The 135,084-nt window shown below is 34.8% G+C and overlaps 5 protein-coding genes across 6 annotated transcripts; 3 read left to right on the top strand and 2 right to left on the bottom strand.

Moving 5' to 3' along the window:
• The first annotated feature begins 19,063 nt into the window (after positions 1 to 19,063).
• LOC128232265 (macrophage-expressed gene 1 protein-like) lies at positions 19,064 to 23,185 on the top strand. The gene is made up of 5 exons (XM_052945732.1): positions 19,064 to 19,498; positions 19,857 to 19,992; positions 20,933 to 21,130; positions 21,315 to 21,514; positions 21,631 to 23,185. The coding sequence occupies exons 1-5, from the start codon at positions 19,137 to 19,139 to the stop codon at positions 23,015 to 23,017; spliced, it is 2,283 nt and encodes a 760-aa protein (XP_052801692.1). The 5' UTR covers positions 19,064 to 19,136; the 3' UTR covers positions 23,018 to 23,185.
• Positions 23,186 to 26,364: 3,179 nt separating this feature from the next.
• Positions 26,365 to 38,893, top strand: LOC128230039 (dynein axonemal assembly factor 1-like). Its single transcript, XM_052942022.1, has 14 exons — positions 26,365 to 26,513; positions 27,380 to 27,483; positions 28,472 to 28,640; positions 29,051 to 29,142; positions 30,834 to 31,055; positions 33,704 to 33,870; positions 34,298 to 34,372; positions 34,709 to 34,773; positions 35,179 to 35,264; positions 35,703 to 35,884; positions 36,161 to 36,371; positions 36,763 to 36,810; positions 37,340 to 37,392; positions 37,979 to 38,893. Exons 2-14 carry the CDS (start codon positions 27,387 to 27,389, stop codon positions 38,399 to 38,401), a joined length of 1,890 nt encoding a protein of 629 aa, XP_052797982.1. The 5' UTR covers positions 26,365 to 26,513; positions 27,380 to 27,386; the 3' UTR covers positions 38,402 to 38,893.
• An 11,743-nt stretch (positions 38,894 to 50,636) lies between these two features.
• Positions 50,637 to 67,213, bottom strand: LOC128232495 (V-type proton ATPase subunit C 1-like). 2 transcript variants are annotated; one of them, XM_052946067.1, is made up of 13 exons: positions 67,152 to 67,213; positions 64,925 to 65,074; positions 61,996 to 62,063; positions 61,588 to 61,673; positions 61,032 to 61,126; positions 60,106 to 60,197; positions 59,712 to 59,810; positions 59,317 to 59,385; positions 56,589 to 56,681; positions 55,051 to 55,144; positions 54,576 to 54,673; positions 53,988 to 54,114; positions 50,637 to 52,395 (listed from the first exon to the last, which is right to left on the bottom strand). In XM_052946067.1, exons 2-13 carry the CDS (start codon positions 65,054 to 65,056, stop codon positions 52,294 to 52,296), a joined length of 1,155 nt encoding a protein of 384 aa, XP_052802027.1. In that variant the 5' UTR covers positions 65,057 to 65,074; positions 67,152 to 67,213; the 3' UTR covers positions 50,637 to 52,293. The 2 variants fall into 2 exon arrangements, with proteins under 2 accessions (XP_052802027.1, XP_052802028.1); XM_052946068.1 differs by having other exon boundaries at positions 67,141 to 67,177.
• Positions 67,214 to 70,452: 3,239 nt separating this feature from the next.
• Positions 70,453 to 73,450, top strand: LOC128229736 (uncharacterized). The gene is made up of 3 exons (XM_052941548.1): positions 70,453 to 71,052; positions 71,665 to 71,851; positions 72,254 to 73,450. The coding sequence occupies exons 1-3, from the start codon at positions 70,603 to 70,605 to the stop codon at positions 72,877 to 72,879; spliced, it is 1,263 nt and encodes a 420-aa protein (XP_052797508.1). The 5' UTR covers positions 70,453 to 70,602; the 3' UTR covers positions 72,880 to 73,450.
• Positions 73,451 to 74,408: 958 nt separating this feature from the next.
• LOC128229737 (P2X purinoceptor 7-like) lies at positions 74,409 to 75,796 on the bottom strand. Its single transcript, XM_052941550.1, has 3 exons — positions 75,506 to 75,796; positions 74,906 to 75,136; positions 74,409 to 74,695 (listed from the first exon to the last, which is right to left on the bottom strand). The coding sequence occupies exons 1-3, from the start codon at positions 75,700 to 75,702 to the stop codon at positions 74,545 to 74,547; spliced, it is 579 nt and encodes a 192-aa protein (XP_052797510.1). The 5' UTR covers positions 75,703 to 75,796; the 3' UTR covers positions 74,409 to 74,544.
• Positions 75,797 to 135,084: the final 59,288 nt, after the last annotated feature.

Genomic DNA, 135,084 nt, shown 5'->3' with positions numbered 1-135,084 from the left:
AATCGTTCGATTTTGATGAGCCTAAAATGGTAACCAATACGTTCCTGTCATTACCGCAGTATAGGTGATGTAAATTGATGAATTTTTAATACAATTAGTTTCATAAAAGTTACTGATATACAATGCTTTCATCTCGCAAGTTTATTGCTAGTGTTAAGTTAAATGAACAGAACAGAACAGAACAGAACAGAACAGGTATTTAATTAAGACTTGTACAAAGTATATCATCTTCTTAACTACAAATGAATAATAAATAAACAAACACATGTTATGACACCGATTATACATTCTATGAAATAGATTAATTAATAAAATCAAAAATATATATTCAAATCAGGTGAGGATGAACAAAACTATTATAGTTGTAAATCAATATTTAAAGTTGATCTTCTCATACTCAGAGCCTGTTTGACAAATAAAGATAGTTTTATAAGTTCGTGTTTATTTCTTGTGTTTAACAGTTCGATAAACTTAAAAACAGACGGATGTAAATAATAATACCGTTTTATGTATTTCTTTCTTATAGTTTTAAAACGTGTACTTATACAAATAAAATGAAATTCATTTTAACAATATCTATCTTCACGTTGTAAACGATTACGATATCCAACCCGTATGAATCCTTAACGGGTGTGCAGAAAGTCTAAGTCTACAGAAAAATAGTCGTAAGCTTTGAGGTAATAACTCCGAATAATCTTCATACCAAAAAGTAGTCTTAAATTCCTTATACAAAAATAAAACTGGACTATCAAGGGATCTATACCAATCTTGTTTAAAACAAAGAATCATTCTTGTTTTAAATTCAGATAAAAAGTACTTTCCATTTATGATATTAGGATTATTGAACACATATGCAAAACTTAAATGCTCCTGGTTTAAAGCATAGTTTACTAATACACCCCAGTATTCTGGTTTAGTATACAATCAAATGTTGTTGAATTTCCACTGATGTTTCACCTAAGATGAAATGAAACGATTTATGTCAAAACATTTTCATTTTCTGCGTATTTATCTATACTTAACTATATTCCTCGGTTTCTCACCAAGACTTATTTAAGATTCTAGCATCGGCTTGCGTTTAAATTCACATAAGCGTTTCAATATTATGATTTTATTTAAATAAAGGTATTTTAATTGGCACTAGTCTAAACTGCATAACACAAAACGTTTTGTAACCCCGGCGGATTTATTATTTCAAGATTTCGTGTCATAAAATAGATCTAACGATACATGTACTAAAGTATGTAAACCTGCGGCCTACAATCTAAAAACCATAATAATAGCGATATGTAAATCACATTTTTAAAATAAAAGGCAATGCACGATTAATGTTTACTTCACGATTTAAAAAAGAAATCTACATATTAATAAAAGAAAGACTATACAAAACAGATGGGAAACCACAGCTATCATCTATGTATAGGTCAATCGGTCAATTTAATCTAGAAAAGGAGGGAAAGAAGATCAAATTGTTTGTCTCATTTAGTGATTGCAGTTCTGTCTAGAGCATATATTCACGTTATGTACGGTTAACCTTCAGGGAATAGAAATTATCAGCAACTAAGTCATGGTTGATTTTAGCCTAAAAGGTATATTATTTAAGGTCAATATGCCACACAAGCTACGTCGTTTGGTTTTTATTTGTGTCATCATTTTGGTGAATGAACTCAATGCAACGTGGCAGTTAAGCAATCTTTTATATCAAAACTCCAACGAGATACATATAGATCGGTTCAATTATTTTATTATGATCTTTAATTAAAAATTTAAAATGCGGAACTCCTCGGCATTTTATCGAAAACAACCTTGGATGTATTTGGACGGTTTACATACTCAGAAATCGGTATGTTTAAGTCCGCTGCAGGTAGATCGCGTAGTAATATAATTTAGCAGTTAAACTTAATGACTTAACTCTTGGGAATCTTAATTATGTTTGCAATAATACACTCCACTGGCAATCAATTAAAACTTAGATCAATAAATACTAGCTAAAACACTACATTCAATTAATGATATAATTCAAAAATTTACGTAAATAAACTACCTCAACTGATGTACCAGCATACATCCGAGGTTGTTTTCGATAAAATAGCCGAGGAGTTCCGAATGGCCAAGATTTATGTCCATTTGACTCTTGAATTCTGTGGGGTATGTCGCCAAGAAAGAGTGTGACCAATTGGCCTGTAATCGGGTTATTGTTTCTCAGTATTCACAGTTATATTATACTTTTATATGACGTACAAGTAAAATTTGTGTAAGAAACACACACACACACACACACACACACACGCACACACACACACACACACACACACACACACACATCATTGAACCAGGCTGCAAGGTCAAACATAGTTTAGAATGACATAAATATTTTAAAAATAAGTTAATTACGAAATGTATTACACATCGTATACATATAAAAAGTATGTTTACGAGGAAAACTCATAATACTTCAATCGTGTTGTTTTCAAACAACTTATGTCTTAACTTACACAATTACTTCAAAGCAATCTTTAAAATCGATACAACAGGTTGGCATTAACATTTTAGTGACTAACTGATTTTTTTTAACCCCAAAATGTAAGTTTTTACCCCATCGTTTCAGCATGTAGGTGAGACATTCTGTTTTGCTCTAAAATATACAAAAATAGAGGTTTGTATAGTCTTAGTTTTCCCTTTCGGCACAGGTAATTGCAATAACAGTTTCAGTTTGACAACACCATAAATCCGCGAAGATTTTGTAAAAGTTAGTTGATAAATAGTGTCGAAACAAGACGAGAAGTGAATCACAGAGATTGCTGAAGCTATGAAATCAAATAATACCCTAATGAGAGGTAGTTTAAGCGCAAAAGTGGGTGGGGAAGGTAAAAAAATAGAAGGTTTCAAAAGTTAATGTTTTATTTCTTTTTGAGGAACGTTTTGGGGGGAGTAAAACACACATTCTTTGTGACATTTTTGGGGGTAGTAAGGAGTTGAACATATTTTACAAAAGAAGATTTTATCAAATTCTGAAACAAAAAGCATTCACGTGTTTTTTGGAAAGGTTGTCGACAATATTACTTTGTTTTTGTGTCAAAATGACTCAGACTACTTAATCAACAATGACTTGAGAGTTCTTGGTGATATTTTTTTCAAATAAGAAAGTTATTCAAAAAAGTCATGAACAATAGTGGAAGAAATTCATTTCCTGGTTACAAAAATGCAAATATCTTCTTTTTTTAATAGCTGCAATCACCGCAAAGCCACAAAACATTGTTGAATTCGTAGTTCCGATAAATTTGATTCATAAACATATTCATTTTGTATAAAGATATTTGCGGGAAAACGTAAAGTTCTGCTTTTTTATTGGACTGATAAAATATTCTTTCGTAAAACACTCCTAATTATATACAGCTGTACATGCTGCAACGGATATATGAATTAGGCTTGCTAAATATTGAACCTCAAAACTAAATGTCTTTCAAACAACGTTTGCATTGTGGTCCATAAACCAATGCATGTTTACTAGCCGGACACTTTAAAGCAGCAACTGTAACGTTTATCCGAAGACGATTTTAATACAGTAATATACTGCTTCTTCATATCCGTGTATGTGTTATATTGTCTTGTTGCCATGCACAAAAGCGTGAGTAGAGTGGTTATGCAACTGTTTTTTATTTGATTTAAATTATAAATCATAATCTCGTGGGACAACCATTCAGAAATGGATTTTTAACAGGTTTATCAATATTTCCATAACAAAACCATAAAAAATTCACACCGCAAAATAGCTTTTGTGTTATTTCGTCCAAGATCAAAGGCACTGTAATCTAGAAAGAGAGTGTAAAATTGCCACAAGCTTTAACACAAATATCGGAGATGCGCTTAGATGTACTAATATGATTCGGTCACGGCGAACGATATGATAGAACATACATGGGCTTGAATACCAGTTTTTTTTTATTTAAGAACATATCTGTTTAACAAATAGGACAGAATGATATTCAGACATATATTGCAGAAACATGCTGAGAAATAGCATTGCTGTTGTTTCGTAGTCAGTGTGTATACACCACGTGATGAATTACGTCATAAATGCGACGTTGGAAGAAACAAAGATAAGTTTTGTTTCACTACAGTACACCATTTAAAATTAAACAAAGGGCAATCTAGTTATAGTGCCACGTTATGGCCGCGCCGTTGTGCCCGGTTTCTGACACCCACGACTTGGTAATTTCACCCGGGTGCCACGGTATGCAACGTTTTCGCCACGCGTTAGCTACGCTGTCGCCTCGTTGTGGTCCCGTTGTCAATCAAAGGACAGGGGACAACAAATATCAAATTCGGATTATACCTCGCTGTCGAAACACTGTCACCTCGTTATTGCCACTTTGTTTCACGTTCAGGAAAATTAATACTCGTCTGGCACGCTGGCCCAGGTCTAAAGATAAATAAAAAAATACTGATTTGACTTCCGAGCGAGTTATATCTACATTCTATATATGCAAAGAAGAAAACCGAGTGTCGCCAATTAGTCAAGGAGGACGCTACCCAGGCACCCAGGTACAAAATACTTCATAGGGAAATAAATGAGGGCGCTCCCTCAGTGTAAAGCGGAAACTCCAGCTGATCTTATCCAATCATATGTTAATGTTAAATTTACAGACTATAGTAAGTTTGCACATACGACAGTTTTAGTCGTACACATTTTATTGAAACAATCACATGAGCAGGTAAGGGAAATAAAACAACAACGGTAAAATATTTACACTCTATGATAGAATTGTACGTTAATTGAGCAATTTGCACAATGAAAATTGATTATGAATCACAAAGTTTGTACTGCGAATACCATACTGCCTGCTTGTGAGAATACGTTGTGCTTCAGGTATAGGCGTTACTCTTTCGCCGCCATACTGCTGACGTTACCTCCCATCACTTGTTGCATGTCGTCCTAGTTCGCCACCTGTCGCTAGCTTGTGGTTGGTGTCCAACACGTTTGGCTCGTTTAGCAGGCCATTATTCTCGTGTGCGTAGCGAGCCCACAAAAAGTTACCAAATGCACCACTCTCCTGGCTCACGACAGCCGATTGTTCAAAATTCTGTCTTCATGGTGAATGTGCCGCACTTAGAAAGGTTTCATTAGCAAGGTTTTGAGGGCGAATGCATCGTCAGCAAAGATGTATCAGGGACTGTCCCTGTCATCATGCGGTAGAGGGTCTGGCGTTAGCTAACCGATGCAGTCAGAGACGATGGTTCACAACCACTTCAAACTTGCGCATTTTCACAGAAGCCAAAGGGGGTCGGGGACGACAGTGACCCCATGGATTGTATATGGAGCATCTACCATAGCCTTCAGGACGATGAAGTAGTATCCATTGTAGCTAATGTTCATGGATTCGCTCTTATGGCCACGTGCTTTCCGATAGCTTTTGGAAAGTGCCCCGTCATGCTGATGGGTTCTGCTGAACTTCGCCACTCGTCTGGAGGTACGCTACTACGATGGCCTTGGATACTTCTTTGACCATGTAGGAAAAAGTGTTGTGGGCTACTCTTAATGAGTACTTTTAGAGATTGGTAGATGTCTCTAGTGGAAAGGTGACGAAAAGTGACCAGGTGGCAGCGCATTCTGGAACCAGCTGTCTTTCTTCTTTATACTTCCTGTCCACCAGGATATGGGATAGGAGAGGGTCAACTCTGAGAAGGTTATTCAAGGCGGCCTCATCATCCCCTGATAAATTGTTAGTACTGACACCGCCGCTGGAGCCAGTCCCTTCCGATCATGATGCGCGGGGCCCGCTCTTCAATTCACCTTCTTCTTCTATTCTCATGTGAGGAGCAACACATTTTTCTGCATGTCTTGGTCCAGGGGAAGGGCAGCATTTGCCAGTTGGAGATCCACGGTAGAGGTTCGGCACTTGGGCGTAGCAAGAACACAAATGATTTAAGATCTTAGATGGAGTGGTACAATATATGGGGTCTCTGGCAGCTGAGTGCATCATATTTAGCGTACCACAACTTGTCAAAACGTACCATATATATCCTGTATTTGAGCACTTTTGCATTTACACGGAATGTGAAATCCAGTACGATCTGGTAAACCATAACTGATATATATATATATATATATGTATATATATATATATATATATATATATATATATATATATATATATATATATATATATATATATATATATATATATATATATATATATATATATATATATATATATATATATATATATTGCGGAAAGGTTAATTTTGTTTTTTTCAGGGATAGCTTGCATTATTCATAGAACTTAATAGTGCCCTTTTATTTGTCTTTCACATTCAATTTATCTGTAACAAATCGATGACAAACTTGCTATTGGAAGCAAGATGGCATTTATGAAGAAATAAAACAATAGATTAAGGCCTGTCCAGTGCCATGTACGAATATAGAAGATACGCTCAAATTAATTATGCAGGCAATGAAATATTAACGAACCGCTCGGTCATTCTGCTAATAGGATTCGGATTTCTGTCTTTTAATAGATGTTTGTTTTATTCTAACAGCGATATTTGCCATAAAAAGAGCAATTGCCAAAAGGCATAGAGAGCGGTTTCAGGAGATCGTCGGATATCTTCCAAAAACCCATTGGTCTCAAACGGTGCCATTAAATATGTTTGATGAACTTTTTGAATTCTCTCAATTAGACAATGGAATCAAGGACAAAAACAGCAGTGATTGTTCTTGCAATATTTTCATCGCATGTGCTTTCTGAATTTTGGAAAATACAAAATCATGCCAAAATATTTGCTATAATAGAAATTATTTTTGTTTTGACTTTTTCATGCATGCTCTATACTGTTTTAAAGTTGGTCTTGTAACATGCCCACTACACGCTCCTCCACCACTTATCGGTACAAAGAAAATGCGATGTTGTCACTTCCATGGTGAAGCTGTGCCTTTTTTGTTTTTTGGTACACACGAGAATATGACTTATTTATTATTATTTGACATTTTTTTTTATTAAAAACAGTTCGCACAATATTGAAACGAAATCGTAGCCAACCTGTAATAAAACTGTTCTTACACGGTACCATATTCTCCGATTATCGAAATATGTCCGTTTAATAAAAATATCGGATAACAAATAAGTCATACTCACATGTGAACCAGTACACAAAAGGCACAGAAGCACCACGCACCAAGTGTCCACAGCTCAATATTTAGTGGCGGAGCTAGAGTTAAAACGGCGTGGGTCAAGATCGTGTTTCATTTTCTAAGAACCACGTTGCTTTTTTATTTATTCATAGAGAAGGTATCCAACGAAATTGGAAATAAATGCGATTTTTGAAGGGGAAATGAAAACCTGTTTCATTGTAAAACATCCCAAATCCCACCAAGAAAAATAACTGTAAGGTAGCCTTAAAGTTAATAATTAAGAACGTGTGTAGTGACCATGACAAACAGACATTAAACGTGAGATACACAACGTCACAATTTAACAAACAATTTATCAAGATAAGGAAATGTTTTTATTCCTTCAACGAAACAATGAAAACAAGGACAAACCAAGTAGCCTAAAACTTGATCAAGATCTTGTTTGAAGGTCCAAGCGTTCTTAACGTTGAGACACACACTGTCACACCAAACATAATTAACATATAAATAACATAAAAAATAAAATAACTCACTGGGAGTTAAAACCAGTTTTCAAGCGCTCACTTGAACAATGGGCTAAGATCATACGGGCACAGTACACGTTATAAACAAGAACCATCAATCAAACAGGACAATGAAATACACATGCAAGAATGTGACTCTGCATTTCATTTCGATACAAAGCATACAATCACCTAAGTATTCATTCACTGGGGTTTTAAACAAGTTCATTAGTGCTCAACATCATAATTACGCCAACATGTATCAAGACGTGCAAAAATAAACGTATACGCCAAACATCTCAGTTAGAATAAACGTAATGCAATCAAGTATTAATCAAACAAAACATAAACTAATTAACTGCTTGCATTTCCCTTAACAGTATAGACAATATTATCATAAACACCCAACACCCGTACAACACACCTTAAGTTTAATTATGTTCCTCTTCATTCAGCTTCATTACTACGAAAACAATCTTCAAATATTTCAGAAATGCTTTATATCTGATGAATTCAAAACTGCAGCCATCGGGTTTTAAATCGTTTGATGGATAAAATGCAACGTGCATTGAGAATGATAGCTAAAAAGAAAAAAAAAACGGGCCAGTTCATGAGATCCTTTGTCTGTCTTGTTCGAGGCCACACAGTAATCCAAAGGAAATTCAATAGCGTGATGGTCTTAACATATGAGGAATCCGAAGATGTTGATGTGACAAAATTGTCATGCATAGTATCTTCACACACATCACTGGGAACCGTTTAATTCCAAAAGTGGCATTATAGGAGAAAAAACAATTATGAGACATGTTTCTCTCGTCTCTCTGATTTCATGCACGTGACTGTATGTGCATATGATATGGAGATGTCTTAGAAAAAGTATCCGGTCAAATTCTGCTATATTGAGATGAATCGAAAACATACAACATACTGTTTTAGAATGCTTTCTATCGCTACTAAATAGGCAAACTCGTATTTAAGTTTACTCATGAAATATATGTGACCCTTGTTATCAACCAACGTTTGCCATTTTGTCGCATGTCTAGCAGACGTTGTGAATCGGGATGTTTTTTCTCGGCATATGTAAAACCATCAATAGAACGCGAGGCAATAGTCATCTTCATTACCATGATTGCCTTATGCCAACATAGTAAAATAGTTTAAAATAGACAAAAGCGTTTCCTTTGTAAAGCATTGTTCTTGAATGACGTGCTCTTCCGTTTGATACACCAATACCATAACCAAATGCTAGCTCCAACTCTAATGAAATGTCAAAGTTATTCCAAAGGGTTGTTGATTTTCGGCGTTTGTCCTTTTAGTTTCAATTGTTTTATTAGAATGCAAAAACATAATTATGGCTTTACTAGAATCACCGCAGTTGAAGATGGATAAAATTCATGCATGCGTAAAATAGTGCAGCGGTCTTTTCGTGATGGCGTAATCGGCGGTTATTCTTGTGACTAAATAATTCATATAGTAACTCATTTGCAAACAAGCGAAAATCCATTCCGATAACATCCATTAGCAATGTATAGGTCATTCAATATCCGGGAGCGTAAAATATCATTGTATTAAAATCAACTCTAGACGAAAACAATACTTTATTACCGAGATATCGCTTTCGAAAATTTGTCTTTTATCAATACATTAGTTGAAGACCGTTTCAAGGTCAAGTCCAAAACTTAATCTCGTTCTTCTCAACCTGAACGGTGACTCACTACCCCTATGGGTATCGTCTAGACGAGTGTGCGTGCGTGGCCATTCGTATGTAGGCAAATGAGGTTGTGCACGCAAGGCCGGGGTTATAATATAAAAGGCAGACAGTCAGAAGAACGGCAACTTCACTTGACCTCACTGAACTGTCTGCTAGTACAGACTGCCAGAACATTTTTTTAAATAGATAAAAAATAATAAACTAACTGCCATATGGTTGGAAAACATCCGTTATCTCTGGTGATATATATCATCAAATTGCTTATTATAACTCAAGTATTAATCATGGTACATGAAACTTTATTTATCTCATCTCAAATGAGAAACCAGAGGACAAATTCTTCAGTGCCACTCTATCAGAATCATATGCCACTACATGCCATGTGAATGTTTACAATCAAAACTGCTGACCAGAGCAGGCCTCATAAACCCGATTAACCACGTCTCCTCTACCATATTGGCTTAATTGCTGTCCGGTAGGGTATTTGGGGTCATGCACCCCGGCCTCTAACCCCAGTAAAAAATATGACCGTTCCAAGGCGGTACCTTACAATCATTGATGAAACATCTGAGTTTTTTTATAAAGTATATTTAATATGCATTGTGTTCTTTGTTAAGTATTGTGCTGTTGTGCCATTGTTTCTTGTTCGTGATATTTTGTTTTTGTGTTCTATGTCTTTGGCGTTTACCATGTGCCATTAAACGGGGTGTATGTTTAAACTTGTGGCTACTGAGCTTGTTTCTGTAGTTGTTCATATAAATATAGATAATAACTAGGTCAACTCAATTGCGACAGATTACGTTTATTTTCATCTATTTCAGACACTCAGTTTTCAATCGTAATGAATCTGTTCTAAAGCACACTCACTACTGGGTTATTTCTTGTAAACCGAGGCCAGATGGTGATAAGTCCAAATGTAAACAGCAGCCCAGCGCTATGATAATCAGCAAGGACAAGTCTCATTATTATATAACATTCACATTAATTAAACGTCGGATACATATATATGACTTATTTATTCCCTTGTAACAATTTGTTGAAGTTTCGTGGAATCCGTGGGTCTCCATAAGTATCTCGTAATCACAATCTACTCAAGACCACTCTTTTTATGGAAATACTTCTTTTTACGAACTGTAAGCTCTATGATCACTATTTGTTTAATCAAACTACATGTACACACCTATATTATCTTTGTTTAAGGATGTGTTACTTTTAAGGTTAGTAAATCGATTTATTCATTCTGGGAAACAAAAATATAAATGGTTCAAATTCAGTTTTATTCACATCAATGTTTAACCCTCAAAAGGTCTTCTCATGCGATTACATTTCCTCAATCTGGAGATGAAGGAAATTGGTATATCAAAACTAATCACAAAATTAACATGTATTTTTCAACTGTCCCTAGCACTCGTTCAAGTTCAACATGAGTGCAACAGATAATACGTACAATTTCAAATTTGACTGATTATTGATTCAATGGACGTATTTAACAATGGTCAAATTACATTATTTGATCACAGGGTCACTATCATTTGTCTCTTCGTCAATTATTTCCAGATAAAGGTGTTATTAAATTCCCTTTTCTGTCGGATAAAGTATACGTCATTCTGGTTTTATCCTCTAATAACTGTAAAACGGCACTTCATTAAGTATGTAATGTACCGTTAACAGGGACATTTTTTTCAGACATTTGAGAGATTGTATCTAGATGTGCATACATATATAAGCATTGAACACAACTCTAAATTAAAATAAATTAAAACTATGAACGTTCTTTTTAAATTATCTTGATATATTTCTGTAATTTACAAAATAATTAGATAGAAGCTAGAGCGACAAAAACTTGACCAACTGTGGTTGTACACGAAAATAAGAAAAGATAAACAAGAACACGTAATTAAGCAGCAGAAACAGTATTTCTATAAATACGTTTTTCTTTCAACTCAAATGGAGCAACAGGGGAACGAACTAAGAAGCAAGTTTTCGCAGAGTTCTAGCAATAAACAATGTACAGCGCAAACATTTTTCCAAATAAAAACTCTGGATATGACCTTTTTATGTCCATAGACTACACTTCACAATCAACGAAGAAGGAAAAGTTAGACAGTAAGTGTTATTAATAAGTCAATGGAAACTACAGGGACAACCTGTACAATACACAAAACTTAAAACATATAAAAGGGAGAACCATCTTGACACAAAACTATTTAAAATTCAACATACTCTATAGTTACTCTTGCACTGAATTAAAAGAAACTTAAAATTAGTCAAGTCAGATAAATATTTATATAACTGTTATTAATAAATAACACACAAGAATACTGTAATTGTCTGATGTTAACGCGGGTTCCGTCGTTAATAGTTAAATACTGAATCCAAAGAAAACACAAAATAAAAACGTTCAAGTCACTCAAATACGTAATTTATAAATATCTAAAGCAATTCTCAACATGCTAAAACAATTACCCAAGTAAGAGAGCGTATCATGCTTGGTTGGGATATTATACCTTAGTAAACAATTGATAAAAAGAGCTGAAGTTAGCGAATATTGTCATATTTTGACAATTCAAGGGAAATACAAAATGAAAAAGTCTGGCTATTTATTGACCTTGGTCGAGATAACATACACAAACCCTTTGTTATGATGGACAAAGTTAGTTTGATCACATTTCGACAATTCGTAGTGTTATTCTGGATTGAATAGTGCAGTCTTGCTGTTTATCGAATTTTGACGAAATCTTATGCAAATGAACATTGTGCCCAAGTGAGGTTAAGATTATGTGAGGAATGTTAAAGTTAGATATCGGAGCAGTAAGTGTGGGGCGATATAAAGTTAGCTACACCATGCACTGTTACATTTACATATATAACTGATTTTGACCGAAGTAAGATATAAAGAGGTAAGGAGCCCTCTAGCTAATGCGAGCCTACAAACCAACCATAGTTTGGGTTTGGTTCCAGACAAGAATAACTTTATAAGATTTTGTTTTGCTATAATATAGTTTAGACTATGATAGCAATTATAAAATAAAATCGGAATCGGAAACATTTCAACTTAAAAGGTTTTTTATACCTACTTTTCCGTGCATTAGATAGTTTTAATAGAAAAATGGCACATTGTCATGACTGGTGTCGGTATCTGTGATTGTGCCAATTACTTTATTGCAATTTCATATAGATACAGTATATTTACCAACTTTATGCTATACACTTGGCAAATAGAGTGTATTTAAACATGGTGATGATTATTTCCATGTCATTTAAATGTATTTCGTTGATTTTAACCTGTGTTCACTCCTTCTCCTCCTCTCCGGTTAATAATCAGACTAGGACAAAGCATTGTGCGCATTGTGCGCAATATTGGTGCTACATTAGGCTGATTTGAAGTCCTCGGTAATTAAAGTGATGAACCGGTGGCAATTTGTACGAGTTCTAATGTAATCAAAGGCCTCGCCAATGTGCTCTGAATAATCTTCGTATTGTCTGCGAAACCCAAATCGAGTGGTTTGAGTGGTTTGACTTATGACCCTTGCAAAATTAATACAAATAATATTGATTCCATCGTCGTTATCACCATTAAAGGCCAATACATTTCTCCTATAGAAGGACATGCGATCTCACACATTGTTAATAATGTAATGTTCAATGGTTGTTGTCGTTCTGATTAGGCCCAAGTATCACCAAAATACTTAAATCATCTCTTAATCGCAATCTCAATTTCATTATACCACATAACATAAATAGTATTTTTTAACTTGTTTAAAATGTATTCTCCCAGTACATGTTCAGCTTTGACTTATGTCCCAAAGAAAAACAATTTTTCAGTGAAAGATGTACTTCAGTACAACTCATTATTTTTTACAATTACTCAAGTTTTCTTTAAAATATATATATATATAAAGGTTTTTATCAACACGTTTTCTGATATTTTTTTAAAAGAGTAAGATCATACACGAATTTAGTTAATTCTATTCTCTTATGTTGTAAAATGAGTTGAGATTTTCGTTATATAGTTGCCAGGCATCAGATTGGTTTCGCCATGTATACGTGAAAGGTATATACTGATAAAACCATTCACCGTGTGCTTTAAGCACCTTATCCCATCTATAAGTCTAGGAGCATCCGTCTTGGCCATAATTTCTTCATTGACCATAAATCACGGTCCTCTTGGGAATTATAGCCTTTACCATCGTTCTTAAGCAGCTAACTAAGCCAAAGAGAGATTCAAATTAATCATTAATCAACACTCGAGAGTAGAAAATACATACAGCCTTTCAACAGTGGCCTCAATATATTACTTTAAGTCAGAAAAAGTCAGAAATACCACATACGGATTTAAATTGTTAAATCCTGAAATGAAAAATGAAGCCCCTTTAATAATCTCTTTATTTGGAATGTTGTGTTCTACAGCATGATACGAAATATCTTGGGTTTTTCAAGCTTCCGGATCACAAATCTAAAGACCTCATTTTGACGGCGCTTACTCTGAACACTTCTTCTTTCTGTAGAAAAACTAAAGCACGGAATCATGATAAAGTTAAGGAGTAGTTAGACACATGTTATAAAAATTATTAATGTTGACATTATAATGATTGACATTTTCCTAAAGTATAACAGAACATGTCAATGTCCGCTATTATCTCTACTTTTAGCGTAAGAAGTTCAAGGTCGTACTATTGAAAGCAAAACAAGGTAATACCTTACACATCTGATTAAAACTCCAAAATGATACAAATTATTGCCTTAAACAAAATGATAAAGATGTGTATGCACAATACACAACACATACTAAAGAATAGTAGTGATTGAATGTGGAACATTATCTGCGGTTAATAAGACTTTTTCCGTGTGATTTTGATATTGTCATAGAATCCGCAGACACCAGCCCTGTGTCCTGCTGCGAGCATGATTTGTTCCATCGACCAAACCCTACTGTACATGTGTTTCTTTCAGCGCGTTTTTCTGTCTATAAATATTCTCCGGTGTTTAATTGATGAACGTAAGCATAAGGTGAAATTCATCTAGATTATTTTTTATCAAACTGCTCTGACAAGTCGGATATTCTTTAATGTATTTAAACATACATTTATAATGATTAGTGTGTTAAAAATGAATTTCTAAGTACTTAATTGACAGGTAGGTAACTTTATCGGAGAATTTTCCAAAGAAGATAAGAGAAACATTGTTGTAAACAGCAATAGCCGTGCCCATGTTTTTTTATAAGGCAATTGTGCATATGAGGTCCGAATATTACAAAACATACCATAGCATATCATGGCACAACATACGACAACATTACCTTACACACCATTATTGCATTCATGTTCTATATAATATTTAATTATATGTATAATGTTGTCAGCATACCAAAATGGCAAAAACATGAACAAAATTACAGTATATACTTTCGTTTGGCATAGTTCGATATCTCGGATCTCCCTTCTGGGGTAAACTTGCCCCGTGTGTATTTTGTGTCATATAAACACAATAAAATGATTTGCCGCTTGGGATGTAATAAGAAAAAAGAAAACTAAATTATAAAGAATAAATATTGTTATAAATACAAACTCATTCTTTTATATCGTTTTTCATTGGAGAATGTTCGACAAATATACAGAGAATAGATTTTTTTTGCAATTCCACGTTTATGTATGATTTAACTACATGTATTTTGTTTTAAAGTTTGTCTATTAAGTCATACTTGGATATGTATGTTTGATCTACTTTTCAACACAAACTTTTAGCTTTTCATTCATAATATCCATTATTTTCTTTTTGGGTTGCCATATAAACGCGTCCAAAAACACAGCAGGGGCATTGTTTTCTCTCGGGGCCACACGCCATGTTAGATTAAAACCTAATTTCCTCGAGGTAACGCTATGACAAATTATATCTCTTCGTATACAACCTTTGAATGGATAATGTTAATAAAGGAGTTCTGTATTCCTAGATCTCGACTAAATCCTTTCATAACAAGTTGCTCTATATATCTCGTTGGTACACACGTGAGGTCAACGTATTTCTTCGTATTAATCTTTAAACTTTTACACTTTTTATGCAGTTCGATCGGATAAAGTCATATGTTAAATAAGATATAAATGTTTTGATGCGTAGTAAAAAGCTTCGAACATACCCAGTATTTTTAATCATACATGCTATAACGCTGAAGAGATTTTAGAGGTTTTATCATGCTGCGTTGAAAACACGAATATGAGAACGTTCACATCAGAGATAATCAGTAGGGGTAAAAGTCACACTAAGTCCCGTCATTCCTTATCTCTATCAACGTTGTCATCGACTGTTTTTAGGGAACCACCGCTGGGGGATCCATGTAATAATCCTTTGAGACTTCGGGTTTTGAAGATAATATTCCACTATAGACAATATATTTACCTTTCAGTCTTTAATCCATAAGCATCGCGGAAGCGACGAAGATTTTACGTATTTCATGTTGACATCAACCATGCCTTTGACAGCTGTCAGCACACAAATCTATGATAGTGCCTATACACAAATGGTGTTTGTGGTAGGTATCTACTGATCTTTAAATCTATGTACAAACTGTCAAAGTCTTGCGTTTAAATACCAGGTCCCAACGTTGGTATATCCACCCACGACGCCCAACGTTTGTATATCCACCCACGACGCCCAACGTTGGTATATCCACCCACGACGCCCAATTGTCAGCGGCTGGTGGTTGTACGGCCTACTTTCGGTGCAAGATTGGGACAAAACAGAGCTGTGGGTCGTCGCCAGTATTTTTTCATCGTTTATGAATGACTAAGTTCACTTTCTAAGTGCTGATTCAACGAATAGGATATTGTTACTTGCGTTATTGGTAGCTTATACGCGTATGTATACAAAGACGAATACGGAGACCCTTTTCGAGTCAGACTGGCATGAAGCTTAATACGGAAAAGACGAAAGTAATGGTTTTCCGAAACGGTGGTATGCTAAGACATTATAAAAATGGTATTATTGTGACATTGAGCTAGGAGTTGTATCTCAATATCAATACATGGGACACCAAAACAATGTTAAACAGGAACACTGGAAACACTAGCAAAACAAGCTACAAAATAGATAGCATATATATATTTAAATACTAAGTATGTATATTTCGGTTATCTAAACCCGAAAAACGCTTTTAATTGTTTGATTCAATTGTACAACCTATAGTACGTTATTGTGCCAATAGTTTGGGCTACTGTTATTTTGAGAGTATCGAGGAGGTTCATATTAACTTTTGTAAACGAATTTTTGGTCTTATCCAGTCTGTTGCAAACTTTTCGCCCTCAGTGGATTTGGTAGAACTAATGATTTTTTTCAATATAAACGAGGTGCATTAAACTTAAAACTGTTACGCATGCCGGAAAACCGTTATCCTGACCACAGAGCTATCTATTACTTAAGTCACTCGACGAATCGAATCAGACAACGTGGGCAACATGTGTGAAGCAACTTCTATTTGAAAACGGCTTTGGCTACGCGTGGATTTAACAAGAAAATGGAAATCAAGAGCAATTCTCAATGTTATTTACTGATAGACTAAAAGCTTGTGCAGTACAGACATTATATGCATGTGTAGAGGCTTCGCCGACAGGAGTTCATTACAGCATGTTAAAACAGTACTCGTTCCTGAACATAATTTATCATGCGACTTCTCATATACAGATTGGAAAGACATTTATCGAACTTCAAATATTAACTAAAATATTGAGCGTGAATTCAGAGTTTGCCTTAATATGTATATGTCATGTAAAAATGAATTTCACATTTTTATGGTTTGCCCTTTTGATACAGAGTTAAGAAATGAATATTATAAATCTAACTGGATAATAGAAATCCTTAGGGAAGCATTATGTCAGAATATTCAAAACGTAGTACCGTAGTGATTGTAACAGCATTATGTCAGAATATTCTAAACGTAGTACCGTAGTGATTGTAACTAGTTCATAAACAGGTTTTATTAATCTCAGTCCGTTTTCTATGTTAATACAAGCATCTTTTTTGCTTTTTGGATGTTTTTTTATATGTATATCGATGTGCAAGCGTATTTTAGCTATATACCTACATATAATTATGACATTATTACGCAAGTTATGTGAACAATTAAATATGCAAGGTCAAAGAAGGTAACATAAGTGATGGTGAACATTTTTGATAATTTGTTTTGAAATCCATGCATTGCAAATGGTGATTCGTTTTTACATTTTGAAGCCGTCCTTTCAGTTTGACCAAATTTAACATCTAGTGGTCATGGTATATGGTAAGTGCCTGCTTCATTTTTCCCGCTTTGCCTACTAAGTAACAGCATTATATGACCTTGGCATTGAGTAGTCGGAATGGTGTCGTTTAGCTTGCATGGTCAAAAACAGTAAAGCATTTAATATCTTATTCTTTTTAAACTGTCTGAAGCATTTCATCTGTTTCACAGTTTCCCTGCCCCGGACATTTGATCACATAAGATTTCTTCAACAATTACGTATTAAATGTTCAGTATTAAACAAGTGAATAATATGACTACATTATCATATATATTGGTTTCAATCTTTATTGTGTGCCTATCAAATTCCTTTTTCATATCCGACAGTGAAAACACGACGTATTGAAAAATCCGTATCATAATACTGTCCTTTTCTGATTTCGCATCATGCGAGTACCGTGTGTAACAACTTTCGCGTTGCTAAAAAGAGCGTGACCAACAAAAAACCCCTGGTAAAACCGGTCAACTTTTAAATACATTAAATCATCTAACTTTACTAACGCTCCAGAAGCATGTAAATATTCAGGAACATGGTTCTCATGTTCTTCAAAGAACCATGAGGATAAGCACGGAGCAGAGAACACTTCAAATCTATCTAGACAGCTACTTCAGTGAACTAGTTGTTTGCCATTTCGAAGTTCATAAATTGTTGCATTATCCATGTGTATTATCATAAAATATAAGCAACTCGCCAATACAAAGAAGAAGGCGAATTCGCGTCATCGATAGAAATAGCGATTGACTTCAAAGGTTGTTTACGAAGGGATATAATTTGTCATAGCGTTACCTCCCTGAATTATGAATATTATGATCGTAAAAAAATCTTCAAAATCATGCTGTTGACGGATTATTTCGGGGAAACTTACATCAGTTTATTTTGTATTTCTCTTTTGTATTTCCACTGTCTGTTGATTTGAAGCTTCGATTTACAGAACACTGGGAATTTTATAACGCATATACTGATAAACTGCATTTTGCACGTGCAGTGCATGTTCAAATGATCAATGCATTGCTTAATTTCGTTTAGAACCTAATGGCAAACAATGTTACAAGTATTCCAAACGCTCGCATACATTTGATAACAAACATATAAAGGGGCATAGTAAAAATGTCAAGTAAACTTGGTTTAAGGTCGATTCAAAACTTCCTTCTCTATTTTGTCACGGTTATTTTGTTTTGTGCATCAATCACATGTCTATTTGTCTCGCTTCATAGCCACAATCCACAATCCTAGTTTAGATTATGCTCAAACATTGTATATCTGGAAATTGAAAATGCAATATTGAAATAAATAGTTTTCAAACCAATTGATTTAAACAACGTTTATCTTAAACTGAATTTCTTGCATTTTGCTTTTTAATTTCTGATTTAATCATTCGATTAAATAAAGACTGCAGTCTCCTATCAAATCTTTAAGATATAACACACTAAAACACTCAATATAACTTCCTCTTATTGTATGATTCACTGACACTTGAATATGAAAACATAGACTTCAGTCAGTCATCGCCTCACTCTCTCACCATGCAAGAAGCATATATTGTAGTGAGGCTACTTGTTCTGATAAGTATTGTCTTTGGACAAGAAAATGAGTTGACCAAAAATGGAACAAAGCCGAAGCCGGGGAATGACTTCCCAATAGGTGATCCAAGGCGATGTATAATAAAGGGGACGCCGAAGTACCGGTTTGAAGTCCTTCCTGGAGGAGGCTGGGACAATCTCAGGAACAAAGAGATGGGAATGATTGTGAAGCTGAATTATTCACAGTGCAGGACCACCGACGACGGACGATTTTTGCTCCCAGATGGCGTATTTACAATCCCATTGAAAAGCAGCAAGGTTGAAACGTACGCCGAGCTGATCGAACACTGGGACAACTTCACAAGGTATGCTTACACTATGTGTAACAATTGCTAAAACGGTGTGATCATACAAACACGAATTTTGTTTAACTTTAAGAATGTACATGTATACGTTACGGTTGTCGGGCTCATCACTTGACTTAACAAAACATACCGAGGTATCATCAGGTCTTTGAAACCCGCCCTCAATGAATCATAAGCAATACACAATTTTATTAGTATACATTTGATGTTATTTAAATTGTAGAACATGCCAATATATAATTATACTACTTTAACCAATCATGTGTTTGTTGATCGCTGTAAATGCTGTATGATGTTAATATGTTAATGAAATAAAGTGCTCTTGCATTGTATGATCTTGCGTTGTATGATCTTGCAGTACGCTATCTCGATCCGTTAACGTTCACGCCGGCTTGCACTTATCCCACGTCGGTATCAGCGGGAAGTTCTCGGCCGAGTATGAGAGCGTCAAGTCCCGACAGCACTACGACAAGTCAGTCACCACCAGAATACAGGTTGGATACATGAACACGCTCAAAGATTTTAAATTTTGTCTATAACCATATTTTTCCGAAAAACATTAATTAAAGGTTTGATCTGTAGATTTTTTTTCAACTTTTATAGAGAAATATCCATTAAGGCAACTATTCTTACGCAGAAGTACATAATATTTTGTATAAATATCACAAAATAATTCGACTTCAACCAAACTTTGATTTCATTTAGAGCGAATCGAAAATACAGTTAATTTTTCAATTGTTACGTTTTTAAAGTGTTCCTTAAGTTTAAAAGAAATTAATACACGCTTTCATTACAAGACTCGGCTACTTTATTGTAAACAAGTAATTGAGAGGTATAAGAGTCTGCGCAAGTGTCAATTACAGAGCAATAAAGACAGGTCACACATACATGAACACTTGATGTTCATTTTTTATTTTGTATATGTAACTGGGGTTTTACAAATATCAAGGAAGTTAAAACTCGATTCGAAAGGGTGTTTGTATTTATTTGTCCTGTTTCATATTTAAGTTGATACAATGATATGACATTTTTCATTGACGATGCGTTAAACGCAGATAATGTCCGCCCTCGATAAGCAACCCATTATTTTGTATAATAAACCAAATATGGAATCATATTTCATGAGACATACAAAGTTCGTCTCGGGATGTTTTATAATGTCATTGGTCGTTTATATTCCATTCAGCGAAGTTAACATCCGTTATTCACATTGCTTAATGTCGCGGTCAAATTAACTACATGTATCTGTTTGTCTTCAATAGCGAAAGCGTTTGCTTTTAGTTCTTAAAACAATGCAAAACTACCTTTTTTCTTCGAGCCATCTTGGCTTGGTTCAGATCTTTTCGAAGATCTGCCTGCATAGGCAGAGTGCTTGTCAGTTTTAAGATACGTTATTGTCAATATACTCTTATAGCATTTGTCACCCCATTTTAGGCTCGATACCTACAGTACACATCCAAGCTAGAACCGGACACACCGGTAAACGAAGCATTCCGGAAACGGCTTTACAAGATCGCAGCGAGTCACATGCTCAACCGGACCGACCAAGCCCGCTACGATAGTCAGCTGCTCGTCAGGGATTTTGGAACTCACGTGATCACCAGCATAGATGTAGGAGCAGCTCTTGTCCAAGTAAGCCTCACTATATCATGAGTAAAGTTACTCCCGAAACGCCTCTTTATGGAGAAAAGTAAATTCAACGTTTTGCATTTTTTTCAAAACATTCCAGATTCAGAAAGTTTAGAAGCATACATGTTCTTTAAATATAACATTTACCGATAAACTTAAAGAGTATTTAACAAATTGTTCGTTGCAGCTCGACCAGATTAATGTTGACTACATGAAGAAGTCAGATTCCCATAAAAGTTCTGTGTTGGCGTCGGCCAGTGCAAGCTTCTTTGGTGTATTTGATTTCGGTGCGAGCTACTCCCAGTCGGCTTCCGCATCACAGATAAACGAGTACCGCTCTCAACGCACCAGTTCCCACGTATTGACTTACGGTGGACCAGTTTACAGGTGAGACATCTGCAATGAAGGATCATCAAATGAGCTATGAAAGTATACTTGTATCATCTAAAAGAAACCAAATTTTCAATATGACACTCAACGATCTGTATCTCGTTTTGTTGCAGACCCAGTAATTTTTCGGCAAACAAATGGAGTGATGCTGTCGAAAATGACCTGGTAGCGCTGGACCGAGGTGGTGACCCGATATTTTATCTGGTCACAGATGTTAACCTGCCGAATGTCCCTCAATCGGTCATTTATGATGTGTATGATTACGTCAAGGATGCCGTCGCTCTTTATTACGAGCACAATGCACACCGGGGATGTACAAACTCAGAATCCCCAAATTTCAGCTTTCAGGCGAACATCGACGATGGTTCCTGTAAACCACCGAGATCTAACTTCACATTTGGCGGAGTTTATCAGACTTGCAGTAAATCTGGGATAAAAAACCTTTGCGATAAAATGACACAGAAGAATCCTCAAACTGGGGATTACAATTGCCCAGTTGGGTACGAAGCTATTCTGTTGCAAGAAGGTTCTTCTCGAACGTCAGAGGCCAGAAGAGAGTGTCACCGCTGTCATTGGTTTTTCCATTGCTGTTCAACGAATACCTACGTTTCCACTGCGTCTTATGCTGCATACTGGTGCGCAGCCACTGGGCAGGTGAAATCCAACAGTGGTTTCTTGTTCGGAGGGTTATTTACGCAAACGACTTCGAACGTTGTTACTCAGTCACAAAGTTGTCCTTTGAAATTTTATCCAGTCAAGCTCTTGAAGGAACTTACGATATGCATCAGTGACGACTACGAGCTTGGCTACCAGTACTCTTTACCTTTTGCTGGATTCTATACATGTAAAGCAGGAAATCCACTTGCACTGGCAGAACGCAAAGAGTTGCTGAAGAGCTCTAGTGAAACTAGTATGTTGACATCGTTCATGTTAGCATCTGGACCATCGGCATATCCGCATGGATGCCCCGAAGGATACAGCCAGCACTTAGCTGAAGTTGACGACGGTTGCAGTATAAACTATTGCGTAAAGACTGGATCTCTCTCAGCACAAGGACTACCCATTGTACAGAGACCTCCGTATGTGGAAGCACCCAGAGACGGATTCCAGGCATTACTCCCTGCTTCAAGCTCTGTGGTGTTTGATGACATTGGCGATATGTGGACAACCGAAAACTCCGCGGACCAGGTCATTCCAGGGTTCTTGAAACAGCTTGGTATAGAACTTCCTCAGGGCATAACAAGCAATGTGAATACGAGCCCGGTACCTAACGGCAGCAACTCGTCCAAGCTGTCCGGCGGAAGCATTGCCGCCATAACGCTCTCCGCTACCCTTGTTTGCGTTGTTCTCGCCACCATAGTTGTTCTAAAAATCCGCCGGAGGCGCGTCCGGTACCGAGAAACGGATCCGTGGAGCGGCCAAGAGGAGAATAGGAGAATCCGAGAGGTTTCGGCGACGCTGGGCTACACTCAAATCCCCCCTTCCGTTACATCGGCGTAAACTGACAATGATGGTGTATAGCTTATTTACCGTGTATCCATATGATAATTACTTACATTAATTTCCATTCTTTGGTGGGTGTGTTCAATGCATACATTTTAGAATTCAGATTTGAGTCAGTTTTGGGTGATTTTTTGTACATAAATAAAAGCTGCAGATAAAACTTCAGTTGTTCTACTTCATGCATAGTCTCAATTCGCCCCAATGACCGGTATGTGGCATATTTTATTATCATGATTCAGTGGAGAAAATGGCTGACCACCGATAACATATGAACCAGTTTTGCTATATTTAGTCTATAATGAGCGCAATCCGAAAGTAAGATAATGAAGGCATTATGATTAGTCGGACTTTTGTGCGTTTTTCAAAATCTAAATACCGTAGCTGTGGCGTCCACTGGTGATAAGTCTGTCTTGTCTCAACCGGATAATGAGACCCGCTATGTCTCAAACAAAGATGCCATGCAACAACTTCACCAACAGGTATTTTTCCCACACAGTACTAGAGGTAATAAGCGAGGATTGTTTTTCGACTGAGTCCATAACGGTGCACGGTTGGTCTACTCTTTACAGAAAAGCATGATTTGAAACTTTTTGAAGAGGCGCAAGTTGCCCTTTGCTAATTACATGTTGAAATAGCCTTCTTTTCCAAGTAAATTTTACGGTTAAAGAAGCATGTGTAATAATTTTGTGTTTAAAATATCGAGCAATCCGTGTTTTAGAAGGCTCCGGTATATATCGGGGGTAAAACCTTGGCTTTGGGAATCATAACTCTTGTAAACAAAGTAGTCTGTTGTTGAATATATGCTTTGCAATATACCTATCTGAGAGTCTGTATATTTGGCCAAGAAATTGTTCCTTCCTGTGCTCAACTGTTGTTTCCATAGATACAACATTAAAAGTACTTAATGCAAAGTTAGTTGATTTAACGCTGGGAAATGTTTTTACACACAATCGGTGGTAATTCGCTAAGTATATATCATCCCCAAGGTTAAACTGTCTATTCCGTTCCTTATCATACCGTTCATTGACTACGAGAACAGCCCATCTATCAGCGTTGTAACTGTAAAGCCACTGCTTTGAGTAGTTAATATAAGTTTCCAACATCGTATTTAGCCCATGTATCGAGTAAGAAATTAAAAGCATGTCATCAGCCACAGTAAGGAGCTTAGCCGCGTGTTGAATGAGCAAATTCCAGAACCACATTTCTCCATCGCGTCTAGAAGACCGCTTAAGTAGAGTGAAAACAATGTTGGAGACCCCCCCCCCCCGTCTTGTGTCTTGGAGTACGTTGAACCAATCTGTATGTTGAGTATTCCAAATAAAACAGCATTGTAATATAAAACAGCATTGTAATTGATTTGAAATTAAATAAAACTACACCGGCGTTGGTTAACTTAACGTGGTACCTTTTAAAATGTTCACACCGTCGACGTAAGGTATCGGTCAGCCCAGGATATAGTCGCCAACCTATTCCGGTATCATCCTTATAAAGCTAAAAATGAGAAACGCATCGGATTCACCCAGGTAAGGAATCATGGGATGTCTAGTCGACTACTGGGCTTGTTCCCATTGTATTGTAAGCGCGTGCATCATCGCGTCAGCAACGCTCTGAGATCGATTGCTACGTACTGTGACGCCATACGTATACGCCCATAACTAAGAAACACAGTAAACATATAAATAAATTGTGGGATTTAAACATTTCAAGTTGGCAATATCTCGCAGTTAAAATATAAAGATGATTTTTTTTTTTTGGTAAACCGAATTGACAAATTGACATTCATGTTCAAAACACTTCTACCTTCAACAGGGACATCTATGTCGAGTCGAATAATTTCTAAAACTGTTTAGTGGTAATGTATCGTTCTCTCTTCTATACCTCATTATAACTCTCATACATTACTACAACAATAGGTAACGGTATGTTCTGCAATATTTCCTCCAAAATCCCCCTCTGGCTCAAAGCCTCTATCGTATGACCAGAGTTTAGGAACTTGCACCTTAAGCGAGAAAACAAAACAAAACGATTTGTCCATTTAATTGAAACAAAAATAAACCTTTAAGATTTTGAGTATCGCATTGAAGAAACTGTGATTGATGAATATATTGAATAATTTGCAAATTATACAACCAAATTGTGAGAAAGGGTATTAGAATAGCATGCGAATTCCCGGATCGAATATATCGGTTTATTTATTATTGAAAACGGCTTATTAAAAGATATTCTGGCTATTGGCGTCAAATTTATATTTGGTCTTACCTGAGACAAGAACTCAAAATCTTTATTGCGGCTTTGGAGGCTGCATAATTTGTGATTTCAAGAAAAGCTACGATAGACGTCGCGCTACAACGGGTAGGATTCGACCACGCGACTTCCTCAGTTATGGCAGAAACGCATGTGTCACCGATATTGTTCGACACGCTCAATCCGCCCATTCTTAATCATTAAATTATTTCTTGAAAATCGCCATCTAACTATTACTTCTGGTCGCCAATCCAAGCCGGTCAGTCCAAAGCCGCTAAATATCTAGGCGGATGACGCGCAAGAAATGCAAGCGTCGCGCAAGAAATGCAAGCGTCATCACATCAGTTACTACTTGTGGGTTCGGCAACATACTCCCGCCAACAAAGGAAATGATTTCACCATTTGTAATTCATGTTCCACATATACAAGTGACAAAACATACAGAAACATATGTACAATGTCAGTATAAGAAATAAAATAACAATTAAACTGTCGTATGAATATTTATTGATCAGTCTTTGGAATTCGTAATATTGATTCCAGAAAAATTTCATCGGTTTGCAGAGTACACCACAGACGCAGGATGGGTCAGCCAGTGACCGGTTAAGTTCGTATCACGGGTCGAATTCCAACGGTACGAAACCTTATAAAAAGGTCGAATGCCCCCATACCCATCGCCCCCCCCCCCCCTCCGCAAGGAAAAAAAAATACCGCCTTAGAATACTAGTGCGCAACACACGTTAGAAAACAGGTTTTCTTTGTATGGCTTTTCAAGATTTACAACATAACAACCGGTTCCTATACAGTACTTTGAATTGTTAAAAAAATGATAGACTACTGTATATAGATATTGACTCATAACTCAGAGCCACTGCAGTCAATCTTGTTGGGCTTATACATTGAAGAATTAAGTTTGATAAATCATATTTATCTTTTTCAAATACGTCAGTTTCATAAATTTGGTATTATATTAATGACACCGCCACACTTTCCGGGCTAATAATTTTAGTTCGAAGTATCCTAAAAGCTGAATCCAGTTTTTCTTTCGGTTACATTGAGAGCACTTGTTAAATTTACCTCCCTTGAAGGCTCTCCACCGTTGCTACGACGCTTTCGATAATATTTCGGTCACAAACTGAAAATTAACCCATTACTTTCAAGTTCAAACACGTGCTTTTGGCAAATTGTAAACAAAGTAGGAACTCTTCTACTAGAACATTCTACAGTAGAGGAAACGAGAGAAACAAGGGTAAATTGCTTTTTCAAAATTATTTGTTTAAAATTAATGTCATAATAATATATATACTGTAGTATGTACACAATTATTCAAGAGTTCATTTGTTGATGATGTTTTTAAACCAATAATGACTTTAATTCAACTGCATATAACTTCATTTATAACATAAAATGAACAATTTTTAACCTTTTTCAATATCCATTATCTATCCATCCGTTTGTCTGAAACAAATTCAAATGGTCATATTTACTAACACATCCAGATGCACTTGCGTACACAAAGTCTGTATTTTTCCTTATTCATATTGTATGTCAAATAAAGCAATATCATGTCATAAAGATTCACCATATCTTCTACAATACAGTGAAATATTTTCAGGTGCCAAAATGAAATATCCTGTTATAGTTTGATAACTATAAACTACGTAGTTCAGAATATTTTTTTATTTTTGTGCAGTATTTTCCACAACATACATGTAGCATAACAATAACACTTTACAGAACCAACACCAACACTGCTATAATGGTCAACATGATGTTAGATGAATTAACAGGCATGCACTTATACTTAAAGCCTTGTCCAATTCATTGTGTGTAAATGATGAATCAGGTTATTGTCCAATTAATTGGTTTGATTTCCATTCAATAAACATGTATATAGATGTCTATCATGTGCAATGTCAAGTCAAAGATAGAAAATGAAAGACTATTTTTCATTGACGTTGCCCGCTATGTAATATTAATAATATCAGAGACAACATTGAAATTGGTAAGTACACACATAAATATGTCCTATATGACATTGTGGTAAGCTCATATATTATTAATGTTGCATAATAAATATAATACGTAGTCATTTCTTAACATGCTTTGTTCCAGGACCACAATGCCTCTTATAGAAGAAATTCATGAGCCACAAGTGGCACCGGCTCAGACATCTGAGGCAATTGTTAACATCAAAATAGTTGACAAAGATCAAAATGGTAAGAAGAAGATAATCTTGTCTACAAAATATTGACATTGTTTGTATTTTAAAACTTGAATTGGCTGTTGGGGTTAATTTAAGGCACATACATGTACTTTATTTTTGCCTACAGGTGTATTTGTTTATATTTTCCCAGATTGAGCCGAGCTAGCTGCACAACATTTTTTATTTTGAAGTTTTATTTTGGGAATATTTTTATAAAATTAATTTTAACATATCACATATTTGTTCTGTTTATTTCAAATGTATTTTATTTTTTATTATATCAAAATTGCAGCTTGTTTGCCTTTAAAGGGACTGTACACCAGATTGGCACCAAAAAAAGTTTTTTTCTGTAACGAATCTCAGGATAATTATTTAATAGAATGTGTTACCCTCTGATATCATAATTGTAAAAAAAAGTACCAAAATGTAAAAAAAAGAATGTGTCTAGAGACCGGGTTCGAACCCGTGTCACCAAAATTGCAGTCCAGCATCGTATCCACTGAGCTACGACGGCTTACTCTAATCGTGTGACATTATTAAGCTATTCACCTAACTCGGTAATATCACATGAAACAATTAAATTAAAAAATTGCAAACTATGTGATACTTCAGATAGTAAGTTTCAATGCATTGTACACATTAATACCAAGTTTATGACAGTTTTCGACAATTTTCTTTTTTTCTTGCAAATTGATCATCTGGTGCACAGTTGCTTTAACAGGGCTAACATAATAACCCTGAATATTGCAAACCCTGAATCACTTCAGTGAAATGACAATTGTTTGATTCCATCTGAAATTTTAGTTTTATTGTACATGACTTATTATATATATATAGAGGGTTAAGAGACATACAACAACTTAATAACATTGACTGTGTACCTTTTTAGGTTAATGAAAGAAAATAATAAACATATATGTAAGTTCTAATTGATGTAAAAAGATTATTGTAAAATAAATCAGTGCTAGGAAAGTTTGCCAAGTTTATTCTTTCATTTTCAGAGAGTGGTTTTGAGGACATGCCAGCACTAGAGGAGGAGGATTCCGTACAGACAGGTGGAGGGGATAGCAATCCAGGGAAAGCTGACCCCAACCAGAACTCTGCAGATATAGCCAACAAAAATGCTGAAATGGCTAAAGAAAAAGAAAAGCAGGAGGATAAATATTTCAGGTATGGTTGGATGGATGTGTATATTGGTTTGAGTTTTTGTTTGCTATTTTTAATATGGTAACATTTTTGTATCTTCTGATTTCATTTGTTCTGTCTCTGTCTTCAAAATTAGAATGTTTCAAAAGGATTTTGTATTTATCAGTGTCTTTCTACACTTGTGTTGTAATGTCTGAAATCTGACAATAGGCCTTGAAAGCCTTTTTTTAAAAACCAGTATGCCATACATTTTTCATAATTTAATTATTATTAGATCTTTTAGGGTTGCAATTAGCAGACTTTCAAAACCTTTGATAATTATCTGGAACTTAAATGTGTAAACTACAAAGCTCACACTACTACTAATTATAATATTACAAATAACTGAAGTTCATAAAAATTAATAATGAATTACCGGTACTTTTTATTTTCAGGTTAACAAAGAAATTCTTAAAGCAGCATTGCAAAGATATGAAACTGTACATGACCCCAGAATTGAATGATGTTCTTTATCTGCATTATAAAGGTACTTTTTTGAGCTTTGAGATAATTATCATACTATAACTTCTAATGCAAACAAAAAAAGTATTCATTTCTGATTCCAATGCCCCCTAAAATAAGGTAGGTAGGTAGGTAAGGATTTTTATTATGCCCCCACACATGGGCATATTAAAATAGCATCATCTGTATGTGTGTCCATCCAGTTTTTTGTATCCAGGCTTTAGTTTTGTCATGCACAGATGGACTTTAAAATGAATTGGCACATGTGTTCAGTAGAATGTGTCAAGTGCAAGACCAAAGTCCCTTCCTCAAAGTTCAAGGTCACACTTAGAGTACAATCATTATAGAATGCTTCATGTATATGTATAAAGAGAGAGTAGCCATGTAATATTGTCATCACTTTGTTATTTTTGCAAAAAAAAAAAAATGCAAAAAGTTTGGTATATAACAAAAAGGTGTGGCGTGCAAGATCAACAACCCTACTTAAAAGTTCAAGGTCACTTGATTTATCATTATGTAATGCTGCATATATCCACATAGATATAGAATAGTTGGTTGTGTCCGGATGTGAACTTTGTCATGCACAAAGATATTTCAATATTACTTTGCACATGTGTTTGATGCATGAAGATAACATGTTGGGTGCAAGACCCGTGACCCAACCTCTTTCTCTATCACTCCTCCACACTTGATGCCAACCATCATGGGGACAGGCATATAAATAGTTTATGAATGTAGGCATATAAGTAATTACATAATCTGGAAGCTTCTTCAGGGGCATTCATTTCCTACTGTGATAGCTCTTGTTTCTTTTATTTTCAGTTAAAGTTTTGTTGCGTCATTGTCACACTTAAACCGGAGCCTTTATTTGAATTAACTAGTCTCAAGCACTGTTTTAAAACAATCCATCAACACATTTTTCAATATCAAGAAACTACCAATAAGATGTAATCAAAAGGAAAAAAATCATTAACTGTTAGAAAAAAATGTCTGATTGCAATAGTGTTGAGAGGAGAAAACTATGATAAATGGGTAAACTGAAAAAAATAAATTGTTAGGCCTAACATTTAAATTGCATAATTCTTAATAGCCTAGAGGTTCATTAACAGTCATCACAATACTATTTACACTGTTATTGATGCTTGAATTTTAAAAAAAAATGTTGATCTTGAAAGTTTAAATGATTTCCTGAAACCAGCCATCTGTAATTTAAAAAATACAATTCTTGTCATTTTGATGATATGTTACACATTTATTAATGAAATAATTTATCTATTTTACTCTGGAATTCTTAAGATGGGAAACTATGAACTAAAATGTATTTGAGAGAGAGCGAGAGAGATGCTCACTTTCAGTAATGAGTTATTGATGGTGAAAAAAGCCTCAATCCAATATTGGTAAAACAAGAGTAAAAAATCATGAGAACTGACATAGTAGAAAGTTTGTTAAATTGTGCTTAAATGTCAAGAAAGTATAACAGTCATTTCATACGTTTTTTTCAACTTTTTTATTGAAGTTTGATATCATATAAATATCAATTATAATGGAGACAAAATGTTTCACATGCTTTATGATATAAAAAAATAGATTAAAAGGCAGATTTTGGTTATTGACGTGCCATTTTTTAAATTTTAATCAGAAAATGAAACTTTGACAAAAAAATGATGCTATAGAAATTATTTTCAAAAGTTTTTAATTGTCATCCCTTTATTGCAGGTATCCATCAGATAGAAAGCCTTGAAGATTACACAGGCCTGAAATGCCTCTGGCTGGAGTGTAATGGGATCTCAAAAATTGAGAATTTGGAGGCCCAGAAAGAGCTTCGTTGTTTGTACCTCCACCAGAACCTCATTAAGAAAATAGAAAACCTAGAGCCTCTTAGTCAACTTGACACACTCAACCTTTGCCACAACATGATCAGCAAGATTGAAAATATTGGTGGGTGAAAACTTTTTAATTAATTAAGACCTCTACATTCTTCAATGAAGTTCTTGTTAACATGCAAGCCTATTTGAAGGGAAAATAACTCTGACTGATAGTCAGATGCAATCATAGGTTTAAGGATTATATTTACATGAAGACGTTTGAAGACAGTGGGTTTTGTTTCCACATATCACAGTTTCAATGAATAATCTATTAATGTAGCAAAGCTATTAATTTAAATAGTTATCAAAATTAACCAAAACTACACCGGAAAGCAAAAATGGTTTGACATGGATTTTCACACTTCTGTATACTCAGATTCATAATTGAATTCTTCTGTTACAGCATTTCAAGACTAAAGTGTTTTTCTCACGATGCCATTGGGAATTTTTCTTAACTAATTGTTGTTTTTGTATTTGGAGTGTGGTAATTAATGAACTATCCACCATTCATTAAAACCCTTGATGATTTTTTTTCAAGTGTTTAATTGCTTTTAAGTACAAATCCTAAGATTGAATGTCTTTAACTAAGAAAACGGATACGAAGTTGCAACCCATTGAACATTATACTTGAAGAAACAAGATCAGTGTTACTGTTTGAGTTAGTTCTGAGAGGATTACTTGAAAGATTTATGTTTTTTTGTCTGCTAGCCTTAGATAATGTGGGTATTCGGAAAACTTATTTCCCTGTTGTATGGTGTTTGTATTTTTAGGCTAAGTTAATTTTCTTACTGGTTTATGTTAAATTTGAGGACAAGATGTGACATAGACTTTAACATCAGTTTTAGACCTTATTTAATGGAGTTACCGTATTATATCATGCATAGGACGCACTTTTTTACCCCCAATTATCGTCTTAAAAATTGCCTGCGTCCTTTCTATGCTATTAGAATTTCGTCTGTTTTTTTCCAAGTCCATTTCAGGTCGAAAATATCGGACCGGGGAAGAACGCGGTAATAGTAAGTATCTGTACTGCGTCACCGAAGTGAACAACTGACATAGGTAAAATCATGCAAGTTAACACACGCAGAAATATATTGAACGTTTACTTTAAAATGATTTATTGCGAAATAAATTAAAAACAAACACGAGTGTTTACTTTTTTACAAAAGGGACGCTACTCACAAAAACTCGATGTGAGTCAGCACTTTAACTGGATTGAGTTATAACGGCAACGGAAAATCGGGAAAGGAGGTATTTATCAATTAATCGTTGTTCATGATTTTAATGTTTCGATATTTTACAAAACATTTTGTTGTATGTTACTGTTTTAAAAAAAATAATAAAGGAATGTGCATAACGCAAAGTAGCATTATTGTCACTATCAAATCTTTTCAAATGTGCGAAGGTGTGAAAAACACCCGCTGTCTGTCATTAGAAAAACATAAATAGAACAAATAATTGCGATGGTAATACCGTATTGTTGTTTGTTCGCACTTTACCCGAGGTGCCTTCTGCTGGCAAGGCTAATTACCGACACGCAATAATTATGCTGACATGCTTTAATCCGCGCAGCGACAAGCCTTATCAAAACAATCATTAGTTTTGACAATACACAGTTTTGCAACGGTTGTAACGGTTGACTGTCATTCAGAAGGCATGTCGGGAGATGCAACGGTTGCAACGGTTGACTGTCAGTCAGAACTAGTCTATTACAGCATTTGTATAAGTCTTATATTATGCGTGAATGTTCTCAAAATGTCAAGACATATATCATTGTTGTGTACGTTTAATTGCCGAAATACGACGATAATTATCGAAATACACAAGACACTTATCGAAATATGCCTTTTATACAATTTTTGTTTGTTTTTTTACTTCAATATATGTTATAAATACTTTACCAACCTCAATTTTTCGGCTCCGATTTTGACATTTTTCCGCTGCGTCCTATCTTATATATTAAGGGGTTTTACCCCTTTACTCAACGATTTTTTTGCCTGCGTCCTATCTATGCTAGCGTCCTATACATGATATAATACGGTATGTACATTTATACAGTATTAATCTGAAGTTCTCAGGACCCAGATAAAAACTTCGGATTATTGATATTTTGGATAAACAATTATTAGAAAATTATACGAAATGATAGCATTCGCGTATTAATAGTGAAGATAAATATTTATCCATGAAGTCACTATGGTATCATCATAGAACGTGTATTATTTTTTCACTGGCAAAATATGCAGCTAATTCTTACTACCAAAGTTATACAAAGCTGAAAAGTGCTGCATCAAACCGTTATTATGTAATACATTTTCCTTCTTCATTCATGAAAAAGTCACTGTCATCAAAATTAAACTTTTGGATTAACAAGCCCAAACTCTTTCCATTAATCTAGTGCTTGGAATGTGATTCGGAATTTCGGCAATCTCGAAAGCATTTTGCCATTATAATAGGGCTAAAAAAGTGCTTATTTTGAATACTGATGAAATGAGCAATCATCAGGTAAATAAAATACAGTGATAAAAAAATGCATTCCTACTCTTCTGGTTGAAGGTGTAAACCTTGAGTAAAACTGTTGAATGAAAGTGTAGAGTAAATATTCTCTGAGTTATATAGAGTTGGGCTTGTATTATTTTGTATTTTATTGCACATATAGTTCAGACTGGACAATCTCAATTTATACCAGTCATTTACGGTAACACTGAAGTTACATTTCAGCTTGTATCCCTGAGCTACACACCCTGCAGATCTCCCATTGTAAAGTCACGACAGTTGATGATCTCGAACATCTCATCGACTGTAAGGAACTCACTTGCGTCGACCTGTCACATAACAAGCTTAAAGACCCAGCCATTATAGACGTGTTTGAGAAAATGAATAACCTGGTATATTGTTTATGTGATTACTCTTATATATTTATAAATAAATCTTTATGACTTCTTTCTGATAAACATCCCCATTGTTTAATAGTTTCTTGGATGTCTATGAAGTTCTGTGCTTATTGCTAATCTTGAATAAAGATAAATATTTAAGCTATGGTATTTTGTTTATAGTTCTGAATTACCGATGTATTATATCAGGTATATAATTATTAGAGAGCCTGACATATTGTAAACATCTCAATAAATTGTATTACATCTGATAATGATTATACTCTTGACAGTATATTATATAGAATTATTATACCCTTTCTCTGTAAAGTCTATTGTTATCATTATGGACTAGCTGTTACCATAAATATGATTTATCTTTTAAACATACAACATTGCTTAAAAATTGGCATTACTGACCAACTATTTTACAATTTTTCAGAGAGTTTTGAACTTGATGGGAAATGAAGTCATCAAAAACATCAAAAACTACAGGAAAACCCTCATTGTCAGGCTGGTAAGATTTTTAGCTTGTCTGTTTTTAAAAAAAGAAAAAAAAAGGAATTGTCACAGCAATCGAAGTGCAAAACTTTAACACGGGCAATTGCTCAAAAACTGTTAGAAACATTCAAATGAAACACGATACACATGTTTCCAGAGATATTATGCACATGTTTGAAGCAAGATCAATGAGAACGTTATATTTTTAACAAAATAAAGACGAGTGCTGGCAACTGCTCATTTTTAAGAGATTATTTAAACAAACATTCATTTTTACACACTCAGGATATATTAATATCAATAGAATGGTGCAGTTTTTCTCGTCTTTAATGACTGATTTTTTTCTTTTCAGAAAAATCTGCAGTACCTGGATGACCGACCGGTATTTCCCAAGGACAGAGCTTGTGCTGATGCTTGGTAAGTCAAACTTTGCCCAACACTACACCTGTAGATGGGAGCTTCATGACTTGTAATTACTTTTACTATTGAATATGACATGTATTCATGTTTATTGCTGATCTAAAATTCATGATCTAAATTGAATAAAGTTGGAGTCTGTTTCCTTGATGGATACCTGTACCGGTGTCCATTTTCAGAGGCCATAATAAAGGGCTGCTCAGGGGTCTAATGAACCATAGACCATCTGTTTTTAATTGTAACATTATTTTTTATTGGTTATAGTAAAATATATGTACATGACCAATCCATCTTGAAACTAAATGTATTGACCTGATTTAAGCAGCAAAATAATAGTAAATATGAACCATTCATTATCACAGTTTTTGATGATAATACCGAATGATTTGATGTTGTTTAATTCAGGAATGAGGGAGGTGTAGAGGCCGAGAGAGCTGAGAGGCAGCGCTGGGTGGACGCAGAACACAAGAAAATCATGGACAGTGTCAATTGTACGTTCTCAAAAATTTTACAGGAAACAAAATAACTTCAATCTTATAGTTAATAGTTGTCTTGGATTTAATAGTTAGTTTCAGAAATTATATCACTGCTTGAATGAGCTGAAATGTTAGATGATGGCTTAAATTGGAGCAGCGATGGCTTTAAATATAAGCCAATTAATGACAATTTTTCTTGGTGTTTTGGGAGTATAAAAATTGTATTTTGAGCATTGAAAATAAATATTGTTAATAGTTGAGCAATCAAATTAAATGTTAAATGAAATTAAAATGATACATGTTTTGTATGTTTGACCTCTAATGAGCCCCTCAAGCCAGAAACTGTGGACACAAAAGGTTTGTAGATAAATATAAATATTTTAATATAATTTTAAAACCACTTAAAGTTATCCAAGGTAATAAACATATATACATGAACATTTCTTCTTTAAGCCCTGGGTGACAGACGACGTCAAAACATGGCACGGCGTATTCAACGTGAGCTAGATGCAAAGGGTGAAGGAGAACAGGTTGATCCTGACACGATAGACTGGCTTACTGGAAACTACAAGACACGCTCCCAGGTTGCACGGGAGAAAGAAATGGGGGGCGAGGAAAGTCCGCCACAGACTAGTGTAAGTTTCTTGTCACTGAAAAAGTTTAAGGAAGTGTCATAGCCTTGGTGTCATTGCAATGGTTGCTGTCATGTAAAGTTTTGCCTCTTCATTAACAAATAAAGACAAATGAGCATTGCCATCTAATGGCAAATCTCTTGATAGGTAATTAATGTGTCATAGCAAACTCATACATTACTCATTGATGATCACAATTGTTTTATTGCTAGTGGTAGGTTTATTTGCTTAACAATTGAAGTTTGTTTAATTCAATACATACATCCTTTATGGAAACAGGAGATGCCAGATTTAGAAGATGTGGATGTATCAGAGCAAATTGAGGAACAAGCAACCAGACTAAACATTGTTGATGTCACGGATGATGTCAAGAAGCAAGCCAAACCAAAAGCTCCAACAGTTGTAGAAGATGATGATGATGAGCCGGGGGAAATGCCATTGATCAGACCAAGAAATGCACAAGATGAAGAGGGCATTTTCTCCAATAAGAGTAAGTGACTTCAAATTGTAATTTTGGATAACAATGTGACAAAAAAAAGTCCTTTAATAATTTTGTTTTTCTCTTTCAATTATAAATTGTTTAACATGCATTAAATTTGTCTCATTATTAAACTAATACCAAGAACAATTTTATTATTCAGACGAGACTTAAAGTACAATACTTATGCTTGGTTTGGTTTATGACTTGTTTCCTTTTATTATTCTTGGTCATGACAATTGTTTCTACATACTCAGCAAACATTGTCATGCGACATGGTAAAACAACTTAATTTGTAATGCACCATATGATAGAAGAATCTAAGTCAGTTATATATTATTATAATTAAAGATAGCATTGTTTTGTTACCATGATTTTAAAATGATGTAAAAATATATTTCAGAATCGAAGAAAGGTGACAGTTCCCAGATATTTATGACGGAAATGTCAGGTACTGTATCAAGGAAGTTATTTCATCTATTCATTAAAGTGACTCATTTAGAGAAGGTTAGAGGTTAGTGTTAATTGAACCCAGATAGCAATCTAAATTCAACCTTCAATTCCATCTCAGTTTTGTTCAAGTCTGTTATAAATTCATAAAATGATCATTATAGTCAGGGATGAACACGTGTGTAGTGCTGGTCATATATCTGAATCTTACATGTTTGTTAACACAAAGTTAAAAGTGAGCAATCAGACACAGAAACTTAAAAGAGCCTCTTTAATAATTTTGGCACTAGATCTAAAAATAAATTCTTGACACCTGATTCTTCATTCTGACACCCTCAGACATTGATTGAATGACACAAAAATAATTCCACACTCTCTGTAAAATAGTTGACATTCCTACAGTTAGCACAGTCATCATTTATAAACGTCTTCAATCTCTAAAAAATAACTAAGCACGCTCATCACTACTTCATTACTCAGTTTTGTGACAAAACAATTAAAAGCATTGATTTCTAAACTTCCTTTTACAGATGAGAAGTCCATCGAGTCAATAAGTATGCCAGCTTCATCAAGGACAGAAAAGGTAATTAGGTTAACATTAGGTGCCATTTTTAGAAACACAACTTTTTTTAACTTTAAGATTTATTGTATGTTCCAAAAATATACATTTTATTTATAGTAACGCCAGTTTAAGGGATTTATAGATAAAGTGATCATTCACTACAGAATTTAGTAAAAGAGTATTCTGAAATTGATAAAAGAAGTTAAAATAACACACATTTACAACACTTTCCATTTGTGACATCTTGTCAAAATTCCACTAGTTATACATGTATATCAAAATTATTAATGATGATATGTAATAATGGCAACATCATTGATGATATAAATACATGCTTTTAAATTGATTGGATTACAACAAAACATATACTATAACTCATCTACAGTTCTTATTCTATTTTTTTCTATTATAAGTCAGTTAAATCTTAACTGCAAAATATTGTAAATTAAACATGCATTCCAATGTCATTTTGATAAATGCTTAAATAAGCTGTCTCTCCTATTCTTAAAAATCAATAAAAAATTAAATTTTATATTTAATAAAAGCTTGTCGTATAAGAGTGTGATTTGACAGGCCTTGTATGGCATTTGCATTATTTCTTTTGCAGACAACATTCAAGCCCAAAATAGAGGTTCTTGGCGGTGGTGATGACTCAGATACAGATGAAAGCGAAACAGAAGATGGGGATTTTAGTCAGAAGAAACACGGCTGGACTCAAAACTCTGCAAATAATGCAAAACTCATACAAGAAACAAAGGATGAATCTGAAACCGTTAAAACTAAGAAACTGATTGAAGATGTCAGTGGGGATGCAGCCCAGTCAAAGGAGATCTTGTATGGAATGGGGCAACTTATTAACACTCCAGGATCTCTTAAACTTGCCCAAACGTTTGAGGACGATGAAAAGAAATTCGCCGCAATGTCTAGGGAAGAAAAGATTCAAGATTTAGCAGAGAACTTGGGGTCAACACGGGGCAAAGGGATGCCTAGTACTAACATGTGGTGCCCTAACGATGATGATCTGGATTGATTGTAATAGAAAAAATGCTATAAGACAGTGATATATGTCAAGTTGATATGGATGTAAATCTCTGAAGTGGTGCAAAAAGTTATTTAAATGAAAAGGGTTGCCAAAGGACCTGAAAGTTTTAAAGTGAACAATGTTTCAAGATCTGAACGTTATGCAAATTGGTGCTGTACATATATTATATATATATGGGATGCAAACTTAATGCATGAACATTTTCTGTAATCATATGGAATCAAAATATTAACATACGTATGATGTGTCAAGGAAGTTAATTGAGACTGTTTAAGAAAATGCATTTTATTTTGCAATTATTGAGAAATGTCGAAGTCATTTTAAGAATATTGGAAATAATATATATTGTAAAAACTATCCAACACGATGAAACCAAACAACATCTAGACAATTCATAGTATTATCCAATATATATTTTTTATCATGGTAGACCTGCATATTAAAGTAGAACTGAACTGATATTTGACATTTAATTATTACATAACGATATGAAAGATTGATAATTTTCAAGTTTGATACGATATGTTATTCAGTTCAAATCATTTTCATAAGCTGGCAATTTTGTTACAAACTACCCCCTGTTCAGCATTTTCCGAAAAACCCAACTGACTTGCGTCCCTTGGCGTTGCTATACATGCGTAGTTGCTTCCCTTGGTACTGCCTCTCGGTTTTGATAGAGAATGAAGATGAAACGGGAGCCAGTCAATCGACATATCAACTTCCGCGTCCGCGAAAATTCAGTTAAAAACATGGACTTTCCGAGGTTTCCAGTCCACTCACATGGTTTATCACCAAAATAACGAGTAAAACGTATGGATTTTGCTAAATCTTCCGAAGTAGACGCTTTTAATTTGAAAGTTAACAGAAGGAATGGAACGAATCAATATGTTCAACCAAGTCAAACACAGAAAGTTTGAAACAGTTTCAAACTGACGATAAATCCTGTGTTCCTGAACCGGCTGAAGTCTGAATATGTGAATAATTTAGTGTACCAGTATCAGTATAATATGCAGGGGCGGTTATACAATTTCAATTGGGGATCGGTGTGTTAGCCCAAATAGGCAACAGCTTTGCCTCTGTCCAATCCAGACCAGATGTGATGTTGAAAGACCAAGAAAAAAATTGCCAGCCATTACAAATTTAGGCACTTAAATTCTCATGAAAAACTTGGCATAACAGTAGTGACACGCAAAACGATGGCAATGCCAAGCTGATTTAGTGGCAGTCATTTGACTGACAAAATGTCGTGCTATGTTACAACAAAAGTGGCTTTAAAAACCTAGGTATTTATCGATGGAGTACCATCAAAGTTTGTATTCAAAGAAAGGCCGTCTTTAACCGTCGGCTTGACTTAAGAGTAACATCCCTTTTATGTAAATTAGCCATGGAATAGATTATTTGCTAAGCAAAAGTTCTCAAATGTCAACCAAATTTTACATCAAGGTTAGCTAGATAAAACCTGCACAAAATGTTAAATCATTTAGCAGAAACTTCAAATGTATGCATCTATTTATAACATTAATTTTGCAAAACTATCTATTGTGAAATTTGCAAAGAAGCGCATATGTTGTTCATTCTAAAGGTGAGAGAACTTCATCATGGTTCATGCTGGCTTTGACCAAACACATGTATTCTCTACATAGGAAATTGGTGAAATTACTACAAACATCTGAACATGATTAGTATGCCATGAATGTACTATGCACTGGCAGTTCCAAACCAGTGCATTTATAGTCTATGGGATGCTTAGTCACAATCTGCCATTCACGGAATCTGACAGAGTTATACAAATTAACTAGATAAATTAAGGTAAGTGTGATACGATTTCAAAGAATGAAGTCATGTGGAAAGATTAAGGACAAACTTGCAACTCTAGAGTCTAAACATCAAAGTGGTCAAGACATGTTAAAGCTGCACTCTCACACATATAGCATTTTTACAACTTTTTTATTCTTTGTCTTGGAAAGAGCAAATGTTTGCGTAGGTATCAGCAAATATACGATAAAAGATTGCTGACAAAAGATCAGATCATAGAACTTCATATTTCCATTCGAAGAAAATTCATGTTAAATGGTTATTAACGGTTTAAGAAAAATGCATAAAACATCAATTTTTGAACTTAAATATAAAAATCGGAGATCATTTTTATTTGTCAGCAGTCAAATAACTAGTTTCAGTGCATTTTTCGCAAAAAATGGCTCGTTTCAAGAAAAAAATAAGAAGTTGTCAAAACGTTCAATCTGTGAGAGTGCAGTTTTAATTTTATGATATGATGATAAATCTCATTGATAAATGCTTTTAGCGCAGATCTAGATAACTCTTGAAAAAACATTATTCACAATACTTATTAATTTGATTTTCCATATGAGTATTCCATGTATTCATGAGCATTTTATGATGTTGACTTATTAAAGTTGATTCAACTTCATGATTATCAGATATCCAATCAAAATTAAATATAACTGATACTTGTTTTTATACTTCTATTAAATGTTGAAAGAGATACTGATATAAAGATATTACTTGTAATTGATTTTCATTTAATACTCTAATATGTTTGAAATTTAATTCAGTGTTTAACCTTACAGTATTTTTTAAATCCTATAAAATTACAGTTTTGGACAAAAAGCAGTAAAATAAAAGTAAACATCAAATGCTGAATACAGAATTATCACCAATAAAATCATAAACAAAGCAACAGTAGGTCATAACATGTACATGTATAAAGAACGAATCTCCACCAACACAAACTTTGACATACAACATACAGATTGAATGTCCTTAAACTTTGATTTTATTTTAGTTCTTCTGAATGACAGTGACAACATTCATAAAAATGGTCATGAAACATTACTATTATTAATTATTTGAAAAGTGTATATTTCTATGAGCACAAGTTAAACAGTATCTTAATACCATGTATTTAATACATGTAGTATTGTTAAAAATCATACACAAGTTTTATCAAATTAATTCTCTATTTTATGTATGAATTTTTATTCACTACAGCAAAAAATGCATTTCAACAAGCAGTTTTATTTTTTAAATTTTCAGGAAAGATTTTTCATTGTTTTCAATGATCAGGACAATGAAGAAATTGAGAAACTTAATAATAATTAATTGCAACAGAAATTAAAGTCTAAACCTCTTTTCAATAAAAAAGATAAATTATGTCACTATTTGGGAGTGACAGAATACAGACATTGTCCATTTCACTCTTTGTACTCAATGCATTTATAGCAGTTGCTTGCTTTTTGTTCACAAAATGACTTGTATACATGTAAATATGGTAAACATTTATTTTCAAGTGGGGTTTGATTAAAATAATTCAGAAAAAAACTAAAGATTTTTCAGTCAGCTGTACAACTAAAATTTAGAATGGAATGAAGTTTGTCTTAAAGCATTAAATATTTTAAGTTTTACTGATTTGACACAATTTGATAGAGAATTTCACAAGCAGATCCAGTGGGATGGGGGCATCGGCCCCCCTCCCAATATCTAAGATCAGTTTTGTTTCAATAAAGTAGAAAAAGAGTAATAAAATGATATCCCTAAAATGCACCATTTCTATCAAGAAATTGTGAAAAATTTCAAACACCACAGCCAACGCTTTTAAACAAATACATTTCAGTTCTGATGGAGGGCCCCAATTAATTGTTTTTGCCCCTAAATTATGCCTCCCAGTATCAAATACTACATCCGCCCTTGAATTTCCCATTGTAAATGAAGCCTGTATTAAAAATTGCATAATTGAAGGATCAACAGCCTTTTAGCTAGTATCAACAGCCTTTTGATGACAGTAATAAGTACAAATTTCTAGTGAAGTCACTAAACCTTATTTTCAACCAGAATTATGAACTGAACTTTCCACAAACTCTTTAAGTTGTTGGTTTATACTAATTTTTTTTAGCTCGATTGTGACGAAAGCTGATAGCTTATAGAATCACTCTCGAGTCTGTTTCCTGGGCAGAAACCAGTACTGTGTCCTTTTTTTGAGAAGCTATGAGAAAGTACCCCTGGTGGGGATCGAACCCACAACCTCTTGGGTGAGAGGCGGACACCTATACCACTAGACCACTCTCACCCTCAAGTTGTTGATTTATGACTTTTTCAGTCTTTCTTGTTTTTATTTTTTTTATGGATCACTCCCTTTTAAGCGGTTCCTAAAGGTGTAAAATCGTATGATTATGGGGGCTAAAGGCCCATAACTCTAGCTCAATGATTTGTTTACAGATTTATATTACAACATACTAAAAATAAGTAGGCAAAATAGGTGAGTATCACTTAAATGTAAACCAACCATTGTTGTATTTAAAATGTGAATGACAGTCTTTAAAATCTAAGTCTCTCTTTGGCCAATATAAATTAATTGCTAGATTAATTGCTTTTCAACCATTTTTGGGGTATTTTGTTGTTCATTAGATGAATGCTTATGCTTTTTCTTAATGCATAAGGGGCCATAAACATTAGTTTCTAGGCGAACCACAATCAAGATCATAACATTTCTCCTATTTAACAAGTTAATGTTTTACATCGAAGAATAAACTCAGTTCCTAGACCGTTCTGGACCGATATGCAAATGCATACCAGTACACTAGATCAACATTTTTATATGCGTCAATATTTCTAAGTGGCGGCGAAAAAAAAAAAAAAAAAGGCCGGGGGATGAAAATCCAGCAATGAGTTGCCTTATTGTTGTACTGTGCATTGTATTTGGGGAAGCAGCAGCTTGGTTAGCTAAGTTATTAAGAATTCCATGATAACTTTGAGTGTTTTTTGGCTAGAGTCCAACACCATGCACTGTTCATCCAAGGTTTACTTTGATGTTAAATGCAAGGGTGTCTTGATAAGTCTTTAGATAAAAGAGAGAGGGGTGAAGTTTGTGGGTAATCCCATACGAACATGGGACATCGGTTAGTATTTTAGTGAGCATAGGTTTGAGCCCATCATTGGGCCCACTTTTCCTGACAGATTTACTGTTAGCTGTTATTGTGGAGGTCATTCTTTGATAAAATACAAGTAATTATCAAATCACTCACCTTTATCACTCACAATTTTATCTTCCTAATTAGAGTGCAACACAGCATTCCATTAAAAATGCTGACTTAAAACAGCCAAATGTAAAGCAATATTATGGAATGCTGGTTGTTCCAATTTCCTTGAGTCAAAAAATCTCCAATGTTTATATAAACCTGTCCAAGTCCATATTACGATTAATTGACACTGCAATTATTGTTTGGTAAATCAATCCGTTTCAACCAGCTGCTCCAACATACGAGCACGGTCGTAAAATTTTAAGATCGTCTGCATTTCATTATCGCTACCTTATTTTGTGCCACTGACTTGTCTGTCATTGACGGTTTCTGAAAGTAGTGTTGTCATGGCCTCCATTTTAAATGGCTTATTTTAATCCAAGGGAAGTAACACGTTTATATTTATCGCAAGGATACAGACTGACTTCATATAAAACACTTTGTATCGCTATTCAAACCGACTTCGTAGATTTTATAGATATAATTCTTATAACAATATGTTGGCGATATCAGACACCCAGAAATATCTAACATTTTCCGGGAAATTAAAGCAATGCATTGTGGTACTCGCTGGGCATGCGCACTTAAAACAAAGGGAGACAACACAGTGTCCACTCATTTCAAGGGCATTAATTCATCTAGCAACCATAGAATGGGCAGAACAAAGGCCCGATTCCGTGGTAACGGTAGACCGTAGAAGCAAAATTTACGCTTTGTATATTAAACTTAAGCGCGTTTAGTAGAAAGAATGGATAAAATTAAGAAGTAGAAATTACAGTTCAGTTCACCTTTAAATATTCAAAGACTACATTTTACATTAATTAACAATCATTATGTAAATATTGTCATGTATACAATGATGTGTAAAAGTTCAAGTTCATGACTATGTATTTTACCTCTTTCTGCATTCTTGCATGAAAGTGTTTATTGAAATAATAGCATTCTGTCCAATATTGTGTATTTATTAAAACATATTATTTATTTTGTTGTGAATGGTTACTGACTTTGTTTTGAACAATTTTGTTGTTGAAATTTATTTATTATTTTATGGTCTAAAACTGTTAAATGGACTTGTTCATGTGTTGTAAGGTCAGACACTGAAGAATTTTAATTTTATGTAAATTGTGAACAAAAGGCTTGTAACAATGATAAAACATCAAAAGTTTGATAAGAGCTCTTATTGTAAACACATATTTAAAAATACCACAGAAATTGTCTTATTTTGCCGAATTAAGCTTTTGTAACTAAAGCTCGTTAAAATAGTGTACCTTTAGGCTTGGACAAGAATCTTCAAATGAGTATAAGCCAGTTGTTTAGTTGTTTATGTTCATAACGGTAAGTGAATTATCCCTATTTAGACAATTGAAGATCTGTGAACGAGCCCCTTTAAAATTGATGACAGATTTGTCAATTACTTAAATTACATTTGTTGAAATTTCACTTGAAAGGTTGAGTTGGTTTTATTGACTAAGTTATTTACCTCATGTGTTTAAGATTTCAAAAGAAATGATTTTGTGCAAGTTTCTTTGTTGTTTAATGTTTTATACTCCTCAATGATACCTAAATAATCATACACTGTAGTACCATAGAATAGATTGTGACCCACTATGTGTCATGTGAGTAGTCTTGTTGTATAGGTGTCTGCCTCTCACCCAAGAGGTTGTGGGTTCAATCCCCACCAGGGTATGAGTAGTCTTGTTGTATAGGTGCCTGCCTCTCACCCAAGAGGTTGTGGGTTCAATCCCCACCAGGGTATGAGTAGTCTTGTTGTATAGGTGCCTGCCTCTCACCCAAGAGGTTGTGGGTTCAATCCCCACCAGGGTATGAGTAGTCTTGTTGTATTGGTGTCTGCCTCTCACCCAAGAGGTTGTGGGTTCAATCCCCACCAGGGTATGAGTAGTCTTGTTGTATTGGTGCCTGCCTCTTACCCAAGAGGTTGTGTGTTCAATCCCAACCAGGGTATGAGTAGTCTTGTTGTATAGGTGCCTGCCTCTCACCCAAGAGGTTGTGGGTTCAATACCCACCAGGGTATGAGTAGTCTTGTTGTATAGGTGACTGCCTCACACCCAAGAGGTTGTGGGTTCAATCCCCACCAGGGTATGAGTAGTCTTGTTGTATTGGTGTCTGCCTCTCACCCAAGAGGTTGTGTGTTCAATCTCAATCAGGGTATGAGTAGTCTTGTTGTATGGGTGTCTGCCTCTCACCCAAGAGGTTGTGGGTTCAATCCCCACCAGGGTATGAGTAGTCTTGTTGTATAGGTGTCTGCCTCTTACCCAAGAGGTTGTGGGTTCAATCCCCACCAGGGTATGAGTAGTCTTGTTGTATAGGTGTCTGCCTCTCACCCAAGAGGTTGTGGGTTCAATCCCCACCAGGGTATGAGTAGTCTTGTTGTATTGGTGACTGCCTCTCACCCAAGAGGTTGTGGGTTCAATCCCCACCAGGGTATGAGTAGTCTTGTTGTATTGGTGACTGCCTCTCACCCAAGAGGTTGTGGGTTCAATCCCCACCAGGGTATGAGTAGTCTTGTTGTATAGGTGTCTGCCTCTCACCCAAGAGGTTGTGGGTTCAATCTCAACCAGGGTATGAGTAGTCTTGTTGTATAGGTGTCTGCCTCTCACCCAAGAGGTTGTGGGTTCAATCCCCACCAGGGTATGAGTAGTCTTGTTGTATAGGTGTCTGCCTCTCACCCAAGAGGTTGTGGGTTCAATCTCAACCAGGGTATGAGAAGTCTTGTTGTATAGGTGTCTGCCTCTCACCCAAGAGGCTGTGGGTTCAATCCCCACCAGGGTATGAGTAGTCTTGTTGTATTGGTGTCTGCCTCTCACCCAAGAGGTTGTGGGTTCAATCCCCACCAGGGTATGAGTAGTCTTGTTGTATTGGTGACTGCCTCTCACCCAAGAGGTTGTGGGTTCAATCCCCACCAGGGTATGAGTAGTCTTGTTGTATTGGTGTCTGCCTCTCACCCAAGAGGTTGTGGGTTCAATCTCAACCAGGGTATGAGTAGTCTTGTTGTATAGGTGTCTGCCTCTCACCCAAGAGGCTGTGGGTTCAATCCCCACCAGGGTATGAGTAGTCTTGTTGTATTGGTGTCTGCCTCTCACCCAAGAGGTTGTGGGTTCAATCTCAACCAGGGTATGAGTAGTCTTGTTGTATAGGTGTCTGCCTCTCACCCAAGAGGCTGTGGGTTCAATCCCCACCAGGGTATGAGTAGTCTTGTTGTATTGGTGTCTGCCTCTCACCCAAGAGGCTGTGGGTTCAATCCCCACCAGGGTATGAGAAGTCTTGTTGTATTGGTGTCTGCCTCTTACCCAAGAGGTTGTGGGTTCAATCTCAACCAGGGTATGAGTAGACTTGTTGTATTGGTGTCTGCCTCTCACCCAAGAGGTTGTGGGTTCAATCTCAACCAGGGTATGAGAGGCTGTGGGTTCAATCTCAACCAGGGTATGAGTAGTCTTGTTGTATAGGTGTCTGCCTCTCACCCAAGAGGTTGTGGGTTCAATCCCCACCAGGGTATGAGTAGTCTTGTTGTATAGGTGTCTGCCTCTCACCCAAGAGGTTGTGGGTTCAATCTCAACCAGGGTATGAGTAGTCTTGTTGTATAGGTGTCTGCCTCTCACCCAAGAGGCTGTGGGTTCTATCTCAACCAGGGTATGAGTAGTCTTGTTGTATTGGTGTCTGCCTCTCACCCAAGAGGTTGTGGGTTCAATCTCAACCAGGGTATGAGTAGTCTTGTTGTATAGGTGTCTGCCTCTCACCCAAGAGGTTGTGGGTTCAATCTCAACCAGGGTATGAGAAGTCTTGTTGTATTGGTGCCTGCCTCTCACCCAAGAGGTTGTTGGTTCAATCCCCACCAGGGTATGAGTAGTCTTGTTGTATTAGTGTCTGCCTCTCACCCAAGAGGTTGTGGGTTCAATCTCAACCAGGGTATGAGTAGTCTTGTTGTATAGGTGTCTGCCTCTCACCCAAGAGGTTGTGGGTTCAATCCCCACCAGGGTATGAGAAGTCTTGTTGTATAGGTGTCTGCCTCTCACCCAAGAGGTTGTGTGTTCAATCTCAACCAGGGTATGAGTAGTCTTGTTGTATTGGTGTCTGCCTCTCATCCAAGAGGTTGTGGGTTCAATCCCCACCAGGGTATGAGTAGTCTTGTTGTATAGGTACCTGCCTCTCACCCAAGAGGTTGTGTGTTCAATCTCAATCAGGGTATGAGTAGTCTTGTTGTATTGGTGTCTGCCTCTCACCCAAGAGGTTGTGTGTTCAATCTCAACCAGGGTATGAGTAGTCTTGTTGTATAGGTGTCTGCCTCTCACCCAAGAGGTTGTGTGTTCAATCTCAACCAGGGTATGAGTAGTCTTGTTGTATTGGTGTCTGCCTCTCACCCAAGAGGTTGTGTGTTCAATCTCAATCAGGGTATGAGTAGTCTTGTTGTATAGGTGTCTGCCTCTCACCCAAGAGGTTGTGTGTTCAATCTCAACCAGGGTATGAGTAGTCTTGTTGTATTGGTGTCTGCCTCTCACCCAAGAGGTTGTGGGTTCAATCCCCACCAGGGTATGAGTAGTCTTGTTGTATAGGTACCTGCCTCTCACCCAAGAGGTTGTGGGTTCAATCTCAACCAGGGTATGAGTAGTCTTGTTGTATAGGTGTCTGCCTCTCACCCAAGAGGTTGTGGGTTCAATCCCCACCAGGGTATGAGTAGTCTTGTTGTTTAGTTGTCTGCCTCACACCCAAGAGGTTGTGGGTTCAATCCCCACCAGGGTATGAGTAGTCTTGTTGTATAGGTGCCTGCCTCACACCCAAGAGGTTGTGGGTTCAATCCCCACCAGGGTATGAGTAGTCTTGTTGTATTGGTGTCTGCCTCTCACCCAAGAGGTTGTGTGTTCAATCTCAATCAGGGTATGAGTAGTCTTGTTGTATAGGTGCCTGCCTCACACCCAAGAGGTTGTGGGTTCAATCTCAACCAGGGTATGAGTAGTCTTGTTGTATAGGTGCCTGCCTCTCACCCAAGAGGTTGTGTGTTCAATCTCAACCAGGGTATGAGTAGTCTTGTTGTATAGGTGTCTGCCTCTCACCCAAGAGGTTGTGTGTTCAATCTCAACCAGGGTATGAGTAGTCTTGTTGTATAGGTGCCTGCCTCACACCCAAGAGGTTGTGGGTTCAATCTCAACCAGGGTATGAGTAGTCTTGTTGTATAGGTGCCTGCCTCTCACCCAAGAGGTTGTGGGTTCAATCTCAACCAGGGTATGAGTAGTCTTGTTGTATAGGTGTCTGCCTCTCACCCAAGAGGTTGTGTGTTCAATCCCCACCAGGGTATGAGTAGTCTTGTTGTATAGGTACCTGCCTCTCACCCAAGAGGTTGTGGGTTCAATCCCCACCAGGGTATGAGAAGTCTTGTTGTATAGGTGCCTGCCTCTCACCCAAGAGGTTGTGGGTTCAATCCCCACCAGGGTATGAGTAGTCTTGTTGTATAGGTGCCTGCCTCTCACCCAAGAGGTTGTGTGTTCAATCCCCACCAGGGTATGAGAAGTCTTGTTGTATAGGTGACTGCCTCTCACCCAAGAGGTTGTGGGTTCAATCCCCACCAGGGTATGAGAAGTCTTGTTGTATAGGTGACTGCCTCTCACCCAAGAGGTTGTGGGTTCAATCCCCACCAGGGTATGAGAAGTCTTGTTGTATTGGTGACTGCCTCTCACCCAAGAGGTTGTGTGTTCAATCCCCACCAGGGTATGAGTAGTCTTGTTGTATTGGTGACTGCCTCTCACCAAAGGAGTCCCCCCACTACTACAAGAGGTTGTGGGTTCAATCCCCATTAGGGTGAGAGTTGTCTTCTGTTATAGGTGTATGCCACTCACCCAAGATGTTAAGGGTTTGATCTCACAAGCGTGAGATCGGTCTAATGGTAAAGACTTTTGCCCCTCACACAAGGTTTTGGTTCGATCCCACCAGGAATATTTTCTCATGGTCAATTTTGAATGCCAATTCCTATTGGTTCAGCTAAATATACAGGCCAATCAAAACACTTAGTTTCTTATCTTAAAGATCAATCGTTGCTTATTGAATACAGTCCTGCAGAGCAGTACAAAATACGGAAAATAAGTGCTGGTAAATTCAAATCTAATTCTCTACATTAACTTTAGAATCGAATCAGCTATATTTTTCTAGCCTTTTATCATCGTACACCTGCATATTAAATATCAGACTTGCATATGGTATCTTGGAATACATTTTGTTGTGAATGAACTCTTGAAGAATGCAAGTCAGAACTTGTGCAATTACTTTTGTTTAACTTTTTGACAACCTGCAGTTACCTGTAACTTCTACAGATGAAGCAATTTCCACCAACGCATTTTACCTAAATGTACCCTCTTTATAGATTATTCAGCAAAATGTTCATACTGTAATAGCTTCCAGAAGGACGTTAATATGCAGCCAACAAAGTCAGACAGATTTTATTATAAGTATAAAGTAAGAGGTATTCAACTGTATTGCTAAAGAAGTCAGAAACAAAAGCATAACAAGCAGGGGCAAAATGTGTCAGTTTTGTCTGACAAGGGGAATAACTCTACAAACATTAAGATAAGAATTATTAATCTTGCTACACATGTAGCGTCATTTATGGACAGATATACCAAATTTTCTGTTAGCATCTTTAAGAATTTCTGAGATGTTTCAGTTTTTGCACAATTGTGACAACTAGTCCTACAACAACAAGGCGATGACAATGCCTATATTTATTTATTTCAGAAGAGCTTTTAATCGGTTAATATTCAAATTTCAAGCTTGTCAGATATTATTGAAAGATAATTGCTTTGTTTCTCTCATTTTTCTTGCCACTTTTATTGGGAAAAAAGTAAATGGAGAGCCCTGTATAGAAACTAAAACATCATTTTCCAATGACATCATTTGACTCAAACTTTCAAATGAAATATCAATAATTTATCATTTTTGATAAATAATAAGCATGGAATAAAAAGAGAAATTGTCTGTTTCAATGTTGATATAAATTGCAATATACACATTAGTACATAGCTTGCTTGAGATAAAGCCACTTTTGAAATTTAACTATTTATAGGGTTCACTTGGTAAAATATATAGCAATCTTTATACACTGAAACAAACCCTTGTCCTCTCAGAAAAACTTAACACTCTGTGTCTTACATGTATACTACTGTACAGTTTCCAAAAACAAACATAAGTCATTTTGACATTTATTTTTATACTTTATACATGCTCTTCCTATATGTACAAAAGTTCACAATAACTGGGATAGATTTCATTTTAATACAAGAAAAAAACTTAACATTCACAAAAAGTACATACTAAGTCTTGTACATAAATGCATGTCATTCAAAAGACAGAGCTCAAAACTGTAGTATCTATCTACAAAATAAGAAATAAATACTTCAGTTTTGCACACATTCCTAGTACTAAATCCTACACTTTCTCCATCACAGAACATTTGTCTTGGTTACAACAACTATACACAACTAGATACATATGGACATCTACAATAGTTAATGTCTACATCCCTCAATATGCATTAAAGTCTTCATAAATGGAATTTCATAGAGCAGTGGTCATTGAATACAATTTTATGTTATTTTAATCAATAGGATTCATACATCCAAATCTTGACTAGAAAGTACACCAATAATAAAACTTATACTCTCTAAGCAATTTGTTAAACAGCTTATGGTGGCCGATAAGGAAACCATGGTATGAAATCAATAAACATGAAGGCATAAGGGAAGGGGTGTATTCTATATTGATCTGAATTGAATCTAAGATTAATGTAGCCAATCAGATTGTATGGACACAAATACAGAGAATGAAGTCATTGGAGCACGACTATATTAGATAAAACTTCTTGTTTGATGTTACCAGAGCTATAGGGTTGTTATAACATTTTTAAATGTGCCAATTAGGCGTGAAATCACTCCTGTGTTTTATTATGCAAAGGATACCGTATTAACTGTTGTCCGTTGTTTTAAAAAAAAAATTTGCATTTAGGATTATGCCAATCATGTATGTAAAATACATGTATGTTTGCGCTTCAATGTTCCAGTAAACAATCGCCATTACACATTATTGAATGAAATAAGGTGTACACTACACTTGACAAAATTACAAAATGATGTTCAATACACTTTCAGTAAAAACCTTCTCTGAAGCTCTGGGTTACACATCAGCTACAAAGTCATGGGCCTTGCGCAGCTTTTCAACTTGTTTACCTTTTTTGCAACTTTTAAAATAAAATGTCTCTTACTTTTCCCAACTAATGTTATGCATGGGTGTATCACTGAATATACATGTAACACTGATTTAAATGTTCTCCCTATTTAAATGCTAATCATTACACTGTATGATTAAATTAAGGCTAAAAGAAGCCGCCAATCATTGAATCGTAGCTTGAACTCAAAACTCCTCATATGCATATATTTCTTTCGAGACCACAGTATATTGCTAAATGGAATGTATGTTTATCCACAGAGCCTGTTTTTTAAATGACTAGGTAGAAATTGCCATCCAAGAATATTAGATAAATCATGAGTAACCTCATTGGTAGATGTATGTTGGTGAGAAATTATATGTATTTATTTCACACTTTCAGTTCATCTCATTTATGTGCACTAGATCTTCAAAATAAATTGCTATAGTAGTGGAATGGAAAATACACATTTGAGACAATTTGATAAGAAAATTTAGAAAGAAACATAATGTTATGATAAACCTTGTATAAATATAAATCTAAAAACCAAGCGTTAGTTGGTGTTACATTTCATTATCCTATTTCAATGACATGGCACACTGCTGGATATCTATATGTGGTGATGATCTATGCGATGTCAGGTCTCAATGTCGGGCTTCAACCAGCTCCAGGTTAATCTTGTAGAACACGTAAGGATAGTAGTCAGTGCCCATACCAGCCAGGCCAGGAATGTCTACCGTACCAGTCTGAAATACACACACCACATCTAGAGTTAATTTCTCAAAATATCTTAACTACGGTATAACTGGTTTAAACAGTTTTCACAGATAAATACTTGTTGATTACCGGTACAATAATCGTTTTGCTTATTTTGTTTAAAAGCATGGACATTTTTCAAAAAGAGAACATGAAGCAGCAAATGTCGAAACAAAATATATTGGGATCAGCTTATCCTCGTAATTAATCAGCTGCTATAATCGGCTTCAGATTGTTTGAGGAATGAGCCCCTTATATTTCTTGTATGCTTGTCTGAATAATAATATAAATTAAATGTGGAGTGAAATTCTCAAACAAAATAAAATATATTTTGACGTACATGCATACAATTAATTGGACCTAGTTATTCCAACTGTGTTGTTAATACAAGCTCTTTATCAGATTGTTTAATGATTCCCTGATCATTCTACCAATCACGTGTTACACCAATCAAGGCTGATTTATTTTTGTTCTTTAGAACATTAGAATATACAAGCACCCATGCTAGCCTCTTAGTGCTGAAGATTGGCTGGACAAAACAAACATCTAACAATAAATGTATAGCTCTACGTGAAGTATTTCTATAGGATTCAACAAGAAAATGTTGTTTACGCCTTTGATGTTGTTGAAGCTGTGTTTTAATAAGTCCAATAAGAATGCCTGTTTATGGGTTCAAGGCTTGGCGAGGCTTTGCGTTGTAATAAAGCAAGGCTAGTGACCCTGGGGAGATTGGAACAACTGTTACTTACAATAACATGTAATCATGAGAATGAAATAACTTGGTTAACTGGTAACATATCACTTTGTTCAGAGAAAACAGTTTCAGTTTACATCATTATGAAATGCAGTCTTAATAAATACTGTAATAAAATCTGACAGCATCTCATTGTAAATATATATATTCATCTTTGACAAACAAATTAGTGGACTAATAGACATTTATATTAGTGTTTTTCTGTAACCAAGTCTGAGTTTCTTAGACACTCCTACTACGCACATAAAGTTCCTGGAAAGTCTTTCTTTGAAACATAAGCACTCTTTTGAACTCAAAACATTTGTGACTGAATTTCAGCCATGCTGGTATTCAAACTGAACAGCCGTTCCCTGACGGGGATAACTATGTGAACTATGCATATGGTACAAACTACAATCAAGTTCCATAGATACTAATAATTACATCGTTTTTATTCTATTTGGGGACATAGCATGTTGCTTTCTTCGGTGAAAGTTATAATCGGTCAGGGATGGTATCCAAGTATGAAAACCTGCATTTTCCTTGTAGAACTTGGATTCAAAACAGTCTACAATCCCTTCTTATTATGTATTTAATCATGATTCATATTTATTCATTTTTGGCACCATCTCTGATCAATGGCACCTATAGTTATTTTCACTGCACTAATAGACTTTGGTCCATGGTTGCTGAATAAATGTAACATATTATTCACTATATGCTGGTTTGAATTTTTTAAATGACTTTACGCAAATGATTTTGTACAATGTGTCAAAACTATTGTCGAGCATTATCAAATGATTTATATAATTATTGATCTAATTGGCATTATCCCACTGGTGTACATACATCCATGCCGGTAAATGCTGTATTGTCGAGGTGATCATACATTCTGTTCAGCTCCTCTCTCAGTCTCCGCTGTGACTTCTTGTGGGGCAGCAACAACATTGCCTGGAAGTTCACCGGCAGGCCATACCTGGGAATATCCGGACAAAACACATACATATCATGTAATGAAGGGTTTTAAAAAAGTGGTTATTCCATCAGAAATCAGCTAACATAACAATGATTCTAGCCCGACTGATGAGCCTTGTTACTCATACATGCATGTGTTACTACTAACTTTACAGATAAGAAGTGTACATTGTCACATATAAATATCTACCTATTGAGCTATGGTTAAAGATTTTGCACAACTACGCTATCTAGAACAACTACAAGGCAAGGACAATACTTTGACTGTTTTACAAGTTTTAATAATCAACAACGTGACATCCCCATAATATCAGAAGGTAAAGCTATTATTTGTTATTTTGAGACATTAATACTATCTTTCCTTGCATTAAAATATGCATGCAAAACAATAGTACTGGGTATTTAAATTCCAAAGTGATGGCACAAAATCATTCATATTCAAAAGACATCCCTTAATTATACCTCAGCACACTTTCCACAAACACCCTCAAAGCCTTTGTATGGATCCAGGCTGTAAAACACTCCCCAAAATTCACCTTCAGCCACTTCACTAATGGACCCTGCATAGTGAACGGTAGAATAGTTGGAAAGAGGATAGAAACATGACAAAAAGAAGAGCAAAGCAATAATACATTACTTTTTCATTTACAGTTTATTCACCAGTATATTTATGAATGAGCTATAAACCAGTAGGTCAGAGGGTACAGGAATGAATAACTCAATCCAAACACTTCAGTTTTGTAGTACGGCAATCACTTAAGTAAAAGGTACTCTAAATTTCAACTATTACCAATGCATCATTTTCAACATTTCAGCAGTAAAAATACCATCAGAGAACATGTAATTTAAAACTTAGAATTATAAAAAAAATAAAAAAAAACTTTTAAGAGTCATAAACATTATACAAATGCTTTCAATTATGTGAGTTGAAACTAACAAACTGTTTCTTTTTATCAGCATCTAGTTTCTTCAGTTCATTTTTCCCTGCGGCCAGTTCCACTTCATTGTAAGTGAAGTCCCGAACAACAAATCTACATTGGGGGAGAAACACCAACACATTCAATATGTTACATTTTAAGTTTTTATTTGACCTAACTGTAAAATTGAATAAATCAAGAAACATGTCAAATAAAAATTGTAACATTACTAGAAGCAAGTTTATAAGTTCAGTTTTATATGTTATAAATCTTAGTTCCATATAATGACAGAGCTATAACAAGAGGCCCAAAAGGGCCTATGCTCTACTGGCATGGCTTTTGTGGTCATATCAATCCAGAGCATGTATGTATGGGTAAAAGGCAACAGACATATAGTTTATGTTTTGTGTTTGGGTTACCTGAAAACGTAGCACATTCATCATCTGAGCCCAGAAAGTATTGTAAGCAGATTAGTTGCATGAACTATTTTAATATGTGCCAAGTAAAAGTCATCTGACAAAAAAAATGCTTTCAAAACTGTACTCATAGTAAAATTTTCTGTAGTTTTAAAAGTTAAAAAAAGTTGGTCAAAAGGTCAAAGTCAAGGGCATCCTAGGACAACATTGATCAATTTGAACAAACATTCACAATCAATTGTGCTGAGATGGATGCACGAACACACAAAAAGATTTTCAAACCTTTCCAGATTTATGTTTACCAAACCTGTGAACCCTGGGTGTGGCCAGTAATGACACCAGGTGCATAACTTAAACATTCACAACCAATTTTGTTAAGATGAATGCGCAAACTACAGAACTTAAAGCTAAAAAATGGCCTTTGGGCTTTCAACAAGAACAAGGCAGAGTAATTCACAAAATCAACTGCAGAAGCAAAAAGCAAATTTTCTCTCAAAATCCTAGACTTGCAAATTGTCTCCCTTAACTCTAGACTTGAATTAACATATACATGTAAACTTGGCTAAAAATAGAATTCGCTCATGCAGACCTGGCTAAAAATAGAAAGCATTTCTTTAAAACTTTCATGGCCAAGCTTTAATGGATATCTAGATACTGTACAAGTTTCATCGAGATATAATCAAAACTGAAGACTGTATCGTGTTCACAACCAATTGTTTACACAATAGCATTTTTTATACTATCAAGGGCCATAATCTAGGCATGCATGGGTGGATCTGGCTGGTTTTCGAAAGGAACCGAGCTCTAATGGATATCTAGATACTGTACAAGTTTCATCGAGATACAATCAAAACTGAAGACTGTATCGTGTTCACAAGCAATTGTTTACAGACGCACGGACGCACGGATGCACATACTACGTACACATTACCATCGCATAAGCTCTTCTGGCCTTTGGCCAGTAGAGCTAAAAACAAATTTAGTAAGGTCTTTACTCTGAGCATGAACAATTACCGGTAATGTATCATTTACTAATTGTACGTACAAGATGTTCAAGTAGGCTAGATAAAGATGCAAACAAATGTTTTAAAAGGCCTGAGCAATCTCAGATTAAGGGAGCTAACTCGGATGTCTTAACTTACTTGTTTTCACGACATTTATGTCGAAACTCGTCTTCCACACGTCGGAACAGCGTCACCGTACACAGACAGTTCTCATCATCCTCATATATAACACTGAAAAAGTGTATACAACGTACCAGTACTATGGTTTTTATTGAAAGGTAACATATTACGTTCCTTGTAGCTAGTAAGAGTTTGATGATCATACAGTTACAGGTACAACTGGCCTGTTTCAGACAGTTTTGATCATGAGTCTCATCAAAAGTATTGAAAATAGAGAAAAAATTCACAGTGAAAGTATTTTTTTATATTTAAATATTTGTATTAGCTTCCTATGTCCAGTAACATGAACTATGATGCATTTACAGGTAAAATGTATCATAACTCCAGCTAATATTTGTTAACCAAAGAAACTTATGATTCTATTAGAATTAGTATGAAAATAGTGATCTAGTCTAATGGTATAGGTGATATTCTCTAACACAAGGAATTTTTGGATCAGTCCCAAAAAGATCACATTCTCCCCTCACACGTGGATTCTATGTGCACTCCAACTGGACAGTGGCTAATATTAAAATAGCTAGGCACAATATCATGCTAAAATATTAATAGTATAACATAACTATAAAATTAATGGAAACTTCAAGAATGTATGTAAGTTATTGTCCTTGTCTGTACTTTCTCTAGTTGGTGAGGGGCATAACCCATCAATAATTAAACACAGAAATACGGGCCTTGCTACACCCTGTCTCTGGCAACATGACTGTTTTTGAACCAAGTTGCATGTAAATATCCTGTTAGGTGTTTGAGATATGGTAGAGTTATGGTAGTTATGGATGAGTTTTGATTGAGTTTTTTGAGTTACAGTTTAGACATGGTTGAGTTTTGGTTGAGTTATGGTTAAGTTATGGTGAGTTTTGGTTGAGTTATAGTAGAGTTATGGTTTACCTATGGTAGAGTTATGGTTTACGATACCTATGGTTGAGTTTTGGTTGAGCTATAGTAGAGTTATGGTTTACCTATGGTAGAGTTATGGTTTACCTATGGTTGAGTTTTGGTTGAGCTATAGTAGAGTTATGGTTTACCTATGGTAGAGTTATGGTTTACCTATGGTTGAGTTTTGGTTGAGCTATAGTAGAGTTATGGTTTACCTATGCAGGGATAATTCTATGTCAGATTTTTAATGAGAGAATTGCTCCCATTTGTCCAAAATTGGTGAGAGAATTTTAATATCAGTAATATTTTTATAAAACATGGATAACGCAGTGATAAAACAATGCATAACAATATATGCATGAATATCAATATATTTACAAATTAACAATATATAGATATAATATATACACTTGTTTGAAGGAAACACTTGTTAACAGTTTAGACAACATGAACATTCATACTCATCATACTTGAGCAAAATAATAGGATTTAACCAATTTTGCTGAAAGGTGCTTTACATTTTTGGATGATTGGATGAAGGCTTTCCATTGTTGTTTTCATCTGTTAAATTATTTTGATCCAGAGGCTTTATTTCAAGGAATGCAAACGTTTTCTGATTTGACATTTTGACGCTTCCGATATTGAGGACGCCTTTAAAATACAGTAGTAACCCGCATAAACAAAATTATTCCGGGTCGCAAAAATGCTAGAAAACAAGTGCGTGGACGATATCGATCAAAACATTCGATAAGACAAATGCATTTAAAGTAGGGGAGACAATTCATCAGTAATTCAAAAGAATATAAACGAGAAGCCATCAGCAACTACGATGCTTTATTTTGAAAACAACAAAAGGGGAAAAAGGCACAAAATACACTAACTGCGATCAAGTTCAAGAATTTATCGCATTTGTGCAATTTGGATGCGAATTCAGCGATTTTTATGCGAGAAATCACGGAAATCGCTTACTAGAATTATCCCTGCCTATGGTTGAGTTTTGGTTGAGCTATAGTAGAGTTATGGTTTACCTATGGTTGAGTTTTGGTTGAGCTATAGTAGAGTTATGGTTTACCTATGGTTGAGTTTTGGTTGAGCTATGATAGAGTTATGGTTTACCTATGGTTGAGTTTTGGTTGAGCTATGATAGAGTTATGGTTTACCTATGGTTGAGTTTTGGGTGAGCTATAGTAGAGTTATGGTTTACCTATGGTAGAGTTATGGTTTACCTATGGTTGAGTTTTGGTTGAGCTATAGTAGAGTTATGGTTTACCTATGGTTGAGTTTTGGTTGAGCTATAGTAGAGTTATGGTTTACCTATGGTTGAGTTTTGGTTGAGCTATGATAGAGTTATGGTTTACCTATGGTTGAGTTTTGGTTGAGTTATAGTAGAGTTATGGTTTACCTATGGTTGAGTTTTGGTTGAGTTATAGTAGAGTTATGGTTTACCTATGGTTGAGTTTTGGGTGAGCTATAGTAGAGTTATGGTTTACCTATGGTAGAGTTATGGGTGAGCTATAGTAGAGTTATGGTTTACCTATGGTTGAGTTTTGGGTGAGCTATAGTAGAGTTATGGTTTACCTATGGTAGAGTTATGGGTGAGCTATAGTAGAGTTATGGTTTACCTATGGTTGAGTTTTGGTTGAGCTATAGTAGAGTTATGGTTTACCTATGGTAGAGTTATGGTTTACCTATGGTTGAGTTATGGTTGAGTTATGGTTGAGCTATGGTTGAGATGTGGCTGAGTTATGTTACCAAGAATATCACATTAACTTTTATTTATAAGAAACAAGCAAGGTAAAGCTTGATAACTTACGTAGAAGATCGTGGGACAATCATGTCTGTGAGGGACTCGTATTTCGTTTTCCAGTCATGGAAGAAAGACCTGTAAGATACAAGATACAAAAATATAAGTAATACATAACATGCAGACATAACTGAAGTAATAGATGTACACATACCAGTTCGTACACATCATCACATGTTTATAATGAAAAAAGGTTTTAAACAACAGCAGTTCATTGTATAAAACTTAAGTTGTCCTTATCTTTTGGATAACTTGAATTGGCCAACCCAAACTAACCAGTTTTATGCAATTAGCTGCTTACCAAGTAAACATGACACAAACAGAACAATAAGGCAACATAAGACAAAACTGTAAAGTCATGGAAGTGGGGTTTATTTCCAGATAATATAAAAGGGCAAACATACTTCTGCACAACGACGAGCAGGGTGACAAGGTATTCGGAGTCCAGCACAAAGTGCTCCTTCTTTACAATGTCGCCAAGGTAACGGGTTATCAGGTTACCACTGGAAATGTAATAAATAACTAATGTAATAAGAATTTCACCGTACATGTCATGTTAACATTAATAAAATCTTAGGAACAAATAATGTACATGTACTTGAATCCACATGCATTTGTATAATTATTATCATTTTACAGTTGAAATACATTTTTGTTAAAATAGTAATTAAGATATTCATGTAACATAAAAATCCACATTAGAATGTAACATCACATTTCAAGATGTGTTACTTTACATGTGATTATAAAATGAACACATGGTACAAAGAAAAGTCATGTATATCTTCTGTAACTTACGTGGCCTTTCTTTCCAGGTTCTGTAGATTACCCTTAAGGTTGTTATATGCCGTGGATTTCACTCGCAGATCACTTTCAATCTGGGATACTTGCTGAAATGACAGTCACAACTTACAGTACGTTGTACAGGTACATTCTACAGGTCTATAATGCAGGTACATTATACAGGTACATTATTCAGGTCCATTCTAAAGGTATATTCTACAGGTACTTTCTAAAGGTACATTCTACAGGCAGGTACATTATACAGGCACAGTTTACAGTACATTCTGCAGGAGGTACATTATACAGGCACGGTCTAAAGTGCATTCTTAAAGTACATTCTGCAGGAGATACATTATACAGGCGCAGTCTACAGTAAATTCTAGTCTGCAGGTATGCATTTTACATGAGAAAGGTCTCTTGTGTAAACTCTAGATAATACAAATGTATGGCTGCTATCCAAGATTTTCCTTGAACTTTCTGGAATAAATCTATTCCCTCTTTTTAACAGCTCTTATAAAACACATTTATTAATTCAGATACTTATTGAAGTTTCATCTATATCCTAAACATCAACACACAAAAAAATTGAGGTGAAAAACTGATTGATCATCGGAGTGATGAACAAGTTACATAACTGCTGAAGTGCTTTAATAGTGATGAACATAAAATAGTTTTAAAAATTACTATAGATAGAGAATGAAATGCTAACCACCCAGTCATCGCCAATCAATAAAGTACAGTTATCAAGTTTATATACATTTACATTACTATAATGATGTGAACATCAATCAGCAAAAGATAGTAAATGTCTTCAAGGTCCATGGTTCTTTTACAGTATTTCACACTTTCTTTATGAATAACATTATTTAATATGATGCTCAGAAATACACTATAATACCCATTTTTGCTTCTTGGGGTCCATTTGTCTTATATTTTCTAACCTTCGAGATGATCTCTGTGATGTTTCTCAGCGACTGTTTGATTGGATACTTGGCCAGATCCCACTGAAACCGGGTCATGTAAGTGTTCAGGTCAACTGAAATAAAACAGGTAAAGCCAATTAAACAAAATGGCAAACTGTTCATTTTGTATCTTCTAGTTTGTATCTTCAAAACGATTCAAGGTTGAAATTTGGAGTTGTTAGTCTATAGAATAGGGCTCATATTCACTAACAATTTAAGTGTAAGTCACAGGTAGGAGTGCATCTGATAGTTGTGTGTACTAGTATAAGAGGTCTGGGTCACAGGTAGAAGTGGGTCTGCTAGTTGAGTGTACTTGTATTAGATGCAAGGGACATGTTGTTCATAATTTTTATCATCATTAAGGGGCTCTTAATGACATGAAAAATCATATCAGATCTACACTGAGAAGTCTAAAATGTCTAAGCATAAGACTCAATATTGACCTGCTTTATGTGTTTGTATTATAGATTCAGTTCACCAAAGTTTGGTTGAAAAGTATGAGGCGAAATATTGAGTATGATGAACAGAAGAATACCTCCATTAGCAAGAAGGTTTTCCTGCAGTTTGTCTCTCTGATCATCCAACACCTCACCTAGGTAAGTAGCAACCTTCTTGGAGATACTGCCAAAATGGGAAAATATCAAATAAAATGGGAATCAAACAATTTATTTGCTTCAACCTTTGTTCGATTACCGTATATATAATTAAAATGATCTCAACAATTTGAAAATCCTATGAGCAAAATGCTTTATGATTTACATTATAGTTTAAACAAAGTTCAAACATAAGTTCAAACATAAGTTATCAGAATTTTACCATCTCATGGTTACAGGCATAGCTGTAGATGAATTTAAAACTAAGGTATATATATATTGTTATGTAATACAAGATTTAAATAACTATTTGCTTGAGCAAGAAAATGTTCAAGTATGTTATATATTACCCCTCACAGTACGTGTCAAGTTTACCCAGGTCATCAGAGAGGCCAACAAGGGTGTCCAAGGTCCCAACCTGGAGTATGAGAATTATAGTTTAGATCTATAGAAAAATACTTAGAAAGCATGTTCAGGAATGTAAAATGTATTTATATATTAACTTTTTTCATCTTAAACAGAGAATTAGTTTATAGCTTGTAATTAATAGCAAAATGAGATATTTGTCAAACATTATACTCCTTGAGCGCTATTTTGTCAGAATCATGTGGAAGATGAATCAATCAAGGTGCATTCACCACATTGATTGTTGACCTATTGACCCTAAAGGGGTCATCTGCTAGACTAGTCAATGGCAACTACCACAGAAGTATGAGGTGAAACTGTTCTCGGGTAAATGTTTAAAACAAAGCTTTGTAATAGACTGACAAATAGACCGTGCGAATACAATATGCCACCCTCAAGGGCATGAAAGTCTTAATCTATACCCAATTCAACCAAAAACAAGAAATGCCGCAATGCAACGAAACCAGGTTTTTACTAAGAAAAACTTAAGCCTGTGTCTGTTTTTCTATTTTTTGTTTACCTTTTGACCAGTGACCTTGACCCTAGGGACCCCAAATGCAATCCCATGAAAGGAATCCATAAACTCTTCCTATAGACCAAGTTTAGTCAAGATATGTCATCCCTAACTAAAGTTTTTCAGCTTCAACCGTTTTTTCTATTTTTAGTAACAGTGACCATGACCTTGACCCTAGGGACCCCAAACGCAATCCCATGAAAGGTATCCATAAACTGTTCCTATAAACCAAGTTTGGTCAAGATATGTCAACCCTAACTAAAGTTATTCAGTTTCATCCATTTTTCTATATTTAGTAACAGTGACCTTAAACTTGACCCCAGGGACCCCAAACGCAATCCTGTGAAAGGTCTCCATAAACTCTTCCTATAGACCAAGTTTAGTCAAGATATGTCATCCCTAACTAAAGTTATTCATTTTCAACTGTTTTTCTAATTTTAGTAACAGTGACCTTGATCTTGAACCTAGGGACCCCAAACGCAATCCCATGAAAGGTCTCCATAAACTTTTTCTATAGACCAAGTTTAGTCAAAATATGTCATCCCTAACTACAGTTATTCAGTTTCAATCGTTTTTCTATTTTTAGTAACAGTGACCTTGATCCTAGGGACCCCAAACGCAATCCCATGAAATGTCTCCATAAACTCTTCCTATAGACCAAGTTATGTCAAGATATGTCAACCCTAACTAAAGTTATTCAGTTTCAACCATTTTTCAATTTTTAGCAACAGTGACCTTGACCTTGAATCTAGGGACTCCAAACGCAATCCCATGAAAGGTATCCATAAACTCTTCCTTTATACCTGGTTTGGTCACGATATGTCAATCCTTACTAAAGTTATTCAGTTTCAACTGTTTTTCTATTTTTAGTAACAATGACCTTGACCTTAAACACAGTGACCCCAAATGCAAGCCCATGCAAGGTATCCATAAACTCTTCCTATAGACCAAGTTTAGTCAAGATATGTCAACCCTAACTTAAGTTATTTAGTTTCAACCGTTTTTCTATTTATAGTAACAGTGACCTTGACCTTGACCCTAGGGACCCCAAACGCAATCCCATGTAAGGTATCCATAAACTCTTCCTATAGACCAAGTTTAGTCAAGATATGTCAACCCTAACTTAAGTTATTCAGTTTCAACCATTTTTCTATTTTTAGTTACAGTGACCTTAAACTTGACCCTAGGGACCCCAAACGCAATCCCATGAAAGGTCTCAATAAACTCTTCCTATAGACCAAGTTATTCCGTTTCAACCATTTTTAGTAACAGTGACCTTGACCCTAGGGACCCAAAACGCAATCCCATGAAATGTCTCCATTAGCTATTCCTATAGACCAACTTTGGTCAAGATATGTCAACCCTTACAAAAGTTATTCAGTTTCAACCGTTTTTCTATTTTTAGTAACAGTGACCTTGACCCTAGGGACGCCAAACGCAATCCCATGAAAGGTCTCTATACACTATTCCTATAGACCATTTTTAGTCAAGATATGTCATCCCTAACTAAAGTTATTCCGTTTCAACCATTTTTCTATTTTGATTAACAGTGACCTTGACCCTAGGGACCCAAAACGCAATCCTATGAAATGCCTCCATTAACTCTTCCTATAGACCAACTTTGGTCAAGATATGTCAACCCTTACTAAAGTTATTCAGTTTCATAGGTGAGTTTGATGCTGCCCGGCCGCCCGAACAACGAAGTTCGTCATTCTAATAACCAGGTTTCACTGTGTGAAAACCTGGTTAATAAAGAGGATGAGAGTGATTAAGTATATCTGTCCTCCCCTCTTGAATCCAAGAGGTTGTTGGTTCGATCCCCACTAGGGGTACTTTCACATAAGGCCTAAAAAACAACTTTTAGTTTGGCTTACCCGACCCTACCTACAAAATAGGCACAGAGTCTACCCTTTTTATAATCTGTTTGTTAAAAAAAGAAGAAAAAAGTCTTTGTTTTAAAATGTTGTATATTGTGAAGATTACTTTAAAGACATTCTCCAATGATATCTTACTCACATAAATCCTAATAAAAAACAACAACTACCCTTCTTGTTTTTGAAAAGGATGTAACCATAACCAAACCATTTTTTTTTGGCGTTCTTCTCAAAATAGAAATCTGTACTAGTTTCCCTCAATGAAACAGACTCAATATGACAATAGTGCTTCTATAAGATTTCAGCTCTCCTCACAATCAAGGTAACAGAAATATGTATAAACAAATAAATATGCAGATAAACAATAAAACGTTGAAATGTGCCTCATCAAAGACTCTGGCATATATGTTCCTACCATAACACATGATTTAACAACAAAACCTACAGCATAGGTGCATACGATATGATTTACTAGAATTAAGTTACCTTTAGATCAGGCAGGTTAAACTTGTAGTTGGTGGAAATATTGTTGGGTCTACCAGTTGCAGCATTTAGCTTGTCAAATGTCTGCTGACAAGTTTTGTCACCTGGTGCGGATATCAGCCAGTATTCTGCCATCTTCTTGATTTAAAGAACCTGCAAAGAAATTCGTTGTACCATATTTTACTGTGTATATGACACACTTTTTTGCACTGTCAATGTGTAAAGGTGTGAAAAACACCCTCTGTCTATCTGTCCTATTTATGGTATTAAGATTTTTTTGTCCAATTTTTCACATATTTTAGCCTGCATCCTATGCTAGCAGTCTATTTATACAGTATAATACAGTAACATTGTTGTCATCAGCTGACACATTATTTTTTTTCAGCTAACACATTAATTTTTTTCAATAGCATTCTACAAAGAATATAGTCATCAGCTGATACACATTTGATCATTTTTTTCAATAGCATTCTACAATGAATATATGTAGTAATTAATTAATTAAGTAAATCTCAATGAGATGATCAGATGATATGCCAGAACGACTTCAGATAATATTCATAACAATTAAAACCAAAAATAGTTTTTACGTCTATATCAGTATATGTCTGAAAACCACATTATGGACTTTGATTTCATGTGTACATAATAATGTCTGCCTGTCAATTCAGCATGTAGAAATTGACATAAGTATCTCCAATTAACATAATTTTTAAGAGAATCAGTACTAATAATAAGTTCAATGAATGATTTTTATGAGTGGCGGATCTGTGGTCTATTGGTAACACACTTGACTGTCAATCCAGGGTTCTCTGGTTAGATTTCCCTCACCTCTTCGGCTTTTTTCTATAGCACCCACCAGATCTAGTCTAAAATAATAGACGTGTTATACGGGATTCTTCCAATCCCTAACGTCTAAACGGGAATGTGCAAAAAACGGGGGTGTTTTAAAAATATTGAAATTGTTTTAAGTGAAGTATTTTATGGTTGAAATTGATCATAAAGAGTTATATTCATATTTTACCATGTAAGTGAAATGTTATTTTGCACTAAACAAGCATTTAATGCATTAAAACAAGTTGTTTACCTTTCCAATAAAACGAAAGTTGACTGACACAGAAAACAATTATGCGAAGGGGAACAACTCGTTACAATCGAAATAGCTCGGCCTCCTCCGACAAAGCTTCGAGATAGACCTCGTTATACAATCGTAACAACTCGGCCATGGCCGAAATGTTCCGAGCGATTTAAAACTGTGCCCTAAAGCCTTGCAGGTGCCCTTCATGTATATATCGTTATGTTTTGACTGAATGAAATGAAAAAAAGCCGTCAAACTCATAATTATAAGTTGGATATTTATTTTTTTGTGTACGGAACTAATATAAAATAACATTATCTGGTAATATTTCTTGTTTTTATGATATTTTATAGACGCTATATGCTTTACCCTGGAATCCTGATCGGAACAACTACCCACTTTTGATACTAAACAATTTGTACGTGAAGGATTTGCCATATCAAAAATCTAAAAAAAATCCGTCAATGTACAATTATTTGGACTACCACCAGATCCAACCATCAGACCCATTCCCCTGGCATAACATATTATATTTTTCCCAATATTCCCAGATATCAATGGTCTCTTTTTCAAAATGGGTACAAGGAACGGCCTTTTATACAATACTTGATAAGATTTTGGCAAGAACATTAAATGGGGATTTCATGTGATAGTGCTATACACTGGTACACGTTAAAGAACCAGGGTAGATCTAACCAGGGTTACATTCTGTCTGCACAATGTGCCAAAAACTGAAAATGACTTACAATTTTATAGGAGCTGTTGCAAAATGGGCCTTGCCCTAGTGCGAGTTTAAATAAGCTTTTACACCACCTGATTTTGACGAAATAAAAAGCATCGCTGATGAGTATGAAAGACCTTTCCAACCATGGAAACATTATAGAAATAATTATGAAATTTAAAAAAAAAATGACACTAAGTAAATGCCGAAAGGCAATACAGTGTATACATATATATCCAGATACAGAATCAGATCCAGACATTGTTACTTTTAGTTTAAGTTCAAGACAATATTTTTTGTCTAACAATTCTTTTATATTCGTTTGTCAAGAAAACATTTTACGACAATTGTCACCATTAAGAAAGCATATCGCAAACAACCTTTATTCTTTACAATGGATGAATAATTCTGAAAAGTTACCGAGTACTAACGTTTAATACAAATTGTTGACAGATAGTGCGAACTATTCGGCCATTTTACCTATCATGTGATCATGTGATTTCCGGATTTCAATTCCGTACCCATTTCCGGTCACGGTCTGGTTTGCAACATATCGAAATGTTTTTTTTGTAAAAAACCTAAGAAATTGAGAAGATTGCAACATACGACAATAAAATTTGTTATTTTATTCAATTTTCATATGAATTACATTTAATTTTCAACATATAAACTATTAAATATGATTTTTAAATTTAATCATCATAGGTCGAATGGGCTTGCAACGAATCAAGTCATGTAATCGGTTTGGAGGATGTTCAACACTATTAGATTACACAAGCTGTCAACCACATCAAAATGATGACGCTTCATGTGAGCACGGACCTAGGTCGTTGTAGTTAGAGAAAAACGCTCGAGAGCTGAAATTCTTAATGATTAAGTATACTTTTTCTGCTATTTTCATTGGCAGAAAATGCAGGTTGTATTCTAAACTAGGTTAAGCCCTTGTTAAAGAAAAATACGAAAAAAATCGTCTCGGAAGATGTGGTTGTATCAATCCATCTACAAAGACCCACACTCAGTCGTGACACCTGGCACGTATATGAACATTGCAATAAATAGGTGTGGGCTCTACAGTTGATATCCTAATTAAAGGCATTGTACGGGTGAAACTTCGCTTTATGTAAGAAATTTGATTTGTTTATGAATTCTTTGGTCACTTTAAATCTCCATTGAATATTTTTATGCGTTTAAATGTTGGTTAAGCTTAATACTTTTGAAGTATTTTTTCGGTATATGTTAGTACGTATTCATCTACGCATTATCGACAAAAGAAAACACAGAAAAAGGCAATAACTCTGTAATTTGCTTAAATAGTGTAAGTATTCATGTACACTGAACTCCTTCTCACTGTGCTATACCATTGTATAAAGTTTTATTACATTCCATCCGGTAGTTTTTATGTTATGCTCCGGACAAGAAAAAAATAACAAAGGGCAATAACTCTGTAATTGGCTGAAATAGAATTGCGGTTCCTGTACACTGCACTTCCTCTCATTATGCTCTATCACTGTATGAAGTTTAATTAAATTCCATGCAATTTACGAAACAATGGAGAGGTTCGAGAACTACAAAAGTTTCCCCCCAAAACACGTTAAACACTGATTGCCATGCAACCTTTGCGCATGCCTTACAAAAGGTAGAACTATCATCCCTATCGTTATGAAATCGATGAATAAGACTCGTAATTGAACGTTTTTTTGGTTGCAAAATTTCTACTTTCAGTATAAGTAGAGAATACATCTTTGGGAATTAGATCATATTAAATATGCAGTAATTTACGGCGAATTTTAACCAATAGTTCCAAACAAACTGATCTGAGATTTGGTAACTGGGAATAACCCGCTTATCAGGGTCGGCCAAGACCCAGAACAGCAGCCGCGCAACACATACTCACAGCCGCTTAGACAACACATACAGCTGTGCAGGGTTTGAAACCGTTGAACGTGCATTCAATAAAACACTAAGGGAGATCGGCTGTAACATTCTCAAGAGAGACCAGTATGAGGACGGAACACTGACAATGTTACGGACGTATGCCAAAAGGGCAAAGTCATGGGAATAATTTCGGGTAGGAGATACAATTTGGTATCTTATACCGTGTTTGAACAGAGGCAAGGCTCAGATGGTATGATATGTCACAAATAGCTGTGCGAAAATCCCATCGAAAGAGAATTATTGCTGTGGCACATGAATCGCTCGTCGGTAGTCACATACTTTGTCTACAGGCAGGTTTTTGAGCAGTTTTCACAGACCAGGTTCCACAAGCGACGTGTCGCGCTTTTGCAGATTGATCGATGTCTGCCCGAATAAAACTCCCAAGGGGTTTGGCGGAATGACCATTTCATTATACTTGCTGATAGCGCGAGTAGTGGACAGAGGCGACCATATTATATTGATATTGACGGTGGCTTATATCACGCGCTAATCCGAAGCGGTAGCTCGGCCAAAGATCGTGACAGAAATAAGTGAAGGGGCATTGCTGGATATCTTCTGTCGGATTGACTTTCCGGGGGGAAATAAAATCGCGAGGACGTTTAGACAGATGTTAAGTTGGTATTGAAGTATATGCTGCTAGAACCAGCACAGTCCGAGTACAACTCATATGTATGTTGGTAAAAAACGGACTCCGCCAATATATTTTGTTGAAACACTTGCAGTAACACGTTTCGACACAGAAGCCATGGCTTAAGTGAATGATGTATTGGCGTAGTTGATGAAGATTTACAATTATATTCTTGCCAGTTTATACGTTTTCAACATTATGATTCTATTTATAGCCTTCAAAACATCAACATGAAATTTATGTGCAATTGTATACAGTATTTGCAATGTTAGATAACTTTCTATTATAAGTAGTAGTATTTTCTTCAGAGCATTGTTTAAACAATTATTGTATGCTTTCTCCTTATCATGTATGTGTATCTGTAATATTTGTAAATATTGTTTGTCCTCATGGGCCGTATGGCTTATTGGATGAGTAATAAATCTTCTTCTATATATTTTTGTGATATAACGAGCTCGAGCTTTTGCAAGATATGGTTAAATGTAAGAACTGACCCCCCTCCCCGCACCAAATCCCCCAACTGCATTTTTAAGTTTCACGTACAGATTCGAACTATCTTTAGGTTGTAAGTTTAAAGCCATTAAAACGTTAAGCCTGTAATTAAGCCCTTCATAAAGTAATATTGTTGCTTGTCATACGTAAATATGTCGTGCCTTGTACGATAAAGTGGTCTTAAACAAACACTCATGTTCGTTATTTATATTGCATACGTGAATGATATATAAAATTGAAATATTTTTTGTAACTGAACAAACCTAAAATCCTACTCTTGTATAAATCAAAGTATTTTATTTGAAAACATTTATGTTTAATGGCCATAAAAGCGTTAAATGCGATGGTCATGTCAAAAGAAGTTATATATTAAATCGAACTTCGGAACGTTTCAGACAGGTTTTACAATCTGCCATTATCGTCTGAATATTTAAGTAAGAATTAAGCAGTAAATAATGTGTTGTTCAACCTGTTAAGTCTTTGTCATATATAACTTCAGTATTAAAGCGCATCTTTATCATTATGCTATATCATTCCCACCAAAATATTAAGCCAATGTGAGTAGTCAAATATGTTGTAAATTATCCACATAGTGCTACTTGAATTGATTCAAATTACTTCCTTAATCACTGGTGCATTCAATTTTTTAGCATTTCTTGATTCCTCATTTGTCTGCAATTGACAATTTATAAAAGCATAATGTATGCTGTCAGAACTGAAGATTAATTGACATAAGAACATTCATCTTTTTCAGGGCAGATGTACATAAGCAGAGGAAGTTTCTTGTTTTTGAAGACAATCTTTTAGAACTGTTCAACAGATGTGAAATGTGCCATCTCCCTACCAAAGGCAAAGTCTGCAATGTCCAGGGATCAGCTATGGCCATCAAACAAGTTTGTGAATGTGGACACACCAGGCGATGGGAGTCACAGCCCAAAGTTAGAGGTGTTCCTGCTGGGAACATTCTTCTTAGTGCTGGCATTTTGTTCTCAGGATGTTCACCTTCGAAAGTGCTGCGAATTTTTGAGTTTATTAATGTATTAAGTATTAGTCTTTCAACTTTCTTTAGTCATCAAAGAACTGTATTGTGGCCAGCAATTGAGAGAGTGTGGACAAAGTGTAATGACCAACTGATAAGTGTCCTTCTAGACCGCGAAGAAGAGCTTGTGGTTGCTGGAGATGGACGTTCTGACAGCCCGGGACACTCTGCAAAGTTTGGTGTATACTCCATGATTGATATGCACACCGGGAGAGTAGTAGCCATTGAACTTGTGCAGGTTTGTTAATATTAATAAACTTTTCAAGATATTCAGCCATTTTAAGTCAAGCAACATTGGCTGTCAAATGAGTGGTTATTATTGCATCATGTGTCTCTCCAAATGTTTGAAGTTATCTGCTTGGGGACATTGCCATGTATTTTGGGTCTGAAGCAAGATATAACATGACATAATAGTTGATCATACGATGCCTTCTGTTGTGTGTAAGACCAATGCATGAATGCCAAAGGTTGATGTCAAACAGAATTGGGGATATTTTAGAATAACTAGTAATTTTGTTGACTTTTCAAGAGATGTATTCATTATTCTTGAGTAAGATTGACAAAATATTGCATATGATTTGGCAAGAACAAAAACATTCTGTAACTTGATAACATAATAGTGAAGGCTGGTGCACTAGTCCTAGTTTCTCAAATAAGATGATGGTAAATAAACATACAACTGCCTTTGATTATTACCTTTTTGCCTAGTTTACATGAGAATATATTGAATTAAAGTCCAGGGTGTTTATGTAAAAAATGTCTTCACTGGTTTAACAGTTACATTGTATGAATATTGATACCACGGTGATTTAGCAACATGATAATTATTTATTTCTGCTATCTTTTTCAGTCCAATGAAGTGAAGTCAAGCTACCATATGGAGTTGGAGGGCCTTAAGAGAGCAACTGACAGTTTACGCAGATGTGGCCTGTCCCTTGCAGAAATCATTACAGACAGGCATCTGCAAATACAAAAGTGGATTAGAGAGAATTTACCTGGGACTGTCCATTCCTTTGATGTGTGGCATATTGGAAAAGGTAACACATATTTTGTTCAGCTGTGGAAACATACATGTATTACCGTATCTAGGGTTAAATCATAATGATTGACCTAGATTGTCAGTCTATAAGTCTCATGAATGCTATAATAGCATGTTGGAAAGCCCACCTACTTCTGACAAGTGCTAAAGATGAGCAATTGTTATTGTTCATTATCAGACAAAGTGTGGTTAATTTCAACCAAATTTTGCTTAAACAGTCACAATGGGGAACCAAAGGATCTCATTTCAAAACATTGTTCATTTCATAAAGAAGACTTTATTCTTTAGTGATCATTTCAAAACCAACATGTGATAAAAAACTTAAACCCAACATTTGGCTTATGATACTTTCCAAAAGTTTCATTTAGTACATATTTCACATACTCTTACTATGTTTCAGCTGTGAAAAAGAAGCTCCTTGCACTGTCCAAGGAAAAAGACTGCAACATAGTCTGCAAGTGGATGAAGAGTATCACCAATCACCTTTATTGGTCAGCCGCATCATCCCAGGGAGAGGAGGGCTCCATGATTGCAGCAAAGTGGACATCAGTGGTCAACCATGTTCAAGACATTCACACTGGACATGGTGACCTCTACCAGCAGTGCACCCATGGTCCCCTTGAACCCCGAGAATGGTTAAAAAAGGGCTCAGAGGCAGCTGCCAAAATGGAAGACATTCTGCTAAACAAGAGACTGTGCAAGGACATCAAAAAGCTGTCCACAGGATTTCAAACGTCAACACTGGAATCATTTCACAGTGTAATCAATCACTTTGCACCAAAAATGACAGCATATTCCTTCCACGGACAAATGTGTCGCCAATACTTGGCGGCCCTACATTTCAATGAAAATGTGCAAAGAGGTAAAAAAATATCAAAAAATGGAAAGTTCAACCTGAAGATAGTATTTCCAAAATATAAGGATGACTTTTCAGTCAAGTTTGTGAATGATGAAATGACCTTTGGTTATGTAAAGGAACTTCTTGACATGTGTATAGAAATATGTGGTGAAAAAAACAAACTGTAAACCCCAGCCCCACCTCCCCTCACATCAGGGAAAAGAAAGCCAACCAAGGTTGAGGTAACAAGGTGTTTAGGAAAAAACAAAAGGTTGAAATATTAGTGTAGGGGAAATAAGAAAAAACATAGATTGTGACTGTTTGAATATATCCCAAGATTTGTCAACAATTTGGCATTTTCCTTTTTTAACACTACATGTATAACCTGTATCTTAATTGAATATTATTTCCTGTAATGGTGGTTGTTTCTGTATATATGCATGTATAATCTAATGAATCTTTGTGACAGTGGAATGTTTTTTTTGTATTATACTTTCACTAAAGTTTTGAATATTGTTACTTAAAAATAACTTTATAGTATCTGTGTAATATTAGCAATACCTTTTTTTTCTTATCCAGCCTCTTGATCAGGTTTCAAAAGTTTAGATTGATTGTTTTCCTTTGTTAAGTGCATGTTTGCCATTCTAGTCCTTGTTTTCTGTTAATTCAATGCCAGAGAATTGTTGTACATATCATTTGGTGCTTTTATTGTTTGAAATAACAATCATCCTTAATATAAATTACAAACCTAAACCCATACCACATCTTATTTTTCTTTTAGTCCCCTACCGGTTTCATCGGACGGGGCTCAAGGTTTACCCTCAGTCCGCCCACAAAAATCTCAGTCAGGCAATAACTCAAAAAGTATTAAAGGTCAATGATCTTAGTAAGTGGAGAGGCAATATGCATGTTAGTTTAATTTTTTTGTCAGACAAAGTTATGGCCCTTGATTTTAAAACTATAGCCAATTTGAACCTGTGATAGGGAAAAAAAGAATCAAAGCCAAGTTAAATGAAACATATGTGGAAAGAGGGCAGTGTGTAGATAATACACATTTGTTTATTTTTTTCTTCAGGTAAATGTATGCCGAGTTATGGCCCTTGACTTGAAATATAAAAATATAGCTGTTGATGGAAAAATTATCGGTCCTTGGAATACTAAAAGAGTTCTCTAGCTAAGTTGATGAAACTTGGTATGTGGATAGATAGTAATATGAAGATTATGCACGTTAGTTTATTTTTTCATCAGAGCGAGTTATTGCCCTTGACATTAAAGATATAGCCAATATGTTCCTGTGATAATTCAAGAAGTATCAAAGCTAGTTCATGAAACTCAGTTTATGGATAGTGGGCAATATGTCAAATTAGACAAAGTGATCAGTCGATTTTACAGCTAAAACTGTTGCATTGCGATGGATAAAGTTTAATGTAGTTGCCATTATGTCCCTATCACATGGGCTGGGGCGACTCAAACAACTTTGAATTATTTGAAGGATATATGTTAAAGTGCTCTTCTTCAAATTACTTCCACTAGTAAATAATTTGTCAGACAGACCCTTTAATTGTTGTCATTACAAGCTTTACTCATTTAACTAAGGAGTGACCAAAACATGACAACATGGAACAAATGCTTCATGCATATATGATGGATATTGAATATTGGCATGGCCTTGCACTAAGGAATCATTTTCGTAGTTCAAACAAATGCAAAAGTAATCCAACCTGTCAAACATTTTATTTCAATTGATTCATCACAAAAAACACAAAACACTTGTGGTAAAATATTGGAATAGTAAAATTGAAATCTGACACATAAGTAGCAAACAATATGTCGCAAACATCTGTCATGACTGCCTATAAGTCCTGAAATCCCTCATACTGCTGTGATGGAAACTGCGCCCTAATCCTTTGAACTGCACATGATGGAAGTACAACACGCACCTCTCTTCCCAAATATCCCCAACACCATCTGACAAACTGGCGATATGCCACATATCTCTGTTGCCTGCAAAATAAGATGTCAAACCAATGTGAAATTATACAAGTAACTCCCAATTATAGGGGGTTAATTTTTATATGCGGTTATAATATTGATGATATTAAAACAAAATGAAGTTCTAAGAATATCATGTGATAGCATTCTAGTGACTGACAGAATGTAAATAAACTTTGAACCACATGCATTGATTATTTCTTTTATACAACTAAGACTTACTCATTATCTTCCTGTTGCGGCACTCCATACTGCTGTCTGTACTGGTAGTATGCAGTCTCTAGCACATAGCGGTCCAGGCAAACAGTGCCAAACCCGGGGTGGTCTGTTATACATTCAATGTCATGGCCTTCTTCATTGAACACATCCAGTTTGAAGTTTGTTTGTTCAACATCACGGCAGCATACCGATTCCCGCTCTGTATGCATAGCAATACAGCTATTGCATCTGCACCTAAAACAATTAAATCATCAAATAAACTACAAAATTACTATAATCAAGTTCTTTTGCTGGATATGGGATTATAAATGATAATCTAGATTAGAAATTTGATGTACAAAATAATTTATAAACCAAGCAATAGTTATGAAAATATTATAGTACAGATAGTCACGTTCATGTATTTTCAGACATTTCAGTTTTGACAAATGTTGAATTACACGACATTCTTAATTGTCACATGAATTACAAAATATAAAAACAGTGACACTGAATGACTTAAAACCAAACTTGTATTCAAATTGAATTTGCATTTTAACATTTTTGGGTATCGATTCCGCATAGATAAAGAAGTTCAAATTAAGTTTAGTAACTTTAGGTTACCAGTTCGTGTTGCCAATTCGATTTCCATCATCTCCGTCGTGAAGATCTAGACGATTAATGTCGTCTTCAATTAAATCATCCCTATTTAATGGTTCAAACTGATATGGAACAATGTTATTTTCAGCGTCATACGAGCTAGTATCCGAAAAATCAATCGATTCATCTCCGTCAGTTGTGTAATTCTCGCTGTCAGACATTTTGGATTCACGACTGTGACGTCACAGTCTGATCATCGACTTCGCACTTTTCCGGAAATATTTCCGTCATTTTCCGTACAGGTATGAAATGTAGCGTAATATACCGTTCGGAAACAGGTAAAATGATCGTAAATTTTCGTAAGAAAATTACCAATCAAAATATGATGCCGAATAGAACCTATACCGAAAAGTTTAAAATAAGGCTGCATAGTACCTTTAAGCTTTATGATTTTCTAAAACACTTGAAAATAAAATATGCAATATTATCATCGTCATTTTTTAATGTAAAATATGGTTAAAGTAAATGAAATTTCAAGTGTGTCTTTAATTTATTTCTATCCTTTTCTTCATCGCTAAAGCAATTTCGGCAAGCGTTTTTATATATCAATTGTGACATGAAAACTAAGCCAAATATCGATATTCTAAGTATTTGAATAAATACTTGAGAGGAATTTGTCCACAAGTTATTGCCTCCAATAAACATGATATATATACTTTTACCATTCTAAATAAAAAAGAAACGTTCTGATGGTGGTCTCACTTCGGAATTTTTATGTTCTTTAGATTGTTTAAACTATATACTATTACATACATCGCGAGTATTAACTAGATAGCTTTATAATTATTGCGAAAATTAGGTCGTTAACTCGAAACAATTCGTAAACAGGTTATCCTACGATTTCTTTTAAAAAATTCTGTGATCAATAATATGATCTAGCCTATATAAAAATATATGACATTAGCCTCCCAAATCCCTATTATCCTGGTATTGCATATATTAAGCATTTACATTTAGTAGTTATATTTACCATTTGTATAAAATAATAAGCAATATTATGTTTTATCTGTGTTTATTTTTTTTTTCTCTTTTCGTTCTTATTTTGCCATGTATCATTGTGACCATAATAATTATTATTTGACATATCATGTTTTGTCAAGAAACTGTTATTTACATGTTTACGACAATAAACAACCCTGTCTCTCTGTCTGTTGTTATATGCCACCAAAGATTCAACATTGCATGAAGCCTGATTCAGTTTAACAGAAATTGTATAAGAGTTTCAAAATAAACTAAATCGCATAAAGAATCGGTTTACAGCAAATAATATGTCGTTCGTCCTACTAAATTAAAGTGCATCGTTATTCGAGCTACTTATCAATCAAAACTTGCATCCAACCTACGTCTAGCAATAAATAGAACCCCTTAATGTAATCAAAATCTTCTTGGGATTTATATCGATTGCTATCTCAAGTGACAGTCTGCTTGCCTTGAAGCATATATGTTCTATAATGTTGCTATAAAGAAGATTAAAATAAAATAAGATGAAATATAGAAAACGTAATATAGTTCATATATCTTTTGTCGTTAAATTGATGCAAAGGCAAAAGTTCCTACGTAAATAAATGGGTGGCAACACTAATAAGACCAAAGCGGTCGTCGTCTTTGTGGTTGTTGCAAGATTTGATGACAAAAGTTTTCAGATAAATGTAAATATCATACTGCCATCATACTGTGCATGGGGTATGATTTGAGCAAATGATTTTTAAATATGTTTTACCTAATATATTAAAAAATGCCAACTAATTATTTTAAAATTTACATGCCATGATTGATATTATGTCCATATCATTCTGAACATGTGTGGATTGTTCATAAACTGTATGATTAATTTTTCATATGGCCACATTGAAAATATGCTGCTTAATACAAAATATGTTATAATAATAATAATAATAATAATAATAATAATAATAATAATAATAATAATAATAATAATAATAATATTCTTGTTCTTCTTCTTCTTCTTCTTCTTCTTCTTATTATTATTATTATTATTATTATTAAACATCAAAAAGCGTACATACACAAAACATGTGTTATTTCTGATTAAATTCAGAGTTTAGTGTAGTTTTGACTGACTTGCTTTTATTATTATTATTTATTTATTAATATATCTTCCAAATGATTACATTGAATTGCGTGTATTTATGAGAAGTCAAATGTAGTTAGTCCGCCATCATTTGACACCGCATGTCGCACCAAGTCGGATAATACCTGTCTTGTTCTTATTATGTTGTTAACAAGACTCGAACTCATCAGCGCTTTGTCGACGGCAGTAACATCATGCGAGAACATACGACTAAGAACTTCTTCGTGTGCGACTTTGTATGGTAGAGTTGCGACCTTGGTGCGAGAAATTCTATAACATAGTTTAAAATTCATATGTTTTAGGTACTTTATGAAAGCATTTGTGAAATAAAGAGATAAGTCAAACTTAGGACGACATATCGTTGACTGGCACAAAATAAGTTAAGCACTCGGATCTAGAGTCGTGGCAGTGTGACAGATATGATGCTTGTACTTGTATCAAAGCATCTAAAATACATTCTTAAATGCCTGTTTTTGTTGCTATGTTGTTTTATATTTCCACTATATCATGGCCGCAGCTATGTATACAGAGACGTAACATATCATCTATTCAGACAAACAAAGCATTTCTGAAATAATTAACACAATAATGTCCTTTTTTCAAATCTCTTCCAAACGGAACAATCTTGGAACATTTCAAGATCAAATAAGTAACAAATTTCAACGCATACTTAAGTTAATGAGCCGAAGTCCTAATCGTTGCTCTCAATATTTTCTTATTCTACTTACAAATGTGTTACGTTTTGGTTAGGTCGTCTAACATGTCATTACAGCAAAAAGCGCAAATTTTTCCAACAAAGTAGCACATTAAATCAATTATTTCTCAATATCAATATTATTTTTTTATTTTAAGCCTAATATTGTTTTAGGTCGAAATGGTATAACTGCGTTTCCATAAATTGGAATTGAAAATTCGCTTTTGTGCACAGTTGTCAGAAATGGCTCAAGGATCGAAGAGAGCAATATTTGATCATCTTCCGCACCCCAGCGTATCATAACCTATATGGTTATGATACGCTGGGGTGCCGAGCATGTATTTGATAAGCATAAAGAGAGCTGTCTTTTAAACCTGTGTATTATAAAACAGTGGTTTTAAATGCCGCATATCAGTCAGTGATTTAACTTTGACATACAGGTACAAATTCGTTTAAAGGGAAATATGGAGCAAAACTAATTGAAGACCACGGCAAGTTTTGTTTTTAATACGTACACGATTGTTGAACTTCTACTACTACCAATAATAATAATAATAATAATAATAATAATAATAATAATAATAATAATAATATTTGTTACACATATACACTTAAATATATTAGTGTTTAACAATACTTATTATACAATGCAAACTTCAGAAATAAGCTAGCTCAGATCCCGGTAGCAAGGTCCTGCGTAAAGGCACTGGAATAAGGGCGACTTCCACTTCGTTGTTTATACGAAGAAGTAGCTTAACAAGCCATTGACTTACGTATAATTTTAGCACGTCATTTAATTTTCCAGAATAATTAAATGATGCCTTTCTCACACTGACTGGTGTTTATGCTCCCCAAATGTATAATCACTGGCCCATTGGACGTAAAGACAAAACTGAAATGCATGTCTGACGGTTGAACCAAAGTGAAGTTTATTTTCTTTGCATTCATGCTGTAGCTACTTTTATGTTTTGAAATGATATAACGGGCAATAAAAAGCCCCCATTTGTGATAATAGCAGACAAATTGATGCTTCGACAACAAACTTCTTCACAATAACACAATAATGAATTTAAACACTTAATTTCAAACAGTGGTCTTTTAGAGAAAACATAGGATGCAAAAAACACAAAAGGTAAAAAGAAATGTAAACATGTAAAGCTGGTTTAATCTTTGGTCTAAAGTGTTCACAGGAATTTCTCTAATTTTCTTCATAAAAACACTAATTCAAAACGTAGACAGTTGTTATTTAGATTATCAAATACGTAAAGGCTCCAAATCTCAAAAGTAAATATTAACAACACTAACATATAAACTCCTAATAAAATATTTGTTTGTCAAAGATGGACAAAAAGAAATCCTTTTGTGTCATGTTTTCTTTCAGTTTAGAAGAAAACACCGTGATTTGATTTGCGATGAAGCCTGGAATCTGCCTGGTCCTGTTGATGTTTCTCCATGTGGACTATGGGCGTACGTACAAATACACTTATAAAGTTATTGATCAAAGACTACATGCAGTTTTTTAAAAAAAGGTTAAATCTTAGATGAATTCACAGTCATTTCGCAGAAATTATCCTAAATTATCCATTAAATTTGAAGGCTGCTTGATAGTAATAATGTCAGGAAAACATGGCCGTCAGAAGTGGGACCTGTTTCCGAAATATTTATAAAAAATACAATAACAAGTTGAAATACTGATTTCCTAATTTTAAAGCTTTAGCAATGGAATTTGTCAAGCTGTTCAGTTTTTCAATAAATTGCAAGCAAACAGTATTTACTTCGATAACCTTTACACTGACATATTGACACTCTATCGAAAACCTTCTATCTAAATATTTGAAGTATCAGCATTAAGATTGTGTCAAAATGTACAGTTTTGCACCCAAACATTTTCTTTTTACGACCTTTCTTAAGCCATATAAATGTACTTCTTGTACTGTTTACAAACGGGTTCCATACTTTTTTTTAGAGACCTTTATCTTTAACTTATAATCTATTTCTATACACATATACACCACATTTAGACAATGCATATAATTATAGACGTATGTCTAAAGTGTAGATTATTTTGTCCTAGACTTCTTACCTACTGTCTTATGGGTATTGCTAAATCATTGCAATGAAAAATAATTTATGGACTTTTTAGCAAATACGTTTTATTACTTTCCTTGGTTTACATTGTTAATAATGAGTAAGCTTCCTTACTGCTACAATCATAAATACTAATGCAATCTTAAGGGGTATAACTCAGTACAATAAAACATCACCACAACAGGTACGATTACGTTTACAAATTGTATATAGTATTATTTTGAAAATAGTATCCAACAAATTGTAAGTTGTGTAATGTTTACTCTGGTGAGCGATTAAGGGCCATCTTATCCCTCTTCTTAAATGATATATTACTAAATCATATCTTCATGTGTATCATTTATTTCATATTTTCTTTCAGGGTGCTCTCATGACATCTATTGTTCGAATGATAACGACTGTCATTACATAGAATACGTTTGCCACTTGGACAGCGAACAAAATGGCTACTGCAATTCAAGTGAGCAATTTCATTGATATATACTATGGATATATATTGCATTAAAATTATTTTCCTTATACCAACTGATATAGTTTCACATTTTGTATTTTTTATAAATATATTTTCATATATATTGTGTAGAGACCTGTGATACTGACAACGATTGCGACTTTCCTTTACTCGAGTGTTCCAGCGGATCGTGCCGGCAAAGTAAATGTTAAAACGGCTTAATGCAAATAGTTTTCTCTAAAGCTTTAACCATCCCACACCTCCACTCTCTTGGAGGGCAATGTTCCATTTGCTTCACAAGCAATATATAATGATAATTAATTTTCGTTTTTTGACATTTTTTTCTCTATTTCGATATTTCGGACCAAATTCGAAATGTGTCAGAAAGTGCACACTTTAAATGTTTCATTAGAAAAGTAATATTTTTTTTAACCATTTTGGTATTCATCTATATAAATTTACATAATCATTAAGAGTACAACTCGAATTGTAATAGTCAGTATCAATAATATACTTTGTATTCATAAAAGTAAATGGGGTTAAAGGGTAAAACGTGTGTCATTTATATAAATGCGGCTTCAGGCGCATTTTCGTAAATTTGATACGAGCACACTCGGGCCAAGTTTTCCATTTTGAATGTGAAGTATTAAATCAATGTTTCCCATTTTTAGCTCCACTGGCCGAAGGCCATGGAGCTTATGTCGTCACAGATTGTCCGTCGTGCGTGCGTGCGTGCGTGCGTGCGTGCGTGCGTGCGTAAACTTTTACTTTAAACGACATCTCCTCTGAAACTGATAAGCGGATTTTGACAAAACTTCACAGGAATGTTCCTTTGGTGGTCCTTTACCAAAATTGCTCAAATGGTTCCGGTCCATTGCACAATATGTCCGCCAGAGCTAAAAATAGCAAATTCTTTAAACGATATCTCCTCTGAAACGGTTCGGCAGATTTTGATGAAACTTGACAGTAATGTTCCTTGGGTGGTCCTTTATTAAAATTGCTCAAATGGTTCTGGTCCATTGCACAATATGGCCGCCACAGCTAAAAATAGCAAAATCTTTAAACGACATCTCCTCTGAAACGGATAGGCAGATTTTGATGAAACTTGACAGAATTGTTCCTTGGGTGGTCCTTAACCAAAATTGCTCAAATGGTTCCGGTCCGCTGCACAACATGGCTGCCAGGGCAAAAAAATAGAAAAACCTTTAAAGAACATCTTCTCAGAAACCGATGATCAGATTTTGATGAAACTTAACAGAAATGTTCCTTGGATGGTCCTTTATCAAATTTGCTTCAATGGTTTCGGTCCACTGCACAAGATGGCCCCCAGAGGTAAAAATAGAAAAACCTTTAAACGACTTCTCCTCAGAAACCGATGATCGTATTGCAATGAAACTTGACAGAAATGTTACTTGGGTAGTCCTTAACCAAAATAGCCCAAACCGTTCTGGTCTGCTGCACAACATGGGCACCAGAGCTAAGAATAGAAAAAAACGTTAAACTACATCTTCTCAGAAACCGATTATCAGATTTTGATGAAACTTTACATAAATGTTCATCGGGATGCCCTTTAACCAAAATTGCCCAAATGGTTCCGGTCCGCTGCACAACATGGCTGCGAGAGTTAAAAATAGAAAAAAACCTTTAAGGACTTCTCGTCCGCAGTCTTCACGAAAAACATTTTAACCTACTAGCCAGTTGGACTAGCATAATGACATATTTTACTAGTCCGAATGACAATCTAGTAGTCCGACTATTTTGCCACATTATAAAACTGTATGCTTGAGGTAAATGCCTATTTCAATTGAGCAGCTTGCAGTTTGAGTAAACATTTCTTTATTATGATGCTCATGCAGTGATAGGGAGTGACATCCTTCTGTTGGGAATAGTGCTCCTTGTTTTTCAGAACCTATGGGTACTATGTAAAAACAAAAGGCATCTTGCTTGAATAGACTGTAATAATATCAACATGGTTAGAAAAGAAATGCCATGCTTTAATAGCTTTGATTACATTTTACTACTGAATTACCTCCCTTTAATAGAAAAAAAATAATGTCTTAATTTTTCACGTATAGCATCTTTAAATAATTTTTAAACAATAATAATTTATGAGTAAACATATAAGCATAAAGTTCTCACAAAAAGATCAATTTAAAAACCTTACATTTATACATAGGAAAGTATATATAGACTGAACATTAATTTTCGTTTAAGTGACATTCTGAAAGTTTATGAAACAGCTATTTTTAGTAACTTAAATGGCCGAAAAGTGTAAGTGAAACACCAAGTCGATTCTATCTCGTCAGTTCTTGTTCAGGTTAGATATTTGCTTCATAATCTATTCAGATTAAATGTTAACCGATGATCAGATTTTGATGAAACTTGACAGAAATGTTCCTTGGGTGGTCATTAACCAAAATTTGTTAAATGGTTCCAGTCCACTGCACACCATGGCTGCCAGAGCTAAAAAATAAAAATAAACTTTATACGACTTGTCGTCGAAACCGATGACCTTTTTTCGATAAAACTTGACAGAAATGTTTGTTTGGTGCTCCTTTACTCAAATTGCCCAAATCATTTCGGTCCACTGCACAACATGGCAGCCAGAGCTATTAAAGTAATTTTTTTTTTAAATAACTTCTCCTCAAAAATTGATGATTGTATTTCTATGAAACTTGACGAAAATGTTCGTTAGGTGGTCTTTGCTTGAACCTTTTGGCCAGTGGAGCACAGGCACTGATGTGCCTCTTGTTCTCTTTTGAAAAACATTTTGAAAATAATATAGTTTTTTTTTGTTGTTGTACACTTCTACTATTTACTATTTCTCTTTAGAGCAATGCATCAACGAAAGTGAGTGTGGGCTTGTCAATTCTGAATGCTATAACAACTATTGTGACTGCAAAGACGGATACCTAAAAGAAGGGATTTTCTGTAAACCAGGTACGCGATATTTTTCAAATTAATTGCTCATGAAATATAGTATAATTAATGAGTTTCCATTTATAATTGCAGTCTAATTTTTTGAAATGAATATGTGTCTAAATAATGTATGTGAACAGGTGTCGAATGGCATGTTTAGTCATGCATAACGTATGTTTTTTTTAAGCATTAGGAAGAAGATGTTCCCAGCGATGGGACAGAAGATGTAGTTTCCGGAGCGATTACTTATACGATTATGATTACGTGTGCAAAAATAGCAAGTGCACTTGCAATTCCAAATATTTAAGACAAGTTGGAGACTTCTGTGTTCCATGTATGTATTTTAACTAAACATCAGTCTTGTATTGATTAAAATGTCTTAATCGAGATGAACTATTGTGACCACCCTGTATACTGCGTCCGTCGTCAACATTTTGCTTAAAAATACATCTTCGCAGAAACCACTGGGCCGATCGTCCTGAAATTTATCTCTTTCAAAATTCTTCTGATGGTTCAGGTCCATTTCACATTAGGACCAGCATAGCATAACAAATGAAAAGCATTTTACTCATAAACTGACTATATGGCTATGTTATTTGGTATATAGCACTGTATGGTGATCCTTTACCAATTTCGTTGAGATTCGGCAGAAACAGTTTTATATAGACCTATATATGAAAATATTTACATGAACCACAACGGCTAGACCTGATATTTGTATTTATTATTAAGTTTCTTCAAATGGTGACCCTGAGGTCGAAACATGCTTCGCCATATGAGCACCTGTTTTATAGGTGTTAATTATAGGAACAGATTTGAAAATCGTCTTCTGAACCTCAATAGCTAGAGATAAGGTATTTGGTATCTAGTATTTTCTAGTGGCATTCTACCAAATGTGTTCAAATGGTTACCCCGGAAACCAATCAATTTTATATGGATTTGTCTAGGAACAAGTTTGAAATATTCGTCTTATGAACTACAATGGCTAGAGATAAGATAGTGGGTATATAGCCATGACTAGTGGACCTGTGTCAAGTTTGCTGAAAATGTAACCGTGGAGTCAAAACGGGCCCACACTAGGTAACTCTTGTTTAGAAAACATATATCTGAAGTACAACATATAGAGTTTTGAAGTTCGGCATAAACCATTTTTAATGGCTAACTACCAAGGTATTTTTCGAATTATGCCGTTGGGGTCAAAAGTAACTCCGTCGAAGTTCATATAACATTTCAGCTTATTATATGGAAGATATTTTGTATTCAAGTATCAGTAGCTGTTTTTTCAGAGAGCTAACATTAAAAGCATGACCTTTTGACAATACTTTCTTATTTTGAAAGCTGTAACATTAAAGTTTGGACAGTGTGTACAGTTGCAAAAAGCATCTATAATTTTCTTCGATGATCGTGACTATAACACTTATATTGGAAGCTACATTTTGCAGATCATCAGTTCTGTATGTAATGCCTATGCAACATATTGATGACGTGTTTCAATTTGTGAATTAGTAATCAAAAACAGTCAAACGAAAACCCCGAAAAACAAAAGATGCATATTATATGAATAAAAATGTTGCATATAAAACATATTTAAAGCATGATGTGAAGAAATATGAATATTGTATGAAACAAATGGCGAGGTTTGACCACGTTTTATAACTGGTTGCAAAGAAGTTAGCTTATTAAGTTATTACAACTATTTAGATTTTAGCTGCTTTGCTTTTTTATACAATAGAACATAGTTAAGCTCCCTTACGGAAATAAGTTTTAAAAATGATTGCAGCCATGCTCTATAAATACTTTGTGGAAAGTTTCATAGTGCTGACATGAATTGGTCAAATTAGCAGTTTATATATTTTCTCTTTAAATAGTTTAATCTTTAGTCTAAACTGCGTTAGCAAGACAAATGTTGGTTAAGCTGTTGAGATACATCGATACTTTTTGTAAATAAATGAAGAAAGCATCCAGCATTTAAGAGCACTGCATATAGAAAATTTACAAAAACCCCATACAAAAAAGGTACTATGTCGGTAATTTAATCAAAGATATGCCAACAATAAATAAAATCGCTATGGAAACTGTATGCTGTATGACATTTTGGTTATTACGTTTGAGTTGAATTCCTGTTACTATCGTTAATTATGTAGAATTAAAAAACTGACCAATTAGAAGTTTCATCTATATTATGTTAAACACAGATTCAGGTCACACTTGCAAAATACCCGAGGACTGCGGACTTCATTCAAACACCACATGTGTCAGCAACGTGTGTGACTGTAAGCCGGGTTATGTCTTAAGTGATGGCAGGTGCATATGGAGTAAGTTTCATTGCTATTGTTGCTGATGCCATATAAATATACATGTATATACATATATGTTTTTATTTCTATTTAATTAATATGACTTTAAGAATTAAGAAAATGTCAGTTACATTGTTGTTAATCAATAACGAAATATCATGAATATGTGATTTGTGACAATTTAAGAAATTGTTACAAAACTTGACCAAGTGAAGGTTTTACGAGGGCTATTAAAGTTAAAGCTCCTGTTAGTTAACAATGTATCTCGTCAATAAAACACTTCTTCGTATCATGTTTAGTCGGGCAACTTTTTGGTTTCGTTTCAGTTTTTGATATTGGCTGCAGCACAAATGATGACTGTCTGTACACTGGACTGGAATGCAGACTAACGGAGTTTGGAAGTTTATGTCGATGTCCTGTTGGATATGCTGTGAGAAGCTCTAACGACTTAACGTGTTCGAAAGGTTTGTCAAATTTATGTCTTAACACGAATTAACACGAATCATGTACGGGTAAGGAAAATAATAGCAAGTTGGTTTAGGTATTTTTTTACTTTCTACAATCAATGTTGAGTTGGAAATAAAAATCACCATCGTTAAGCAGGGTCAGGGCTGGAGGGTCATTGCTTCGCCGCATTTATTCCATGCCAAAGCAAATTTTTAAACCATATTGTTTGATGATATTAAAATTATAATTTTACAACAAGTACTGGTTCAAACACATGCTCTCAAGATAACTCTATTTGTACAATGAAAGTTTCAGGGATAAGCCAATAGTCGAAAATTGTTTAGACATAGGCGCAAAAATTGCCTCGGATATGTAACTTAAATCACTATGTACGCTTTCCATGTAATACCCATCCAACCCCCGTATTCTAATACATACAATTCCAGAACCTTTAGTTATAAAATGTTTATGGAAATAATGGCTATTCTTGCATTCATTAACAGTATAATTTAGTTTAGGGAGCTTTCCTATTTATGTATTGTGAGAGAGTATTGTACATTTCTAATTTCAGTTTTGGATAGTCGGTGTACTGACGTCCAGCTTTGTGGAGATACTGAACACGTTAACTACTGGCATAGTTACCACGATAGTTACATGTTAGAGAATTCCTGGGGAAGAAGACCACATCTTGGCTACCAATGCAATCTGCAGGGAAGGTGCTCTTGTGGACCTGGTTTTATAAGATCTGTCGATGGATTAAAATGTCGTCAAAGTATGTTCGTACGGTTTCTATTGTTTAAAGATAATGGTGATTATTTATAAAAGCTATTATTTAAAGTGTTATAACAACTTATTGCAAATCGACATTTTTTCACTTTTGCATGATTTTCAAATGTTAACGTTAGATGTTAATATCAGTATACGAATTGTTTATTACAATTGCGCAGCTCTTACTTTTGTTTTAGTATATGATGCTCCGTGTACTAACGATAGTGACTGTCAGGGAGACCATGACGTCCATACTGAATCGTATTTATGTCAAAGCGGAATATGTGCATGCAACGATATGTATAATGCTGAAAGCTACTGGTACCCCACTTGGGTAGACGTCAGTTACAGTCCTGGCTACCATTACATCTGTAAACCAAGTAAACACGTTATATGTTTTAATATAAGCAGTACCATACAGCGAGTTAGACCATACCAAATTGATCGTATTGTTAGCGTCATGTTCCACCCGTAAACCAGGCAGGAAAAGAAAACGTCAAAAAACACAATCAAGCACAGTAGCCTAAATTTTACTTCTTTATTAATACTACAAAATGCGCTCAAAAAACAATCGAGTAGTGTAAAACTTAAAAGCAAAAATATAAATTAGCAGTTGCAATATCATAAAATTAATAGCCAACCATTTTTTAGATTGGTAAAAAACTCATAAATGCATTATAATTACGTTTAATTTTATTTTCAAAAAACTGTTGTGTTAATGGTGAATGTTTGCCCATATAGTATAGATAACATATTGTGTTATTGATTGGAGATTAAGTATAAATTTTCCTGGTTCCTGGTAAAGGATTTAGCAAATGTTTTATAGAGGTTTGACAACACCTTAAACTAAGTTTATCTAATATGTGTACATCATGAAATGTTCAATTTTTATTTCGGTATGTTGGATGTTCATTTTTTTTAAAGAACGTGTTTCCTGTTTTGTCCGTTTATCTTTTTTCTTTTGATATGGATATCGTTTTTCTATTAATAAACTCATAAGTACATTATTATGACGCCTTTTCAAGAAAATTTGGTTCTGATAAAGAATATGGTGCAAACTTGGTTTTACAGTAATTGTTTTATCGTGCGTTGTTACTGTTTATGAAGGCTAAATTACCATTTCACTCGATCTAATGGCTATGGTTTACTTGTCCGAAAATGCGTAGGCCACACGGATATCCAAAAAATGATTACATCTACACTCATGAAATTTCAGGAATATTGGTAACAATTGGACGTTATGTACGTTCTTTTTTGACGGTTCACTTAGTTTAGCGATAGTTATGACCTCTTGCACTATTGACCTCTGTTAACAATCATGTATGACTCGGAGATTCATTTTACTCTCTTTCAATTCCTTCTACGTTGTCATACCATAATGAGTTTGTTTTTTTTGGCCTGTGTATAATTAACAAAACAGTAAACTCAATTGATCTTACCATATTTATGAAACTGACACCTACACTGTTGCATTTTTATATCGATACAGCGAAGGTGGGGGCATCTGTGTTTAATGCACCTAATTATTATCAAGTTTATATCATACACAACTTGGTTAACATGATATAAACTTGATAATAATTATGTGCATTTAACACAGATGCCCCCACCTTCGCTGTATCGATATAAAAATGCAACAGTCACTTTTTTATGAGCATAACATCGTTGACACGTTCGATAATCACCCTGATAACGAGCTTCTGTAACAAGTCAGTCGTTGCCTATAATAATCAAAGTATTAACAAATTTGCACTACTTCCTCTCTATAAATTAACTTATGCGTATTCAAACTTCCTGTTATATTGTTTTATAAATAACCATATTTTTAAAAGTGTATATATTTACAACTTACATTTCAGACATTTTTAGTATGATGAAGTAATAAGTCATTTTCATATATTTGACTAATAATTATATCAGATTATTCGCTACAGAAATCTTAAAGATGAGCACGTTTATATATTCTTTGTAGAAATTGGATCTTGGCAATGTGATGACAGCGTAGATGAAACAACATGTCTTCAAGTTCAACATAATTACTTCACTCATTGTAAATTTGGAATAGAAGAGAATGGAAATTGCAACAAAGGTAATACATGTAATAATGCACAACAGACACCTATATGCTATTTACATCAGTAATTATTTGAACATTATTTTTACACGTGTAATATTAAATTATTATGCTTTCAGTGCTAGGGCATGCTTGCGAGCTTAACAGAGAGACGTGCAATCTGGTTCACAATGCTAAATGCAATAGTTCATATCAGTGCAGTTGTAGAAATGGATTTCGCGAAAACGATACTTCAGATAGTTGCTCTCCTGGTAATTGTATTTGATAGATATTGTTCTTTATGACCTGATATCGTTGATGTAAATAAACGCTTATAAACATATCTTCGTACAGGATTTCTTTAATGATGACAATACAATCAACAATCCATTCATTTTTTTCTAGCTATTGCTTGATTAATTGCTAATCCCTGCAATTTATAAACAAACCGTATATCAAAGACCAAAATGCCTTTCATGAAAGTATATAAAACAACATTTTGGGATTGTACTTTAAATTACATATGCTATAAATAAAAATAACAAAGTAAAATAAATTATTAATTTAAAACATAAGAACATGTATAGCAACGTTTAAATGCCATACCATGCGCGTTTGGGAAAAAAACTCGAGCTAAACCGTGCTGTTATTTTAGTTCTCGGAATAAATTGCACCGAAGATTTAGACTGCCATGCCTATCTCGAAGACTCCAAATGCGCTGATGATTTACAGTGCTCCTGCAAGCAAGGATTTGTGGAAGCGGGCGCAGAGTGCATTTCACAAGGTTGTAGGTTTTGGATACTTGGCATGACCCTGTAGTTTTCATTGTGTTATTGTCCATACATAACTAGTTCATAAGTATGATTTAATACGCTTCCATTTAACAAGCATTGTCTGTCTTTCTTATTTTGAAAAAAGCTTTATCCCCTTTTCTAGCATGAACCTTTTTGTATTGGCAATTCCCAAAAGGAAATCCTTGACATTTAAAAGGAAAAGCACCGAAACATGCACATTACTGATTCCTTCCCTTGAGTAACGTTTAACCGACAATGCCTTCAAATGTAAAGAATAAAACTGTTAGCTGAATAATCAAACATTGTTTTGTACAACAAGCCGGGTTCAAATGTGAATGGCATATTGGCGAATTATGTCAAAGAAATATGATTACTATCTAGAGTGTCATGTACGCGTTTGCTCTTGAATTGCATCCTTAAGTAATGAGCATGAATAGTTACGTTAATGTAAGCATAACTGCAAAAATGCTTATTTGATAACCCTTTTACCAAGTACTGGTTGATCGAGGATGTTATGATAGCGTCCACCAACTACCTGATTTGACCAGGCGATCCCCAAATTACATTCTGAGTTTGACGGAAACACCTATTAGAGATGATCTTCTTTCGCCTGGTTGGTACATGCTTGGGGCATATATGGTCAGCTCTCCGGGCCAGATACCCGACGGAAGCCTTGGAATATGTGGAACTAAATACCCAATATATCTAAAAGGTACAAAATTAAGTATGTGTGCGGCTTATCCATATACTTACTTCTTGTATCCACAATGAAATTTGTCCAACACACGTTGTGTTTGTATTTCTAGTTACATAAGACTTTATATAGATTAATGTACAAAATAACATAACATGCAAAATATTACATTATACATTATATCAAAGCACTTTTAAACATTTGTATTTATAATATGTATGTATTGATATTAAGAAAAAAATATACTAAAAATAAATTCTAAAATCTATTTGCTTACCACTGATTTGTAATTCGCAGGCGACTTAGCAGTTCTTGATTCTGGGGAAGAATTGCAAACACAAGCACTAGTTGCCGATCTGGTCACAGGAAATATACTTGAAGAAATAGACGTAAAACTGCGGCGATGTAGCAACAATTATCACCTACTTATTCCTACACTTTCTGTTGCATTTTCAGCATTTTGTTTAGGTAAATATACAATATTTAATCTTAGATCCTGTCTATGCAAAGTTTTGCGCATAGTCAAATTAACAAAATAATGAATACAAATATGACAGACCTAGCGTTAGCGAATAGCGGTGGAGAGAGGCTATGCATGTTTAAAACATCTTAAGACGTTCGATGATAACAATATGTTCCACTCCGTTTCCAGAATTATATCATTTTTAAGTAGCTGCTATTGAAGTAAGTTAAAAATTGGCATGTGTTTTGTGTTGAAATGTTTTCATTAGTTTCGCTAGTACTCTTACGTTTTTGTATGTATATCCAAAAAACTCTCAACCTTTATGACCCAAGAAGGGTAAATAATGGTTCAGCTGTGAGATTTCTGTGATTTAAATGTCTTGCTTATTATCATTTCATCAGGACTTGACACAAACTTCTCTGTTGAATCTGGAGACAGATGGGCTGAAGTCGTTCCAGAGTTGTTCTACACCCGAGAGTATGACTCTGAAACACAGGAGGAGATGTCAATTCCACACCTGTATTTCAAATGCTATGCTTTCGATCATTATTACAACTCATACCAAAATGATCGAAATTGCAATGGCTGCGATCGATACTACTATGGTGAAAATGACGCATTGTATTATTCGGTGAAATGGTAAGCAATTTCTATATTGTACTTCGCATCGACCGTTTTTGTTGTATCGGAGAACATTTTATGGGGTATGTTTTTATCATAAACTTCTAACCATTCTAAAGAGCAATGTATTATACATTGAATTTTGATGTAATTAGGTAAAGTACCTTTTTCGTCTCTTTTGTTTTTGTTTCCGGATATACCTATAAAGTAAGTGCTGAGAAGGTTATATAAACTATGTGATCGTTTGTAATTACGTTTTATATTGACAGTGCCCTATTTCTTCTTGCACATGTGTTTTGTTTCTAGTACCAAAATGGTTGGCGTTAAACAATCTTAATCATTTTCGTCCATGAACGTTATAGACGTTTTGAGGCTGCTGGGTAAACATCAATGTGACAAAATCTCACACGTGGTCGGAACTGGATATTTCTATTAGGCTGGAGAGAAAATGACACTGACCTAGTGTGTGAATCGCTTTCAAAATTGATTAAGTATTGGCTTTGATTGCCAGGCAAAACAATTTCAACATTTTAACTTGTATCATTTACTTTAGCAATGTTTGTTAACATACGTATACGTTATAAGTGTGTATTGTTGTTTAGTATATGTTTTTGTGTTAAAAAATATAATCATTAAAAATCAAAATAATGATTATTTTCAGAAGAATAAATCATTTTAAATTATTTCCATTTGCTTCTTGAAGGTATGTAAATGGAAAACATTGCAAGTCCTTCGGTCCCTATCGACGATACATGCTGGAATTTACAGACTTGAACGAGACAACGATACAAACTGATTGTGGACAATCAACTGTTGGATTTACTGTAAGAATTAAAAGTGTTCACCTGTTATAAGTATTTTCAAACTCAATATTTAATGCATTGTTCTTAAAAAGAGTTACCCTTAAACAAACGGCATTTTCCAAAGAATCTTATCTTGGCAAAGTTTCTCCAAAAAGAAACTGTAATCAAATATTTTTATTTTATACAGATTAATGACAAACATTAAGTCTACATGTACAATAAATGTCCATTCGAGCGTGGTTTCATGTAATGCACTATGTCTTATTAAATTAAAATGTTTTTGGGGACCATTCTAAGATATTTAAACATGAAGTGATCGTTTGGCAGTTCACTTGACGTGACGATTCCATACTTGCTATATTTGAAACACGTGCAGAAAAAATCTTTTATTAAATCAAGATTACCACTTAAAACAATTTGAAAATAGCTGACAAGCGCTTATACCAAGATAAATAGTGAAGTGGTATTTTAAACTACTAGCGATATTAAAGCTGCACTCTCACAGATTGAACGTTTTGACAACTTTTTTTTATTTTTTGTCTAGGAACGAGACATTTTTTACGAAAATCCATGGAAACCAGTGTTATAAGACGGCTGACAAAAAATTAGATCGCAGGTTTATATATTTAAGTTAAAAATTGATGTTTTATGCATTTTTTCTTATACCATAAATAACGGTTTAAGCCATTAAACATTATTTTTCGATCGGAAATATGCAAATCTGCGATCCGATATTTTGTCAGCAATCTTATATCATTGGTTTGGAGATATTTACCCAAAAATTTGCTCTTTCCAAGACAAAAAATAAAAAAAAAGTTATAAAAATGGTATATCTGTGAGAGTGCAGCTTTAATAAGTTTTTTTTTACGTTTCAGATCCAATGTTCATATTCGTGGCTCGTGACGCCTTTCGGACGAATCTCTGCTCCGATCTTTAGTGAGGTTAAACAAACAGGATTCCATTCGGTAGTACTTTTATCTATTTTTGAAAGATTGGATATTAGCAATGCATCTTGTATAAAGAGCGAAGGTCTTACAAATTGTGTAGTCTACTTGTCAGTGTATGCTTATTCCTGTCCTTATTATATATTTATACTATATATACTATATTTATAACATCTGATCTGAGATCAAATGGTCTCTATGAGCTGAAGTGCAGACGTATATTTGTTTATCTTTTATCTTACTATATTTTGGAATATAGAATTAAGTTGACTAAAATACATTATTGTCTAAGCCAAAGAATAATACGGGGTCTAAACCGAGCAAAGCTCGGCAGAGCCCTGTTTATGCTACATGTATGCGCGTATACAGGTAGCACAGCTTTTTTTCAAAAGTGCAACCACTATGAGCCTTAAACCAAAATTTCATCAGATTGTGACGAAACTGCGCTCGTTAGATTTCGTCATCGCAAACTCGGCCGTTTCCGTAAAGATATATTTCCATGAAAAATAAAACTAACAGATGCGAAATACAGTCCCACAGTTATTTTCAAAATATTTCTAAGTATGAGTATTAACAAAGTGTATGAACAATCTCGTTCAACTAACTCACAAACATAAATTATAATTCTAGAAGTTTTTGGAGATATATATATTTTGTATTCAAATTTTCATCAAAGATATTTTTACGCATTGTTTCCAATCGAAACGAGTCGCTATTTTGTTTATTCTTCGGTTGTTGTCATAATTTTAGAATAGATTTCTGACATAATTTGCCGTGCATTTTTCCTTGATTACCGATTTAATTACCATAATTGCCTACACATAGCAGAACTGATCGCGTAACAGGTACTGTATGATCATTTGGTAAACACTACCTTGTGTGGTGAAAATGATGAAAAGTTTTAGTTTTGTTTTTGCATGACTGAGTGAGTGAGTCAGAGATTTACTTATTGTGACTGAAAAGATGGATAGGTTGACTGCGGGCCAACACCAGGCTGAGTGAGAGATTGTGATTTAAACACCCTGTCAACCATCAGCGTGACTGATTCATTGATTGAAGGAATGATGTGGCGGGGTCCCCCCTCCTTGCAACACGAATATATGTGTGAGAATAATACTAAAAAGGGGAGGGTGCGGGACGTGTAAGGACCGTTGCTCTCACATCAACCATTCTTAATCATTAAGAATTTACTTCGTGCCATTTAACTATTACATAAATGGAATATTAACGATCGGATACATCTTTTTTTGTTTTAAATTACTTCGGGTACTACTTCTTGCAATGCATGTGGCGTTTAAAATCGCATTGTTTAATTTGCAGTTGAAACAATTAGGTCTTTATGCTATTTACACCGGCAAAGGCATACGATAAAAACATCTGATACTTGTCATCATTTTAAAATACACAATCATTTTAAACTCGTTCAGGAAATATGTAAGTAAGCTCATTAAAGGCTCACTTTCGTACACATTTCCTGAACTCGTTGAATACATTTTTGTATTGTATGAAGACTGGTGATAAATCCTATGTAGCATTAGGTCTGTAGCTCTGACTTTAATAATCGTAGAGCAATATATATATATATATATATATTTTTTTTTTTTACTTTGAAGTAAAATACTATAGTGGTAGAGTTCATTTTATGACTTGGTTGTTATTATGAAGCAATGACATATAATATTTATTATCAATGTTTTTTTTTTTAAATTAACTTTCAAATGATATACAAATTAGTAGAAGCTTAACAGATTGCTCAATTTGTCAAATGGCAAAGTATTTGTTGATACACATTTTTGTCTTTTCAATTGTTAAATTTATGACGACAAAATGATTTTCAGGACAGTCAATGCATCTTGATGCTGTCATTTGGATCTGAAAGAAATTTCTTGTATGGCCACTTGAAGTAATTTATTACGGTTCGGTAGATCAAAATTTGAAGAATGTTATTTACCTTGCTATTCGTACAGCTTTAACAAGGTCATATTTGACAGAAATATTAAGTAGTTGCACAATATCATAGTACTTGTACTGATAGGTTAAAAAGATCCGTTATTAGTATGTTATATAGCTGTTATTACAGTCAACCCATCTTCTTTTTGTAAAATGTTCACTAAATACTAGCATGTTACAGAAGGTATTTTTCCAACAACTTTTAAAGGTCCATTAAGTGAAGTATTGACGTTATCATAATTTATTAACAAATGTTAATGTTCACCCTACCAAGTTGACCTCCATTATTAGTTCCTTCTTAGTTTTTATTGACACTGCCCTAAAATATTAGTTTCGATATTTTGATATTTGTGTAATTTGTTGTCTTGTTGGTTGTGTGTCTCTCGTTGAGATGCGATGAAGCAAACGTCACGATATGATTTTAATGAGATTTTCACAATGTAGTATTTAGACTTAAATGTACCAACACTACAAACCCACATACCCATCACCTCATATACAACCTAGATACATTTCGTTTCCTGGATGGGGGTGTTGGATGATGTGAACCATTACCGAAGTGAACCATTACCAAATTGAACCATTACAAAACTGAACTCTTACCGAAGTGAACCATTACCAAATTAAACCATTACAAAACTGAACTATTACCGAAGTGAACCATTACCAAATTGAACCATTACAAAACTGAACTATTACCGAAGTGAACCATTACCAAATTGAACTATTTCAGATATATGCTACATAAATTGTGATAACATCAACACTATTTTATTACCGAAATGAACCACCTTTATATTGAATAGTTGAAAACTGCTTGAATAGTGTGGTCCTTATGCATGAATAAGATTGGTTGAACAATTTTTGTAATTTGAACAAAGTAATCCTTTTTGACGATTTATTTAGTTTTAAGACAAACTGTTTATAAGAAATGTTCAAAGAAGTATGTCAACCAGTAGACATATCGTAACCAGTCATTTATTTGTTTTGGTGTAAACATAAAAAACATACTCTTGTCAAAACAGAGTGTGCCATAAAGCTTTCATAATTATGAATTATAAATTGTGTAACTCAACTCAACTCAACTTGCATTGGGTATTTGAAGTCATAATCAACTGTGAGAAATCATTGCATTGGGTATTGAAGTAATTATATATTTATACTGTGAAAAACAATTGCGTTTTTGTCCGGTATTGTGTAATAATGAAGCTCTGTGATAATGTCAATATTTTATTTAATAAATCATTCTTTTATATCAAATCCATGTCAGCGTTCATTTGTTTTTCCAGGGGTATATTGTGAGTTTAACACTTATGAATTATGTTATTGATATAAGGATTGTTATGACTCATGTCAATTATAAGAGTATACAACTAATGGAATATATGTATTTTGTTCTAGATCCTTTGAAATAATTTTATTATAGAATTAAAAATATGCAGTGCACTCCTGTATTTGTTGTATTTACAATAGCTGATTAAAGATTTGTTGAGCTTATGATACTTGTAGGACAGCTGCTGAATTAAGCATAAGATCTATGTTTACGTGTAAAACACTATTTAAGAAATGAGGGTTTTTCATGTCATTTCAAATTTTTGAGAAATGGGTATTCTTTACGTCGTTTGAAGTATTTAAGAAGTGGGTATTCTTTACATCATTTGTAAGCTGTCTTTATTGTTTTTTTAAGCATTTAATGCATGAAGCTAATGTTGTTTGTTTTAAAAATATACCTCTTCAATACATATCTTTTTCAGGTAACATGTACATACTTGAGCAAAAAAGAGCTATTTCTGTCAAATATTTAAATGATCATTAATGAAAACATGAATGAACAAACTATAAAGTGGCACACTGTTACCAAGAAAACAACGTGAAACACTAATATTTAGAATTTAAACCTATTCATAATTCAATATTCAATGTATAAAGTTTCATTGCCAAACAAATCTTAATCTACTTATGTTCATAAGTATGGGATAAGAAATTTCACATTTATATAGACATGTTTGTAAAATCTTTAGAATAAAATTGTAAACTTTATGATTTTGCTGCACTGTTCCGAATCAGTAAGTCTTTTTCCGAAATAAAAGGCATTGTGCAATGGTATTGTTATAACCATTAGTCTCGCCTTTTTCAATACTGAAACAAAACTCTAACTCGAAATTAGTTATTACATATTACATATACACAGGTTACCGTTGACAGTTTTTCAGATGTATAGTCAGGCCCATTATTTTTATTTATTTACTTGTTGTAGATTTACGCCATTTGACTGATTGCAAACACTTTTATTTTCACCATACCTCACAAGTAGTACAATTTTGTTAAAGGTTTTGAAATGAAGCATAGTAATTACGTTACCAGTAGCAGTACCCATGTGAGTACGAGTTGTGGCTCGTTTTAAATATATACACATATTTGTGCATTACTGTAAGAGCCCGTTGGAAGCAGTTCCTTATTTTATATTATTCAGATGTTGATCAATAAAGATGTTTAATGTATATTTTGTGTTATTTTGTGTTATCTAGTAATGTGTACCGCGAGGTACATTGGGCCTTGTCCTTGAATCAGAGTCATAAATCAAATTCTGGTTTCTGGGCTTGTTCCCGTAATTTCCATGATACAAGCGAACCAGGGGGCATGCGCCCTCTAAAATTATCACAGTATTTTTATGACAATGTTGATGAAAGGATATGCCAAAATACTCATGATTATTCTATAAGCTAATTTTACGTTGGAAGAGGTGACCCAAAACCAGATGTCAATTGTAAAGCCCATATGGTCTCTGTGTGAGAGGGCTCGCTTTAAAATGTACACATACGTTAACCCCCTTTAACCTCAAATCCTTGAACCGTCCCTGCATTTTATTGAACATATTCGCTTATGAAGGGGCATGACTGGGCATTGCGTTGGGCGTGTTCGGTACAAGGTCAAAGACACTTAAACGAAACAGTTTTTAACAGTTCTTTTATTCTTGATACATTTTGGTTTGAAGTTTACTAAAACTATAAGTGTTCAATCGTAAAATGAGACTTACTTAAACTATATTAATGATATAATTCGTTTTATTACAATCAAATCTTTCAGTGGGCTATCAATACAGGGTCAGAAGGAACACATATTATGACAAACACTTACTATACACCATTGGGATGTAGAACGCCATCATCAACCACAGATACCACGTGTTTGGTCGAATGGAAGCTTGAAGACAGCAGCGATTGTCCTTTCCCTGCACAAGATGATGAGCATACTCTGTGTGGGGTGGCGGTTTATGGCCTTACCGAATTTGGACTTAATCAGTACGGTTCATGGCAATATGCAGTCAGACAACATATTCTGGCAAAATGGGACTGGACAGGAGTTTCATCGAATGTTGAAATATCTGGCTTAAAGCTAGTGTTAGACGAATCTGGCCAGGATCAAAAGAGTAATGTTCATAAGATTCAGTTTCAGTCAACTCAGACTGATCATAACATATGGAACGGATATGCTATTCCGGATGTATTGGTAAATGCGTTAACGGAAGTTTCTTTGTTTCCCAGTTTTATTTTATAATTATTATATAATTATAGTTACTTTAACTTTAGTGAGTACAAAGAATTACACATGTAATTTCCTCTTATTTAGACGAATCAGTTTAAAAATTGAAAAGACTAATACTACTTTTTTTAGAATTAATTATATAATAATAATGACTTTTTACCAAAAACGATTAACATTAGTTGTGCTATGTTTTTGTCTTGTAGCGCTATGTCTCTTGTTTGGTGTTTGTTTGTCCTCGATTCTTTTGCCTTTCACAAGGTCTTGGCTTGTCCCAGTAGTTTCCATTGTTGTTTCTGACAATAAAGGAATTAGACACAAGGCGTCCCATGTGTTTTTAGTACTAAGTTCTTTCTTTTAAATATTTACAAAATTGTAAATTTACACATTTGTCTTATTTAATGTATCGTAATAAATGATGTTGGCAAAGATTTACAAGCCTCTCATTTAAAAATAAAGGTTTTGCCTCGATAATCGAAAAAATATTGGTGTTAATTGTGTTATAATTCGGAATAAACCGATAATTGTTATTCACTCATACATGTGCAGGTGGTTGCTAACAACAAAGGTCTAGGGAGTACGGAAATTATTAATATTTTTGGTGATGACAACGAGGAAGCTACAACACTCACAAAAAACTCATTTTCTGGAAGAAGGTATATCATTTATGTATTTGTTTATGAAATACAAATAAATGTTCTCAACAGCTCATTATTGTTCCACCTAAATAAACTAAATATTGCAATTATGGCAAATACACTTAAAAGGTAACTTCTACGATTTTCATTTCACATTTTTAATTCTTAATTTGGTGTCGATTATAAACACATAAGCAACATTATTTCTAAAGTGCTTTCTATCTGACGCTTACGCAAGATCTCGGAAAATTGATATAAAAAAAAATAAGAGTAAAAAAAAAAATCATCGCACTACATACACACGCTTTGCTGTGTCACTATAAAAGTTATTTCAATAAACATAGATTGTTAAATAATACCCTTCAAATTTCGAGTTCCAGAGATAAAAATTAAACTCCTTTTAATCGGTAACCCCAACATTTATCGATTACAATTTTTTTAATAGTTATTTAAATATTCAGTGTTATTTGATTTGTAACGTTATGCACGTTTAAATGCTGTTATCTGGGCCCGGCTCTGTAGTTTTCATTGTAATATTTATTAGTAACGAATTTTGTGTATGTAATCTGAGTTTAGTAATGGCTACGGCACTCACATATCATATACGAGCGCTTTCGGGAGGCTTGCTGGTGTCTTAATGTTTTTGTAACATGTTGTCATAGACAACCTTTAATAAATATCGTTGTACATCATCCGCACGGTGGCTATAGAACGGTTACGTAAGACGAAACTAAAGAAAACACTCCAAAACATGTAACAAAAACTGCGAGAAAGGAAAAACATTTTAACTTTTTAACAGCAAACCAAAGTTCTGCTTAAGTTTTAATTGTTTTCCATTAAATTCCAGTTGATGAACACTTCAATATATATTTTTAGGATAATCCTGCCTATATCGGAGACCGGAGAGTTCTTGTTTCTCAAGAGCAATAACTATCTTGTGGAGGTAAATATTATATGTGTCTCTGATTAATATTTTATTAGTCTTAATTTATCATAGTTTAAACCATCAACATAATGCATATATTTACGAACATATCAACGCAATTTCAGAAATAAAGTCGACGTCTGAATTTGTGAAACAATTTCCTACAAAATCACTGTCTTTGCTAAGGCAACTAGAAAACACTGCTATTCGTTGGCATGGACATTTTAAATTTACTTATAACTTCTACTCTTATATAAGTAACAGTAACCGTGAGCATTGGTCTACTGGTTATAGAACTCGGCTTAGAACGCAATTTACACATAAAAGATAAACATGAAGTTGAATTTGAGTTTGTTCGAAGTATTAACAGTTCAAGGACACATGATTGTTCTGATACTTAGTTCATTTTCTTACTCACAAAATTTTCTTCTTTAAATCTCGGTCAATTTTTGATGGTTACTTGCCCTCTTTTTATTTCATGTATTGACTTATCTTTTGCGTAATTAACTACGTCTACAGTTAAGAGGGATAGTTCGGATGCTTGTTAGTAGTATGCACATTCAGTGTCTGTCTCCGTCTGATGTAATTTTACGTGATCAAAAGGCCTACTTATTGGGGAAAAAGAAGGAGAGTAACGTGCAATCGAATGTAAACTGTATTCTCAAATATGCTTAAAACAATAAATTATATGAACAACAAACGGTGGAGTAGTAATCTGTCATTTTTACTCATGAGATAGCTCTTGTTTCGTTTTATTTTCAGGTACAGATCAAATCAGAAAGCAATGAACAGAACGGGGAAACCAGACTTTGTGCTGTGACTGTAAGAAATGGCAATGAAATATTCACCGTCGATATGTGCGATTCCGTGTATCGAAAGGGGTTTTTGTACGTCGACTCAATGGAAGATGGCATTCTGAGTACAGAATATAATTTCAATAAAACATACACGGTAAACAAACAACCAAACGGTGTAGTTATTTATTTCTAGTGCTTCGGTACCAATTAATATGTCTGAAAGACTCTTGGAAATAAAATACTGGTAATGCCTGTTTACAGTGTTGCATTTACCATTGTTGTAAATTAATAGTTTCAATTAAACTGTGAATTTCTTACGTTGGACGTTTGTGTTCCCGTAGGATCTCTTTTTCAGAATGCATATAAAAAACTACGCTTAATGAAACAATTAATGACCGTTTAAAATATAAAACTTCAGAACCTAGATTGTGTTTAAACGGGAAAGGTTGATTTGTTAATATGATAGTATGATAGTCTAATTCTCTCTGTGTCATTTATTAAGCCTTGAAGTGGCTTTTTGCTAAGATTTCGTTTTATCAAATAAGTAAGCCATTTTTACATTGTACTTCTTTTTAGAATCCATACAGATGATGGTATATGTATTTTGTAAGCTTCATGTCAATGTTGTTCTTCTGATCGGAAGGAGTTCCGAAAGCACATACATATAGGCTGTACTACAATTGTTCAACTAATTTCCATCAAAATGATGTTGTTTTTGGTGTTCACAACTTCTTTGTATAATTATATAATTTCCTTCGTTCAGTCATCTGATTTGAAAATGTCTTTTTTTCCCATAAAGTATCATAGAGTGTCTTAGAATATCGTGTAGGCTAGTTGTAAAAACAATTTGATGAAGCGATTACTTAATCATGTTTTCCTATAAAATTTAACTTGCTTTCAAGACTCGCTATCCATGGTATGGAAATAACCAAAGAAGTCCTCATAAAAGCGATACACTTTGGCTTTTAAATGGAATAAGTTTGAACATAAGAAGAAAGGGCAGGTCACTACAGGCCACATTCAGCGATGCTCATGGACTTGAAAGGTTCATAGAATTGGACGGTATTTGTGCGGTATTGTATAGACAGTACAGATTAAGTGACGGGACCTATAAAACACAAAGTGACGGCTTTGTTGAAAGCTGGAGGTTAGTGACTCTAATTTGTCTACGCATATTTTCACAGGAAGATTGATGTCGTTTAAGTTGGATTGTATTGTGGTTTACCAATTGTACTAAATCGTTATTAAATCAACTGTTTAAATGTCGTTTTAGAATTCAAAACACTGAAAGCTTGCTCAATCCGAACAACCATGTGTCGTACGCAAAAACCGAAACTTATTACCAGTGTCAGTGCCCGTTGACTTCTGAAGTTCCTGAAGAGGAAACCGTTACTATCGAACATAATGACAACGGAAACTACCACTACTACGGCCCGGGGGGATATTACTATGATGATATACAGCACACTGAAAAATTCACTGGAGTTGTTAAATGTGACCTTACATATGAATGCCAGGAAAACATATCAGGATTGGAATGGCCAAAATCACCTTTTGCAGTGGAGATCGTTGAGCAACTTGCTATTTCTGCGGATGATAATGGCCTCACATGCACGTTTACAGCATTACCGGAACGGACGCACGAAATAAAATGGTATAACCTAACTGTCAGTTAAATCTTGAAATAATTGTAGTAGTGTGCTCGAAGAAATTAACAAAGTATGCCTGGGTATTAATGTGAAACAGCGAACTTTATTTTTCAAAAATGTATTAAGTGAATAACACGTTCTTCGATTCTAGGAAGTGTTTTTTAGTCTGACCTTTACAAAATACCTTATGGTGTTGGCTGATACCGCTGCTTGGTTTGGTAGTATTGTATTTTCAAAACATATACTTTTTTATCATCGCCGAGGTATGCAAAGAAACATTTTTTTTCAATATTACTTTTAAACGTGAATTTGAAACGCTATTGACAACAAACATTAAACAAATCATATATGAGCACATTTCAACATGTTGAATAAAGTGTTTTTCGTTGCCTGCTGACACAGTACAAAATCATGATAAACAATTTTTAATTTGTATTAATAAAGGATCCAAAACATTCCAAACATAAATGTTGGGTTTATCGGTAAATATTGGCAATGGCCGAAATGCTGTTAATTTAAGGAATTGAAGTTGAGGTGTAAATATTGATTATTGATTGTCTGTTTGAGTTTCTAATATGCTGAAATGTTTTGAATGCTTATTATGACCTAATATACAATGGTCCGGTTCTTCAGGTTAGCATCTCAGAAAAGAGGAGCTAAATATGTAAATCGGTACTCCTAACTTTAATTTTGATTGGACAAGGCAAAAATGGTCGCCAGGTACTATATCTCAATGGCAACAAATATTGCAGGTACATTGGGGATTCGTCAAACCTTGACCAAGGAATGGCTACTGCAGAGTCGACCTTGAAGTTAGGCGCTATATTTTCTATGTCTGGAGACACCTGTGATTTAGACAAAGAGGTGATAACAAACATTTATTGTTTAATAGCAGTTACAATTAAGGCACATGTTATGAAACATTCAAAACCAATCGTCATATATAGTCTTATTCATACGCCCTTTGTTGTATGTGTTGTATTTATTGTGCATTGATATAATATGCATTTTAAACAAAAATATTACAGATAGCATGTTCCGTGACAGTCTTCACTTTAGACGGAGCAACTCAGCAGGGGCCAACTTACTATAGTCTACCTCTGTTGCTGTCAGAAAGGGAAACACTACGAGTATGATATTACATTTACCTTTGCCCAAGATTACCTTTTGACTAGATGTCAATTTGTTTTTTTCGCTATAGTTCCAGATGTATTTCAATATTGATTATGTTTATGTAAACGGAAACTGGTAACTTTTACTAAAACGGTAATTATATGTGTAATTGTAGGGACCATTTGCAGACGTGTGTGTTATCGATGGAAAATGTTACCACGAACTTGACGCAAATCCATCTGACGACGCGTACCTGTGCTATCCATATCTTGATTTTCAATCCTGGATATTGAATTTAACTTTAACAAGAGGTACGTAGATATCATCATATTTCATAATATTCTTGCATGTTTACAACCGTATGTAAGATTTCACTGTCTTAATCATGTTAAAAAGAAGCACCAAGCTTGACGTTAATATTCATATCTATAAAAACGTATGCATGTGCGTATATGCATATGTGCGTGTATGCGTACGTTGGTGCGTGTAAGTACGTGCGTCTGAACACTAGTGAGCTCATTTGAGCTCGTCATGTTTTCTATATTTGACAACATTTTGTCATTTAATGTTACCAATATTTTATATACTGGTATCGTATCACTTTAGTTTATCATTTTATTTAGTGCCAGGAGATGTTTGCATACCGGGACTTGGACATTGTAAAACTATAACTGGAGAGGCCTTCTGTGACGCTAATTCCCATGTCTGTTTATGTTCTGACACTTTTGAAGAGTCCAGTGCAGCCTGTTCACAAATAGGTACAGTTTGTAGGCAAATAATTGTTGAATTGTTTAATATACCAACAATCATATGCAATAGTAAAAATGAATTCGAATTCATACCACGTTTATTTTCATAACAACAAATATATTATTTCAGGATGTGCCAACGACACTGATATCTGCAGCGAGATTATACATGGTCAGTGCGTTGACGGTATGTGTGTCTGTGAGCCTTGGACTGAGCTTAATGATATCAATGGTCGTTGTGAACCTAAACGTAAGTACATAACGTGTACACTACAGTCCACATTTGATAATAATCCATTTGTATTTTCAAAACAATACCTAAAGAAATCATTACTCATTATTTTGTAGGAGCCGGAAGTTACTGTGAAAATACATCCGATTGCGAACATATAAACAGGGCCATGTGTGTCGATGGTCATTGCTCTTGCTTAGATCAGTTTAAGGAAGTGGACTTCGGTTGTGTGCCAAAAAGTGCGTACACGGCTCAACTTTAATAAAGGAAGTTGTAAACTGCAACTGACATCGAAACACTTTCTTTTTAAAACGAAATTTAGTCAATATCTATTTACAAAATTACAGTTGTGTATTTGTTTATAATTTGAATATTTTGTGCATGATTTTTAAATCCAAATATTCATTCATTTCATTAGTACATACATTAAGAAATGTTTTTGAGTGATCTTTTAAAACCTAGCCTGTTTTTCTCATGCGTTGTACTTTTTGTATTGTTTTTGGATGAATCGCTGTGAGATAGAGTACTCGTTAACCGGTTAACCCAAAGTGAGCTCCTATTTCGCTGGCCAGTTCCCAGTCGTGCCTCTTCTTGAGTAACCTTCATTTAGTTCCAATTGATTTATACAATATTAAATACCGCTTTAAGTTCCTGGCGACGAGTGCCAACCAAGTGGAGACCACTGTATATACATCGAATATGCCTTCTGTAACGCGGACACGCAACAATGTTCGTGTGATGCTGTACACCAAGAAGAAGACAGCAAATGCGTTTTGATTCGTAAGTATGCTTTTGTAGTATACATTTTCATATGATGTTTTTAAATGAATGGCACAAATTATTTTACTGCTTATCATTTGAAATAGGCAAGTGACCATTTTTGACTACGTTGGATGTTTTAATTGTATACCAACAGTGACTTATTAATATGATATGTTCATATGTGTATTTTGCAGCGTGTACATTCACGAGCAGTGTTGCATGTGATGGAATAACCAACGGAATTTGCACAAACAGCATGTGCTCTTGTTTAAGTTCAGCGATTATTGATCAAGAAACAGGACAATGTAAAAATAGAGGTAAACATTGTTAAGCGCTGATCACAAAACCATTTTTAAACTAATTGTATTCCATTCGTATGTATACATGCGATAGATTAAACCAAATATTCCATAAAATTTTAATTACAGTGCTTGGAGATGATTGCGCAAAGGGCGATCATTGTAGTGGCGTGACTGGCGGGAAATGTGACTCAGTCAACCAAACAATGCAGTGCGTTTGTACCGAACAATACAAACAAAACGGAAACATTTGTATTCCAAAAGGTACATCAAACGGATATAAATTTGATTGAACACAAACAAGACAGAAATGTATTAATTAAATCAGAAAATGAACTTTTACTCTGATATATTCCTGTCCCTGTTTGTATTTATTCATATTTCAATATGTTATTTCGATCGATAATATGATTATCTTTCTCATGATGGTCTGTGACATTGTGTGTCTATAGTTGAGTGTATGTTGTTTGAAACATTGGCCTTGGGAAATTATTGCTGTTGGGATTTGTCGCTGTAGTACCCATTGTAGTTTTAGACATAATTTAGAATAACGTTGTGTGTGTGTGTTTTGGTTCAGGGGATAATTAAGTCAATATATATATATAGTATTACAATATTTTGTTCCAGAATAAATATAGATGTATTTAAATTATTCGTATTTGGACTCTTAATTGTAAATCTTATACATTATTGGAATACATTTTACGATGGAACCTATAAGTAGTTATATATATTAAAGCTGCAGAAAGTACTAGAACTTCTCTGTTAACTTTCAGAGCCAGGGGATAGTTGCGTTCCGAATGAAAATCACTGCAGCTTGATAAGTGGGCAGGTGTTTTGCAAATCAGAAACAGGGGTATGCACGTGCGCTGATACGTATACAGATGACAATGATCGGTGTGTTCCAAAAGGTAAATAAAATATCTTATATGTATACGTATATAACCTTTTTGTTTCAGATTGATTTTAATAGATATGAAATATGACACAAAAAATGATTTTTTCTTTGATAGCATGCAGCTCATCAGCTGACTGCTCGCAGAATGCAGAATGTAATAGCGGTATATGTTCTTGCTTGATAACGGCGGATTTAATTCAGCAAACTGGATCATGTGTGCAAAAAGGTAATATATAAAAACATCGGTTTAATAATACTATCGATTGATTTTAATAAATTTCAGTCTACACAACTCAATTGATGCTCAGTCGTAAAGTGCAAGTAAAATAACACGTCTTTTTCAAGAGTATAAGTATCATACATACATATACATATCTATATATATATATATATTGTTTTACGTTATTCAACATTGAATATCATGCAGTGCATGGCAGTCAATGCAAATCAGACGAACAGTGTAGTCATATTGAGGGTGCCAAGTGTGATCAGGCTACACCTCGAGTGTGTATTTGTGATGATCGTTATGCAACGGTGAATGGAAGCTGTGTATTTAAAGGTAAGTATATCATCGATTAAATCAAGAACTTGTAATGACACCTTCAATTGGCATCATGTTAGTTCTTCTTTTGCTAACCGCAAAGGTTTGCTGACGAGTCTGTGTATTCGGTGATACATTTTGCATGTTACTTGTCCATCAAACTCATTGTGTAGTTGGATTAGGATACTGATTAGAGATTGGAATACTAATACTTTGTTATAATACCCTGCCTAAGTGAGCTGTGAGTTGAAACGAGTTGAAACAATATCCAACTTCTGGGAATATACTACAAAACATATGAGTATACACTTACCAAACCCGCTTTGGGGGATGAGGAGTGAGCTTATTACTATATATAACTATAAAAGGGTAGATGAATTTACATATCTTTTGGTACCAATCCTTAATATTTATGCAATGAGCTACAGAAACAAGCTCAGTAGCAAAAAGTTTAAACATAAACCCAGTTTAGTGGCACTGGGCAAACGCCAAAGACATAAAACACAAAATCACAAACAAGAAACATAGATTAACAGCACAAAACTCCACAAACAACACAAGGAAGGATTGGAGGATTGAAATGAGTTTCGCTACACATATTTAACATTATAAAATAGAGTCCGACCTTGGATACCAACAATTAATGTTTGACGTAATTATGGTCATTTTCACCTTATGTTAGGTACAATCAATTTAAATATGTTTTATATTCAGGTTCAACACTTTAAAACGCTGGTCTAGTTTAACTTAAGTTACACTCCACCAATGTTTGGCGTAGTAATGGCCCCTTTTCTTCACTTCTGTGACAGCTGTAATAATAATTCATCTGAAAAGGCATTGTATATTTTAATGGTTTGGAATGAACATGTTTATGATGTATATTCGTTTGTCTAAATATAGATACGTACTATAGATGAATAAATGAGAAACCAAAAGGTTATAGTAGAACGGCTTGTCTCTCTTTTACAGAACAAGGAATGCTATACCTATATACAGCAGAGGTTGTTGTAGCACAAACAGTGGACGATGACCAACATACAGCGTTGTTTCGATGCGATTACAGCATTGATTTTGGATTTTATTATCAAGTCAAATGGTATAAGAATATGGTTGCAAACTTAATTACAATTTGAGATGATACCTTTGCATGTAGTCCTGAGTTGAACATAAAGGCACCATGAAAGGAAACAGACACGCGATTATTGCCATTCTTAATTTGTTAAAATTCCTGATGGTTTAACAATGATGAGGCAATGCCAAACAAAACTAAACTGACATAATAACATTTTTTTCAGGTTCATAAATGACCAAGAAATTCACACAACCAATATTGTTTCTTCCGCGGATGCATCTGTTTCCTCGATCCTGAAAGATATGGAGTTACATTCATTAAGTTCGGATGCATTCAAGTTTGGTTCAAAAGTAAGTAAAATGGTTGTTTTTAAACTTGGATGTTTTGTGTTCTCTTAGGATCGCTCGGAACTGATGCACTTGGTAAACCCACATTACATACGTAAGACAGTCATGAACATAACGTTGTTATAAATATATGAGTATAAAGTCTGCCATTCCGAATTACTAAAACTTTATATTGTATTACCTTAATAAGTAATTTGCCTCCATACAGATTAACTGTTCCGTCACCGCTTTCAATGACAGCGGCAAGAACGAATTAAAGACAGTGACCAGCACTTCTTTAACCTTATTTGAGGTAAGCACATTTGAAAATCTGTAGGTCAGCTTACCTTATAACATTAAGTTCAGTTATAAATTATTGCTTTTAAATTCTTAACATCCTTTTATGTACTTAATAATGAAATGATATATCACAGGCATCGACCACAAATTTGCTTTTCAATCGAGGACGAACAGCAACATTTTCCGTCATTCAAAATGTGCCATTCGGATGCGGCTCAAGTAATCATAGCGACTGCTTTCTTCAATACATCGTATACGACCCAGACGATTCTTACGACTGCACTGATTCTACGCTCGCAATTCTACATTCTGATACTTGTGGTGGGCGAATAGACGGTATAACACAGGGCGATATCAACACAAACGTGTGGCACAAGCAAGTTACTACCATAACGGTAGTCGTAAAGAACAACGATAAATACAAACTCAAAAACAATTTTTCATTGACCCTCAAAACTTTTCCAACGGGGAATGCAAAACCATTTTGGACAGGAATATCGACTGGTATACAGGTACGTATGCACTATTCATTGTAACTCACGTGACTTGTCCATGTCTTAACACGACATTAGTCAATCCGTACTATAACCCTGACATAACGCTTTTACCGGGTCATATAAACATGCAGCGATCTTTTAAAATGTAGATACCGCTTTACATCATGTAGTTTTTCAAACACTCGCTGACTGTTCTGTTACGAGAGGTTCATATTAATAATAACTTATGTAAATAACTTGCAGGTACATATACAGGAAAACGTTATTACGGGACAACCACATTGCTATTCCCATGTGGATCCTCACCATGGAACCTTTGATAATTTGTAAGGAAATGGCACATATTCAATAATGTCTTCAGACTTAGAGAAAACACACAAACTTATAAAATATTCAAAGCAGTGTGTTTTGCGTATTGTTCAAAGTATACATTCCTTAACTTTATCTATATAAAACAAGAAGGGAAACTACAGGACATGCTCATAAGTAACGTATATCATGTTAAAAGACACACTAATCAAGGCCAAGTAAACACTAAACAAGAAACATATACCGCTATGTGACAACAGGCACCAGTTAAAACATGGGAATTATAGGGGAACAACATTGGCAGTGTCAGTTAGGAACTCAATGTTGACTCTGTTCAGTTAAGATAACTACCAGGGTATTTGTATATATTTTTCCATTGCATTATTACATTTTTGGTAAATTTACATAAAAGTCAACATAATCTTGCCTTGATGTGTATTTTAATGCAGTGTAATAATTTATAAAAAGGGCCGTTCAGGAATAGAAGTCTGGCAAACCACTGTTCATATGTTTCCATGTAGCTACCCGCAAGCACAGTTTAAATTGCAGTTAACTTAATGTCCCTTCCCACATGATCGTATAAACTGAGCGACTCTAGCATTAAACGCTATCATTGATTTGTAGATGACATAACCGTTCGCTTTACACAACCCTATTCATACTAATATGACGCAGATAAAAAAATGTACGTAGGTTGAATGTTGAAGGGACATTCTCACAAATTGGCACCTAGAAAAGTTTCTTATTGTTACAAATCTCAGGACAATTATCTTATAGAATGTGTTACGCTTTGATGTCAAAATTGCAAAAAAGTACCAAAATGTAAAAAAAAAAAAATTAATCGGAGCCCGGGTTCGAACCCGCGTCGCCAAAACTGAAGTTTGACTAGCCAATCACGCATAAGGAATGAATTCTACCCGGTAGACATACCCAGTAACTTTTTAAATGGAAAAATACGAAATAATTGCTAAACTTAAATCAATTGTAAACGTTGTGGTACTTTAATAATTAAGTTTCAACGCATTGTACACATCGATGCCAAGTTTATGTCATTTTCCGACAATTTTATTTTTTTTCGCTATTTTTTTATGCGTGAGACAGTCCCTTTAAGTCCTTTAAACGTGTATGATGTAGACGTTCGTGGAAGATATAACATTCAAAAAGTTGTTCACGCGTACAGCGTCAAGTAACTTTTTACAAGTTGGTCATGTAGTCGCATGACAAAGTGTGTATTCTAACTATTTTTTCAGGCATTTTGAAAATCAAAACACTGGCGAATTTATCATGGTGAATCACACGAGATTACCCATAGTTGTAAGTAGAATTTTTCAGTGGTGTAATAAGCTTTAATTCAATTAAAAATATACGATAGTAAGTTTACTTTAATAACTAATCAATAATTATTTACACAGGAGAAACATGCCAAAGATTTGTATAAGAGTTGTTGTTGTTTTTTGGTGAACTATAGAGAGTACCGTTGCGTGCCTCAGCCTTTAGTTGCAATATACGCTAACCACTTATATATAGAGGAGTTTAAAATTGATGATAATAAAGGCATGTATCCTATTATTACTCTTTATGCTTAGTTTGGTTTTTTGAACAAGCTCAGTAAAAATAATAACCTTGTATTCACCACAACAAAATGGCGAAAAGTATAATAACAATTATTTCGTTTTTAGGTACAAATGGTGACGGAACCTTGTGGACGGTGGGGTGCAATTCCAACATGCGCTTGTGCCGTTACCATGAAATCGGGAGGAGATATATTTACCTTAAACCACTGTGGGGGTCATCTGACAAAATACTTGTCTAATTTAGACGGAACATTGAAGGTGTACAGAGAACACTCAACAAATTATAAGGTAAAATATTGATATATTAGTAAACAAGAGTTATAGTAATTTAAATAGATCTCTAATTTGAATTAATACAAAATTGTTTAGACTTCTCCTCTGAAACTTCTATTTGAAGGTGAATTGTCTTAAAATGATGAAACAGCCGTTTGTTTTACATATCGCCTTAATGTTCTTGTTCTGGTCTTATATTTGTATAATAAAGTGTAAAATAATATATTGACGGTTCAACAGTGAATAATTGCACATACTTGACATATTGACCAGATATTAAAAGATATACGCAAGATATTCTGTTTTTATATAGGTTGTTTTCAACACTGGCATGATTGTTTCAATCTATGTGATGACATGGGGCAAATACGTCTTAAATATTGACATATACCCTTCACCCGACGACTTTGGACAAGTGGAAGGGTTATGTGGGAATTTCAATGGCGATCCGACTGATGACCTTGCTTACAGAGACACGGGTGATTTGTGGGTACCAACTGACTCCAATGACCGGGTTTGGTCGTGGGCTGTATATCCAGATTCATTCTCGTTTTCTTGGGAGTAAGTCACACATACTGAGCGTAAATGCAATGTCGCATTATAAAGTGTCGAAATACGGTTTAAGCTGGAATAAAAAAATCGGTTCATTTGTTTAGATGACATTGTTTATCCTCTGGGAAATGTCGCGTTTGTGTATTTTCAGGCTAAAAGGCAAACCCGAAGACAGCCTTCTTAGCGAAAACAATTATTTGTACCCTTCACTTTGGAACTCTAAGACTAAATATTGCGTTTGTCCCGACGCTGCGAACGGAAACTATGACTCCATATGTACCTTCCACTCTGACGACTCCTGTAAAACCCCAGTTGTACGGAAGGGGGAAATTATTTCGGCTGCATCGTCAGGGGGAAGGGGAAGTAATAGAAGGAAGCGGTCAAACCCAACAACCACTAAAGTAAACAAAAGATTACAAGAAATGCGAAGACAGTGGCACGAAACGTTTGAAAATGTCCAGAGAATGAAGGTGATTCTTAACTGTTAACTTCTATTTCAATCTGAATCAAGACGAAAAGTTTGTTTATTGTTTGCTAACAAAGAAACAATAAACATACATTTCGTCTTGAATCAGATTGAAATGTGCCAACACGTCTTATGGTTTTGTATTGTGTCACAACACACATATTTATGTATAGTAAAATTAAACGTTGACGCATTTTTATTATTATACATAACTATGTGTGTGCCATATTAAATTTAACTCCAGCGGAACACAATTGACGGTTCAAGTTCAAATATGACGACCAAAGAAGCGGTTCAGTTTTGTACGAACGCATTTATGGACTGCCCAACTGCCATTTCTACAAACGAAACAGAGGCGGGATTAAACAAAACTATCCAAGAATGTGCAGCAGATGTCTTAGTAAGTGTTTAACTTCTGTCGGACGAATGTCAATTTAGACCAAAAAGATGACGTATATTCAATTGAAAATAAATAATTTTGTTGTTTAATTGTTGTTTAAAATAATTGATATGTTGATCTGGTTACAACGCTAGCAAGAAAGCGTACTATTTAACTGCATCATTGTAAATACTTTGCCAGCGCTTTTAAAGATCATTAGAGAGGTTGCGAAAAGTGAATGTGTAAGTACACAATTCAGTGGTAAATCCCCTCTCCATGACCCCCATAATATTGTTTTAAAATATGATATTGGAGCTCAGCCAAGAAAATTTGGCAAATATTAAGTAATTAATGTGTATTTTAGTGTATTGAATGCGTCTTCTTCCTACTACATTGTCATAAAAATGCACATGGACAATTTGTTCGCTGTGTTCCTTTTTGGCTCTGCTTGTAGCTTGCGTAAAGAACAAACTGATATAACGAGACTTTCATAAGAAAGAATACATTTCAGGGTGACGTTGATTAAACGTATTTAAATTTGACACATATTTTAATGACGTTGCACTCAGAAAATACACAATTAGTTATTCGCACTCTTCTGTTATCACGATTGATATTTTACACAATTACAGTCTACTGGACAGAGCCAATGGGTTGTATATCACTGTGACGCCACAACACAAAGTCTAGAAATGAAGATAGAGAAAGACGAAACGTTCGTTGAAACGTACCCCGAAATTGTACATGCTGTAAGGAACAATGCCTGCCCTTCAAACTGCAGTAGTAATGGACAATGTATAAAAGGTAACTTTATATTGAACTGTTCTCAACCTGAATTTTTAATAATAATAATAAATTATTATTATAATAATAATAATAATAATAAATTGATGGCTGTTGTTATGAATACAATTAATACTTTAATTGCATTAATTATTTTGTAATTTCAGGTGTATGCAATTGTTTTGATGGGTACGGAACTGATCTTTGCATGTTAGCTCTGTCTGTGCCTCCGATATTGAATGAGGCTGGGTACGAAGGAACTTGTGACTTAGATAGCGATGACTGTAGCTGCCTTTCCATTGTCGGAAATGGATTTGTGGTACATGCGACCTGCAATATTGTTCATTACAAGGTATGTTAGCGTTTTTTTATAAATGAGAATAATGGGAACAGTTTATGCAGGTTTTATATTTACCAAAGTAGCCTATATTAAATCGATGATTTTACTATATGTATTTTACTTTGCTGTTATATTCAAAAACATCTGAATTAATTTTGAGAAAAGTTTGAGATTTGTTAACGGTGTCAATAGGAAATTATGCTCTAATTTTGTATATCAGTACCTATCATGAATTATTTCCCTTTGTAAATTTTTTACCGAGGTAGTGATCTCAGCAACCACTGGTCAGAAATCATTTATATTTTACATAAGTGACCTTTACTAATCGTTGTGCGTATCGTCGGCATGTTCAGCTTGGATAGCTTTCTGTTGATTTTTTTCGCCCTTTATATATATTTACTTATAATAATATGGTATACAGAAATAATTTGTTCTTGCTGATGAATTGTGATATTTTTGAAGTTTAACATTGAAAAGACTCTCTTATTCTTCTTCTTCTTCTTCTTCTTCTTATTATTATTATTATTATTATTATTATTATTATTATTAGGCTGACATTACGGGCATATTTTCACGTTTCGATGAGTATACTTTGCCATGCTCCTATCTGGACTTGAACGAAGTATGTGCGCCAGTCAAGGAAGCAGAAAACAGAAGAAGGAAGCGTTCTGATGGAAATGGAACAGATGTGACGAGCGGGTTTTCAGAAATGTTTGAGTTATCGGTCAGCAATGACGGTAGCCACTTCAGTATCCCTTCTTCCGTCGTTATTCTAGACACCACGTGTCAAGAAACATCAGTGGATTTAATGGGAACGACGATGGTGACGCTCAAGGTCTGTATAATACCTGACACACAAAAAGAATGGACAAAGCTAAGAAGTTTTGTCAATTTAGTTGCACTATAGAATATGCCGTGTGTAGGCGGCAGATTGGTTAACATTATGTTTTGCTTTACTATTTGTATGAGTTGTTGAATTTAAATTCCAACAACAATTAAAATGTTATATCGATTAACAAGTGTGCTCTTGGATAAGGAAACCCTCGTTAACTTGTTTCAAATAAAGAAACTATGGCAGCGTTAGGTGGTCTTCCAATGTTGTGATATTTTACATGTGTGTTGAACAACTATGAACTAACGCAACGGTATGGTGAATTTTAATTAGGACAACATATTTTGTTAAAATATAGTATTTTAGATGGTCTGAAATGTTTCCATACTAAAAGCAGAATTTGTTTACCAAAAACAAATTATAGTCAAAGATGTTTTCCATTGTTGACAAGCAGACCTTTTTCTAACGATTTCGTGTGCACAGCATTCTTATCCGCTTTGTTTATAGAAAACCATTCTAAAAAGATGCATTAATTATTAAGTTCGAATGTACGTTCGTAGTTTATCTTTGTCTCAATGACTGTCCTTTATTATGAAGTAAGTTGTGAAAATGATGCTTGTACTTTGAATGTGCTTTATAATGTCAGCCTCGTGTTTCATATTGCCAGTGTCGTTGAGCATGCTCTGATCCTTCTGCTTCTGTCATATGTGTATTTGCTCGTTTTTTCTATAACCATCGTCAAATCATTTATACTATAAACTCTTGACTGGATATGTCTTTTTTATTATTCAAATACCTGATTAGGTTGGTTACTGTTACATCGATGGCACGTGCATCCAAGAAGACAATGGGGACACTTGCAACATCTGCTCTACGAGAAACTCTTACTTTGAATGGACAAATGGTATGAAAAAAAACACACTTGGTATAAAATTACAAGCTTAATGATGGCTAGTGAAAAAAATATTGCTGATCAAAAGCAGATTAGGTTTTTGAATGATATATTACTAAATTAAAGCACTTCCTTAAATTAAATTTACATTTTATGAATAAAGTGTGCTTAACTATAAGCAAAGATAGTACCCGTAGGGCTACTTTGTTATTGTTTTTTTAGTTTGTAAAAAAGACGAAGAAGCAACTCCGACTGATAACAAAAAAGTGATAATTGCTGTTTCCATAGCGGTCCCGTTTGCAGTAATACTTGGTGTAGTTGTTTGTGTCGTGATGTACAAAGCTTTCAACAAGAAAAAGATTGCTGTCACTATGAGGTATGTTGGGCTGGGTCATAGTGTATTTCTTGGATTTATGTATTCGTGTGGTTGTTTAGATAGATGTAAAAGGCATTGAAAAACTAGTGTGATATGACAGTGTTTGTATTTAAAACATTACAGGAAGTAACATTTACAGTACGAAAGGCAAAACTGATATGACAAATGCATGCGTTTATTTTACTGTATAAAAACTAAATCTTTATTATTGTAAAAAATTTATGAAGAAAAACTATTTATTTGCACTTGCATTGTAGTACCGATATCGATTTGTTTGACGAGCCTGCAAACAAGCACTACCACTTAAGAGAAATTCCGGTGTCGATACTCGGGGGACATGATAAGCCATTGGCAGATTCGAAACCATTTGATTCAGACGATACAAGGGCAGGCCCATCGACGGAAAATCACTTGCAGAATATGTTCAATACCTTCCCTGATATTGAAGAGAACAACAGCAAAACTGCTTACTCTGGATTCTACGGACGTGATGATGTTGAACAATCTCAGCCTGGTTCCTCCGTTGTCATATCGGACCTGAAGTGAAAAAGATACAGTTGATGATTCATTAATTGACTTGATTTTAAAATTAAGAAAACTACAGAATTCTCAAGAAATTAACAATGATTTTTTAAATGAAGAAATAGATTCAGACAAAAAGGACTTAACTACTGAATCAAATATAATCTACTTAACAAAACACCATACTAGAATTGTTTGTCTATTAATATTTCTAATACCTCTGATACCAACAAAAATCTAACTCGGCTCTGAACGTTCACTAAGCATTTCGTCCTTTCAGTGAACGTTTTATGTCAATAAATGACGCATAACACAAACACGCGACGATAAAAGCTCAAAATATATTACGCATATCTTTTAAGCAAAACACAATCTAACAAATGTTCAATATTATAATTGTCGTCATTGCTATAGGATTCCAATAACAACAACCATACTGAAAGTAGTGAAAGAAAACCTAGAAATTTCGGATACACCATCTGACATAATTTTAAAGTTTTACAAAAATGCGTTTTTCGTATATAATAACTGGTAGAAATAGAAGTCAGAAACACGTTGCGATGGATAAAATTACTAATGTCTTAAAGTTGTCCAGTAAGACTTTAAGATAAACCCTGATTTGTGACTGAGGATCATGTCAATGCCTCAACCCCTGCAAACATATAGACCACAATCTAATCCTACTTTGGGCAATGCTAAAATGCCTTCTTGCCTCGAATTGTACATTATTATTCGTCTCAGAGAGAAAAAATATTAAATAGTTTCTACTTCAAAAACTCTTCGGTTCATGCTAGCTGCATATTTATAAAATAAGTCCTTTTTTCGTCCAATTTTATTTTCTTAAAAATAATTGTTTAATTTTTATTCAAAATAATAATCTGACGAAAGATTCAAGAAAATACAGTCATACAATTTTATCATGTAAGTCATTTTAATAATTACAATTGCCATTGTTATAGTTTACATGATTGGCAAGACGATTTTTCCGGAGCAAACCTTTGTATGTATTTAACCAGATGTTTGTGTTTATTAACAAACCTTTTTTTCGTTTGCAACTTTATCGGGATTGTTTTAGATTTGTTATTTGTAAAAAAGTTAAATTTATGTTGTTCTTATTACTGTTGCTTTTTCATATTCAAGATAGTGGGATATTGTAACAAGTAATGAAAACAGTATATCCGTAAACAAAAGCATTTATGCTAAGAAATTCTGTGATTGGGATATTGTATTGATAAAATCCGCCGAACAATTTTTCCAATTTGTTAGCTAACATTTTTCCGAAATAGAAGTAGAAAAAATATAAAACTCAGACTTGTTTGTGTTAGGTGTGCGTTTGCAACATATTGCTGAAGGTTCTTGATGGTATTGGCAAGATAATGTGGGAATCAGTAAAATTAAATGGATAACCTAAAACCAAAAAGTCGTATAGATCATGACTTTTATATAACAGGACAATAAATAAAATAAATTTGCAGATAAACTTACTAAAAACATGGTGCAAAAGAAAGACGAACTTAAATTAAACGGCACTTCAAACACATGATTAACTTTAAAAATATATTTAATTGGTGTTTACACCTATAGCTTGTTAAAATATCTTCACTTTAAAAAATAAACATGAAAGACATATACTTCCATAACTTTTAAAGGTATTTATACAACAATATCCGTCTAACTAAGTTTGGTGAATAATGCTCCAAATCATTGGGTTTGCTTGAGAAACTATATGCCATTTTTTGGTATTACTTTCGAATAGGTTTTTTTTATATACGCCTTCAAATCTTTTTTAATTTGTTAACTGACCAATTTGAAAAGTTGTTTTGGTGTAATAATAGCGCTTAATTATTGATATATTGTTGTTTTGCTTTTTTGTTATTTGTTTCCGCATATTATGTGTTAATATTTAATATTAATGTCTGTCTGTCTGTCGCTCTGTCTCTCTATTTGTCTGTCATTTTTTTTAAATAAAAGTACATGATTGTTTCATGGAAGTAAAATATTTTTTTATCATTAAATCATAAGTATTTCTGAAAAAAAATCTGTGATAGTAAAAATGTAGTATTTACGAAAGTCTTGTCATGCCTTACAGTTTATTCATGCCTTTATTATAAATATGTATCCAGATAATTCAACTAATTAAATGTAGATTTTACTAACAATAAATGCAAAAATAATCTTTGTCCATTTTGTTGGTGACACCTGTGTCCAAATATACAACATTATATTTTGTCTTTTGAGATGTCAGAATGATTTCTTGGGGGCAAACGTTAATTTTTGTAAATTAGCAGTCAGTCGTTATTGATATCGGTCAGTAGATGCTGCCAGTGGACAAAATATATTTCTGATCACAAAGCCGGTTAATGTTTGTTAATATGCATGCTCCGGGCCTTACCAAGTTAAATGAATACATAGATACAAACCTAAACTATACAAAATGTAAAATAGTTAAATGTACTTAAAATAATAATGGTTTAGTGCGAGGATGTCTCATAGCCATTTATTTTGGGCAAGTACGTACTAACAATCTTTAGCCTTTTTAGCGGTCTACATTTTATTGTATAAACTAACTACGAAATGGGCCTAGATTTTTTTACCTGTTTTAAACCAATAACGGCTGACTGCTGAAAAAATAAAACATGGATTGACCCTTCCGTTAAGCCACACGACTTAAATTGAGTTTAAATGTCATAGGTGACATGAGATAGAAGTGACTGCAATTCCTATTCAAATCCAGATAATAGAAGACTTAAAGAAATAAAGTGTGATGTAAAAATTCTGGTGGCGATAACCTAGTTCTTTGCGAAGAGATATCTTGGTTATTTTTATATGTTTTTTATGTGCTCGGTGTATAGTACCGATACACGGATTCAACTTGCCTGAGTTTAACCAGTACTTTGTACACCAATACTACCCTTTAAATGTCGAGGCAAGAGAGGTACTGCTAGCGAAGGCTTGTGCCACTGAACTATCGGGAGTAAATAACCCCTGAAATAAAAATATTTGAAAGAGCTTGAGAAATACTGCCTACAAATTGAGAAATACTGCCTACAGCTTGAGAAATACTGCCTTCTTATTGACAAGAATTAATAAATAATGTTGACCAATAAATAATCTAATTGAAGTCTCGAAGCTTGAAATGTTACTGGTTGTTAATATTAATTTCGTTTTAACCAGAACCGTATAACACTGTAACTACTTACACAATATACGGTTCGTGGATATTATTCGAAATGTTTGGAGAGTGTCTGGTTCTCAACAATAACAAAATGCATGAGTTAAAGACTATATAGATCACAAACCATAGCTAATGAACACGAGTTGGGCAAGACCGATATACACATTCACAGTTTCTTTTAACTTAAGTCTAAAAATGATAAGCGCAATGTTTTGTTCGATGTTAAGAATCTTATAAACCTTTGAAATACAATGGTACATAAAATCGTCAGGTCAATAGCACTAGCAGACAATATGGCGCAAAAGGGAACAAAACAAAGAACTTACAATACCTAAGCAGGAATGATCTACAAATGTCAGGATTATTGCTCTGAAACGGCCAGTCATCAATACTGGGGGTTATATGCGGGTTTTGGACATCCCAGCATCAAATTATGACCCATTTACTGAATAACCAATATCATTTTTCGAAACGAGGAAAAATAACACCCACAGAATCTCCTTGTATCTCACGCTTTTATATAACTCTGCTGGTAGCCAGACATGACTGGAAATTGCGGTTGACTGTAACTCATATAACTTACGACACAATGAAACAAATTGGCGCGGGCAAACTCTTAAAAAGCAAAATACCTGTCTCTGGCCGCTGACCGGATTCATTGACTGCCCAAGTGGTAGTGATTGTAGTATCTAAGTATTGACTGTCGAAGCGGTTGTGATTGAAGGAATAATCAGTATCTAGGTTCGTGTTCTGGCAGAAAAATGTTTATGAAATAACATACATATAGGTTAGGAAAGCTATATGGTAAACGAATCGGATATCGTTGTATGAATATTATTTTTTTTTATAAATTTAATAGATTTAGATAAGTATGACAATATGTTAACCCTTGATCAACATGTAACAAGGGTCATTTTTCACGCAACGAAGAGTAATTAATTAACGGTCGGGGTCAGTTTTTAACTTAAAAATTGATTCGTCATCCGTTGAACAGGAAAATAATGACTCCTGGGGCCAATATTCAACGGGGTCAAAATTGAGTGTTACACCGGCGTAAACATAAAGCACATAAATATATTAAGCATTGTGTATTTTGTTTGATACTGCTATTTTATGTTGTCGTTTTTACAGCATGATTCAATTGCACTAATTATAAATGAACACATTGAATCTCATCTTATAAAGGGTTGAAATAGTTAATAAACACGCCCACACATGCACGCACGTATACGCCAACACTCTCGAACGCACGTCACCACACGTACGCACGCACACACGCGCACGCAAACACACAATGTATCTTAATGCAAAACAAAAATCATTAAGTAATACAAAATACTGCATGGTGTTCGGACGACATACAGCTTTTATCAATGTATCATTATGCTTGTACGCACAACAGAGACGTTGAGAGCGAGATAAGGGTGCTATGTTGCCTTCTACATCATTGGCATTGAATGTATCGCTAGAAGAGGTTTCATGAAATTGCTTGTACGAACAACAAAGACTTTGAGTGCGTGATGAGGTTAGGAATAACAGAATAACAAGTAAAGCGTGGCAATAAACAACTAGAGCTGTCACAGTAGTGACGAATACCCCCAAATGCCGCCTGGACACAGGAATGGCAAACCATTCCTTTGAAAAGAGGCCATAACTCCAAGGTTACTGCAAACTGCATCTTCTTTTATCATGCATGTACTGTTTTATTTAAATATGTTGAGTAATTTAGAAGTTACACTGCTGACAAGAAAAACTAGCCTTTCATGAGTTATTGTCCGGAAACTGTTTTTCTATTTTTAGTAACAGTGACCTTGACCTTGGCCCCAGCAGCCCCGATATCAAACTTGACCTGTATCTTCTGATGTTACACCTGTGTACCAAAAATTGTTCAAATCTGTCTAGCCTTTCATGAGTTATCGTCCGGAAACCGTTTTCCATTTTTAGTAACCGTGACCTTGACCTTGGCCCCACCAGCCCCAATATCAAACTTGACCTGTATCTTCTAATGTTACACCTGTGTACCAAAAATTGTTCAAATCTGTAAGCCTTTCATGATTTATCATCCGGAAACCGTTTTTCTATTTTTAGTAACAGTGACCTTGACCTTGGCCCCACCAGCCCCAATATCGAACTTGAGCTGTATCTTCTGATGTTACACCTGTGTACCAAAAATTGTTTAAATCTGTCAGGCCTTTCATGAGTTATCGTCCGGAAACCGTTTTTCTATTTTTAGTAACAGTGACCTTGACCTTGGCCCCACCAGCCCCAATATCGAACTTGACCTATATCTTCTGATGTTACACCTGTGTACCAAACTGTATCTTCTGATGTTACACCTGTGTACCAAAAATTGTATAAATCTGTCAGGCCTTTCATGAGTTATCGTCCGGAAACCGTTTTTCTATTTTTAGTAACAGTGACCTTGACCTTGGCCCCACCAGCCCCAATATCGAACTTGACCTATATCTTCTGATGTTACACCTGTGTACCAAACTGTATCTTCTGATGTTACACCTGTGTACCAAAAATTGTTCAAATCTGTCTAGCCTTTCATGAGTTATTGTCCGAAAACTGTTTTTCTATTTTTAGTAACAATGACCTTGACCTTGGCCCCAGCAGCCCCAATATCGAACTTGACCTGTATCTTCTGATGTTACACCTGTGTACCAAAAATTGTTCAAATCTGTCTAGCCTTTCATGAGTTATCGTCCGGAAACCGTTTTTCTATTTTTAGTAACAACTAGACAAAGCTGTATAATTTTTGCCTATTTTAACTTATTCAGGGGCCATAATTGGAGACATGATCATGTGATTCCAACCACAATCACAGGGGCAAATGTTCTCACCATGGCTAAAAGTTTGAAAAAGATTCATTCAAAAATGACGAAGGAGTAGGACGAACAAAACTAATTTTACCCAATTTAACTCATTAAGGGGCCACAACTCCACTCAGGATCATGTGACTCCCACCAAATTCATGGAGGCAAAGGTTTACATCATGGCCATTAATATTTGAAAGTTTGAAAAAGATTTGCTCAATAGCTTCAAAGAAGAATCCTGGACCAAAGCTAATTTTGCCCAATTTAACTCATTAAGGGGCCACAACTCCACTCAGGATCATGCGACTCTGACCAAATCCACGGAGGCACAGGTTTACATCATGGTCATTAATATTTGAAAGTTTGAAAAAGATTTGTTCAATAACGACAAAGATGAATCCCGGACAAAAAAAAACGGACGGACAGACGGACGGACAACCCGATTCCAGTATACCCCCCCAAACTTTGTTTTGGGGGGTATAATAAGATGATTAACAAATTTAAACAGCATTTTACTTCACTAACAACATTAACCTTAAGATCATTATTATAACCAATTATAAAATATGTGTTATCTTAATGTACGAATGTGTGCGAATGCTGCGTGCGTGCGTACATGTGCGTGTGTGTGTACGTGTGTTATGTGCGTGCGTACATGTGCGTGTGTGTGCGTGTGATGCGTGCGTGCGTACGTGTGCGTGTGTGTGAGTGTGTTGCGCGCGTGCGTGCATATGCGTGTGTGTGTGTGCGTGTTGCGTGCGTACATGCGCGTGTGCACGCGTGCGTGAGTGTGAGAGGGTGTGTATGTATGAGTGTGTGTGTGTGTGTGTGTGTGTGTGTGTGCGTGCGTGCGTACGTGCGTGCGTGCGTGCGTGCGTGCGTTCGTGCGTGCGTGCGTGTCAAGGACAGCCAAGACCCAGAACAGCAGCCGCGCAACACATATTCACAGTCGCTAAGACAACACATAAAGCTGTGCATGGTTTGAAACCGTTGAACATGTTCTCAAGAGAGACCAGTATGAGGACGGAATACTGGCAATGTTACGGACGTATGCCAAAAGGGCAAAGTCATTTCGGGTATAAGTTGAAATGTGGTATCTTATACCGTGTTTGAACAGAGGAAAGGCTAAGATGGTATGATATGTCACAAATAGCTTTGCGAAAATCCCATCGAAATAGAATGATGGCGCTGACACGTGGATCGATCGTCAGTGGTCACATGTTTTGTCTCAAGGCATTTTGTCTTAAAGGATTTTGAGCAGTTTTCACATGCCAGATTTCACAAACAAGGTCTCGCGCTATTGCAGATTAATCGATGTCTGCCCTAAGAAAACTCCCAAGGGGTTTGACGGCATGACCATAAATTATGAACAATATCATTATAAGTGCTGAGAGCAAGAATATCGGACAGAGGTGAAAAAGGACTCAAATATATTTTGAATTGGCTTCAGAAACACTTGCAGTAACATGTTTCGACACAGAAGCCATGGCAAAAGTGAATGTATTGCCGTAGTTGGAGAAGATTTACCATCATATTCTTGCCAGTCTCATCCGTTATCAACATTATGATTCTATTTATAGATTTCAACACGAACATTAATGTGCCTGTGGCCACCATTTTGCCAAAACCAATGCGGCTGGTTTGCCGACTGTACGGCCCGATGTCAATGCAGTGGTGATGATTTGGTAAAAAAATAATGCTTTCGATTAGTAACTCGGTATAATTTGGATAAGATAAAAATTAGTTTAGACAGGTCAGGATCTGGTTCAAGAAAAAGACGAAAATGATTATCTCGGAAAAAATGGTGGTATCAAAGACCTAAATTCTAGATGTTTGTGTTAAGTTACGAGTCATGTATTGTAGTCAATGACACTGAACCCAACTGTACTGCTACAGTTTGTGGATTAGTAAATACTAATCCAGGATATTAACAAAGGAACTGTACGGGTGTGAAACTTGACCCGTTAGGATTTTAAATCTTGGGACTTTTAGCGCTAAATGTGGGAATTATGATTTTTTATGAAATACTTATAACATTATATAAGGTTAACCATTCTCTTTAATTATAAGGGTTGTTAAATGTTTGACCTCATTTTGAAGAAAACTTGAAAACCTCGTTTTCTTAAAGAGTTATCAAAAAATTGTTTTAAAGAATAATACTATGTTTTCATTGAAATAGGTAATTAACACGCATTTAAATGCGTACATCAGGGATATTTAATGGATTGACATGCTTCTATTATTTAGATAGAGCAAAGGTAAACATATATAGTGTCAACGTAATCGATTTATGTTGGGAAATTGCAAAAGAACATAGTTAAAAACACCGCCCACGCACAGCAAATATCGTGCAAGTATGACAAAAGTTTAATTTAATTTACATCAATCTACTTCACCCAAATATCTATGATTATTTACAATAAAACTATTGCCTTGTGCAGTCAGAAGCAATGTAAGGAAATCCGATTTCAATCAATAATTTATTACTTATGATGTATAGTATTGAGTTACATGGAAAGAAGGTAATGAAATCTGTCAAGCAAAATATCAATGGTAAATGTATAAGCCTTATTAATGGAATTTGATAAATTGATAATGCGTTCGATAAAGAAGTTAGGTATTTCTTTTTATCAGATTTGATAGTATCATTATAATTAATATATTCAGGTTAATAAGAATTGAACCGTGCTCATTCACATAAACGAGTGCTTGTATCGAACAGTGGGCAATTTTTCAAGCATAGGGACAATTTTCATGGTATGCCATAGAATTGGAAATGTAGGCAAATTGTCAAAAGGCAAATTACAACCAAAGAGAAACGGACCAAAAATCGGCAAAAACCACTTTGAGGACATCCAAAATCATTATTTTTTTAAATTTAAAATCTTCACATTGAAGACTGATCTTAATTACGAATTTAACCTACAGTAGAAGTGTTCTTACACGGTGCCACATTCTCTGATTTTCGAAATATGTCCGTTAAATGGAATTATCAAATAAAATATAGATCATACTCACGTTTGTCCATGTAAACATAGGACACAGCTCCACCACGGAAGTGTCGACAGCTCTTTTTCTTTGCACTACCGTAAAGTGGTGGAGCTGGCGTATAGAGGCCGTGTTATATGGGGACCCCCACCCTCCCTTAATCAGCTAGTGTATTAGATAGGCTAGAGAACGCATGCAAAATAGTAAAAAAAACTCACCACGAATACATAGAAAACAGACATTAGTGTAAGTTTCGTAAGAGAATAAAACACTTGTTGCTGCAGCACTTTGGAAAAATATATATATTTGTCAGTATATTTTATAAATTCCTGATAGAAAATATAATCCTTTATCATAACAGTAAATCAGTAGTTTACCTGTTGAATTAGTCGTAAATCAGTTTTGCGTCTGTAGGATCAATTTTGGAGACTGTTGCATGTCTGCTTTCATATAATAATTATAGCATTTATTCAAACGAGAATTTTGTATCTTCTGCTTTAATTTCTTCTTATAGCTCGTTGTATTGTGATAGCCTTGGTGGCATTCTCGGGGTCGACGCTGTGCAAAACACTTTAACCTCGGCCATAACTGAAAACACCGTTCAAGATGTTCACATGAAACTTGGTTCGCATGTTGCCAACGACAGTCGATTCTCACCCATCCTGGAGAAGTATGGTTTAATGATCTGCAAATTTACAAACGGCCATCTGTGAAATCTTTTGCCGCATAGCCAAACAATTGTATAGTTCGTATTTGATATAGTCTGTGCCGCATACTGTGTTCTTTTGTTAACTTTGGAATTTATCACAAAGTTGGAGTTTTGGGCATCTCTTTTAAAATATTTTCACATATTGCTTGTTCTCAAACATATTAACTTTTAACATTCTTAACAAAGTGACATGTTCCAAATTCCTTGCAAATTCCTTTCATAAACGTTTCAATAACTGTTTACTCTGTATGACGCGTGAATAAAAAGAAAAACCTGTTGGGTTTTTTTCCAAAATAATTGGGAGATCTTACATGAGTATTTTTTTCTAGACTTTAGTAATTAATAAAAGCTGAAAAATGCTATGAATACCTCTGCGATGATCGTTTAAAGAAAACATTTATTCAAGAGTTTATATTTATATTTTTATATTTGCGCTCTCCTACTTCCGAAGCTGGACTGAAAAGGGCTAGTGTAAGTTCACCTGCTGGTTTTATTAATATGATTTACATTTTAATGGTTCAATAGTATAATGAATGTTAAAAGTCCCAAAAATGTTGGGCTAACATCAAAGTCACTTTTGCTTTAAAGTGAACTGCCTTTCTGATGATAAATAGAATTTTGCGATCAATACAATTCAGCATTCATTAAAATGCATATAAGGGCCATCTTATCAACGGGCATACGACACAATATTGTATATCAAGAATTTTAGATATTTAGTGTCACAAATCAAATGGAAACTTTTGTTGCAAAAAAAGGATAAAGAGTCAATAAAGTAAGGGCAATTTTGATGATCTTCCCAATCCCGTTTTGATTCTTCGACCCCGACGATCAGTTTCTTAAGATGTTGCTAATGCTATATAAATTAAGGTATTAGCCGCGTAATACACACTTTTTTAAAAGCTTTAACCGACAACATAGTTATAATCACGGTACACTATGGGACTTTTATCCAAATTTTGAAGATTTTTTACCGTGATTTAAAAAAGTTATTTATGTTTCATTACACCCACCCCCAAACTCAAAGGGCTACAAAGAGCGACAAGTAAATATTTTGTCTATATTTGAATTTTTTTCGCATTATCAGAGATTATGAAATAAACACAACAGTTTCTGGTAAAATAAACTTCAGTTAACAGAAAACTAAAGTTCAAACGAACACATTATTGATACACATGGAAAAAATCATTTTGATTGATCTTATGATTCTTCGGAAAAGAGCAGTTTTTCGATGTTTGAAAATATATAGCAGTTTTATAAAATTCATAAAAAATAGTTAACTATAAGGCAAGCTGCTGAAATTATTTTAGATATTATCTATGATGTCTATTGAACAATTAAAAGACAATTTATGTTAGTTTACCGTCCAGTTTTGAAGAAAAAATACATAATGTCATGTTACCATACATTTTTATAGCTAATAAAATGCTTAAAAATCAACCTTTTTCTTGTAAAAAAATATAAAGCTTAATTGGACTTATTCATAAAATGTACTCTTTCAAATAAATGAATTTTACTTATGATACTAACTCAGAATACAGAGTTTAAAACAAATGAGTGTACTTTTAAACTAAAATATGTGAAGAAACAAGAACACTAAGTGGGCTCGCCCCTCCAAAAATATCAGAGTGAAAGTTCTCAACTAATGTTTTTTTTAATATTATAACATGTAAACAATCTCTGTGGGTAATTTGATGTATATCTGTTTTATTTTGTCATTGGTATTCTAACAATTAGTTTTTTTCACAATAATTCTTCACTCTTCAACATTTGAAGTTTGGTCTGTTCCCATGCTTTGTACTTGTAGTGTGTGCACAGATGATAACTACTCAATGCTGAGTCAATGCTGATTTGGTTTTCATGCACCTTCAGGTACTTTACCCATCAAGAATGTTTAGTGCTGTAAAGGAAAAAAGTTGTACTTTAAAGCCTTTCTAACTAATTAGTATAGATAATTATACTGCCATACATATACAAAATAAAATATAAACAGTTTAATATTTCTCGACATTATTTTGAAAAAAACAACAACAAGCTGATACATACATGTATATATATAAAGAAAATTATTAAATTTATCAATAAAATTCATCATCATCATCATCATCATCATCATCATCATCATCATCATCATCATCATCATCATCATCATCATCATCACCACCACCACCACCACCACCACCACCACCACCACCACCATCACCACCACCACTTGATTATTGAATACAGTAGGTTTATAAAAACAAAAACCAAGTCAAATATGTTTTATATGAAATACTCACATCATCTCGATCAGATGCGACTGCCTTGTGGATGGACATGACTGTCAAATCCGCTCTCAAGGATCCAACATAGTATTTAATGCAGGCTGGCATTCTTCATAACCCAGTGTTGTAGACTAAGTAATATTCAGTCATTTTCCTGCCTGGAAGAAATTAGACTTCTGATTATCAACCAGCAGATACTACCACCGTAAAATACAAATGCACAAGTATTATACATTCTGCACTAATATCTGTTTTAGCCAAGAGTAAGGGTTGGTAGGCACAACTGTATAGTTGTTGTGCATATGGTTGATAATGATTCACAACAGTATGGGGTTTTAACGAGACCTACACCAAGCCAATGAATGTCAATAGTGTCCTAGCAGATGCGGCTTCAAGCCCCAAACCACATAACTTTTTTCACAGGTTAATTTTGAAAAGATGCATTTTGTAAACAAATAACGGGTATGTACATGTATTGTGGTATGTTAGAAATAGGTCACGTACCAAAACACATCATTTTTAAACAAAAATATAAGTCTAATATTTTTCTAAGATAAAACAATCAATTTAAAGATTACATACTCATATTATATCTTAAACGTAAGTTATGTACATAAGTACACATAAAAATATGTAACATGTACATAAGTACATGTAAAATATGAACATGCTGTCTAAACATTTAGCTAATAAAAATGATTTAAGAATTCCAAAAATAAATTAAAAAACAAACGTTTTTGAACACATCAACGTACAAAACTGCTCAAGGATACTTACAATCAGAGCCCTTTGATACGAATATCCCAGTTCCATGCCGATTGTTGACAGTTCGTTTTTTCGAGAGAAAATCTTCTCTTACGCGTATATTTCACTTATAATCCATGTTTAACTGTAATGACTCAAATTGTTGGATGTATCGTAATCAACTGCGTGTACTTTTAGTGTTTATTTATTTTAAACGTATATTCATGAGAAAAACATCACAATGTTTCCAAATCCTACGATGTAGAAATTCCATTATTGACCTATGAATAGCCGGGAAATACCGTCTGTTTCTAAAAATAGCAACATCCGGTACAGGCCGAATACGCCCGTTGTTCGTCGCGATCTGTTACGGCGAGTGGCGATATATGTCGATGTTACCCGATGTTTCCCGAGTTGTATTACATGGCTAATACCTTAAAACGTAGTTTATAAACAAAACTCAAATGAAACATTATGATCTGCCAGTACAGGATCCTGCCACTACAAGATCTGTCAGTATTTGCCACTACAGGATCCTGTCACTACAAGATCTGTTAGTATTTGCCAGTACAGGATCCTGCCACTTCAAGACCTGTTAGTATTTGCCACTACAGAATCTTGCCACAACAAGAAACGGAAGTACATGTATTTGCCATTACAGGATTCTGCCACTACAAGATATGTCAGCATTTGCTAGTACCGGATCTTGCCACAACAAGGTCTGTCAGTATCCGCTAGTACAGGATTCTGCCACTACAAGATATGTCAGTATTTGTCAGTACAGGATTCGGCCACTACAAGAAAAGTCAGTATTTGCCAATTCAGGTTCTTGCCACCACAAGAAATGTGAGTATTTGTCTGTACAGGATTCGGCCACTACAGATCCTGTCACTAAACCACCACAGGATCCTACCCCTACAAGATCTATCAGTATTTGCCAGTGAAGGATCCTGCCACAACACGATCTGTAAGTAATTGCCACTACCGATCCCGCCACAACAAGATATGTCAGTATTTTCCACTACCAACCCCGCCACAACAAGATCTGTAAGTATTTGCCAGTACAGGATCATGCCACTACACGATCTGTAAGTATTTGCCAGAACAGGAACCTGACACAACAAGATCTGTAAGTATTTGCCACTACAGTATCCCGCCACAACAAGATCTGTAAGTATTTGCCACTACCGATCCCGCCACAACAAGATCTGTAAGTATTTGCCACTACCGATCCCGTCACAACAAGATCTGTAAGTATTTGCCACTACCGATCCCACCAAAACAAGATATGTCAGTATTTTCCCTACCGATTCCGCCACAACAAGATCTGTAAGTATTTGCCAGTACTGGATCATGCCACTACACTATTTGCCAGCAGGATCCTGACACTACAAGATATGTCAGTATTTGCCACTACAGGATCCCGCCACAACAAGATTTGTCAGTATTTGCCAGTACAGGATTGTGCCACTGTAAGATCTGTCAGTATTTGCTTCTGCAGGATCCTATTACTACAAGAAATGTCAGTATTTGCCACTATAGGATCCCGCCATAACATGATCTGTCAGTATTTGCCAGTACATGATCCGGCACTACAAGACATATCAATATTTGCCAGTGCAGAATCCTGTCACAACAAGGTATGTCAGTAATTGCCAGTACAAGATCCTGCCACAACAAGATATGTCAGTATTTGCTTCTGCCGGATCCTGTCACTACAAGAAATGTCAGTATTTGCCAGTACAGGATCCTGCCACAACAAGATCTGTCAGTAGTTGCTTCTGCAGGATCCTGCAACTACAAAAAATGTCAGTATTTGCCTTTACAGGATCCTGTCACAACATGATCTGTCAGTATTTGCCAGTACATGATCCTGCCACTACAAGAAATGTCAGTATTTGCCACTATAGGATCCTGTCACTTCAAGGTATGTCAGTATTTGTCACGACAGCATCCCGCCACAACAAGTTATGTCAGTATTTGCCACTACATGATCTTGCCACTACAAGGTATGTCAGTATTTGCCAGTACATGATCCTGCCACTACAAGATCTGTCAGTATTTGCCATTATAGGATCCTGTCACTACAAGAAATGTCAATTTTTGCCAGTACAGGATCCTGTCACAATAAGATCTGTCAGTATTTGCCAGTAGGGTTGCCACGATACGCCAAGACCGTATCGCGGTATATCGCGATACAAGAGCAGCGTATCGCGATACGTACCGCGATATTTTTGTGTATTAATAATATTGTTTCGAAATGGAACATTTTTATTCAAAACAGCAAACTGCTTAAACAATTCATAGATATGATGATATCATATGTTGACTAGAACATATCTAACTAAAAACAAATGAACAAAACACAACAATAAAACTATCACGGAGTTCAAAACTTCTATATCATTTCAGTCTTTAACTTTGGACTAGAAATATGTAAACAATTAACACTAACACACATAGTAATTAGACTGTCTCAAGTCCTTACTAAGTCACAGTTCTGATAGTTTTTCTTACAAAAGAGAAACATGTCTACAAGATCTGAAGCTAGGCAAGATCTCTGGGCGGTAACTATATCCCCCGCTGTGCTGAACACGCGTTCGGATGGTACTGACGTCGCTGGGATGCAAAGCCGAGCTTTAACTAAATTGGCAAGTAAAATGATAGTAGAAGCAATGCTCCTTCCACCTAACAAGAGGATCCATTTCAATTTTTATTGGTTGGACCATTTTGTAAACAATATCGATCCGGAGACCCGGGTTTTAGGGATATTGCAAGCGCCTACATGACTGGAACAGGAAGTAATAAATTATTGAATCTGTACACATCAATTTTTTCATAATCCAAATTATGAAAGGACCAATAAGTTTTGAAAATTGAATTCAATGGAAATAACCGGTACGCTAATGTTGTACCGCGGTACGATTTTTTTTGCTTTGTACCGCGATATACCGGTATACCGGTTAATCGTGGCAGCCCTGTTTGCCAGTACAGAATCCTGACACTACAAGGTATGTCAATATTTGCCAGTACAGGATCCTGCCACAACAAGATCTGTCAGTATTTGCTTCTGCAGGATCCTTTCACTACAAGAAATGTCAATATTTGCCAGTACAGGATCCTGTCATAATAAGATCTGTCAGTATTTGCCAGTACATGATCCTGCCACTACAAGAAATGTCAGCATATCCAGAATAGGATTCTGCCACTACAAGATCTGTCAGAATTTGCCAGTACATGATCCTGTCACTACAAGATCTGACAGTATTTGCCAGTACATGATCCTGCCACTGCAAGATCTGCCAGTATTTGCCAGTACAGAATCTTGTCACAAAATGGTTTGTCAGTATTTGCCAGTACATAATCCTGTCACTACAAGATATGTCAGTATTTGCCAGTACAGAATCCTGTCACAACAAGGTATGTCAGTATTTGCCAGTACAGAATCCTGTCACAACAAGGTATGTCAGTATTTGTCAGAACAGGACCCTGTCACTAAAAGAAATGCCGGTATTTGCCAGCATAGGATCCTGCCACAACAAGATCTGTCAGTATTTGCCAGTACAGAATCCTGTCACAACAAGGTATGTCAGTATTTGCCAGTACCGGACCCTGTCACTAAATGAAATGCCAGTATTTACCAGTATAGGATCCTGCCACAACATGAAATGTCAGTATTTACCACTATGTACAAGATTCTGCCGCTACAAAATCCTGCTACCACAGGATCTGCCAGGATTTATGACAACCGGATCTGCTACTACAGGATCTGCCACAGTAGCACAGTATATTTTACAATCCGGCTAAATTAACAAACAGGGCTGTCCATGACCTGCCTTCGCATCCTAAAGACCTCCTTATGATTGCGCAGCATATCATCTGCATTCAATTTAGTCAGCAAAATAAAGAAATCAAGTATAGATATCCTGTCTTACTTCGAATTAAGTCGCATATTCATTCTCTTACGTTAGTGACTCGTAAATACTGGCAAAAAACGTATTAGAGTCATGTTCCGTTTATTCAAAATAAATTACTTTTAAAAGTAACAAAATTGTTTTCAAAAAGTAATATTGTAGTTATTAATATGGATGCTATCTGTCTCATTCTCTGTTACATAATTTTAAAAATCTCTTTAGTTTGCAGTAAATCTAGTAGACATGTAATCAACTACATGTACATGAACCTTATTTTGGTATTTTTAGACATTTTTATGATATTGAAGAGCATAGACCTAGAATACCCTTAAATCTCATGCATAGAAGACGAAAAATGAATTTTGTTTATGACATCGTAATAAGGTATTCAGCCAATAATATTGATAAGCCCAATAACTAAAATTAGTTTGGTATAAAAGTTTCGACCAACATGTTTTAAATACTTTTTTAACTTAAAAGAATGATAAAGGCGTTTTTCATCAAGTTCTTATGTTGAAATGTAAATTAAACATTTCTACATAAAGGGTAACCAGACATGAACATTTATTAAAATGGTTAATGAAACCATCAGATAATTGGCTTATTTGTAGGTCGAATACCTTGCTATAAGTAAATTATTGCAAATAGCTGACTCTAACCTTTACATATTATTTTCATGATGTTTTTCATTTGTCCTGAAATGAGACAATATTTTAGAAATTAGAACAGTTATTGATTATTGTACGCAAAAGACAAGCTACCTGAGTGCATTTTAAGTGCGTGTATGATACCAATTTGTAATTGATCAACGCAAGACTTGCCATACAAAAGGCCAGAGCACGATATATAATATCTTTACAACCTGATCGCTTGTTCCCGTTTCATATATTTTAGTTGGTATTAAAGACAATACATAGGCCGTTAGCATTAAAGTTAACTATTTTGTGATGTAAGCGTCACACTTCGCTGTTGTTTGCCATACTGCAGATTTGCTTAGCACAATATTTTAAAATTCAAATTTTGTTTTGTTTTGAAACTGAATTTTGATAATAAGCTGGAACCAAAAAGAAAACAAGAGCTTTGCATACAAATGACAACGCCACTACAACCTACAACCATCTACACACTGGAGATATATGCTTTGCAACAAGCGATTCATAATGTCGAGTACTTTTTACTATATTTTTTTTGTACTCTTCAACGATGCGCA

This window comes from Mya arenaria, chromosome 4 (genome assembly GCF_026914265.1).
Source record: "Mya arenaria isolate MELC-2E11 chromosome 4, ASM2691426v1".
Lineage (NCBI taxonomy): Eukaryota > Metazoa > Mollusca > Bivalvia > Myida > Myidae > Mya > Mya arenaria.
The sequence above is the reverse complement of the archived record's forward strand: the minus strand, read 5'-3'. Positions and strand labels throughout refer to the sequence as shown.

Coding starts and splice junctions, on each gene's coding strand:
- LOC128232265 (XM_052945732.1), top strand. CDS start 19,137: ATGCAAGAAGCATATATTGTAGTGAGGCTACTTGTTCTGATAAGTATT. Junction 19,499..19,856: donor CACTGGGACAACTTCACAAG/GTATGCTTACAC, acceptor ATGATCTTGCAG/TACGCTATCTCGATCCGTTA. Junction 21,131..21,314: donor TAGGAGCAGCTCTTGTCCAA/GTAAGCCTCACT, acceptor TGTTCGTTGCAG/CTCGACCAGATTAATGTTGA.
- LOC128230039 (XM_052942022.1), top strand. CDS start 27,387: ATGCCTCTTATAGAAGAAATTCATGAGCCACAAGTGGCACCGGCTCAG. Junction 34,373..34,708: donor AAACCCTCATTGTCAGGCTG/GTAAGATTTTTA, acceptor TTTTCTTTTCAG/AAAAATCTGCAGTACCTGGA. Junction 37,393..37,978: donor CTTCATCAAGGACAGAAAAG/GTAATTAGGTTA, acceptor TTTCTTTTGCAG/ACAACATTCAAGCCCAAAAT.
- LOC128232495 (XM_052946067.1), bottom strand. CDS start 65,056: ATGGCAGAATACTGGCTGATATCCGCACCAGGTGACAAAACTTGTCAG. Junction 60,198..61,031: donor TCACAGAGATCATCTCGAAG/GTTAGAAAATAT, acceptor CTGTCATTTCAG/CAAGTATCCCAGATTGAAAG. Junction 55,145..56,588: donor CATAAATGTCGTGAAAACAA/GTAAGTTAAGAC, acceptor CCCCCAATGTAG/ATTTGTTGTTCGGGACTTCA.
- LOC128229736 (XM_052941548.1), top strand. CDS start 70,603: ATGTGCCATCTCCCTACCAAAGGCAAAGTCTGCAATGTCCAGGGATCA. Junction 71,053..71,664: donor TAGCCATTGAACTTGTGCAG/GTTTGTTAATAT, acceptor TATCTTTTTCAG/TCCAATGAAGTGAAGTCAAG. Junction 71,852..72,253: donor TGTGTGGCATATTGGAAAAG/GTAACACATATT, acceptor ACTATGTTTCAG/CTGTGAAAAAGAAGCTCCTT.
- LOC128229737 (XM_052941550.1), bottom strand. CDS start 75,702: ATGTCTGACAGCGAGAATTACACAACTGACGGAGATGAATCGATTGAT. Junction 75,137..75,505: donor CGAATTGGCAACACGAACTG/GTAACCTAAAGT, acceptor TAATTGTTTTAG/GTGCAGATGCAATAGCTGTA. Junction 74,696..74,905: donor CCGCAACAGGAAGATAATGA/GTAAGTCTTAGT, acceptor CTTATTTTGCAG/GCAACAGAGATATGTGGCAT.